The sequence below is a fragment of the Ovis canadensis genome, chromosome 25 (assembly GCF_042477335.2).
Source record: "Ovis canadensis isolate MfBH-ARS-UI-01 breed Bighorn chromosome 25, ARS-UI_OviCan_v2, whole genome shotgun sequence".
Classification (NCBI taxonomy): Eukaryota; Metazoa; Chordata; class Mammalia; order Artiodactyla; family Bovidae; genus Ovis; species Ovis canadensis.
The window spans coordinates 34,857,097-34,977,865 of NC_091269.1; the positions used below are offsets into that span (position 1 = coordinate 34,857,097).

Consider the following 120,769-nt stretch of genomic DNA (forward strand, 5'->3'; position numbering starts at 1 on the left):
TACACGTGTTCCCAATCATGAACCCCCCTCCCGCCCCACTCCCATACCCCCCCAGCTTTATTTTTTTCATGAGCAGGAGAACACCTTGTCGCCTGTTTTCAGGCAGTGATTCTAGCTTTGGTCCTAATATCATCTAGTACTCTGAATTTCTCATCAGTAGCTGCTACAGCCTGAATCTGGACTCATGGATTCAGTCTGGCTTACTGTTTTCTATTCTATTTCTCATTTGTCCAACAGTTTATCTTGACTAGCCTCATTGACAGATATAATGCCTAATATTGTATTTTACCTATTACTGCTGTGATGTGGTAAAAATGTGAACTGTGCTCCATTGTGTGTGTGCTTGTAAATTTGTTATTAGATTGAAAATTATAAATATAATCCTACTGGTATGATGTGTTTTATTCCTCCAGATAAATTAGTAGGAAAAAAATTAAGGCAAGTAACCAAGAATTCTTGGTAACAATGAGATGATCTGGGATGAAAATAAGGAAAGCTTAGTTGCCGCTTACAGTTCTGCATGCAGGAGTCAGGCAACCTTGGAATGATATTTGTGTCCCTCTAGTTATCTGTCAAATGGGATCTGTTATAGGTATATAAAATGAATAAATTTTAAACAACCATGGCCTCCAAAATTCTGATCTCATAGGTATCACTTACAACATTGTGGAATTCCATGGAGTAATACCATATTTTATAAGAAAAACAACCTTCGTTGATCAGATAAGCTTAATAATTCTGTTTAAATGAAGGAAAACAGATTTATTTACTGCTAGTATCCCAGAACCTTTAATGTACTCATGACGGGGAGCCTTCCTGAATGAGCCATCCATGCAACGATTTACAAGGTCAAGATGAAACAAGCAGGTTTTGTGTTGGAACCTGCATGGACAGGTTGGACTTGGAGCCTCCCTTCATTTGATTTTTAAGGAATATTTTTTTTTTTTTGAGAGTTTGTGTTCTATAAAGCAAATGTTTAAAATTCAGTGTTTGATTTTTTAGTTAGAATGTACTTTCTAGAAGATAACATATTGGTATAAAATACAGCTGATTGTCATCTTAATTTTAATGAAACTAACTGGGTCGAGTATAAACTCAAAGAACAATAATAACAACAAAAATCTGCCTAGGTCTTCAGCCTACTGTTTAACCTTATTAGCATCCTACTCCAACCACTTACAGAATTAAAGGTAAAAGGAACTTTGAATGGGACCTACCACAAATTCAGAGTCAGGATCTTATATTTGGAAAGAGAGAAATCAGCCAGTTAAGGAGAACAATTTCATGGGGCTATACTAATGGGCCCTCAAGTGCTAGCTTCTGTTCTTATGGATGACTACTCTAACCACTTAATTAGGTTAGAAACAGGACTTCTGTTTCTTAAAAGGGAGCAGATGTCATTTGCCTGTTTTTTTCCAACATGATGATAAGTAACCTGGACTACAAAGAGTTTTCAAATAGCACTGGTCAGCAATTTCAGTAATTATAGGATTTGGGGGATGATTTTTAAAATGAAAGTATGCTAGATCTAAAATATATGTATTAGTAGATATATTTTTAGTCATTGAGTCAGGCACATGTCATAAAAAGCAATATTTAGATATAGTTTGTATATTTATATCTATATCCTTATATACCTATAGTAAGCTTAATTTGCTCTATTATTTGAATTAATATTTTTATACATTTTGTATCTTTCTTATAAGGTTCTATCTGGCTAATCTCTTGAGTTCTTATATTGTACTTTCTTGAAATTTGAAATCATTTCTGAGAAACCCTTGGTAAATATCCTCATTGTTTGCAATGAAGTGAGATGTGAGAACTGAGAGAGATTGCAACACAAGCTGAGACTGAGTTCTTAATCCCTTTTTTAGAGCTACTTCCCCTCTGGCAACTCCTCAGACAAGAGCAAAAAAAAGTGAGGTCATAATTTTGGAATTTTAGAATCATTTTAAGGGACCCCAGAGGTCATTGACTTATTGCTCCTTTCTGATGATAATCTGTAATAATCATTTAAAAGATGCTTATAGCCTGCATCATTATTTCTGATGACTTTTAAATATAGCAAGCAATACCCTAGTTAATTAATTTCCATAATATTTATTTTCTTACCTTTGTCTCATTTATCCCCAGGCATCATAAGAACATAAAATAAAAAACTTCTATAGTTGAATAAAGTCATTTATTTCATTCTTAGTTGCTTAATATGCTCTGCCCATCCTCACCTCCCTTGTCTCCAAAAAGAAGGATTTGAGTTGGCTTAGGGAAGAATGGCTCCCTAGCAAAAGCAGAACTAAGTTGAGACATCAAATGCCCTCATGATCTGACTCTAACTTAGCCCTCCAGTTGCAGCTCTTATGATTCTGTCTCGAAGTTTATTATTCTATCAGCACTTAATCTCATGCAACTGACTCATGGTTGAGTCTGATTTCTCCATCTGCAGGAATGGTCTCTCTTCCTACCCATGCCCAGCTTGTCTCTTAGCCTGGTGAACTTCCACTTTTTCTCTAAAGCTCCCTAAGCAAGACTAGGGACTTTCCAGATGGTCCAATGGTTACGGCTCCATGCTTCCACTACAGAGGGCATGGGTTTAACCCCAGGTTGGGGAGCTAAGATCCTACATGCCATGTGGCCAAAAAAATAAGTGTACAATAAAAATAAAACTGCCTAAGTGAGGCCTTGCTGAAACTCTTGGGTTGATAAGTGCCCTTTTCTGGACTCTCATAATATCTCATACAGAGGCCTACCTTGGCAAATTCTGTAATGTATTATGTTTATGTGTTTTGTTCCTTCTTGCTTGAAAAGAACAGATACATCTGTGTGTATAGCACAGTAGGTGACCAGGTCATGTTTACTGGGCTCATGAGTGCCATGTGGTGTAATTGCACAATAAAAAATTTTGGAGTTAGGTAGGTAAACTCCAGTAAAATGCAGATTAAAAAACAAAGCTTTTTAAACAATGAAGAAGGTTCAAAAGATTGGAGATAGAAATTTCTGAGGACTTTAGTGGAGGATAATTGCTCTCTTGTATCACTGAGGTATTGATGTGTTCAATATAAATGAATTTATTGTATGTGCCCCAGTGCGTAAGTGACATGCTGAGTAGGATTTAGAAGCTGACTATATCCTGGCCCTGAAATTGGCTCTATTCTTACACCAAACTGCATTGCCTTCATAGTTCTCTGCTGTATTCTACAACTCAAAATAGGTTCTTTTTCTTTGGATGTATTTTCAGAGTACATGGCACAGTGCAATCTCTCTGGCTTACAGACTGGCTTGAAAAGTGGATTTGCTATTGCTGTTGTTGAGTCACTCATTCACGTTTGACCGTTTGCGATCCCTGGACTGCAGCATGCCAGGCTTTGCCGTCTTTCACTATCTCCCTGAGTGCACTCAAATTCATGTCCACTGAGTCAATGATGCCATCCAACAATCTCGTGCTCTGTTGCCCCCTTCCCCTCTTGTCCTCAGTATTTTCCAGCATCTGGATCTTTTCCAGTGAGTTGGCTCTTCACATCAGGTGGCTAAATTATTGGAGCTTCAGCTTCAGCATCAGTCCTTCCAATGAATATTTAGGGTTGATTTCCTTTAGAATTGACTGGTTGGATATCCTTGCAGTCCAAGGGACTCTCAAGAGTCTTCTCCAGCACCACAGTTCAAAAGCATCAATTCTTCAGCACTCAGCCTTCTTTATGGTCCAATTCTCACATCCATATGTGACTACTGGAAAAACCATGGCTTTGACTATTTGGACCGCTCTTGTCAAAGTGATGTCTCTGCTTTTTAATATGCCGTCTAGGTTGGTCATAGTTTTTCTTCCAATGATTTGCTATAGGATAAGTTAAATTCTGAATATGGTGGTAGAAAAGGACCCAAGAGATTTATCAAATTTGTCATTTGCTGTGAGTTGACCTTGGGATTATATGAAATTTTAGGCTCTCTGCTCTCAGTCCCTGAAGACAGTGACTGAGTTTTATTAGCATTAGCTGTTAGGCTCTTTAGAATAGTTTAGGATGTTCTCAGCAGCATAAAGCCCATGCTTAATAAATGTTCAGTGCCTGATATGCACATCCAACAATTTTTGCATCAAAGAATAATTTGTTAATTATTATTACAGTGATCTCTATATTTATTTTCTGACTCAGACTCCCCAGTGTTTCCCATAAATATAGATATGAGATGTTTTGCTGCTGATAGTGTTTTGTTCAAAGATAAAAGATATGTTGACCTAAATTAACTACAGAAAGCCAAGAACATCAATTGGAGCTTTAAAAAATTATCTTGCTTCCCTTACAGACACTTTGATCTTAAAGTATCATGCTGTCTGTAATCTCCTTACTTCTTAATCCCACTGACTGGAAATATCAATATTCTAGCAGGCTCAAGTGGGATGTTTCTGTGGAGGTGAAAGGGGGTCAGGGGAAGGGGAGGAAAAAGGCAGGAATAGAAACCAGATCTGTCAAAACTTTCAGATACGAATTCTTACTTGACTTTTCTCCTTGGATGTCTCATTGTTGTTTGAAATTTACCGTATCTAAAAATGAAATTTTTCGTTTTCCCCACTTCAGTGACTTCTGATCCTGCCATTTTCCACCATCTCATCAGCACGAGTTTCATCTTCCTCTCTGACCTCCAATCTTTACTCTTTCTTTACTGCTATCTTCCCTCAAATCCATCTCTAAACCATCTGCAACCTGAGTAGCTTTTGCCTTCACTTTAAATGAGAATCTGAATTTCCTTGTCCCTCTACAGCCACCACTCTAATCTAAGCCACCCAGATCCCTCACCTGGACCACACACTAGCTCACCAACAGACTTGCTTGTTTACCTTTCTCCTGGGTCGCCTATTTTTAATGGCATCTCAATCATCCTTTTCAAGTTTAAGTCAAGTTATGTCTTGTCTCTGCTCAGAAGCCTCCAAGAGCTTCCTGTCTCTTCCAGAGTAAAATTCAAAGTCTGTCCCATAGGAGACCAGCCATTGGAGGATCTCATTTTCTGTGCTGTCTCTCTGGTCTTCCTCAAGCACATCACATCCCCTTCTTTCTCAGGGCTTTTGCCTTGGCCTCCCTCTGCTAGAATGCTGTTCTCCAGGTATCCTCCTATCCCACTCTCTGATCTCCATCCTGTCCAGGTGTTATTGCAGTATTGAGGCTTTTTTTTTAACCTGTCTATCTAAAATAATAACCCCTTCACATTCATCACTCCATGACTCCCTCCATTACACTGCTCTTTTTTCCCTTTATTACCTGTCATACAATATATTTGCTTGCTTTGTTTGTTTTACCTTCTGTTTCTCTTCATTAGAGCATAAATTCCATTTGGTAATAATTTCTTTTCCTCTGTGCTTTGTCCTCACATTTTGAGCACTGGACATAGTGAAAACCAAGTAAACATTCATTGACAAAATGAATTTGCTTGAAAAAGATTAACAAAGAATGTCCTTGTCCATTGACTCATTTGCCCCTCACAAGGAACCCATGATAATAATGGGTCAGGAATTCTTACTTCTGTGGTGGAAAATTTTCAAAAAAAGACTTCAAGAGTGTCTTTAGAATTCTTGACAAAGACCCACAAAAATCTAGAAAAACAGTAGAGAGCACTCCCAAGTCTATGACATAGGGTGTTTCACAAAACTGGAATGCAGCAACATGTCAATAGGGTCTCAATAGAGGCTGGGGATGGGAACACTGTCAAGGTGATTCTGGCTTCTTCTCTAGGAAGGCGTAAGAATACACAAGACTCAGTCTCCCCTTCCACTATTGCCTCTTCTCTTCTTTCTACATTATTTTCTCCCTGCACATTAGCTTTTTCTGTTACTTTGTCCATATGACAGAATGACACTTTCCATAGCTTACCTTTTATCAACGCTGTTGGGGGAGAAAATCTGATGAATAAGGTCTAATTTGCTGTGGGTAAGGAGTATGCAGATGAGATGGACATTGCTTCTCAGAAAAATGAGAATCATTTCAAATTGGTCATATGCCCCCAAAAATATCTGTTTAGAAGTGGGAAAAGCATCTCCCCAAAGTAACACATTGAAGGAGGGTAGAGGCTGGACTTGAAGTGGGGTCTTCTCTTCCTAATCTCATGCTTTTCAGACGTATCCATATGTACTCTTTAGTGAGTTACCTGTGAAACTTCTATATGCCTTCAATGACCATTAGCAAGATTGGCTGGTTAAAAAGACAAAATAAAAAGGGCCTAATTTAACATTTAAATTTAAATTAAAATTTAAGGAGAAAAAAATAGCATATAGGAAGGGGAACTTTGATATTCTGAGACCCCAACCCCAATTACCGTGCTGCTGGAAAGTTGGCTGCAGCAGTCAGACCATTTGCTTAGGCTGTTCTTCATATCCAGGGTGCTGGAGAGTGTGGGGGGAGAGAAGTACTTGCTTCTTTTGTGTCTCGAGAGAGTGCCCAGTGGAACATCAAGGGCATTGGTCTGGCATAATTCCAGCACTGGTGAGCATAATCCTGCTCTGTAAAATATTTATTTTATCAAATTTATTTCAACTTCATTCCTTTCTGAGAAAGCAATGGAGGCAGCTCAGTGCTACTATTGCTTTATAAAAAATGTAATTTACTTTCCTTTCTGCCCAGAGTTAATTTAGCCCCATTGTGTCCTTGCCCCAAGTTCATGGGAATGTGACTTCACTAGGGAAGAATCCACATAAAGACTGTACATTATACTTTAATGTCAGAAAGGTGGATGAGTTGACATCTTAGAATGGAGAGTGTATCACCCTTTTACTAAGAGATGTAATAGCAGAAACAGTCTTGACTGTGGAAACTGCCATAATAACTGCTCTGCTCATTTTTTATTGATGATGGATAAAAATTCTCATAATACTGAAGCACAGTAACTTGCTGGAATATAGCTTCAGGCTGCCCCTAGGGCAGACTTTATTTATGCATCCCTACTTTCACTATTTGTAATGATAATGATGATAATAATATTAACAATAATAATAATAAATATAAGTATGTTCTGAATTACAACAGGAATTAGAAGTTTCAGCTATTTTCACCTTGACCTACTCTGCTGTATCTTCTTTTTAAAGCTGTAATGCAAGAAACACCATTATAATCCTCACCATTGTTCTGGTTGCTAATAGACCTGTGCTAGCGATTTGGAACAGAAAGTGAAATCTGCCCACTGTGGGTTTTGCTAGCTTTGCAACTCTTATTGTAGCCTTTTTAAAAATTATTAATTTATAAAGTGCCCTGAGCCTTACGGAATATAAGCAACTGAGCAGGCTGAGGGAATAAAGTTACATAAATCACTATTAAGTTAGTAGCATAAACCATAGTGACCCTACGATGGCTCAATACAGTAGTTTTGGAGAACAGGCACAACCAGAAAGTTTCAAAAATCTAAAAAAGAAGTATATTTTAAAATATGTAAATTTGTATCATAATTTATAAAAACAGGTAAAAATGGGGATTCATGGAGAACCCAAAGAATCAACAAAAACCAATAAGGTCAGGATAATGTTTAAAATTCGTATATAATTTGATATTTTGAGGACTTCAGAAGTGTTATGAGTGATCAAATTGTAATCAGGATAACAAGGACAAATCACAAGTGATAATCATGCTTTCCTTGAATTGGGCTTGCAGCCCACCCAGACTTGTGAAACTCATCACTGCATTTATTTGTTTCGTTGTTTTTATTGGAATATAATTGCTTAACAATATTGTGTTCATTTCTGCTGTACAACAGCATGAATCAGCTATACGTATACATATATCCACCTTGGCCCGCCACCTTCCCCGACCCCACCACTCTAGGTCGTGAGAGAGCTCCAAGCTGAGCTTTCTGTGCTTCACAGCAGCTTCCCACTAGCTATCCATTTGACACGTGGTAGTATGTATATGTCAGTTCTGGTCTCCCCGTTCAGCCCCCCGTCTGCTTCCTCCATGGTGTGTCACATGCTTATTCTCTATTCTCTATGTCTGTGTCTCTATTCCAGCCTTGGAAATAGGTTCATTTGTACCATTTTTCTAGTTTCTACATGTATGCATTAATAGACAATATTTATTTTTCTCTTTCTGACCTACTTCACTCTGTATGACAGACTCTAGCTCCATCTGCATGTCTACAAGTGACCCATTTTTTTTTCCTTTTTATGGCCGATTAATATCCCAGTATCTTTTTGTACCACAACTTCTTTATCCATCCATCTGTTGATAGACATTTAGGTTGTTTCCAGGTCCTGGCTGCTGCAAATCGTGCTGCAGTGAACATTGGGATACATGTCTCCTTTTGAATTTCAGTTTTCCCAGGAGTGGGCTTGATGGGTCATATGGTAGTTCTATGTGTAGTTTTTAAGGAACTTCCATAGTGCTCTGTGGAGGCTATATCAATTTACATTCCTACCAACAGTGCACAAAGGTTTGCTTTTCTCCACACCCTCTCCACCATTTATTATTTGTAGATTTTTTTTTTTTTTGATGATGGCCATTCTGACTGGTGTGAGGTGATACCTCATTGTAGTTTTCCTGTCCAGAACACTGTGTATAGTATAACTTTGTCAGGTGTAATAGGAAGAATTTCTGTCTAATCTTAGCACCAGCAACAGTAGCACTTCTGAGTAATGGGTTCATTTAGTATTTAATGGTCCACACTAATTGACCACACTTCCCTTTACATACTGGTAATAAGAGAGAAAAATTCTCATTTATAGCCTTCCCAAAGCAGTGTATAGATCCATATAGTAAGTGTCTCCTTGTCATTTCTGAATTCGCTTTATATTCCTGGGGGCAGGAGGAGAAGGGGACGGATGAGATGGCTGGATAGCATCACCGACTCAATGGACGTGGGTCTGAGTGAACTCCGGGAGTTGGTGATGGACAGGGAGGCCTGGCGTGCTGTGATTCATGGGGTTGCAAAGAGTCAGACATGACTGAGCGACTGAACTGAGCTGAACTGAACATGTTTTTATTATGTTTAGTTAGCTTTATACATCTGGTTAACTGCCTTACTTAAATCCTTTCTGGAATGAATGTGGGAGTTAGGGAGGAAGAGAAAAGGGGAGAAATTTGAAAATTTTAGACTTTGACATAAATATAATTTTCTATTACAAATTGAAAAATCTATTTTTCCTGTATTTACAAAGAGGTAACTAAATTCCCCTTAAGGGATTCATATCCTTAATGCTAAATACCTTTGATAGTAAATATCAGTTTTAGCTTGTATCATGTTCAAGGATGTAACTGTATTAATCCACATTGAATATTACTGTGGGGTTTAATACTGTGGGATAGTTTCTTAATAGGTTTCTTGCCTCTGTTCCAATTTATTCCTCTATAAAATGTCAGTAATTGCATGTACCTTGAAGGCTTGTGAAAGTTAAAGATAATCTCTATGAAAAACAAATCTTAACCTTCTTGTCCCTAAATGTTCTAATCTGTGAAATTGGTATGACATAGTACCTACATCACAAGTAGGTTTGCAAAGATTAAAGAAGAAGGCATAGTAACAAACTTAGGAAAATTCCCAGTACAGTATAACTGATATTTTTATTATTGTTATTATTTCTCATATTTTTATTTTACAAAAATTTTATAAATACCAAAATTAATTTCTCCAACTTAAAAGTTGGAAATAGAGGTTTACTGAAATAATCCATAGTAGGCTTCTTAAATGGTCTTAAAATGGCCAGATTTTAAAAGTCATTTAGTTTACCAATGCCTCCTTGGGCTTCTCTGTTTACATTCATCTTAAATAACACAAGCTCAGTTACTGTGGAACTGTAGTTGTCAGCTGGGTGATTTTGACCCCTCCCCACCCTCTCCCTGCATTGGAGAAGAAAATGGCAACCCACTCCAGTATTCTTGCCTAGAGAATCCCAGGGATGGGGGAGCCTGGTTGGCTGCCATCTATGGGGTCGCACAGAGTCGGACACGACTGAAGCTACTTAGCAGCAGTAGCAGCACCCTCTCCCTAATGCTATATAACTTTGATCGTAAATATCAACTTTAATTTGTACCTTGCTCAGGGTACATTTGTCAATGCCTGGAGTCATTTTTGATTGTCATAGCTGCAGAGGGTATGCTCATGGCATCTAGTGAGTTAGGGACCAGAGAGGCAGCTGAACATCCCAGAATGCAAATACACAGGATTGGCTTGACACCAAAAAGTGATCTAGCCCTGACTGTCGACAGTGCCATGGTTGAAAAATCCTGGTGTAGATTTTTTTTTTCTTGGCCAAAAGGTGAGTAACAGAAGAAACTGTTAGAAAACTGGTGGAAATCAAAATCTTTCTCATTCAGTTACTGCTGTTTCTGCATTTCCGCCCAGATTTTAGTTTTCAGTTTAGTTTAATCACAAGCTTAACAAATACAGTAAGAAAATTAGGAAATATAGCATGGCATAGTTTAAAAAATTCTGGCAACTGTCATTACCCACTTGCCTCTAAATACACAAACAGTTCTATCTTCAAAAAAGTCACTTAGACCCAAATGAAGAATCTCAGAAAGAGCTGTCAGAGACTACCTCGAGCACACATCCCAGAGGAACATGGGGATGTTCCTAATGCATGTGAGTCCATGGGGCTATACAGAACAATATTTTGGTAATGGTGAAAAGTTTCTAAAGGCCCATAAAAGGAAATGAATAGAGAAAATAAATTTAAAAATAAGTGAACTAGATATGTTTCAAAGTGGATAGAGGTCAAACATGATCTGAGTGAAAAAAGCAAGTTATCAAACAGCTTGTTAGAGTACCACCATTTCTATCAGAATCTTCTTTGGTGGTGAGTGAGGGGGGCCATGGAACTTTCCCGACCAGGTATAGAATCCACGCCTCCTGCATCAGAAGTGCAGAGTCTTAGCCACTAGACCACCAGGGAAGTCCAAGAGTCTTCAAAGAAAAAACAAAAAAAAAGAACAAATATCAGCAGCTAGGATTGTGTTTGGCTGTGTTTGCAGAAATTTAGTGGCAGTGGCTTAACCAAATCAAGGTTTATGATTTTATCTTGTAAGAGTTCAACTGAAGGAGATTCAGATGAAGATAGCTCCAAGAAGCCATCAGTCGGGTCCCACAAAGTGAAGGGATGGGATGCTTATACAATTAATCATGTCTGGTGGTCCAGAAAGGGGACAGGGTATATGATGATCACTTGTAAATATGTTTAGTTAGTCCATTTCTGATGGAGAGCTTGACAGTAGTTTTCTGGGGTCCTCAAACCTGCAACCAGAGTTCCTTCCCTAAAGCTCATTCTGTCTTTCTTTTATCTTCAAGATGGTGAGAGCTCCCATGCCCCACAGTACATTCATGCATCAGGTCCACAGAGAGGGAGGGTAGAAGGTGACTCTGAATCTGAATATATGCACTCTTACCAAGAAAATGATGGGTTTTTTTTCCAGAAGTTTCATCTTCTAAAATTCTGCTTCCAACTTCTTGACCAAAACTAGGTCACATCCTCTCCTCTGCTCCCCTCCGCTCCCCTCTTTAGCTGCACAAGAGCCTGGAGGGGATGATGAATGGCCTTCTTGGACACTGCTTCCTGGGCAAGACCAGGGTCCTGATAGAATGGAAGAGGGGAATGACAGTGATTAGGTGGACAAACAGAATCATCTTCCTCGAGTATGACAAAATGTTTAAAGATGGGTAGTGAAGACATAAAAACATGGGCTGGGAGACTATATCCCAAATTTATGAGAGCGTGTACCTCTAGAGAGGGAGAGAGAATCCCACTGAGTAGGCACACAAAGCAGATTTTCCCTTCATTCCTATTTTATTTATGTGTTTAATATGAAAGATTTCTGAAGCAGATATGATAGAATATTAAATTTTAAAAATCTGCATCTTCAATATATGAAATGTATACTCTGTTCTATTATGTAAGTTTTCTAAGTTAAGGAAAAATCTCATAACTTTTGTTAACCTGCAAAGTACTTGGGGTGATGGTATGTATTCTTTTGTCTCAAGAGAAAGACAGACGTGAGTGAATCTACCCAGATAACGAGACAAGTGAGGACTGGGATGAAAAGTGGAGGGAGCAGCCTCCTCACTGGCCACAGAGCTGGACAGTCCTTGAAAGCACCAACCCCCAAACCCATATTGCATACGGCTTCCCCCAGGTGGATACTCTGAAACAATTAACTAGGATTTAAGCAGAACCATGGGGAAAAATTTTTAAGTATTCATGATTCATCTCGTTCTCAGTGAAAGTCAGCATAAAAGCTTGCACGTACAATGTTTCCAAATAGCTGACTGTCCTAACATTTTCTTTCATATGAGGTAGGTCACACGGGATACTCATACAAGAGGTGCTTTTATGAAAGGCACTTTATCCACCCCACCACCACCAAAAAAAATAAAAAAGTGTAATGAATTATTTTCCAAAGCTGATGATTTCGGAGCACTCATTTTCATGAAAGTCAAAGTCACCCCCACTCAGTAATGAATTCCTTTTGGATGCAATTCAGACTTTCCAAGGTTACCAATTCATATTTTACAGAAAAAAAATTATCACCAGTCTTCAAGAGATATGCATGAGAAGTTGAGGAACAAAAAGTTGAGGAAGCCAAAGTCCCAGGGTGAGGTGACTGGGCATTTCCTGAGCACTTGAAGAGCTTATTTTCATGCCAAGGAAGAAGCCAGTTTAGAATAGGTTTTAATTTCTGTAAATGAAGAAGTCAGAGAAAGAATAAAAAGGAAGACTTAGTGATTTTCTTTCACTTTCACCTGCTGCAGACTCATGGCCCTGTGACCTATAGTGCTTCTACAAAAGAGGAAGAGCTTGGGAGAGAGAAGGAGGGAAATATTCTGTGTCAGGGAAACTCAAAAGGCCCTCTGTAAAACAATCCCACATCTTCCCTGGCGCAGTGTCTTTTATTAATTCGGCTAAGGAAATATGGTAGGAGTTTCAGTATGGGAAGGAAGAAAAATGAGTTTTTTTTTTTTCTAACTCCATTAAATACAGAAAAGGAGACAATAAAAATAAAACACTTTGGCATAATTAATCCCAGGACCACAGAAACAACAGCAGCAATTTTCTTTGAACAAATGTGGACAACACAAAACTGTCTTTGGGAAGAAGCAGGCAAATTATTCGGTTGTCTAAAAAGCTAATCTGGGTTTTTTCCACAGGATCTTGGCTAAACAAACATTTTGGCCAACCCAATACTTTAATATTCCTGAGGATCGGAGTTCTTGAGAGCAAATCAGTTTAGGGCCCAAAGAACCAAAGTGGTAGTTTTGTCCCATTCTGATGACGCTGACAGGTGTTCTTGTCATCTTGTGGAAGAGGCTTGGACCCACTTCCAGGGACAGCAGGACAATTTTGCTGGTGAAAGCTAAGTTTGGAAAGTTTCAGACCAATGGGAAAAGTGAATCTATTTAGATTGTGAAGTAGGTTTGTGTTCACTGCTGCTCACTGATGGACAGAATCATTTTGTGATGTGTCCCTGCCTGTGGAGCTGAACCTTTGGATTTGAGCTGTCATTCAGACCCAAATATATGACCTTTGCTATCCTTTTGGCCACTCTGAGTGCTCATTTCCTCATTTGTTTAAGAAAACAACAACAAAAAAAACCAAGCCTTGCATCCAGAATGGTTGTGAGGATTAAAATAATTTGTGTGAAAGCTTTGGGTAAACTCTGAAATGTTGAGCAAAGAAGATTGTCTTTAGGGTGTTATAGATGCTATGCTATTAGCAGAAAACTAAACATGTTTAATTTTTTGTTCTGTTGTATGTATTTTGCTTTTGTGCAGAGCTCATTTGATCTTGAATGTGCCATTCATGAGAGTAAACCTAGGATGCCCCTTCCCTTCTTCCAGCTTTCATTTCTTCGCCTTCAAAGAGGTAAGGAGATCTAACATCCCTTCAAGCTCAAAGGCTCCAAAGGTATGTGACTCAAAGTACAAACACAGAGCAGAATCTATCTTGAGTAAAATCCTTGTGTGAGCCAGTCGGAAAGGAAATCAACAGCATGACATGAGTAAGAGAGCATCGTTAAGGCAGTTGAAGCTAAAACGTAGAAACTGGTTGATATTTGCTTTGGCTTCTCCGTGAAATTAGAGAAGTGCTGTATCCTTTGGAAGAGTTTGATTGAAAAGAAGATTTTTATTAAGTTTTAGAAAAGTCATGAGGCAAGGGTGAATTCTCTGATAGCTGCTCAGATAGTTCCTGAACATTCTCCCTTTAAGGGACTGGAGCTTTGATGAATGTGGCTGTCACCCCCAGAGGTGTCATGCACAGGATAACAAATGGCTCAGCACTGGGATGTTCAGTCTTCTATGGAAGAACACAGAACACACAGATTCGAGGGGAAGCTGATTTTGCTTGGTGCTGAGTTTACATCTGGGCTGAGAGGTATGCAGTTTTCAAACATGAATTACCAGGATGCTGTAAATCACTGGCACTCAGGCTATGAAGAGGTGTGTGTGTCCCACAGATCCAGGGATGTCTGAGAGCTCAGTCAGGTCTGACTCAACAACCTCTAGAGTAGAAGCAACAGCAGATCCAGAAATATCAGCCACAGCAGCTCAGGCTGCTAACTCTCAAGCCAAAATAAACCGGGCTGAATGAACTTTTTTGTCACATCTGATTCAGCAGCGTGCAGCTTAATGGACTGCTTCCCCAGAGAGAAGTGGTGGACATCTGCCCTTAAATATGACTGACATTTTCCCCAGCTAGCGTTTTCTCTAAAGCTTTTGTGTCCTAGATTGCTGAAGCTTAATCTTAAACTTTTTGCAGAGTTAATGAAAGAGGTTGTAATCTGCAGGTATAGACCCTGTGTGTCTTCCTTTTCTGAGACTCTTTTTGCTGTGATGGAGATTGCCAGAATGTGATGTGCCTACTAAGTCTTCCTCTCAGCCCACTGAATCTGTAAAAATAAATGTCACTGCTCCCTCACATGTGACAAATGAGCATGTTTTGTCCTGGACATGTACTGAGAACGCACTTCAGATGATTCTGAAGGTCCGAATAGTGCTTTCAAGTCTTCTGTGGTGCTTTCGCATGAGCAGTGTCCCACCACTTTGAGTCTGGAAATATGGCTGAGTTCAGACAAAACCTCTCCAGAATAGCAGCATCCTTTGAAAAGAAGAGAAAAGATTATCTCCAAAATCATTCCAGGTCCACAATGAGCTCTTGCCATGTTTGAGGGGTCCTACAGTGACTGTCCCACAGTGATTAAGAGCCATCACCTACAAAACATATTTTCAAAAAATAAACAACTTTCATTTCTTTTAAATCAGCCCTGTCAGATCTCCTTTCTCTTTTTGCATCCCCTCTTATATTTCCAAGTATATGTTGGGAGCTTGGCTGGAAACTTAGGTCCTACACAAAACCCAGAGAGAATTAAAATGAACCCTTCACAGGCATGAAGACAGGTGGTAGGGCATGAAGTTTTGGCAAGGTATAGTACCATTTGTGTGTGTGTGTGTCTGTGTGTGTGTGTGTGTGTACAAGCCATAGATATAAATTTCCTCAAAAGCAAGGATGATGACTTATTCATTTGTGTGTCCCTTGCATGGCTGGCAGTGGCTTATATGTGATAGACTTTAAAAGAGATTTGTTGAGGCCATTGATCAGTCATAGGGCAAAATATTATTCTACAGATACCGTAAGAGTCAACATGGAGCATAGACAGATGAAGAAAGCAAGGTCCCAATTCCAGAGTTTCCACAGGGTTAGGTTCCAGGCTTCAAATTCCCCAAAACCCTAAAACAGGTACTCTTCATTTCTCCACATGAGGTTTTGTATTCCTTCATAGAGGTAATACTGACAAGATTGAGAGCTGAAGTTATTCATCATAAAAATATAAATTAACCCACAGTTTTAACAACTCTTTGGTATTTTTTATCTTTAAAGATTTAATTAGTATATTATCCCATTTACATGAACTCATCTAGCTAACTAGCTAGCTAGTTGTCATCTATGTCTATCCACCTATCATTTTTCTATCTGAAATAAAATATTCATGAAAGAATGATTATTATTTTTAATGATTAATGATGAACATTGCAGTCAAGTGGGATCCCATGCGACTGTTGCCCTCTTACATTTCTATATGTTTGAAATCATTGCATTGAACATGTATGGCTTGTATAATCAGAGAAAAGCAGCAAAATTATATTCATTATGCAAAAAAGAAATAGGATTCAGCAAATATGTGAATGAGGCGAGTCAAAGATGACAACTAAGACTGAGCCAAAATAACTGGAAGGTTGGTAGTTTTGTTAACAAGCATTGTGGGTTCAAGAAAAGGGCTGATTTCCCTGATGGCTCAGTGGGTTAAGAATCTGCCTGCAATGCAGGAGACACAGGTTCTACCCCTGGATTGGGAAGCTACCCTGGAGGAGGAAATGGCAACCCACTCTAGTATTCTTACCTGAAAATGGACAGAGGAGACTGGCAGGCTGCAGCCCAAGGGGTTACAAAGAGTCAGAATCAACTGAGCATGCATACATTGGGAGAGGACACATTTTGAATCCAGCTGTGCACATGGTGGGCTGGAGCACCAGGAGATCATTGCCATGGAAACATGAAGAAGATGCTTGGGAAGCAACTGGTGCTGTGGACCTAAGGGGTCACTGATGGGAGTGGGATTGCCAAGGGAGAGATCAGCCAGATGGACGAGCTGGAACTTGCACATTTAGAAAGTGAAGGAGCAGACAGACCCATGGAAAGAAGGAACCAGTAATGAAAAGAGATGAGAAATGGGAGGTGAGGATTCTCACATCACCAGGAGACTGGCCACAAAGAAAAAGAATTCCAGGAACCCAAGGCCCAGTGCTGAGGAGGAGGATGGCTGGAAAAGCCTGTGGTGTTTGGTGAGGAGGTCTCCTTTTTAATTAATTTCATTGGTGTATAGTTGATTTACAATGTTGTGTTAGTTTCAGGAGTACAGTTGAGTGAATCAGTTATACGTATATCCAGCTTTTTAGATTCTATTCCTATATGTCATTAGAGAATATTGAGTAGAGTTCCCTGTGTGAAACACAAATATCATATGATATTGCTTATATGTGGAATCTTAAAAAAAAATGGTGGTTAGGTCTTTTTCTACATTCATGCAGAAGAGTTTCTTGGCATTATATTATCAAAGAATAACTAACATTAGGAAAAGCTCAAAAATGATAAAGGAACAAAGCAGAGTATATACATAAATATGCTTTATGTAAAAACACATTTTAATTTTATAAAAAACTATAGATGTAAATAAGCACAGAGAAGTAATGTACTCACAAGTAGTTTTTAGCAGCTATTATGTGCCACCCACTGGGGACCCAGAGATGAACAAGATAGGTACTCTTGACCTTTAGGTTTTCATTATAGTTAGGATAGACAATAAACAAATAAATTTATAAAGCAGAGATAATTTCCCCTAGTGATAAAATCTAGGAATACAATAAAGATAGAGGTGATGGAGATTATTCAGAAAGGGAAAACGTGATGGTCTCTCTGAGGACCCTGCACTTCAGCTGGAATCCAAATGAGAAGAAGGAGCCAGCTCTGGGGGAATGGGAGAAGGGGTGGGAGTTGTCCCAGGTAAAAGCACCAACAGAACAAAGACTCCCAGGTAGAAAGGAGCTTGGCGAATTCTGTAAACAGGCAAACTTTCAGTGTGTCTGGAGCAGCGAAGCGGTTATAATGGAGTCTAAGACATGGCCCATGGCCTCAGACAGCTCACAGAGACATAAACAAGTCATTGCATGTATCATGATAACCACTGGGAAAGAGACAAGTGCAAAGTGCTGTCAGTACACAGTAAAGGCGAGGGGCTTGGTCCAGGAAGCAGGCAGATGTGGTCTTTGCACTAAGCCTTCTGAAGCTTTTGTGGGGGTTTCTACCAGAGCTGGAGATCATTGCTGGGTGAGATGTATTGCTAGAAGGGGGACAGTTCATAATCAGCAGGGGAAAATATCACTAAGACAGTTTAAAGAGAAGCTGTAAGATTACAGCTATCTGTAATACAGGAGAAACTGCCTCGTTCAGCCAGATCTGAGAAGAGGGGAAGGCTTCTGGGGATCACTGACCTGTCTCTTCTCCTGCAGATTCTTTTCCATGACCATGACTAGTGACAAAGCCCACAGCTCTCCATCCACGTTGGCTTACCTGACATTTTCATCAGCACTGCTGCTTCAAAGGAAACCCTAGAAACCAGGGAACCCCGGACTGGAGGATGTCTCTGCTTCTAGAAGATGCCTGTGCTCACTTTCTTGGGTGCCCTTAGGATGCAGAATAACCTTTGCTGATGGGGTTGTTCTTCCTCCCCTAAAAATCAACTCTGGCTGGGGAAATAGGCCACCCACAAGAGCTGAGGGGTGAGTAGACAAGGAATTAATAACGGAGTGGTGGCAATAGCATTGTTACACTGAAGAAAAGAAAGAGCAAAGCACGCAAACACATAGCAATGTAAAAAAAGCTCGCTCAGTTGTGTCAGACTCTTTGTGACCCCATGGACTTTAGCCCTCCAGGCTCCTCTGTCCATGGAATTCTCCAGGCAAGAATACTGGAGTGGGTTGCCATGTCTTCCTCCAGGGGATCTTCCTGACCCAGGGATTGAAACTGCAGCTCCTGCTTTGGCAGGTCAATTCACCACCTCTGTACCACCTGCAAGGAGAAGGCAATGGCCCCCCACTCCAGCACACTTGCCTGGAAAATCCCATGGATGGAGGAGCCTAGAGGCTGCAGTCCATGGGGTTGCTAAGAGTCGGATACGACTGAGCAACTTCCCTTTCACTTTTCACTTTCATGCATTGGAGAAGGAAATGGCAACCCACTCCAGTGTTCTTGCCTGGAGAATCCCAGGGATGGGGGAGCCTGGTGGGCTGCTGTCTATGGGGTCGCACAGAGTCAGACACGACTGAAGCAACTTAGCAGTGGCAGCCGCAGTACCACCTGAGAAGCCCCAGCTAAGTAAAGGATAATAGCAAATTTAGGAGATCATGAGTAGCATGTTATGGTGGCAGCTGCATGTGTAAGTGTGTGTGTTTGTGTGTGTGTGTGTGAGAGAGAGAGAGAAAGAGAGAAAAGAAAAAAACAGTGATAGAAAACAAGATTGAAAAGTCAATTTGGGGCCAACTTGTGATAGGTCTTAAATGATTTCCTTCAGACTTTATGCTTGATCTTGTTGAAAGTGAGACATCGTCAAAGTGTTGAATAGAAGAGACGTGATAAATCGTGCCATTTAGGATGGTTCTGAATGCAGTTTGGAATGTTTTTATGGGGGATTAGAGCAGGAAGTTGATTGACCGTTTGAGAAATGACTGTGGTCAGCGAGGTAAGAAGTGATGAGATACTAAATTAGGGTGGTAGCAACTGAGCTAGAGAGGCAGGTCATACACTGAAAGGGATGATAATCAATAAAGGTGAAAGACTTTGGAGATCACTTACATAGGAAAGATAAGAAAGAAGAGCCAAGGGTCGAGGGTGTCTCCAGTTTTAGCACGGGTACCTGAGGGGCTAGTGGCTACAGGCCATCAAGTGGAACAGAGGGAGGGGATATAATGCAATCTGAGTGAGGTACAATAAGTGTTCTATGTATACTGAGTGTATGATGCTTGCAGAATATCTGGGGTCGTGGGAGGAGATGCAAATCTAGGCACAGAGTTCAGGAAAGAGGTTGAAGTTAGAGACTGATAACTAGGTATTGATAGGAGTTAGCTGAAACCAAGAGAGCTGATGAAATAATTACAGCTTTTGACCCAGCTGTTAGCTGTCACTTGGGTCATATGGGAACTCTTGAATACTAGAAAGAACACTCTTTGCCAGAAGGTAGAAACAACCCCCAAGATCCCAGAACCACAACCATCCAAATTCTCCAGCCACTTAACTTGGCAGAAACTGAACGACTGCCTCCACAGAGAAAACATATTTTGTCTCATAAATCCAATTTTTCTTGCTTGAAATATCTTAGTTTAGATACAAAGACTATATGATACCTGACATATGGTTGGTTTAGGGATTTTTGTTTTCCACAGTGATTTGATCAGATTTGCATACAATCCATTTGATCACTTCACCACCATCCATTGTAAATTTAGTTAATATTTAACCAAAATCTTAAGAAGTTTATATAAACAAATTAGATGGGCTATGAATATGAACTTGCAAACAGATGCACAGACTCCTTCTGAAGTTTTCTCTTTTAGGATTCCTTTAGTTCATTCTCTCTCCTGGGGAAATCAGCTTGACTTTCTAATTCAATGTGAAATTCCTATATGGTTTGTCTTGCTTGTATAAACTTCAGGGAGTGCAAAAGTGTCAGACTGGCCCTTGCAAAGTGGTCTCTGTGGCGTTCATCAAGACCCAATGAGTGATCTTGGTCAGTTGATTTTTCTGGCTGCTTTTAGATATATTCATTTTTTCATTTCCCAAGGTTTAACACTTCATAAAGCAAGCAGAATCTGACATGTCTTAAACCTTCGATTTATCTAATACATCTAAAATAATCCTTTGTTGGGTGAAAAAGATCAGTGTGCTTTCCCTTTAATTGCAAAATAATATTGGCAGCCGGCGCAGTTGGTGATATTCATTTTTCGTGAATAATAGCCATGAACATTGGAAGCTTGCGCCATCATTTCATCCATGTACTAGCTACCGGTAAATTCATGGATAACATTTATAAAGAGTTTACTCATGGTTTTCTCCCTTACGTTTATGCAATAAAATAAGTGATTGTTCCTTATTAGCATTTATGGATCTACTCCATTCTCTTTAAAACCTATATAGTAGTATGTAGTGTGAAAGTAAAAGGGTCACTCCCTCAGTCGTGTCCAACTCTTTGAACTCTACAGTTGCTAAGTATTTGGCATTTATGTTTATTTCTATATAGGTATTGTTGTGTGTATATGTGTCGTGTTTGACTCTTTGTGACCCCATGGATTGTAGCCCACCAGATTCCTCAGCTCGTAGGATTTTCCAGGCATGAATACTGCAGTGGGTTGCCATTACCTTCTCCAGGTGATCTTCCCTACCCAGAGATGGAACTCATGTCTCCTGCATTGGCAGATGGATTCTGTACCACTAGTGCCACTTGGGAAGCCCGTTATGTAGTATATGTGTTCCCTGATTTAATAATAACCCTATTAATGGGCACTCCGCTGCTGTTATAGAAAATCCTACTCTGAACAGGCTTATGTATATATTTTTGCACACATTTATCTGCAGGACACATTCTTAGAAGTTGACTTTGCTGGTCAAATGATAAATGTATTTTAAATTCTGATTGATACTGCCAAATGTCTTCCAAAGGAGTTGTACCAATTTGCGTCCTCAACAGCAATGAAAAAGATGCTTCTTCCCTTAATACTTTCTGATAGAGCATTCGAAAATTTTTTTTTTTGGAATCTTCACCAGACTGCTCACTGAAAAATGGTATCTTGCAGTTTAGTTTGCATTTGAAAAATGGTATTTCACTGTGGTTTGATTTGCATTTTATTATTATTTTTTAATTATATGCATTTATTTTTTGGCTGTGCTGACTCTCCATTGTTGCTCAGACTTCTCTCTAGCTGCAGGGAGCGGGGCCTGCTCTCTAGGTGCCGTGTGCAGGCGTCTGGTTGCAGTGACCTCTCTTGCTGCAAAGCACAGGCTTTAGCGGGCTTCACTAGTTGTGGCGTGTGGGCTCAGTAGTTGCAGCTCGCAGGTTCTAGAGCGCAGACGCAACAGTGGTGGTGCATGGGTTTTGTCACTCCATGGCCTGTGGGGTCTTCTTGGACCAGGAATCCAACTTACATCTCCTGCATTGGCAGGCAGATTCTTTACCACTGAGCCACCAGGGAAGCCTGATTTGCATTTTCTTAATCATATCTTTTGCGGTGAACCATATACTTAACATCTTTTGTTCATGTTTCCAGTGGTGTTCTTTTTCTTTTGCTTATTTGTGAGAGCTGTTTGCTCATTAAGAAAACTCATGCTTTCTTACATTTGTTGCAAAAATATTTACCCAGTTTTTTGTTCAACCTTTAAACTCACTTATGGTATATTTATGATATAAAATGTTTAGTTTTATAAGTTGAAATATATGTATCACCTATGGTTACTTCGTTTTATATCTTGCTTTGAAAACATCCTCACCATTACAATTGTAGAAACATAGTTCTCTGTTTTTTATTTTTAATGTTTAATTCTTTGATCCATCTGGACATGTTTTAGATATAAGGATTGAGGTAGGAATCCAATTTAATATTATTCAAGCCTTAAACCTCTTGTAATAGTCTATCACTATTTATCTTTTATCAAAGTCCTTGTGTATTTCAGTTTATTTCTTGAACTTGTTCTGTTTCATTTTTCTTCTTGACAGAATCCGATTATCTTGCTTATGGTAGCTCTTTAGTAAGTCTAATGAAAGCACACTAATTTTTTTCTCCCTTTTAGTATTTTCCAGCTACTATCTCATGCTTATTTAATCATCATATTTTAGAATCAATTTGTGTAGTCATTAGAATTAAAATCTTGGTTTATTCCAGAGATTATATTAAAATTTACAGATCAATTTAGGAGAAATTGACACTTTCTAAAATATCAAAACTTCTTACCATTCCCCAATAGAATATATCTTTCTATTTGTTAAATTATTTGTTGAAGGTCCTCAAAGTCATTTCAAAATTTTCTTCACATGAATCTGGTACATTTCCTATTCAGTTTATTCCCATGTAGTTCATGGTTCTAGTTCATATTACAATGGAAATCTCTTCAAATTTATATTCTATGTGATGTTTGTATACAAAAAAGCTATTGATTATTGTATAATTTCAGATTATTTATAATAGTTTCTTAGGTTTTTTTGTGCTTTTCCTGGCTATTCAGGACACAATCATCTATAAGTACATGATCAATTTGGCTCTTCCATTCTGATTTCTCTACCTGTCCTTTCTCTTCTCTGAGTGCACTGATACCCTTCTCCATAAAGGAAGGTATTAGTGATGTATTGGTGATACCTATTGCCATTTAGAAGTTTTAAATCTTTACAATCTGTCATTCTTTTCTTTCATAGCTTCAGGGGTTTCTAACTTGCCTTGGAAGGTATTTCCCACTCCCCAAATGCTAAAGATACATTCCATATTTTCTTCTAATATTTTAGAGTTTTTACTTTTACACTGAGATCTTCAGTCCATCTGGAATTCATTTCTATATATTGCATGAGATAAAAAATTAACTTTATTTTTTCCAGATGGTTTGCAGAATTTCCCAACATCATTTATAAAATTGGTCAATCTTTCCTCACTAGTTTGAAATGCCACTTTCATCACATTCTAAATAAGTCAGTTTTCTTTTTAAGCCAGAGCTTAAAAACTAAATGAAATGAATTACAGTAGAGAACAAAGATAGGAAATGGAGGCATAAAAACAAACATTGATAGAGTTCTACACAAACTATTTAATGTATATAATACAATACAAATGTCATTCATAGCAAATACTATAAATATAAACATTCAGAGCAAATATTCTTATAAAATATTCTAGTAAGAAAGATTTAGAGGATGGACACCCATGAAATATAAGTGCGCAAGAGTTATTTAAACATTGCTTACAGTTACTCCCATCATGTGGATTGTTATTTAAAGCCTCACAACTATAAACCTCCTCAAGCTGCCTAGTTTAACTCCAAATCAGATGTTACTGCGAGAGGATCAGAATGTACATTAAGTAAAAAAACAAAGCCTAAAATTAGAGGAAAAAAAGTAATGCTCTCTTCTGTTTTTAGATTTCTAGATGATTTGGCTTTTCATTGACATATCCAAGGCTCTAGATGTATGTCAGCGTGTATGTCATACATATATGTAGAGTGAAGGGGGAACAGTGGTTCTGCGCAATCCTTTTTCTCTTTTAACAGAAGAGTTAGTTAACAGTCATTGAGATCAACTGCCGAAGATAACAAGAGTCAGTGTGAACTCTGAAACCTTGGTGGAAATCCCCAAGTATGTGCACTAAAATGCACGCCTTCCCAAGGCTTTGAAAGATCTGTGAAATAACAAGTTAACAATTACTATTATGATACTGAACCCTATAGTACTCGGCCACATCCTTTTCATCTTCAAAAGCCTGAAGTGCTCCTACCCTTCACTTTGTTAGTGGAGCTACAACAGAGGTAACTGATGCATTTGTGTAACAATCTGCACTTTGGAAGATTAGAAAGAATATTATTGGCCAACAAAAATTTCCATTTCCTCATGTTATCTGTTCCAGCTTAAATAAAAATTAACAGAGTAGTCAAAAGAGAAAGACAGTTCACTAATCTTGCAGTGGCAAGTCATGTCCTCTAGGAAGTAGACAAAGTCCAGAGGATGATTGTGAGGCATGTTTCTACACAGCGCCACTCTGTCGTCTCACAAATGGAATGGCAGGATTTTAGGAAGGACATTCAACGGAGTTCATCCAGCAATTAAATAGCAACAACAGTAATAACAACAACAGCACCAACAACCACAAATAAACCACTTTGTTCACTGGTGAGGATATGGATGTTCTGTGTCTGTGAGGGGTTGGTAGAGAGGTATGGCCTGTATTGCATTATATGAATGATATAAGTCAGTTATGTTGTGCAGATAAAGCAGAAGCCAGTCCCAGAATGTCAGCCTCTGGGAAGTAACTGCTGTCCAGGGCACTTTACAGCAAATACTATAAATGTTTTAATAGTTCAAAAAATATCCATAATACTATAAATGGATGTTTTCAAACATTACAATATTTAGCAAACTACAATAAAAACATGCAATTAACTAAGTCAAGTTTTAAGTTTTCAGCAAGGGTCCTAGGCATACAACCTGAACTTAGGTTTTATTTTTCAATAAACTAAATGAATATAGATTTTCTTGACTATGAAAAAAGGTCCAAGAGAGTGGCTGTTCTGGCAGTCAGGTTAGCAGATGTTTCCCTTAATAGTCTTTCCTGGAAAATCTTGCAGAACATGTGTCTCTTTTGCCTCCACTACTTGTTGAGACAGCTTGCCAGGTGGCGCTAGTGGTAAAGAACCTGCCTGCCAATGCAGGAGACGGGAGATATGGATTCAATCTCTGGGTCAGGAAGATCCCCTGGAGAAGGAAGTGGCAACCCACTCCAGTTTCCTTGCCTGGAGAATCCCACGGACAGAGGAGCCTGACGGGCTCCAGTCTGTAGGGTCTCACAGAGTTGGATGTGACTGAAGTGACTTAGCATGCACGAACTTGCTAAGATTGTCTTAGGTGCTCTCTGCCTTCCTCTGCCTTCCTGGCAGTGGGGTAAATCTAGACTCTGGACTTTCTTTTTCCCAGGCCTTTGGAGGACTGCTAATTACAAAATACTTAAATACTAGAAACTCATTCACTGAGCCAAGCCAAGTCTCAGAGTCAAAAGCATTTTTAAAATATCTGCACAACAGCCATACTTCTTCATACTTTATCTATTTTTAGAGGCCCAATATTTGTTTTGCTGGAAAAGAAAAATTAAAACATAAAAAGCATGCCCATGAGCAAATCTGCAATAATAAGCAGCACATACATGTTGTAGAGGAAAACATTCAACATAAGACAGTCAACATACAAACAGATTCAGCTGAGTATCTTTATAAATAGAAGTTATTATTTTGTGTTTAATTGCTAAACGTTTTAAATAACATGCCCTTAAAAGTTATCAAGTTCTTTATATAAATACAATTTCCTGATGTTAACTTTTCATAAAATTATTATGGAAAATTCTAAATGTACTCTTATTATTTTCATGTGTAAATTTGCAATCATCATATTGTTAAAATTAGAAACATGAGGAAGAAAAGAAACAGAAATATTATCAAGCACCAAAGAAACTATTAACTGAAAAATATTAATTTTTCTGTATAAAAAGTTTGTCTATGCAAGTATGAAATAATTTGAACAGATATCATGTCACACAGATTTATAGATAAAATCTGTCCCAACTGGGTGTCCCTAGGTCATATCCAATTTAAGTTCACACCCTGCCTTATCTTTAATGTCCCTTTCAATTCCTGAGCATAATAACAGGGTGGAATTATGCTTTGAACCCTAAAGGAACAGTTTTGGAGTTGTTTGCCTTATATAATTACTGCTATAAAGCCAGGTAAGTTTTCACACTGTATCTTTAAAAGCAAAAATCATTTTAAAAGGTTCTGAATCACCTCCAACGGGAACGTACAGAGGCATATGAAAAGAAAATACAGCTATTTAAGTACTGGGGAAATGCAGTCATAATGCAGGGAAGAAAAGCGAATTTCCTGATTTCTACAATGCTGTGGCATTTTCTGACCCCCGTCACTCATCAAGGGCTGTCGGTGGTGAGGAGGGCTAATGCAAGCCTCCATCACCACCATCTTCCCGAGACCAAAGGCCAGCTCCAGCAGTGGCAGTTCAGAGGTGCTCCCAGGACTGCAGGCGGATGCTAGCGATTGTGGTACCACTTAAAGGGCCTGAAATACCTTTATTCACTGCTTCAGTGCTTTCTTGCATCAACCCACATAATTCGACTTGGCAATATAGAAAATGGTAAAGTGGAGTTAAGGGAAATCCTGACGAAGACTGCAAATCATGTTCAGAGTGGAAATTGTGACTCTGTCAGCATTACCAGTATTTCCTGCCCAACAACCAGTAGATCTGTAACCAAAATGGCTTGCTGTGAATTTTGCAGCACCCAAGCCAAAGCAATAACATTTCCAGAAAAGCATATGCACCATGACAGAAGACCACAGCAGCCCAGAAAAATGATTTTCCTGGGAAGGTCCATGCAGTGATGAATAGGGCTCTTGATGCTATGGCAGCTGGGCAGAGATTTTCACTGTTTCCAGCACACAGTGAGGTAATTTTAAAGGCACTTTTCCCTCCATTTGTTCTACATTCACTGAATGTACATTTTTTGATGTCAGAGGGACACTGCAGAAAAGATCAGATGAGATAGTCTGACAATAGAGCCAAAGTTCAAAGATGCTCCATTTTCAGGTAACAGCCGCGACAGTTTGTCTGCATTAAATCTCTTGAGGGCATGTCACTCTCACCCGGTCCACAGCTTTTCAAACAGTTCAAAACAAACAAATCACTTAGTCGTTGAACAACTCTAACATCTGATACCATCACACAGAAGTTGTAGCGATAGCCACTAATCAAAGTTCTTTTCATTCCGTTCAAAAGAGAAAATTTCTCAGCTTTGGTTTAAGATCACTTTTTATGTTGTTCTTTTGAAAATTATTATATGCCAAAGCTAAAAAAGAGAGAGAAGATTCTGTCTGAAAGACGAACCAGAAAAGTCAAGCTGTCTAGCTGCACGCTGCTGTCAGAGACTAACTATGGTGTGGGGTGGGAGTCGTCGGAGGTGACTGGCGAGGCCTGTAAAGGAATAGCCAAGGCCTCCATGGAACTGCCTGGCCAGGCCTCAGGTGAGACCCCACGCTCAGCAGGTGCATCCGGGCATCTGTGCTCTCCTTTCAGGCGTTCCGGCTGACTTCGCAAGGAAGCACGTACATCCAAGGCCAACACCACCAGGCGGTAGAACTGTAACACAACCACCAGGAAATTCTTGGCAGCAAAGAACACTAGCATCTGGTTGATCACTTTGAAATAGGTCATGAGTATGAGCCGCACAACAAGGAAGGGACCATCTTGTATGAAGATACTGATTCCAATGTTCCATAGGTCGGCACTGTATTGGCAGAAGAACCGGCTGGAGAACCCCCTCGTTGTCATGGACACAGGGCACACGACATTCTGTACTGAAAACACAAGACAGGCCAATTAACGCAGGTCTCTGAAATGCATAAGAGAATGGAGTGGGTAAAAGCCATCAAACATTGGGGCTAGGCTAGTTCACGATTGGGAGTGAGCCTGTAATTTCATTCCGCGGGGCAGGGGCATAGAAACAGCTGAAACCACCCTGCCGTTGGACAGCCTTCATCATTTTATATTCAAAATGCATCATCTGTTTTCAGTCCAATCAAACACATGAAAGAAAACCAGCCTCTACTTTCTATCCATGTAGAAAAAAAATCCAGCTCACCTTCAAGTCCTCACACTGGGGAAAGCACCATTAACTAGCTAGATAAAGAACAGAAGAAACCGCCCTGTCTGTCTTTGAAGTCTGCAGCATAGGGAGGCATCAGGGCGGCAGGGTACTCTGGGCCTCGAGTCAGGGAGTCTGGCTGTTGCTTCTGGCTTCCTTACTTTCTAACAGCAAGATGCTGGCCACGTTACTTAGGCTGCCTGGGCCTGCAGTTTCCTCCTTTGAAAACTGCAGAACAATGATACCTTTGAGGAGAGGGCCCCCTATTCCCTGATTCTTTTTGTTTCCATTAGACTAACACCCTGTAGAGAAGGCAATGGCAACCCGCTCCAGTACTCTTGCCTGGAAAATCCCATGGATGGGAGGAGCCTGGTGGGCTGCAGTCCATGGGGTCGCTAGGAGTCGGACTCGACTGAGAGACTTCACTTTCAGTTTTCACTTTCATGCATTGGAGAAGGAAATGGCAACCCACTCCAGTGTTCTTGCCTGGAGAATCCCAGGGACGGGGGAGCCTGGCAGGCTGCCATCTATGGGGTTGCACAGAGCTGGACACGACTGAAGCAACTTAGCAGCAGCAGCAGCAACACCCTGGCAACTCTCCTTTCTCCCTGTCCATCTTTCCCTTAAGATAACGTATGACTTACCTGGCTGCTAAATTTGGAAGATGAACCGGAGTATACATGGCCAAGATCCTTCTGCATCCTTTCTTTGGTACCTACCTATTTACTGTGTAGGCTGACTCACTCAGGCCTCTCTGTAAACTGTGTTGTGAAAATTCAAGTGCTTCTTCAAATTCAAACTTAAGTCATGTTAAACATATTTCTCTAATGGTAGTGGGAAAAAAGCCCAAATAACTGCCGTTGTTACTGTATTTTGTCTAATTCCTTACGGTTTTGTTTCACAGTTTATAAGAAAGACTGGATATAATTACTGATTTTCCAGTTGAACAAAAGGAGGTCCAATCAACAATGGAACCTTATTTGTTTTAATTTTTAAAATGTAAATTTAATTCAGGGTCAAGGGCAGAAAATAATCCTTTTATAATAACACAGCCTTCCACGTGGAGTTTTCAAACAAAGAATGCCTTCGTCTGTTGGAGCCTGCAAATACTATGAAGCCGCTTTGATATGGGTGCACATAATGTACTGTTTGTTGGAAAATACAATAGTGATTTAGTCAGAAGTAACATTTGGTCTTTGTTTTTCAAACAGCTGCATAACATTATCGCCCATGAAAGTTTACAAAATTTCTTTCTTATATAAAAATTTTCTAAGTGAGGCTATAAACCACAAGATATGGGAGGGGGAGGACGAGCAGCGAGAATGACAAAAGAAAAACCAAGATAAGATCAATAATAGTCTTTCCTAAGATGTTAGGGTCAGGAAATGTCTCCCAGAGGATTTCCTGAGGGTATCATTCAACATCTAAACTGATGGTGCCTAATATGCTGGCAGAGGACACCAGCTGATCAATGGGTATAGAGCATGTGTGTGTGTGTGTGTGTACTTATTTGTATACGTTTGTTTGCAATTATTAACTCATAATTAGGTTCTGAGCATTTCCAAAAAGCCACAGCCATGCTTTCCATCTATTGTATTGACAGTTTTGTTTTGCAAAAGTGGATGATAAGGTCTAAAATGGCCTCTGAAACCTCTGTGCTTATCAAAGTGGGCCGAAAAGGATGCAGAAAAATTAAATATCTTAGTACAAAAATTCATTCTACCCCTGAGGTCATCAGGTAGGGTTCCATAAGAGAGGAATCAGACTTAAGGAAAATATAACTATTCAATCCAAGAACTTATTCAGAGTGAAATGGCATCCAGGAGAATTGCCACATCAAAATTCTAGGGCTCCTACAATTTATAGGCTCACTCCAGGTCAATGCAGTACAATAAAACCATCGGTATTAATAAAAAAAATACATTCTATATCTGTGTTAACAACACAGCCATGTATGACCACTGAGCAGGCTAGTGTGACTGAGGAACTGAACTTTTAATTTGATTTAATTTTAGTAACTTTAAATTGCCACATGTGGCTAGTGGGTACTGTACTGGATAACGTAGCACTGGATCATCAGTATGAAATGCCTGAGGAACAGTTCACTTCTGGCAAAGGCTTAGGGGGTTTATGTCTTTATTAAAATAAGCCCAGGGGAATATAAGACCCACTACTGAGGAAAAAAATCTAGTTTTCCATGTGGCCCTGAAACTGCTCTTATTCCTTTCGACATTCTAATACAAAGGTCTGACAAAAGAATGAAAATGACCCCTTAAAAATATCAAGAGACAGCATTTATATGCCAGTAACTATGCTAATAAGCACAACTGTTGCAAACTACATCTTATTTTTGTCACCAAAAGAACACTCAACCCTCACTACAACAATTATCAACCTTATTTCATGGATGAAAAACTGAGGCTCCTAACTAATTTTCAGAAGTGATGGAACCACTGTATGAAATGGACATAAGGCTGTGCTCTAATCCTCTCAACTACCTCAGGTTCACCAGGTACCTGAAGGGAACCTTCTTGTGGCTCTCCCCAGCTTCAACCCGCTTTTCTTCTAAACTGAGCTGGAACTAACACTGAGATATCAAAGTGATAAAAAAATGATAGTCCTCTCAAATGAGTCCTTACCTTCATTACAGTTTCATAGTCAAGAGCTGTTATTTTCGGTTTCTCTGAACAAACATCAGATACTTACCTGCCAGGTCAAGTGGAAACTGTAGCATGCTCCAGGTCCATATAACAAGGATGGAATAAACCAAGGCAGGGCTATTCCTGGAATGTAGACAATATTTTAAATTAGCGATGAAAAACATGATCACATGCAGAAAACTATTTCCTCTTTTCTCTCCTTTTTGACTATACTCTAATAAATGAGAGCTCTCAGCTCTCATTTATTAGGGTATAATATCTAATATTATAAGATATTATCTTGGTGATCACCAAGATATTTGTGAAAAATCCATGCATGATTAAAATGAAATAATGAAAAAGAAGTTTTTAAAAATATGAAACTTCAAACCCAACTTCCACATGTGGCAACATCTATGTGAATCATGGCAAAACCTCTCGGTCCTGTATTGCTGAATTTCGTTTTACAGAATCACAGAAGCATTATAGGACAAAAGTTAAGATATTAACCTGAAAATTCAGAGGGGTTATTTCAAGAAATTTCAAGGACAGAAAGTGAAAATTGTCCCAGGTTCCCAAGACTCTGACTTAAAAATCCCTCTCCAAAGGGTTGGATAAAGCTCAACAATTAAGAGCTTAGCCTGTAAAAGAAACTCCATCCTCAGCTGGAGAAAAAAGTGGGAAGATAAATCCAATAATCAAAGATTTACAGTGGACACTAGGAGGTAAATTATTTCATTCACAATTGAATGTGTTTCAGTTGTGAATCAAGGAATATGATTGTTTCATTCACCGCTGGATTCCCAGTGCCTAAAAGAGTGCCTGGGAAATAACAGTCACTTAGCAAATATTTATGGAAGGAATTGTTGCATGCACAAAAGGATCCCTACCTGGAAAATGTACAGATGTCATAGACCGAGGAGAATGGTCTCAAAGACTAAAGTCAGAAAGAATAGAGGTTACAAAAATATAAAGGATATGAAAGAAGAATCAAAGTCACTCTTTTACAGCAAAAACCCAAAGGAAGTTATCAATTTGAGGTTAGTGGTGTAATAACAGATTTTGTTGCCAACTTCTCTGTCAAGAGGGATTTCCAGAATGGAGAGGGATAGAAAAACATCAGGGAAGAGTAATTGAAACCAAATTCAATGAGGTGATTGTAAGGGATGTTTTTAAATGTTCCAAGTATTGAAGTCCTGAAAAATTAGATCTCAAAACTCTGAGAGAATTTGTAAATGAGATTTCTAAGCCATCATTATCTGTCCTGGCAGTTGATGGTGCAGACAAGGTTGACAAAAAATGAGGTCTTAACTTTCAAAATGAAGCAAAAGTATATCTTGAACTATAAAAGTGCATTTACTATTAATCCCCAGTTAGATTATAAAACTGGTTATTTGAAAGATTTCTGAGAGCCTGTATTGAAGAGAACAGTAATTACTAGGAATCATCATAGGTTTCCTGAGAACAAAAGCACTCATCTAAGATTTTCTCTCTCTCTCTTTCCTTTTCTTTAAAAATAGTTAGGATTACTAAGCAGGTAATGATATATAAATTAATAATAGACATTTGGATTTAAACAAGGCTCATGAAAAAGCCTCCCGTGGTGTTCTTATTAGCAAGATGAAGAAATGTTCTGGGTGTGAGTACAGTTAGGTGGATTCCTAACTGCGTAAATGACTCCCCAAAGGAAGCTCTCTACCGGGTGGCTGCAAGCCCTGCTTTTGATTCTGTTGCACTTCACATTTCATCCCTGAGTTGGTTGCTGATGCTGATGGAAGGCTTCTCCTATGCACATATGACACTGGAGGTTGGATCGGAAACCAATACCCCAGAAGACACAACCAGGATCCCCAGAGATCTTGACAGGGTGTAACTGAATGACCTTTAATAGGATAGAAGAGGTGGCACTTCATAGCAGCCATTCAAAAGGCTCAAGGATTTTCCCGTCCTATTATTTAATTATGAGTCCACAGTGTGACATAATTTTTGATTTTCCAAAATCAAATGCAATCATAGATCACTTCCCAAGAAGTATTAGTCAAGAATTTTAAATCCAAATGCCTGGGGAATGTGATCTATAATTTTCCCTTTGCAGTTTCAATGTCTACATTTAGCAGACCTTCAATAAGTGCCTGGATTTTTAAATAATCTTACCTGCAGTTTCTGAGCTCATACTATGTGCCAGGGAGTTTTCTAAGTATTTAGCTCTGCAGTCACACTTAATCCTCATACCAGCTCAACAAATGGGTACACTTATGATCCCTATTTGGCCAGTGATTTTAGCATCCACCCTTTTAACCTTTACGTGATAGTATTTCCATGAAGAAAATGGAAAGTTTTAGCCCTGCTCTGTTCTACAGTGTTCAGAGTATATCTGAAATATTATGTGCTGCCTTCATGTTTTAGGAGGAACGTTTAAAACGTCTTTGGTCCAAAAGAGAGAGTCTTGGATGGTGAGAGACCTCAGAGCTATGTTAGACGTGGCAGAGTTCATGAAACTAAAAACCAGACAATTCCTTAAAAACTGAAAGCGTTATCATCTGAAAATGAATTAAACTTATTTCTTGTGACTTCAGAGAACCAATTCAGGTTCAAAGGATTTTAGCTGCACCTATAAGAATCCAAATTTCATCACAATAGAGGAAAGTACTTTCTTATAATATTAACTCAAAATAGAATGAGTTGCCCCTGGGGTTAGTATATTCTCTATTAGTGAAAATGTTCAAAGAAAGTCTGGACAAAAACTTATTGAGAACATTTTGGAGAGGATTTTGCAAGAGATGTAAAATAGATTTCTCCATAGATGGTCACTTTTGAAGTTTCTTCTCATCTCAGACTTCAATAATTCTACCAAAAACCTCAGGTGCAATTTTGTCTGCAAGGCAGCAGAAAGAAATGGTAAGGCATGAACTCTGGTGCTGGGTTGCCAGAATTCAAACATCAGCTCTAACCCTCTCCAGAAAAACAGGGCATGGGCCTCCAATTCCAGACTAATCATTTACCAGCTACATGAATATGAACAAATAATATAATACCTATGTGCTTTAGTTTGGTGGGTTAGTTGCTAAGTCAAGTCATGTCTGACTATTTATGACCCCATGGACTGTAACCTGCCAGGGTCCTCTGTCCTTGGGATTCTCCAGGCCAGAATACTGGAGTAGGTTGCCATTTTCTTCTCCAAGGGATCTTCTCCTGCTTTAGTTCATGCACTTTCAATGACAGTAATAATGGCTACTGGATTTTATTTGATAGTTGTATTACATGTTGTTTAAATATGTTAAACATATAAAATCAGCTCTCAGAACAGCACATGATACAGGCTAAGCATAGTTGAGTGCTACAAGCTATATGTATATATATTACTAGGTAATCTTGAGACTGTCACAGCTTCTCTTGACTGCCACTGTTAAACTTATAAAATCCTGATACTGATGGTCTCTACTTAATGGTGTTATTGTAAGGACTAAATAACTTATCACAACTAAAACCCTTAAAGCAGTACTTGGAACACAGCAAGAGATAAATATTACCAACCACTACTATTAGTAGTAGTAATAGTATTTTTATTATGGGAACATTCTTCTTAAACACTTTGTGCTTTAACTTCATTATTACACAAAATAGGGATAAATGATAAACTGACCTTGACCCTAAATAAGATTCTAACTCTATGATACTGAATATATATTTTTTGCAAGTGTTCTCTGAGCACATGCAGTATGGGAGAATGTGGGTATTGACAAATGTATTAGTAAAGTTATCAAACATAAATTTTGAAAGGATGATCAGAAAATCTTTGGAACAAATTTGCATTATGAATTCAGGCAGTAAAATTTACTCAGTAAGGTTAAATGCTGGAATATAATTAAATCACTAAGCTTAAATGGCAAACACTCCAAACTTATGATGGAGTTTTGGAATGAATTTATCCAACATTGTCTCTATTGTGTAATTGTCTCCCCCACTTGTCTTGCCCCATTTTCTCATGTGTAATCTATCTTCATAAATGTCAGCTGACAAGCATGTAAGCAGACAATGGACTCTATTCATAGAGAGACAAAAGATCTTTTGAAGTATAATTATGGATGTGAGTATCACTTCTCTACTTGGAAAACTTAGGAGGATAAAAGACTGACATTTGGTAGATCAGTACACCAAAACTATTGAGTGAAAAACTAAAGATAAAGTCATGCACTGCTAGTTGTTTTTAATTTTTAAGTTTATTGATTTACAATATTGTGTTAATTTCTGCTGGACAGCAAAATGACTCAGTTATACATATATATATATATATATATATATATATATATATATATATGTTCTTTTTTTTATTTCTTTCCATATGGTTTATCCCAGGACATTGAATATAGTTCCCCATGCTATACCACAGGATCAGTTGTCTCTCCATTCTATATGTAAGAGTTTGCATCTACTGACCCCAACTCCAACTTCCATCACTTCTCCACCCCACTTCTTGGCAACGATGTTTGTTCTCTATGTTCGTGAGTCTGTTTCTGCTTTGTAGGTAGGTTCATCTGTGTCATACTTTAGATTCCACATGTAAGTGGTGTCATATGATATGTCTTTTTCTGACTTACTTCATTTAGTATGATAATCTCTAGTTGCATTCATGTTGCTGAAAATGGCATTATTTCATTCATCTTTAATGACTGAGTAATATCCATTGTATACAATAGATATTTATGTCAATAGATATTTAGATCAGTTCCCTGTCTTGGCTATTGTAAATAATGCTGCTGTGAACGTAGGAGTGCATTGTATCTTTTTGAATTATAATTTTGTCTGGATATATGCCCAGGAGTGAGATTGCTGGATCATTCTGTGCTGTGCTGTGCTTAGTCACTCGGTCATGTCTGATTCTTTGTGATCCCATGGACTGTAGCCCACAAGGCTCCTCTGTCCATGGAGATTCTCCAGGCAGGAATACTGGGATGGGTTGCCATGCCTTCCTCCAGGTTGCTGGATCATAGGGCAAGCCTATTTTTAATTTTCGGAGGCTCCCCCATACTGTTTTCCAGAGTGGCTGCACCAATTTATATTCCCAGCACAGTGTAGGAAGGTTCCCTTTTCTCCATGTCCTCTCCAGCATTTGTTATTTTAGACTTTGTAATGATGGCTATTCTGACCACTGAGAGATGATACTTCATTGTAGTTTTGATTTGCATTCTCCAATAATTGGTGATGCTGAGCATCTTTCCATGCACCTATTGGCCGGCTGTATGTCTTCCTCGGAGAAATGTTTGTTTAGGTTCTTCTGCTCATTTATTTATTTATTTATTTTGTGTTGTTGAGTTGTGTGAACCGTTTGTATACTTTGGAAATTAAACCTGATTGGTCACATTGTTTGCAGATATTTTCTCCCATTCCATAGGTTATTTCATTTTGTTTATGGCTTCCTTTGCTATAAAAAAGCTTGTACCCTTGACTAGCTCCCATTTGTTTATTTTTGTCTTTATTTCTATTGCCTTGGGAGATTGACTTAAGAAAACAGTGGTATGATTTATGTTGCAGAGCATTTTGCCTATGTTCTCTTCTAGTTTTATTGTGTCTTGTCTAATTGTGTCTTTATGGCATTCTGAGTTCATTTTTTATGCATGTGTAAGGGTGTGTTTTCATGCATTGCTGATTTGCGTAACTCTGTCCTTTTGGAAGTGTAAACTCGTCCATAAATAACAGATAATCAGTGGATAGACTTGCTCTAGCTTTCTAAAAAGCATCTGACAAGCTCTTCAGAGGAGGGGAAAAATTAAGGGGAGAGAGAGAGAAGGAACGAAAGGAAATGAAGTATTAATCTAACCTGGAAGAAATGTTTCACCAAACAAAGAGAGCTAAATTAAAAGAACACACAGTGTGAACATAGAAAAACTCTCCCTTGTTTGGTCAAATATTTACAGTGAAGTTGCAATAAGGCTACAGGAACATTTTACCAAATGTGTTTTTTCTTTTCAACAGATGATCTATGTTCAAAAAAAGACTGCACAGAGTGATCTCCAAAGGTGTAAAGAACCACTTAACTGTTGCTGGCAACTATATGGAAATTTAGACTTGTTAAAATGCTGGAGGGTGGCTTTAGCAGAATGAAATGGTCCGCAAACCCTATCCGCAGCAAACATACATAACAATGGAAAAAATATCGAAAACAACCACTTCATATCTCTGGAAATAAACCAAAGGCAAATAATACATTAAGTAATTTATTCATGAAAACCTGGTAGAACTTTAGTTAAGAAGAGTGAGTATCTAAGACATTCTTGCCCATGAGATATTCCTTTATCCCTCCAGCTTTGTATGTAAAGGAAAAATTGCATCAGACAATTAAATAAATGAAGACTTCATTGAAGGTCATTGCAGTAAGGGAGAGAGACTGAATTCACCCCCATTGAAACAAAAGGCAGAAGAGTTTTTAAACAGGGGGGTAAACCAGTGGAAAAGTACTAGAGGACATTAAAGTGGAAGTTGGTCAATGTGATTAGGCCATCTGTATTTGCTTATTGGCACTGATCTAAGTTATGTTCCTATCATCCCAAAGAGTCTAGGAGACAGAAGTGCTATCTTTCTTGATGATCAAATTTCAAAGGGATAGCTCTTACATCCTTAAGAAAGATATTCCTGGGTCATATTATAAAACTGGAAAGAGGGTGAGAAAAGACTTGCATCTCAAAGGGACGGAGGAAGAATTTACAACCCCAAGTGTTTTTTTTTAATAAATGCTTTAAGGAAAGGAAAATCAGAGGCCTATATGCAGGAATAAACCTTTTTAAAGTTTAGTCAACATGAGGGAAATGTTAAAATTGTCTTGGTCAATCGGAGTAGTGGTTTTTACAACAGGGAGAGCTTGACAATGAAAACCAGAAGCTCCTTGTAATCAGAGTATACTGACTTGATGTGGAGTAGAGTGTGAAATCCCATGGTTAAAGGTGTGGTCAGTGAAGGTAACAAATTTGGTTGGAAATGAATGGAGAAGTCAAAAACTTTGCTACTTTGAGGTTGCAATCATGAGATGGATGAAACTGGAGCCGATTATACAGAGTGAAGTAAGCCAGAAAGAAAAACACCAATACAGTATACTAACACATATATATGGAATTTAGGAAGATGGCAATGACGACCCTGTATGCAAGACAGGGAAAGAGACACAGATGTGTATAACGGACTTTTGGACTCAGAGGGAGAGGGAGAGGGTGGGATGATTTGGGAGAATGACATTCTAACATGTATACTATCATGTGAATTGAATCGCCAGTCGATGTCTGACGCAGGATGCAGCATGCTTGGGGCTGGTGCATGGGGATGACCCAGAAAGATGTTCTGGGGAGGGAGGTGGGAGGGGGGTTCATGTTTGGGAATGCATGTAAGAATTAAAGATTTTAAAATTTAAAAAATAAAAAACTAAAAATTAAAAAAAAAAATAAAAAAAAAAAAAAAAAAAAAAAAAAAAAAAAAAAAAAAAAAAAAAAAAAAAAAAAAGAAATTTAATGGAGAAACTCTGAAAACAAAAGAGCCAGAGAAAGGCTAGGTAACATCTCCATGTATGCCAGACATATGCAGAGATGATCCAAGAAGGGTCAGTAAAGATTTGAAACTGGATAAATATGAAAACTTTGATGTGCTTCCAGTGTATAAAAAGATCCATTTGTTCATGAAAGGTGGAAATCAAATAGGCTCAAGGCATTTGATCATAATTGCTGCTCAAATCATTTGACTGATCATAAGCTGTGCAGTTATAGGTGTGACTCTAATAGCCACACTAAAGACAAAAATAAGGAATAAAAAGAAACAACAAGATCAAGCAGAGACATCAGTGAATGGAATCCAAGGGAAGATAGAATCCTCAGAATAAATTCAGGCAGTTTATTGAGACAACAAAAACAAGAAGATGCCTGAGGCATATGGGGAAGCCTGAGGATAATATATTGCAACACAATATAAAATGTCTAGTTTTTAGCCAAAAGAATATGAGACATACAAAGAAACAGGAATGTGTGATTCAGCTCAGGAAAAAACAACAACAACAATCAATCAATCAATCAATCACTAGAAACTAACTCTAATGGGGTCCAATTGTTGGCTTTAGCAGATAAAGATATCAGAGCAACTATAACACATATCCTCAAACAATGAAAGAAAACTATTCCATAAACCAAAGAAAAGTATGATGACAATGATTCAACAACTAAATAATTGAACTATGAAATATAAACTAAAAAGAGACTTAAATAGAAATTCTGGAGTTGAAGATATGGGAACTGAAATGAAAATTTCACTAGATGAATTCTGCAATTTGACTCTACATATATATTGGAGATGGTAGACAAATCAGTGACCTGAAAGATAAATCAGTGAAAACTAACCAGTCTAAAGACTAGAGAGTAAAGCAGGAGAAAAAGAAGAGTCTGAGAGACCTACAGAATGCAATTAAGCATATCTATTTGTGATAGAAGTTCGGATTCATGTTAATGTGTGGCAAAACCAATACAATATTGTAAAGTAAAAATAATAATAAATAAATAAAAAGAAAGTCAAAAAAAGAAGTCTCAGAAAGAAGAGACAATGGAGGAGAAAACGTGAAGAAATTAGAGCTGAAAAGTCCTCTGTATGAGGAAAAATATTAATTTACATATCCTAGATCAACAGATCAGAATAAACTGGAAAATTCTGAAACAGATGGGAATACCAGACCACCTGACCTGATTCTTGAGAAACCTGTATGCAGCTCAGGAAGCAACAGTTAGAACTGGACATGGAACAACAGACTGGTTCCAAATAGGAAAAGGAGTGCCTCAAGGCTGTATATTGTCACCCTGCTTATTTAACTTCTATGCAGAGTACATCATGAGAAACACTGGACTGGAAGAAACACAAGCTGGAATCAAGATTGCTGGGAGAAATATCAATAACCGCAGATATGCAGGTGATACCACCCTTATGACAGAAAGTGAAGAGGCACTAAAGAGCCTCTTGATGAAAGTGAAAGAGGAGAGCGAAAAAGTTGGCTTGAAGCTCAACATTCAGAAAACGAAGATCATGGCATCTGGTCCCATCACTTCATGGGAAATAGATGGGGAAACAGTGGAAACAGTGGCTGACTTTATTTTTGGGGGGCTCCAAAATTACTGCAGATGGTGACTTCAGCCATGAAATTAAAAGACGCTTACTCCTTGGAAGGAAAGTTATGACCAACCTAGACAGCATATTCAAAAGCAGAGACATTACTAAGGTCTGTCTTGTCAAGGCTATGGTTTTTCCAGTAATCATGTATGGATGTGAGAGTTGAACTATAAAGAAAGTTGAGCACAGAAGAATTGACGCTTTTGAACTGTAGTGTTGGAGAAGACTCTTGACAGTCCCTTGGACAGCAAGGAGATCCAACCAGTCTATCCTAAAGGAGATCAGACTTGGGTGTTCACTGGAAGGACTGATGTTGAAGCTGAAACTCCAATACTTTGGCCACTTGTTGCGAACAGCGGATTCATTTCAAAAGACCCTGATGCTGGAAAAGATTGAGGGCAGGAGGAGGAGGGGACGATAGAGGATGAGATGGTTGGATGGCATCACTGAATCAATGGACTTGAGTTTGCGTAAACTCCGGGAGTTGGTGATGGACAGGGAGGCCTGGCGTGCTGCAGTTCATGGGGTTGCAAAGAGATAGACACAACTGAGCGACTGAACTGAACTGAACTGAACTGAGATCAACAGAGTCATGGTAAGAATAAAGACAAAGATATCCAAACCTAGACACATCTCAGTGAAACTTTCAAAAGTCAAAGAGAAAAAGTAACTCTTGAAAACAGCAAAATAATTAAATAAATAAAAGATCATTTGTGCTGGGTAACAACAAAACAATGGCTAACATCTCATTAGAAAATACAAATAATGAAGGTCAGCAGAAAGTGGAATGATACATATAAAATGCTAAAGTAAAAACTATTGACCAAGAAGTCTGTATACAATGAAACTATTTGTCAAACATGAAGAAAAAATACATACATTTCTGCCAAAGATGAGAAGAATTTGTTGCTAACAGATTTGCCTTAGATGAGACAATAAAGGAAGTCTTTCAGGTTGAAAGAAAAATGACACTGAAAGTAACTCAACTCCACAAGAACATCTTCAAATATGTGGGTAAATATAAGTGAGCATATAAATATATAATCATATCTTAATTTCTTAAAAATTAATCTATATAATAGTAATGATAAAAACTGTACTGTTTGGTTTATAACATATAAAGATGTGACTCATATATAACAATAATAGTAAAAAAGAAGGGGAGGAAATGGAACTATTAGAATGTGAAGATTTAAATATATATATTGTCTTCCCTACTTACATCAATAGAAAAATCAATAGAGGAACTAAAATTGTTCACTAAATATATTTTTAAAGCAGTAAATAACATAAGAACAAAAAGGAAATGAGACATAGAGAAAAATGAATGCAAAATGGCAGATATAAATTCAACCACATCAGTAATTACATTAAATATTAATGGATTGAACACCTTTTAAAAACTTAGAAAATGTCCACCCAAATTCGTGTGTTCCTAGACTTCAGAATGTGATCTTACTTGGAGGTAGGGATTTTGCAGATGTAATGAAAATAATATGAGGTCATACTAGATTAGCATGGGTCCTAATCCAATGACTGGTTTCCCCAGAAAAAAGAGGGAAAATTGGAGACACAGACACACTGGAAAGAATGCCATGTGAAGACAGAGGCTAGAAGACAAGTTTCTGTTAGATTAAGCCACTGAGTTTGTGGTATTTTGTTATGGCAGCCCTGGGAAATTAATATACACCCCAATTAAAGGACAAAGATTGTCTAACTGAGAGGAAAATACAAGATTTAAGTATGCTGCTGCTGCTGCTAAGTCGCTTTAGTCGTGTCCAACTCTCTGCAACCCCACAGACGGCAGCCCACCAGGCTCCCCCGTCCCTGGGATTCTCCAGGCAAGAATACTGGAGTGGGTTGCCATTTCCTTCTCCAGTACATGAAAGTGAAAAGTGAAAGTGAAGTCGCTCAGTCGTGTCTGACTCTTAGCAACCCCATGGACTGCAGTCTACCAGGCTCCTCCGTCCATGGGATTTACCAGGCAAGAGTACTGGAGTGGGGTGCCATTGCCTTCTCTGAGTATATGTGGTATATAAAGAGTTTGAAAAAAAAGTCCATGTCAATAGTCATAAAATAGAGTGCCTAGATTCATGAGAGGCAAAATAGACTTTTAGACAAGAAATATTACTAGAGAAAAAGAGTGACATGTCATTATGAAAAACAATTACTACATCAGGAAGAACTTTTAAAAATTGCACATCTTAAAACAGGACCTCAAAATACATGAAGCAAAATTGACAATACTGAAAAAGAAACAGACAATTCAACAATTAGAGTTGAAGATTTCAGTGCCCCACTCAATAATTCATAGAACAACTAGGCAGAAAATCAGTAAGGATATAGAAGACCTGAAGAAATGTATCAGCCAATTTGACATTCTTTAAATTTATAAAACACTCAATCAAGCAACATGTTCTTTTCAAGCACATATGGAATATTCTCCAGTATAGGCTGTATGTTAGGCAACAAGATAAGTCGCAATATCTTAAAAGAGTTAATTTTGTATATTCTCAGACTACAGCAGAATTAAGATAAAAAAATGCAGGAAGAAATTCAGGCAATCCCCATATGGAAATCAAATAGCTTTGCTTCTAAACAATTCAGAGGTCAAAGAAGAACTCACAGGAGAAACTGGAAAATAATTTGAATTGCATTAAACAAAAAAAGATAACATATCAAAGCTTATGAGATGCAGATAAACCAGTGCTTAGAGGGAAATTTATAACTTTGAATACCATACTAGAAAAGGGGAAAGAGTTCAAATCAATAAGCTTCTATATTAAGAAACTAGAAAACAGAAGTGCAAATTAAATCCAAAGCAAACAGAAGGAAGGAAAAATTAAATATCAGAACATACTAACACATATATATGGAATTTAGGAAGATGGCAATGACGACCCTGTATGCAAGACAGGGAAAGAGACACAGATGTGTATAACGGACTTTTGGACTCAGAGGGAGAGGGAGAGGGTGAGATGATTTGGGAGAATGACATTCTAACATGTATACTATCATGTGAATTGAATCGCCAGTCTATGTCTGACGCAGGATGCAGCATGCTTGGGGCTGGTGCATGGGGATGACCCAGAAAGATGTTCTGGGGAGGGAGGTGGGAGGGGGGTTCATGTTTGGGAATGCATGTAAGAATTAAAGATTTTAAAATTTAAAAAATAAAAAACTAAAAATTATAAAAAAAAAAATAAAATAAAATAAATAAATATCAGAACACAAACCAATTAAATAGAAAGCAGAATAACAATATAAAAAAGTCGGTGAAGCCAAAAATTAGTTATTTTAAAAGACTGAGGAAACTGAGAAGTCTAAGGAAAAATAGAGAAGACACAAGTGACCAACTCAGAACGAAAAGGGCAGGACCATAATAAGTGACTCTACAGGAATTGACACAAGTATAAAGGAATAACAGAATGTTCAGCTTCATACAAAAACTAAACTTAGATAAAATGGAAGAAATCCTAAAATGTAAAATATAATAAAACTTGACCCAAGAGGAAACAGAATAACAGAGTAGCCTTATTAGAAATAATGATATTGAATTGGTAATAAATATCTTCCCACAAAGAAAACCATAGGCTTAGACAGCTTAAGTGAATTCTATAAAATATTTAAAGAGGAAATAACACCAGTCTTGTACAGAGCCTTTCAGAAAATAAAGAAGGAGTGATTCTTGAGATATTCATTGAGGGAGTATTACCCTGATAGCAAAGCCAGGAAAAATGTCATTTGAAAATATTACTAAAAGACAGTGTGTTTTACGAATATAGATGTAAAATGATTAACAAAGTGTTAGCAAACCAATTCATCAGCATACAGAAAAGATTATATACCATAACCAAGGGATATTTATCCTAGGAAGCTAAGGTTGATTTACCGTCTGAAAATTAGTTAATGCAATACACTATATTAATAGAATAAAGAACAGCCACCACATAACGATCATAAGAAAAACAGGAACATATTTGACACAATTAAATGTCCATAGAAAGAAAGGAGAGAGAAAGAAAGAGAGAGAACAGAAGAAATAAAGAACTCTCAGTAACCTAGATAGGGATTTCCTCTAACTGATCAAGGGCATCTAATAAAAATATCTGTGCAAAACCTACAGCTAGCAACATCCTTAAGTGAAAGACAGAATGCTTATCCTTTGAGGTTTAAAAGTTCACTCATATTTATTCATTTATTTATTTATTTTGACCATGCCTCATGGCATGTGGAATCTTAGTTCCCCAACCAGGGATCAAACCTGCACCCCCTGCAGTGGAAGCATGGAGTCTTAAGAACTGGACCACCAGGGAAGTCCCCACTCATACTTGTGTTCAACACTGCATGAGAAATTTTAGCTGGAGCAATAAGGCAAGAAAAAGAAATAAAAGGCATATAGATTAGCAAGAATCAAAACTATCTTTGCTTTCAAGTGATATTCTCCTATATGTAAAAAGCCCTAAGGAGTCTACAAGACTAATAAGCATGATCGATGGGTACAAGATTACTACACAGAAGTCGACTATATTTCTATGTAGTGGTAATAAAAACATGAAAATGATATTAAGAAATTAAGAAAATATTTCTATCAAAAAAATACTAAGAATAAATTTAAGAAAAGTGGTGTAAGACCTATATGTTGAAAATTATGAAACATTGCTAAGAGAAATCAAGGAAAATCTGAATAAGTGATGACATAGTTAGGATTCATGGGGTGGAAGACTTAATATTGTAAAGATGCCTCTTCTTCATAAACTGATAGAAATCACGGTGTTAGTTGCTCTGTCACGTCCAAATCTGTGACACCTTAGACTGTAGCTTATCAGTCTCCTCTCTTCATGGAATTCTCCAGGCAAGAATACTGGAGTAGGTAGCCATTCTGTTCTCCAGGGGATCTTCCCAATCCAGGGATTGAACCTTGGGTCTCTTGTATTGCAGGCAGATTCTTTACTGTTGGAGCTACCAGGGAAGCCAGAGGTTTAGATTTAATACAATCCTTATTAAAACTCCAGCAGTATTTTTTTTTTTTTAGAATTTGACAAGCTAATAATAAAACATATGAAATTGCAAAGCATCTAGAAAAATCAGAACAATTTTTTGAAAGAATAATGCTAGAGAACTGAAGAATATCTAGTTTCAAAACTGATCATAAAATGTCAGTAATCACACTAATGTGGTACTGGCATAAGGACAGACACACAGAGCAGACAGACACACAATAGAAAGTTCTGGAAAACTCCTTACATATGTGGTCACTTGATTTTTGACAAGGAGTGCCAAGTCATTTTAATAGGGAAGGGATAATGTTTTCAACAAATGGTGCTGAGACAGTTGGCCCCAGCTGGGACAAAAATTAGAGCTGGAACAATGCCAAAACACAAAATGAAATAACACAAAATATGAACTTAGACTCTTACCTCAAGATACACAAAAATTAAGTCAAAATATTAGAGAAAAATAGTTCTAATTTTTGGTGAGGAAAATATTTCTTAGAATCTATGATTCCCAAAGCCCTACATAGGAGAAAAAAATGATAAATAGGATTTTATCAAAATTTTTAAAAAAAACCTGTTCTTCAAATGACAGCATTAAAAAATAAAAAGTTATATACTGGGAAAAATATTTACATTTATGTATCTAATAACAGACTTGTAACCAGAATATATAGACAACTCAATAAAAATTTAATCCAGTGAAACATGGGCAAAAATTTGAACAGATACTTCACCAAGGAAGATATATAAAAAGCTAATCAGCACATGAAAGATACTCCACTTCATTAATCATTAAGAAAATGCAAATTAAAAACACAATCCAGTAATACTATGAGCCCACTAGAGCGGTTATAATCATAAACACTGAAAAAAATGTGTTGGTGACGATGTTGAGAAAATGGAACTCTCACACCTTGCTGGTGGGGGTGTTTTTACATAGGTATAGCCACTTTGGGGGGCATCCCTGGTGGCTCAGTGGAAAAGAATCCATCTGCCAATGCAGGAGATGTGAGTCCAATCCCTGGGACTGGGAAGATCCCCTGGAGAAGGAAATGGCAACCCATTCCAGTTTTCTTGCCTGGGAAATCCCATGGACAGAGGAGCCTGGTAGGCTAGTTCCAGGAGATCGCAAAGAGTTGGACACGACTTAGCAACTAAACAACAACAACAGCAATAACAAATAGCCATTTTGCAAAACAGTTGGGCAGTTTCTTAAAAAGTTAAACATGTACTTAACATAAAATTGAGTCATTCTACTCCTACGTATCTATACAAGAGAAATGAAAACAGATGCATACAAAGGCTTGTAACTGAATGTTCCTAGCAATATCATTTTCAATAGCAAGAAAACTGACTACAGAATGGATAAATAAAACGTGGTATATGCATAGGATACTAGTCAGCTATTAAAACAGAGCTTGACAACCCATACAATGAACAATGGGAATGAATCACTGAAATATTATGCTATGGGAAAGAGCCAGACACAAAGACCATATACTTTATGATCCCATTTACATAAAATTTCTAGAAAAGGAATTTCTGAAGCGATATAAAGCATATCAGTGTTTGCCTAGAGCTGACAGTGGGAGTGAGAATTGACCACAAACAGACACAAGGAATATGGATTCTGGTGATAGTTACACAAATCTATAAATTTCAAAATATCACTGAACCATAGAATTACAATAGATGCATTTGTGTTGTATAAATGAAGTTGTTACCAAAAACTTGCAATATCTTATGAGTCCATGCAAATTCATAAGAATCAGAAAGATGAACTTTGTGTAGGTATATGGAAGGAAACTGATTTAGGTTAAAAAAAAAACAAAACTGGGTTTGAGGTATTACCCAGGATGAAGGAAAGAGAGGCAGACATCACTGTGATACAGACATCATTGCAGGTTTTCTCCTAAACCTGTCAGCTCAAATTACAGAATAAAAAAGAAAAGAAAATGTTGTAATAATAAGTGACGTTAAGTAGGTTATAATGAAGTAACCCTCTTTTCTATATTACATGGAAACATCCTTTACATGTACATTAAATTTATGCTTTATGATTGTCTTTTTGAGGCCAAAAGGGAAAGCTATGCTGCAGTGAGAGAGTTGAAGTCTTTCCTTTGAAAACATGGCAATCTGCAGTGTTTATTCTTACAGTATGGAACCTGAGATGAAGTCAAACTTGGGAGGTGGGCCTTAGGTGGGAATAAAAACTCTCAGTTCTTTCTGGGCCTTGATTTTGGAGGCTTTGGGTTGTGATGGAGATATGCAGGAGTGCAGTGGAAACCACAGACGGTCTCTGACACAATGCAATTACAAACAAAATGATTTCATTTGAGATCGTGAAACCCAAAAAGAAACTGAAAAACAATAACCTGAGCAGGGTTGATTCCATTCTATTCTCAGGACTGGTGTAAGTTTAGAATGAATAAAATGATTTATAAAACACTCAGATGAATGTGCATGTGGGGGAAGAAAATGCTGAATTGAAATTACCTGGGTGAGGACAGGATTGTGTATCCTTTGGTTCATCACTTGCTCCCTATTAGCTCCCCAATCTCCAGTAGCACACTTCTGGCCCACACTACATAATCAGTCAAGAGTTGGTGAATGAATGATCTGCCATGACTTTCAGAGTGTTTTTTTAATTGCCTTGGACGATTGACATTTTAGTCATTAATATATTTAATATTCAACATCTATTGGCAAACTGGTCTATAAAATGCCTCTTGCTGTCACTTGTGGATGGGTCTAAAACATTGAGCATTAAGATAGCCATAAAACCATCTTTAGATGTGAGAAAGATCAGATGAGTCCCTCAAAACGTATTCCTCCCTGAACTCCCCCCTCTTCTACCTCATATCCCTTGGATCTCACTAGATACTTGGCATTTATGTGTTTATTTCTATGTAGGTATAGCTCTGTGTGTGTGTGTGTGTGTGTGTGTGTGTGCGCGCGCGCGTGTGCATGCGCTCAGTCATGTCTGACCTCATGGACTGTAGCCCGCCAGGTTCCTCTGTCCATGGGATTTTCCAGGCAGGAATACTGGAGTGGGTTGCCCCTTCCTCCTGCAGGGAATTTTCCCAACCCAGAGACTGAACCTGTGTCTCTTTCATCTCCTGCATTGGCAGGTGGATTCTTTAGCACTGTTCCACCTGGGAAGCCCCATAGGTATAGTCAGTTGTGTGGTGCCTATAGTTATTTATTGTTTTTATATGTTTGGTCATGATTTTTAAATGTTTTTCTTGTAACCTCACTGTATTATAAATATTCTAATATGTCTGAAAATATGTTACACCATGTAAAGCACTGGCTACATGTAAGGTATTAAAGCCACAAAGCTAAAATCAACATTTTCGGGACTTCTTTGGTGGTCCATTGGCTATGACGCCTTGCTCACAATGCAAGGGGCCTGGTTCAATCACTAGTCAGGGAACTAGATCCCATAGGCTGCAACTAGGAGTTTGCATGCTGCAACTAACACCCTGCACAGCAAATTAAGTAAATATTCTTTAAAAAATAAAATTGGCATTTTGAGGACAATGGATCAACTTAGACTAGATTCTTTTTAAAATTCTATATCTACTTAAGATATGAGAAAACAGTATAAATGGAACAGGAAATGATCATATAAAGGTAACCTCTGATAATGATACACTTTGTACTATAATTGGGATATTAAGTTTACTCAGTAGGTTAGTGTATTTTGCTCAGCTTTATGTTTCGTTATTTGAGAAACATAGCATAAAGTAAACGGTAGCATTAAAAGCCAGCCTCATTGCAATTTATTTTTATAGCATAGTGCGTAACAGCCTGAGCTGAAAGTACATTCAGGCACTGAGACTTAAATCCCTAAAGGTAAGAAAGTGTTCCATAAACAGATGTGATCACGGATTCTGGGTTTATTTGCTTGTGGCAAAAATAAAAGTACCAACTCAATAAGTTTTAATTTATAGGCATCTACACCAGATAGCCTTTGGGCACTTTGAACAAAACTGATTAAAAATAAAATTTAGGAAAATAAAACCTAATCTGCGCCATTCTCCATTCACACCAGGGAATATAAATTCCTCAGTCAGCTAGGGGAGAGAGTCCTCCATGCCTCCTTGAGGTACTTTCCTGGAATAGTAGCTCTGCTCTGCAAGAGACACTTAAGATTGCCTACATTCCTGGACACTTGAAAATGTGAAAGGGGAGCCAGGGATGGTTTTCAAGTAACCATCGCTTCGTGGTCATGCAAATAGGCAGAGCTTCTCTGTTCTTACCCATGGAAAATATTATCGGCCTTTTTTCTGTAGCAGCAACATCCTTTACGTATTCAGTCAGATACAACTGAGTGACTAACACACACACACAACTTTATTTACATATTCATATACAACTTCTACATATGTACATAGCACATATATGTGATACATACAATTATATATATATATATGTATATGCATGCGTGCATGCTGGATCCCTTCGGTCATGTGCAACTCTTTACAACCCGATGGACTATAGCCTGCCACGCTCCTCTGTCCATGGGATTCTCCAGGCAAGAAGACTGGAGTGGATTGCTGTGTCCTTAGCCAGGGGATCTTCCCCAGCAAAGGATCGAACAGGCATCTGTTATGTCTCCTGCATTGGTAGGTGGGTTCTTTACCACTAGAGCCGTATAGGAAACCCAGATATGTGTATACATGTATATATGTGTGTGTATGTGTGTGTGTGCACATTGGGGTACTGGTTAATATATACCTGAACAGCAACAAATTCTATGATTCTACCACTGGATATATGATATACTGAAAAAGCTTTATTAATGCAAAATATAAATAATAGAACAAAAAAGCAGGTGTGTGGGCCTGACCTTGAAAAGAAGGTCTTTTCATCGCAGGGCCTACTTACCTCACATTTTCTTCTTCCAGGGTCTCACTTGTGAATTCCAATATGTCAGCAGCTGTCCCCACAAACATAAGGAGAAGTTGAGAGAGTTGATCCCGAGTGATCCCACTTCCAATGGGGAGAAGCCATCTTCCAATTATTAGCATTAGAAGGAATGTCTGATGGAGTCCCAAAGTCCAGACTTTCTCACATACTGTAGATAAGTTATTTACAAAAACTTTGGCCTGTTTAACAGAAATGTTATGCAGACAGAGGAGTTATGAACTAGAACTTTAGAAAGGCCTTTTTCACCATGGTTTTCAATGAAGAGTCAGCTTTTGTGGAAGAGCATTTCCAGAAAATAATTCTTCATTTACCAAAGAAAGGAAAACTCTTTTTAGCTGAACAGTCTTTTAAAAAAGAAAAAATGCTAATGTCTCTTTAAAATGGGGCAGCCTTATAACGGAAAGTAATTTAAATGTTTTACTTACTAGTGAGGTTGTATTTATATTTTAAATGCTAATTTTGTAACTTTTCACAGACAATTTCTCATATTATTTCATCAGTCTCTGTAATAAGTATAACATATCACAACATTTTTTAAATTCCATATTAAAATTTTAAAATTCCTATATTTTTATAGATTTCAAATTTGAATTTACTAATCTAGTAATATTTTCAGCATGGTACAGACCTTCTCCTTTGATTTTTATTGCTTTAAAACACTATCAAAGGAGAAAATATATAATGTTTATTACCTAAAAGAAACAGAAGAATTATAAGGTTATTTTTATTCTGAACATTTATTATTAAATATAAGAAAGCAACCAAATTTCTTCTGCCCTTATTCTTGGACTCTGGAGAAAATTTCCATCCCATTCATGTATTCCAAATACTATCTCTTGCCTGCTTAACATCTAGTGTTCAATATCTTATTGGCCTCATAGGTTATGATCTTCTAAGGACTACAGGGGTGTAGCTCTCCAGTGGATGGACAGTGATTCCAACTGACTTATACAAGTGACTTAACTATATTTCTACAAATTAATTTACCCCTCTTGATCACTTGCTGAGGTCATATGTAAAGGTGACGGGAGAGAAGAATACGTCTGTATGCTAACCTGATTGAAGCCATGCAAGAAGATCAATAATCTTTCACTTGCACATTTCATTATATGTCTTCTACGACTCTTCCCATTGCTGATGTTTAGTCCCTAAGTCATGTCTGACGCCCTTGAGACTCCATGGACTGTAGTCCTCCAGCCTCCTTGGTCCATGGGATTTTCCAGGCAAGAATACTGGAGTGGGTTACCATTTTTTCCTCCAGGGCATCTTCCCTACCCAGAGATCAAACCCATGACTCCTGTGTTGGCAGGAGGACTCTTTACCACTGCGCCACCAGGGAAACACTCATGAGTCTTCCCAAACATCTTATTTGATTCTTACAGGATGTGTGTTGTAGTAGTTGCTGTTTAGTTGCTAAATCATGTCTGACTCTTTCACAACCCCATGGAATGTAGACCACCAGGTTCCTCTGTCCATGGAATTTCCTAAGCAAGAATACTGGAGTGGTTTGCCATTTCCTTCTCCAGGGGATCTTCCTGACACAGGGATTGAACCTGTGTCTCCTGCTTGGCACTCCTCTTTACCACTGAGCCACCTAGGATATAGAAATGTATGCTAGCAGGGTAAATATTAATGTTTTCAATTACCAGATGGTGAACTAAGAGACGGTGAGATTGATTTGTTCAAAGTGACATGAGTAAGCTGTGATTGAAGGTTGAATTAGAACCCAAAACTAGTTCTGTTAAGCTCAGTAGAATCAATAGCCTATCTTACTATTGAAAACATGGTTCAGTGAAAGGGGCCTTGGTCTTGAGTCTCTCATAGGCCATAGTTAGTTTGCCAAATATCAAACATGGGGAGAGCAAAGAAGAGATTCTATTTTGGCTGAAAACCTTCCCTATTGTCAATATAAGCACCTAAAAATATAAAGGGCAGAGGAGATCAAGAAGGCAGAGGAGTAAGTGGACAGTACATCTCTCTCCATGGCTATATCACGAATACACTTTCAGACACAGAAGTGCACGCAGAGCACCAGCTGAGAGTGGACAGGAGTACCTGACAAGAGGAAAAGAATATACAGAACCATGCAAAACTCAGTAGGATGAAAGAACTAGGGGCAGAAACAGGAGTGTTAGTAGGATGGGACCTGCCCTCAGGGGATGGGGGAATGAAGCAGGGGTCACCCAATCCCCACAGGGGCAATTGTCTGAGTCAGAGGAGAAACATTTAAGGCTGAGAGTGAAACAGCTGATCTGTAGTAGCCTAAATGGAAAGAGAATCAGACAGTCCTTGCTGCAGCCATACATACCCCAGACAGGGATGCTGGTCCCCCTGAATGCGCAGCAGCTGGGAGCTGGAGTTTAGGGATTATGGAGCAACCCCAGGGGAAGGACTGCTGTTGACTGAGAAAGATGGAGTGAGGGTATGTGAGGGAGGAGATCCTGATGGGAAATGCCGGTAGAGGAAAGCCAGGCAGCCATGTAAGCAAGGCGATGCTGCTGAGTCATGCATAGTGGGTGGAGCCATCACCGTAGCCTCTCTCTCCCCACAAGCCAGCATCCGCAGCTGAACAGTGGAGATGCTGGCCCATTCTAAAGCCTAGTGCACTGAACTACAGAGTAGGACCCCACCGAGGGTGCTCTTTTAAGTGACTGATGCGCCAGTCTAGAGTAGGACTCCAGCCAGGGGGCCCCTCTCTATGTGCCTGATGCACTGAACTACAGAGGAGGACCCCAGGCAAGGAGCCTTCTAAGTACCTCAACGGTTGGAGCTACAGAGAAAGACTGGCCAAAGAGGCCTTCTGATCGATCGCCAGCTACAAGAGGCTTGGAAACAGACTCTGATAGGGCCATAACTCCTGTGGCGGAGGCAGTCCATGTTCCTGCACACTTGGCACTGCCAGGGTCCCCACAAGACAAGCAGTGGTGCCACCTTCATGCTCAGCTCTCACTGGGGCAGAGGTGCCACAGGCAAAAAAGAGTCTTGTGTCTACGCACACAGGTTCACTTTGGTTGTCTGACTTTGCAACGCTGTAGACTGCGGCCTGCCAGGCTTCTCTGTCAGACAGGGGTGTTCTCCAGGCAAGAATACTGGAGCGTATTGGCCAATACTGGTTGCCATACCCTTCTAGAGTACTGTATTTCCTGCTGCCTTACCCTCCAACTCCCCTGAGTACCTGGTGCTGCCAGAACCCCTGCAACCCAAGCAGCTGCCACCTCCACACCTGGCCCTCACTGGGGCAAACCCAAGTCCTCCAGGGCAGGCTCAGGAGCAAACCCCAGTGGACAACCCACATGTAGAGGTGGAAATAAAAACCACAATCGAACCCCAGGGGCAGTGTGGCTAAGGAAGAAGACCCAAAAACCTTCCCACCAGCTGTACAAGTTGCAGATTAAATCCACATGATCAACTAGGCAGACTGTGTGCCTGTGGAATATATAAAAGGTCATTGAGAGCTCCCACAAAAGAAAACGCACTAGTTCTGATAGCTGTGGACATTGGAGGCAAGAATACACAAGAGTAGGACCAGAGCAGAATCTGAGCAGCCCCCACAGCAGGTCCAGAGATCAGCAAGCATGGTGTTGGAGGGCATTCTAGGGAGGTAAGGTGGACTGTGTCTCCCAGTGAGGAAAAGGACTCTGACTGCAGTGACTCAAGGAAAACATTTATTATTCTTATTTATTCTTATTTTTTGACTTGTTCTTTTGATTCTTTTAGATTTTTCCCCCATTTTCCCCCCTCTGTTGTAGTTGTCAATTTTATTGGCACTATGAAATCCAATTAGGCTTTCAGCTTTTTTTTTTTCCTCAGTCACATTTTTTATTGTTGTTATAAACCTCTGCCTTTATGTTGGGCTTTTGCAGTTCTGTGGAGTTTTCCTTTTTTATTTTTTGTTTCTCTTTTTTTAATTTTAATTTTTAGTTTTTTAAACAGTATTTTTTCTACATTTATTCTTTTGTTGGCTTTTCCTACTGTTCTTTTCCCCTTGCAGTTAATCTTTAACAAATATAAATCTTCCTTATCTACCTCTGTCTAACTTTGCACATCTATTCTTTCATTCTTTTCTTTCTCTCCTTTCCTCTCAACATATTTGTTAGTTTCATTTTCATTGCTTTATTCCCCAGTTGGCACCTTGCTTTAGTTTTGTTTTCCAGTTTTTGCTTTAGTTAGTTTTGTTCTGGTAGATATAATTTTTGGTTTCCTTAGTTTGCCAGGTCAATATATTGTACTTTATTTTTGCTGGACTATTTTTATTTTTCTTATGGGTGTATATGTATACATGTACATTCAGTCACACTTTTTATTGTTGTTATAAACCTCTGCCTCTACATGGGGCTTTTGCAGTTCTGAGGCGTTTCCTTTTATTTTCTCTATAATCTTTAATGTATGTAAATCTCCTCTATCTATGTCTATTTAAATTTGCATATCCATTCTTTCTTTTTTTTTCCTTTCATTCCTTTCCTCTCAACATATTTGTTAGTTTTGCTCTCACTGCTTTATTCCCCACTTGGCACCTTGCTTTAATTTTGCTTTCCAGTTTGTGCTTTACTTAGTTTTGTTCTTAAGTAGTAAATATAATTTTTGATTTCCTTTGTTTGCTGGGTCAATCTACTGTACTTTATTTTTGTTGGACTGTTTTGACTTTTCTCATGGGTGTATATGTATATTCCATTATTTTAATTATTATTTGTCTGATTCTGTAACTACCATTTGTCTGGGGTTCATCTCTGGTTTCTCATTTTTGGATATTTGTTTTAATCTTACTTAATGCCATAACAAACCACTTGTGGAATCTTTGCTCCTGACCAGAGATCAAGCTCTGAGCCTTTGGAGTGGGAACACTGACTCCAAGACCCTAGACTACCAGAGAACTAACCCTAGGGAGTATCAAATAGTGAGAACTCACACAAATGAAACCACTTGAATACCAGACCCAGCATCACCCAACCACCAGTAGCACCCTGTGCAGAATGCCTCATCTAAACAGTGAAAAAACAAAAAATACAAACCAAATCATCAGCAGACAGGAGTACCACCTCACTCAGCCTTGCCCATCAGAGGAAAAACAAACAAAAACTCAACACAAATCTCACCCTATATGAAGATTACACAAGCCACTGGACCAATGTTAGGAGAGCAGAAACCAAAAGGAAAATAGAATCCAACTTTCTTCAAGGAAGGAATTCAACTTTTCTTGAAGCCTGGGAAAAGGAGACCTTAAACACAATAAGTTAAAAAATAAATAAATAAATAATGAGAAGGCAGAGAAATACTACACAAATAAAGGAAAAAACTAGAAACACAAAATCCAAATAAATGAAGAGGAAACAGGCAAACTACCTGAAAAAGAATTCAGAATAATGAAACTAAAGATGATAAAAAAAACCCTTAAAATGGAGAAAATGGAAGAATCAATTAACAAAGACCTAGAAGAATTAAAGAGAAAACATAAGAGACAACACAATAACCAAAATTAAAAATACTCTAGAAGGAATCACTAGCAGAATATCTGAAGCAGAAGAACAAATCAGTGAGCTGGAAGATAAAATGGTGGAAATAACTTCTGAAGAGCAGAGCAAAGTAAAGGGAATGAAAAGAACTGAGGATAGTCTCAGACCTCTGAGACAATACCAAACACACAAACATTCAAATTATAGGGTTTTCAGAAGAAGAAGAGAAAAAGAAAGGATATGAGAAAATTTTTGAAGAGATTATGGTTGAAAATTTCCCCAACATGGAAAAGGAAATAGCCAAGAGGTACAAAGAGTCCCATACAGGATAAACCCAAGGAGAAACACGCCAAGACACATACTAATCAAACTAACAAAGACTAAACACAAAGAAAGAATATTAAAAACAGCAAGGGAGAAGCAACCAGTAACATACAAGGGAAACCCCATATGCTTAACAGCTGATCTTTCAGCAGAAACTCTGCAGGCCAGAAGGGAATGGCAGGATATATTTAAAGTACTGAAAGGGAAAAATCTACAACCAAGATTACTGTACCCAGCAAGGATCTCATTCAAAATTGATGGAGAAATAAAAAGCTTTTCAGATAAGCAAAAGTTGAGAATTCAGTACCAGGAAACCAACTTTACAACAAATGTTAAATGGAATTATATAGTCAAGAAACACAAGAGAAGAAAAAAGATCTACAAAACCAACCCCAAAGAATTAAGAAAATGGCAATAGGAACATATATATCAATAATTACTTTAAATATAAATGGATTAAATGCTCCAAGCAAAAGACACAGACTGGCTGAATGGCTACAAAAACAAGACCCATTTATATTCTGTCTACAAGAAAACCACATCCGACCTAAGGACACATATAGACTGAAAGTGAGAGGATGGAAAAAAATATATATTCCATGCAAATGGGAAGCAAAGGAAAGCTGGAGTAGCAATCCTCATATCAGACAAAATAGACCTTAAAGATTACAAGCTACAAGGAAGGACACTACATAGCGATCAAAGGATCAGTCCAAGAGGAAGACAGAACATTGGTAAATATCTATGCACCCAACATAGGAGCACCTTAATACTAACAGACATAAAAGGAGAAATTGACAGTAACACAATAATAGTACGAGATTTTAACACCCCTCTCACACCAATGGACAGATCATCAAAACAGAAAATTAATAAGAAAACACAAGTCTTTAATGATACATTAGATGAGATGGATCTCATTGATATCTTCAAGACGTTCCATCAAAATGCAGAATACCTTCTCAAGTGCACATGGAACATTCTCCAGGATAGACCACATCTTGAGTCAAATCAAGATCAAACCTCAGTTATTTAAAAAAATTGAAATCGTATCAAGCATCTTCTCCAACCACAGTGCTATGAAGCTAGATGTCAATTACAAGAAAAAAGCTGTAAGAAACACAAACACATGGAGATTAAACAACACATTAAAAAATAATGAACAGATTACAGAAGAAATCAAAAGGGAAATCAAAAAATTTCTAGAAACAAATAACAATAAATCATGACAACTCAAAACCTATGAAATGCAGGAAAATCAGTTCTAAAGAGGAAGTTTATAGCAACATAATCCTACCTCAAGAAACAAGAAAAACACTGAATAGACAACCTAACTTTACACCTAAAACCACTGGAAAAAGAAGAACAACAACAATCAAAAAACAAAAACCCAAAATTAGTAGAAGGAAAGAAATTATAAAGATCAGAGCAGAAATAATGAAAAATAAAGAATGAAACACTATTAAAGGTTAATAAAACTTAAAGATGTTTCTTTGAGAAGATAAACACAATTGACAAATCTTTAGCCAGACTCATCAAGAAGAAAAGAGAGAAGAATCAAATCAACAAAATTAGAAATGAAAAAGGAGAGGTTACAACAGACAATGCAGAAATACAAAGGATTATAAGAGACTGTTATGAATAACTATATGGCAATAAAATGGATAACCGGGAAGAAATGGATAGAGTGTTAGAAAAGTTCAATCTTCCAAGACTGAACCAGGAAGAAATAGAAATTATGAACAACCCAACTGCAAGCATTGAAATGGAAGCTTTGATTAAAAATCTGCCAAAGAAACAAAAGCCCAGGACCAGAGGGCTTCACAGGAGAATTCTATCAAATACTTAGAGAAGAGCTAATGCCTATCCTTCTAAAACTCTTTTAAAAATTGCAGAGGAAAGAACACTTCCAAACTCATTCTACGAGGCCACCATCACCCTGATACCAAAACCAGATAAAGACAACACAAAAAAAGAAAACTCCAGGCCAATATCACTGATAAAGATAGATGCAAAAATCCTTAACAAAATTTTAGCAAACAGAATTCAGCAACACATCAGAAGGCTCATACACTATGATCAAATTGGGTTTATTTCAGGGATGCAAGGATTCTTCAATATACAGAAGTCAATCAATGTGATACACCATATTAACAAATTGAAAGATAAAAACCATATGATCATCTCAATAGATGCAGAAAAAGCCTTTGACAAAATTCAGCACCCATTTATGATTAAAACTCTTCAAAAAATGGGCATAGAAGGAACCTACCTCAACATAGTAAAGGCCATATATGATAGGCCTATAGCAAACATTATTCTCAGTGGTGAAAAACTGAAAGTATTCTCCCTAAGATCAGGAACAAGACAAGGGTATACACTTTCGCCACTATTATTCAACATAGTCCTGGGAAGTCCTAGCTACAGCAACCAGATTGGAAAAGAAGTAAAGCTTTCACTGTTTGTAAATGACATGATACTGTACATAGAAAACCCTAAAGATAGTATCAGAAAATTACTAGAGCTAATCAGTGCATTTAGCAAAGTTTCAGGATACAAAATCAATACACAGAAATCACTTGCATATCTATATGCTAACAATGAAAAATCAGAAAGAGAAATTAAGGTATCAATCCCATTCACCACTGCAACAAAAAGAATTAAATATCTAGGAATAAGCTTATCTAAGGAGACAAAAGAATTGTACACAGAAAATTATAAAACACTAATGAAAGATATCAAAAATGACATAAACAGATGGAGAGATACTCCATGGTCTTGGGTAGGAAGAATTAATATTGTGAAAATGACTATACTACCAAATGCAATCTACAGATTCAATGTGATCCTTATCAAATTATCAATGGCATTTTTCACAGAACTAGAACAAAAATTTCATAATTCATATGGAAACATAAAAGACCCCAGATAGCCAAAGCAGTCTTGAGAAAGAATAATGGAGCTGGAGGAATCAACCTTCCTGACTTCAGGTTATACTACAAAGCTACAGTCATCAAGACAGTATGGTCCTGGCACCAAAACAGAAATATAGACCAATGGGACAAGAAAGAAAGCCCATAAATAAACCCATGCACCTATGGATACCTTATTTTTGACCAAGGAGGCAAGAATATACAATGGGGCAAAGACAGCCTCTTCAATAAATGGTGCTGGGAAAACTAGACAGCTGCATGTAAAAGAATGATATTAGAACACTTTCTAACACCATACACAAAGATAAACTTAAAAGGGATTAAAGATCTAAACGTGAGACCAGAAACTATAAAAACTCTTAGAGGAAAACATACGCAGAACACTCAACTACATAAATCAAAGCAAGATCCTCTATGACCCACCTCCTAGAGTAACGGAAATAAAAACTGAAGTAGACAAGTGGGACCTGATTAAACTTGAAAGTTTTTGCACAGCTGAGGAAACTAAGCAAGGTAAAAAGACAGCCCTCAGAATGGGAGAAAATAATAGCAAATGAAACAACTGACAAAGGATTAATTTCCAAAATATACAAGAAGCCCATACAACTCAATCCCAGAGAAACAAACAACCCAAGCATAAAATGGGAAAAAGACCTAAACAGACATTTCTCCAAAGAGGACATACAGATAGCTAACAAACACATGAAAAGATGCTCAACATCCCTCATTATTAGAGAAATGCAAATCAAAACTACAAGGAGATATCACCTCACACTGGTCAGAATGGCCATCATCAAAAAGTCTACAAACAATAAATGCTGGAGAGGGTGTGGAGAAAAGGGAATGCTCTTGCACTGTTGGTGGGAATGTAAATTGATACAGCCACTATGGAAGATGGTATGGAGATTCCTTAGAAAACTAGAAATAAAGCCACCATATGACCGAGCAATCTCATTCCTAGGCATATACCCTGAGGAAGCCAAAACTGAAAAAGACACATGTTCACTGCAGCACTGTTTACAGTAGCTAGAACATGGAAGCAACCAAGATGTCCATGGACAGATAAAGAAGTTGTGGTACATATACACAGTGGAATATTGCTCAGCCACAAAAGAAACACATTTGAGTCAGTTATAATGAGGTGGATGAACCTGGAACCTATTATACAGAGTGAAGTAATTCAGAAAGAGAAAGATAAATATCATATTCTAATGCATATATATAGAATCTAGAAAAATGGTACTGAAGAATTTATTTATAGGACAGCAATGGAGAAACAGATATGGAGAATAGAGTTATGGACATAGGGAGATGGGAGGTGAGGGTGAGATGTATGGAAAGAGTAACATCGAAACTTACATTATCATATGTAAAATAGATAGCCAAGGAGAATTTGCTGTATGGCTCAGGAAATTCAGTCAGGGGCTCTATATCAATCTAGAGGGGTGGGATGGGGAGGAAGATGGGAGGGAGTTTCAGACGGGAGGGTATATATGTATTCCTCTGGCTGATTCATGTTGAGGTTTGATAGAAAACAACAAAATTCTGTAAAGCAATTATCCTTCATTAAAAACTAAATTAATTAAAAAAAATATATAGGGCAGATCCCAATCTTTTCATTATATCATTCCTTCACAATTGTCTGTATCTCTCTTTGTACATAGGTCATCTGATCTAAGTGTTAAAGGTTCCTTAATACTGCAAGTTAAATATATTTATTAATGCATATAAATATATATGCCCATTAGGCTTGTTAAATATGTTCAATAATAGTTCAAAATACAATTATCTTGTGACTTTCTGAGCCAAACAATTGGCGAATTTCCCTAGGGAAGAATGAGCTGAAAGGTATAGAAAGTGGTATTCTCACCAAGTGAAAAGGTGATTTGTTAGATCCCTTACCATACAAGGAGAAAGCTCTCACCGTCTCAATGAGATCATCTGCTCTGTTGGTACGTTCAGCTGACAAGAGAGTTTGATTGAAGTCTTCTTTTCTGCTGGTATTCTGTGACAATCCTCCAGATTGGCCACTGCAATACTAAGAAGTATTTTTAAAAAGCAATGTGTCAGAAAATATCACAGTAGGCAGCATTTAAGATGGCTTCAGTGTATCTAACAGAGTATGAGCAAAGATGTGAAGTTTCTGTAGTATGCATAAACATTTTCAAAAATCAGAATATAGCCTTGAGGTAGAAAACACTTTTCAGTTAATATGAGAAAAAAATCAACTATACATGTCTCATTTTCCCACAACTCTATGAGGCTGTAGATGCTCTAAGTTCACTGTGGAGAGCTGTAGAATTTATGAATTGATCTCTGGGGTCCCTTTCTTAAATCATGGAACAATTATAAAACAAACCAACAACCAATGAAAGCATGTATGATCCTGGTCAAAGCATTCATTCAATGATTTTATTACTTGTTCAGAGCCTCTTTATTTAAAATACCATTTTGCTAATGTAGGTAATTCAGTTACTTTCAATCATGTCTGTTAAGCACTGTAACAACCCCCCAAAAATGATAACATATCTACCCATCAACATATACATTTTACATCACTCTAGAAGCCAATTTAGATTTATAGAAAAGTTAACAACAGACCTAAAATAAATGGCATTTCCCCCTCCTTATTCTTTCAATTTGCATGTAAATTTCTTTATGTTACTATGTGTGATTTTTAATCCAACCAGAAGCTAGGAATCTGAGGTAGAGAAAGAAAAGAGAAAAGTACATAAGAGAGGAAAGGTGAGATACTTCAAAATGTAAGTGTAGCCAATGATTATTTCACAAACTCATTAGAAAAACAGTCTGATTTTTTAAAAAATCTGCAGAGCTAACATACATTTGAAGTGCACACACACACACACACACACAAACACAACCACCACTGCACATCCATGATCACACATTTGGATTTAGAGAGATTTTTTTTTTAATGCTATCACTGAGAAGTATATTTTTCTTAATTAATTCTGGATACTTCATTGATCATACTATGAGCTACTTGGAAAAGTAGAAAGGAAAGTCTGTCAAGAAGCTATTTTTTTCCCCTTCCATCAAAACAACTAGTGTTATGGATGGAAAAACAACAGCAACAACAACTAGTATTATGGGTGAAATGACAAGAATAATTAAGAAAAATGGCCATGTGCCATATCTCTAAGAGCAAAAATGTAGTTGTTTGCACACTTTTTTTTTTTATATATAGCTAAGGCTCCAAGAAAAGATAATGAAGATAACAAATTAAATCTTTGAACCAAGCAACAAATCCTTATTGTAGGAGCTCTGTGACTCTAAGAACCTAATGTTCAATAGGAAACATATTTGAACACTTCTTGGCAGGCATGAAAGCAGATTGTATATTAAAAGTGGTGACCTTGATATGTTTTTCACTAAAAATCCATAGACATCTTGTTTTTTTTTTTTTTTTAAAAGTCATCTGTACTGCAGCATAAGATAACATGATGGCAAATGGCTTTGTAGCTCATATTATGGTATAAAGACCCAAGTCCCTGTTCATTCTTAGAATTCTGTTTGTTATAAATTGATGCAACTTTATTTTAAGTGGCAGTTGTATTGGATTGCACAGAACAAACTCCTAAGACCTAACCTGAATTATATTGGTTTTATAGTAATACTGTTTACAATCAGCATTATATAAGTGAGTTACATGGATGATCTGGGTGCCAAAAAGTCACTTTTTCATGGGCTATGTCTGAAAACCTTTAAAAGCTTCAAAAACATTCCTTTGGTTCAAACCAGACATCTTCAAGACCAGAATATTTCCATTGCTTTAACTGTGCCAATTCATAAATAGACTTGACTAAGAGTTAAGGTCATAATTGTTGTCACAAACATTTTCTTTCCATTCATGTGTACCCAGTCAGATTCAGAAGTGAAGGTACAGAATTGAGCATCTAAGAGAAATGTTATCATGAAATAGGTCAGGATGTTTTTCGAATGCCAAGTCATAGGTTAGAATGTTTAGGGTGCAGAGTAAATGGAAAATGTGAAAGCAAATTAAATTATCCTTTTCAATCATGAAACATTCAGATGATATTGATGCAAATTCCTATAAAACATAAAACACATTATTGAAAAAGGCAGTGTGATTTAATGAACTAGGGGTTAAGACCCAGGTTCTAAACCCTAGAACTGCTGTTGATTAGCTGTGTGGCCTTGGGAAAATTACTTAACCTTGCTGAGTTTCTGGTTCCTATTCTCTAACATAGAAATCTACATACCATGTCTAACGTAAGGAGTTGCTGGGTATATGAATGAAAAAAAGTATCTGAAAATAGTTTGAAATAAAGAACTATATGAAAATGTATGATATGATTATTATCGTAACCAAGATTTCCTACATGAATAGACTAAGAATTTCCGTACCTTCCTTTATTCTGCCATTTTTTATTTCTTTAAATGCAATTCTAATACTTTTTTATCTCTCTCTCTCTTTTTTCTACTTCCAACTCTGCCCACCCTGCCCAATTCACAATCTGGGCATTCATTTTAATTCTCAGTGTCAAAATGAGTCAGATCCATTACTACTAAAGGTCGATTTTTTTTTGTAGTGTGAAAATTAGAGAGGTACTGCCCAGGGCTGAAACATCTTTTTTTTTTTTTTTAATTTTATTAAAAAGAGAGTTTTTGGTTGCATGCTATTTGTTGTAATGGGATTTGACCTGTATATCAATTAACTGTGCAGAGCTTTCTACTATAAAAGCATTTGGGGAAATGAATTGTTATTGTGGATGATAACCTTGTCATAGAATTGGATGTAAAAAAAGTGATTGAAGTCACCAGAGCTTATTCTCGTACCCCTGAAAGTAGTAAGCAGTAAGGAAATTAAAACAGTCCCTTGATATCCTAAAAGCTGTAGTAACTTGAACCAACCAATCTACTGTGACAAAAATTCTTTTGCTACAAACATAGAGATAGCCTTTGACATTAATATTCTTTAGACAGGAGATTTAGGCAGACAGATGTCTTCTTCATGCCTACCTTATTGGTACATGCTTGTGGAATTCCACAAAACTAGTCCACAGAACTAAACTCCCCTCTGTGTGCCTAAAATGTTGAGCAAGCATTTTCCAGATAAGGTTTGAATATCTGAAACATGTATCAGAGGCTTAACTTTGCTATAAAGTGACCTTCTATGGCAAAGAAATCTGTGACAATCTCACAGATTTTACCAGTAAAGATACAACATTATTATATCATAACTACAGTTCATCTATAAAACATAATCCTGTAACCTGAGCCCTGAAGATGTGAAGTCCAGGCTGCAGTCCAATGGACTGCACTAAGTGCCCCCACTCCAGTGTCACATAGGAGCATTGATGACAATCAGTGGCTGAATCCAGCCTAGATCCTGCTACCTGGGGTTGCCCATATAAGAAGTAATTCACTGAAAAATCAGCACCTCTCTCTAGAGCGGGATGGGGAGAGGCATGGGAGGGAGGGTCAGGAGGGAGAGGATATAAGTCTGCTGCTGCTGCTGCTGCTGCTGCTGCTGCTGCTGCTGCTAAGTCGCTTCAGTCGTGTCCGACTCTGTGTGACCCCATAGACGGCAGCGCACCAGGCTCCCCCGTCCCTGGGATTCTCCAGGCAAGAACACTGGAGTGGGTTGCCATTTCCTTCCCCAATGCATGAAAGTAAAAAGTGAAAGTGCAGTCACTCAGTCGTGTCCGACCCTCAGTGACCCCCTGGACTGCAGCCTTCCAGGCTCCTCTGTCCATGGGATTTTGCAGGCAAGAGTACTAGAGTGGGGTGACATTGCCTTCTCTGGATATGTCTACTTATAGTTTATTCATCTTGTTGTACAACATAAACTAGCACAACATTGTCAAGCAATTATCCTCCAATTAAAGAAATTTAAAAAATTAAGTCAGTGCCTCTATTTATAGATTAGGGACTCATATTGGAAGCCACTGTTTCTTTTCTAGGTCAGTGTGGTCTTTATATATATAGCCTACCCTTCCTGATCGTGGGTTCCCTGGTTCCTCTCCTTTACACTTATTTTGGGGCACTTGAATGAAATTCATATTTTACTAAGACAGCTCTTAGGACCTCAGAAGTGAATCTCCTATAACCTGCAAAGCCTGTATTTTAAAACAGACTGTTTCAAATAGCCCTTCCGAGTTTGACAGTGTTTGTATAGCAGGGCACAGATGATGGAGTTTTGTTTTTGTTGTTCCTCTGTATGTGTGCTAAGTTGCTTCAGTCGTGTTTGACTCTTTGTGACCCTATGAACTATTGCCCACCTGGCTCCTCTGTCCATGGGATTCTCCAGGCAAGAATACTGCGGTGGATTGTCATACCTTCCTCCAGGGGTCTTCCCAACCCAGGGATCAAACCTATGTCTCCTGCAGCTCCTGCATTGCAGATGGATTCTTTACCCCTGGACCAAAGGGGAAAATGTCATTTTATAGGATGCTAGATGACTGAGCCTTGCCCATTCTTTTTTTTTTTTTAATTTTTATTGGAGTATAGTTGCTTTACAATATGGTATTAGTTTCTACTGTACAGCAAAGTGAATCAGCTATATGTATATATATATACATATAGCTCTTTTGAATTCCTTTCCCATTTAGGTTACCGAAGGCAATGGCACCCCACCTCAGTACTCTTGCCTAGAAAATCCCATGGACTGAGGAGCCTGGTAGGCTGCAGTCCATTGGGTCACCGAGGGTCGGACATGACTAAGCAACTTCACTTTCACTTTTCACTTTCATGCATTGGAGAAGGAAATGGCAACCCACTCCAGTGTTCTTGCCTGGAAAATCCCAGGGACGGGGGAGCCTGGTGGGCTGCCGTCTATGGGGTTGCACAAAGTCGGACACGACTGAAGCGACTTAGCAGCAGCAGCAGCAGAGCACTGAGTAGGGTTCCCTGAATTATACAGTAAGTTCTCATTAGTGATCCATTAGTTATCTATTTTGTATATAGTAACAATAGTGTATATACAACAATCTCAATTTCCCAGTTCATCCCACCCACCCTCCATTACCTTGGTATCCACATGTTTGTTCTCTCTGTCTGTGTCTCTATTTCTGCTTTGTAAATAAGATCATCTGTACTAATGTTTTTTCCAAATTCCACATATATGCATTAATATATGATATTTTTCCTCTCTTTCTGATTCACTTCACTCTAAGATACTGTCATGGGGCTTCCCAGGTAGCTCAGTGGTAAAGAATCCACCTGTCAGTGCAGGAGATGCAAGAGACATGGGTTCAATCCCTGGGTCCAGAAGATTCCCTGGAGTTGGAAATGGCAACTCACTCCAGTATTCTTGCCTGAAAAATTCCATAGACAGAGGAGCCTGGCAGGCTAGGATCCATGGGGTCACAGAGTGCAGCATGACTGAGCGACTAAGAACAGCAGCCTGTCATACAGAGCCCTGCCCATTCTTAGTGCAGTAACTCACTGAAACTGCAAGGGATAAAACCAAAATTGTATACCCCCATGTAAACTGTAGCATGTTGGAGGGGAAGTGTTAGGAACAAGATCTCTAACCCAGATTATTAATGAATACTCTTAAATCTTAAATGAAAGCGACACTTTTATTAGTTTAGACAGATCATGGATTCATTTCCTTTTTGCTGAAGGGTCTTATTTAGTCAATTCTTGATAACTCCAGTTCCTTAGAAAAGTGCATTTCTGACAGAAATTGGATTATAATAGGAATGTAGTTTGTTGCTGAGTATTCAACTCTCCAAAAGTACATACCTGGGTTTCATGGTGCATTTCAAGAAGCCATAATGATGGAACAATGCTAATCAGATATAAAAATATGGCTGGTGAAAACCTGTGAACGAGGTAAAAAGATAGTTCAGCTTTCATAGTGTTTTTTAAAAGAAAGAAAACAAGTGCACATACCCTGACCACACTGAGTCAAACCTTTTAATCTCAAATGTTTATTTCAAAGGGGAAAAATGCATTATGTGATTCGTGCCATATGGATTATAGAGAAACAAAGCAACTGTAAAAGGCACTAGCAGCTGTCATTCTCACTGAATTTCTAATCCAATTAATAGATGTTAATTTTAATACGGTTTAATGGGACACTGCCAATTAGTCTCAGGCACAAAACTGGATATTTTGTGTTTAATATGAAAGCAAATACGGCAACAGTAAATCTTGGTTTCTGAACACTGTAATTTCGGGAAGGTTGCCTACATTTTTCAACATTAACCTGAAATTCTGAGAGCTCAAAAAATAACATTCTGCTAGAAGACAAAAATCAGATGATAAGGAATAAGACTAAACAGAATCAACTGGCTTTGTGTGTTTCTGCTAAACCTAGGAAAAATAAAAATACAGGCACACCTCATTTTATTGTGCTTTGCTTTATTGAGCTTCATAGACACTGTGTTTTTCTTTACAAATTGAAGGTTGGCAGCAACCTTGCGTGAAGCAAGTTTGCTAGTACCATTTCTCCGACAGCATTTGCTCACTTTGTGTCTTTGTGTCACATATTTCAAATTTTCTTATTATTATTGTGCTCTGTGATCAGTAATCTTGGATGTTACTTCTAACATTCACTGAAGACTCAGATATAGCTAGCAATTTTTAACAATAAAGCATTGTTTAATTAAGCTTTGTTCATTGTTTTTTCAGACATAATGCACACTCGGTAGACTATGGCCTATTGTAAGTATACTTTGAAATGCACTGGGAAACCAGAAAATTCATGTGACTCTCTGTATTTCAGTGGTATGGAAATGAACGTCCAATATCTCCAAGGTACGCGTATACAAACAAACCACAGATGACGGGTTTGGTATCTCTTTGAAGGCTATCTATAGTAATTATTTTCAGACTCAAATTCAGAGGGCAGTCCATAGAGAGGACTCTCATTTGTACCTGGACACATCAAATTTAAACGTTAGTTTTGCCACTGACCTCCCAGTTTGCTTCCTAATCGACAAAATGGGAACAGTCATGTATTCGTCGGCTCAGGCTGCCATAACAAAACCCATAGACTGGGTGGATTAAACAACAGAAATTTATTTTCTCACAGTTCTGGAGGTTGGAAGTTCACAATCAGGCTTCCAGAATGGTTGGGGTTTAGTAAGAGCTCTCTTCCTGGTTTTTAGAGAGCCACCTCCCACTGTGAACTCACATGGCCTTTCCTGAGCGCACACACATCACAAGAAGAGAAACAGATTTCTCTCTTCTCTTCTTATGAAGCCACCAGTCTTAGTGAATTAGGACCCCATCCTTATGACCTCAAATAACTCTACTGACTTCCTAAGAGCTCTGTCTCTAAATATAGTTACTCTGGGACTTAGGGCTTCAACGTATGAATTTTGAGGCAACAGCAGTCACATTTATCTCACAGGAATTTTTATGATATAGTTGACCCTAGAACAACGTGGAGATTAGGACTCTCTGTGTGGTTGAAAATCCACATATAACTCTGAGATCGACCCTCTATATCCACAGTTCCACATCCACAGATTCAACCAACCATGGTACTGTAGTATGTATTTATCGAAAATAAGATGCATATAAGTGGACTTGCACGGTTCCAACCCATGTTGGAACTTTCTATAAAGCATTGTCTGGCAGAGTTGTACATTCTATAACAAGTAGCTGTTACATAATTATGGGATGTCATGCAATGAAAACACATCCTTCAAAATTTGAACTAAGATAAAAATTACATACTTTACAAACTTATTTCTTCCAATTGCATTTTATTTTAGATTGGACTCTTGCTTTATAAATCATCTTAAAACTGTAAGTCAGTGTAATTTTATTAAAATACTTTTAGTACATTCATGTGATGGTTTAAGATGACCTGAAAAATAGAAATGTTAATTGCTCAAAAACAGAATTTGAGATGAAATTCCACTAAAATCATATGGTTATAATCCGGGGGAAGAGAAAGGGAGTGAACAAACCTAAATGGAGGAAAATATTTAGAATGGACTGTTTAAAGGCTATTAACCTTGTCACTAATATCTCCTTTCAACTTCTGGGAAGAGAAAGGGCAAGTGAAAGCAACTCTTAAAAAAATCAGTATTTAAATAGACATTACCCTACCATCAATTTCCTACAGAAATTAATTTGAAACAAAGGGTTATGGGTCATGATATTATTAGAATCTGACTTAGACAATGGTTGGGCTGCAGAAAGATATCCAAGGCTGCCATGTCAAACATGCTTTTAGAAAGAAAAGGAACACTTAATTCTTTGACCTCCCATATCAACGGAAACATCAGGAGAGAATATTTCCTTTGTGAAATTAGGGAAGGATATGAATTCTGGTTGGAGGGACAGTTGGACTCTGTAAATCTTTTTTTGTATATGTCAAATTTGGCTGGGCTGCAATTTTGTTGACTCTCTCAGGATTAATTTTAGGATTAACTCGCCTGGCAATATTGTTAAAATAATAATCTAAGGAAACTATATACTGAACATATCATAGTTCTTGGAAGAGTTCAAGAATAAAATAAACAATCAATCACCCTTAACATCTTCTGTGCATGAAATTTATTCTACAATTGGAAAAAAGACTATCCTGTTTCAACATGTTTCCTCTAATTAGAAATCTAGTTATGTATTTTAAAAATCATTCAAAATCTAGGATTTTCTCTGTTGCCTATTACAAAGATTAAAAATTCCCTAATCAGATACATATTCAAAGCCTTTTCCTTTCCTCATCTTATCTCTACTTCCCTTTCCTCTACCATATCCTATCAAGCTGAGCAACTCAGTAGTTTCAACCTGCTGTGTATTTAAAATGAAACAAAACAAAATGTTTCGGAAAGTTTCCCTTGTTCCATCCCTCTTCGTTGTCACACCTATTTGACGTTTGTGAAAGGGGGTGGGAATCCCATTAAGTGCCTGAGAATTAATCATATTCAAGTCAAGAGCATGTGAGTCCATTGTCTTCCTCCTCCCCCACCCCTGTTCCTGACCCTCTTAACCTTATACCTAGGAGGATTTGCTGGAATTCCCAAAGGCTTCCAGGTAGAATTACCAAGGAAATGCCTAGTTCACAAAGTGATTAATAGCAATTCGGAATTAGGAACTTCCTCCCCTAGCTCCTCTCTCTCTCCCTCTCCAGTAGCAGGCTATGGTAGTTGTTCAACTGATTTTTTTTTTTTTTTGATTATAGAGAAAATAAAAGTCTGTTATCTAGAAAAGTATTGAAAGGTATAGATACATTGCATTTTTACACGAAGGGTACATTTCAGCTATATGTTTTATTGGACCATGGGTCCCTGTTAAGAGCAAAGGGCTCTTTCGTCCCTTCAGGTTGGTCCATCTGAGAAGAGCGGTTCTGATGTGGATTTTGGAGCAGATGTCCTTCAAATTATGACTACTTGTTTCAGAAAGCCCTGCTCTTATATCTCTATCAGTACCCTTCCTATATTTGGAAATACAGGAATTCACTGCAGTAATTAATTTTAGCTTGTATTTCTCTTGTGACCCAGCACATTCTCCACTGTTTTCTTGTTGTGTACATTTATAATACAATTCGGCAGATCCTGAGTCTCTAATTTATGTCCTTTCCCTCTTCCATCTCCTTCATCTTTCCTCTCCTCAGTAGTCCCTGCTGTCTTTTTAAATCTCCATTGTTGTTCAGTCGCTAAGTCATGTCTGACTCTTTGCAAACCCAAGGACTGCAGCACGCCATACTTCCCTGTCCCTCACTATCTCCCAGAGTTTGCCCAAGTTCATGTCCATTGAATCCAGTGATGCTTTCCAACCATCTCATCCTCTGTTGCCCTCTTCTCCTTTTGCCATTAATCTTTCCCAGCATCAGAGTCTTTTGTAATGACTCTGCTCTTAACATCAGGTGGCCAAAGTACTGAAGCTTCAGCTTCAGCATCAGTCCTTCCATTGAATAGTCAGGGTTGATTTTCTTTAGGATTGACTGGTTTGACCTCCTTACTATCCAAGGGACTCTCACGAGTCTTCTCCAGCACCACAGTTCGAAAGCATCAATTTTTCACACTCAGACTTCTTTATGGTCTAACTGTCACATCTGTACATGACTACTGGGAAGACAATAGCTTTAACTATATGCACAATTTGTTAGTAAAGTGAGGTCTTTGCTTTTTAATATGCTGTCTAGGCTTGTCACAGCTTTCCTTCCAAGAAACAAGTGTCTTATAATTTCATGGCTGCAGTCACCCTCCACAGTGAGTTTTGAGCCCAAAGAAGAGAAAATAGGTCACTGCTTCAACTTTTCCCCCTTCTATTTGCCATGAAGTGATGGGACCAGATGCCATGACCTTAGTTTTTTCAATGTTGAATTTTAAGCCAGCTTTTTGCACTCTCCTCTTTCACCTTCATCAAGAGGCTCTTTAGTTCCTCTTTGTTTTCTGTCATTAGAGTGGTGTCATCTGCATATCTGAGGTTGTTGATAATTACCTGGCAATCTTGAATCCAGCTTATAACTCATCCAGCTCAGCATTTTGCATGATATACTCTGCATATAAGTTAAATAAGCAGAATGACAATATACAGCTTGTTGTACTCCTTTCCCAATTTTGAACCAGTCATTTTTTTTCCATGTTAAGTTCTAACTGTTGCTTCTTGACTTGCATACAAGTTTCTCAGGAGACAGATATTCCCATCTCTTAAAGAATTAGTGTTTATTTATGAATGCTTAAAGTTAATACTTATTAAGCAAATGCTTAAATGTTTGAATGACTAAATTTATAAATAAAGGAAAGACTGAGAAAGCTAAACAGGTGACGGCTGCTAGCATCTACAAGGACCTTTTGTTCATATTTCAGCAGGCCTGGTAGCAGGTACAGTTTCTAGGTTGTGTCTCTTGAGGAACTGTTACACTGCAGTAGAAATTTCATGAACTCGAGAGACCCAAATTTGAATCTTGCCTCTCCCATTCATTCATCTTTAGAAATTCATTACTTTTTCTGAGACTCAAGATCCTTGTCTATGAAAGAGGTTATATCAACCTCATAGGATGGTTATGAGGAGTAGAGAAGACAGTGTTATGGGCTTGATATTGTACTAAAAAAAGAGAAAGAAGCTAAGTTGATTTCTAACTCAAACCTTCACATATGTATTTCTCCCCCTTGAAATACCTCTCTCCCTCACTTTTCACCTTATCATCTCCTTTTCAAAGTTCATATCAGCTCTATAGGACTGCACAGAAGAACTTTCCTTGTCTTTCCATGCTTCAGTTGGGCCTCTTTGTGCAACTGGGCCTCCTGCTTATCCTAGAGCACTCTTCACTCTTATTCCATGGGTGTTAAAAGAATTTCAACATTTAAATGTGTGCATACGGGTGTGTGTCTGTGTGTGTGTTTGTGGTCACTTGTCTCCCAGCAATTCTAAGTGATATAAGCAAAGAACTGTACCTGACTGTGTCTATCTGCACATCATGTCCTCAGCTCCTTCCACAGTACCTGGCACGTGATGGTCCATCCCAAGTATTAATAGTGATCTCATAAGGTCATAGTTGATTTACAGTTCTGACTTTCTTGACACTCTGTTGCTGGTCTGACTGGAAATCTCCTTTTGAAATATCATAAATTGATTCTTATCAAAAGTTTTCCTGAAGGAAACATTATTCTGTGCCTGGATGAATTTGATATTTTTTCTACCATGCAGGATTTAATATTTCAAGGTGACATTTAGCCATTACATATTATTTTGAAGGTTTACAATATTCCTGATAGTGCATTGTCAGTGCAGTTCATTTCTGGAACCAAGGAGAATGTGAATCTTAAAAATTAAAAACTAAGCCTGATCCCACCTTTTTCTGTATAATGAACCAAACTGCATACCGTTTCATAGGGGCTTCATATCATTTTACTCTAGTCTTAATTGTATTGAAAATACAATATTGATGCTTTTGAACTGTGGTGTTGGAGAAGACTCTTGAGAGTCCCTGGGACTACAAGGAGATCCAACCAGTCCATTCTGAAGGAGATCAGTCCTGGGTGTTCTTTGGAAGGAATGATGCTAAAGCTGAAACTCCAGTACTTTGGCCACCTCATGCGAAGAGTTGACTCATTGGAAAAGACTCTGATGCTGGGACGGGGGCAGGAGGAGAAGGGGACAACAGAGGATGAAATGGCTGGATGGCATCACTGACTTCGATGGACGTGAGTTTGAGTAAACTCCGGGAGTTGGTGATGGACAGGGAGGCCTGGCGTGCTGCAATTCATGGGGTTGCAAAGAATCAGACAAGACTGAGTGACTGAACTGATCTTAACTGAACTGAATGAACTATCTGCCCTTGGAAACTCAGATTTATTACAGTTCTAATTAGTGTTCCCTTATCACAATACAGAATATGCCCAACATTAAGACTTTAATGCCAAATTGCTTCCCTTTTGGTCAGCTATTTTTTCTAAATTTACCTTCCTAAAGATAATTTTTCTCCACAGAAATTTTCGTTTGTTTGTTTATTCACAGCCCTTAGCCAGTAGGCCAGTTCTCCCTAAATATAGAGCCGGCGCATCATCCTTATTTTCCTTTATTTATTATATACTTACTTGTTGACTAATATGTTTGTAGGTCGTGCTACATGCTAGACACTACTCTGAGCTCTTAAAGAACTATACTCATTGTTTTATTTTCAGTTCACTTCTTCCAAAAATAAAATATTATTTACCCTACAAAGTTGTCATTTCAACATGACATAATGTTTTTCACAAAATGATTGTGTCATGACATTGAGCAATTTAGCTCTGCAGTGGATTATATTTACTTCAACTCACCATTAGTCTAGAAGTAAAATTCCATTTTCCTCTTCCCCAAAATGATATGTATTATTGTTTTCATATTGAAAAAGTAACATTTGTTCATTTTAGAAATGTATAACAATAGAAATAAGTAAATAGAAGAAAATTAACCATAATATCACCCAATACCCTGCATAGCTTTTCTCTCTGCATACAATGAGGATTCTAATCTTCTAATTATATGCATAAATCTGAAGATAGATAATATTTAAATGAAGCCAAAATTACTCTGAGGTGAACTGTCATTTATTTTGTATTTCACTTCTGAGTATTTCCTACTCTACAAAAGCAGAGTGGAATTGTCAGGATATACTAGACCCAAGTTTCAAAATCTCATGTTAAACCACCTCAAGGGTCCTCAAAATTTCTGGAGCACTTTATAATAATAGGTTTATTTTCATGGAAATTAAGAAACTAGGTCAAGATATCCTTTCATACACCCCTGAATCCTATCTAACAACTTAAGGACTGTCCTCCTTGCATGGAGACTGGTTTCTTGAAGTGGGCCAGGGTTTGCATCTGGGCTGCTCAGGAGGCCTCTCTGTTAGCACAGGGAGAGAGGGCAACTGATAGGATGGCCTCCAGCTACCATCTATCTCTGCCACCCCTCAGAATGCACTGCGTGCTCTTGCAGAGCACACAGCCCCCAGATGCCTAGGAAGCCTCTTATCTGCACCTCCCTCCTAGAGTCCTTTGCCTGTGTCTGCCCATGAGAGGAAGGACTTGGCAGGAGGAAGACAGGCCACAACCAAATGGCCATAAGCTGGTGAGAATGCCCCACAAATGGACATCTGAATATGAAATGTGTATGTTTCAACAGGTACCAAGATCACATGATGGGTTTGTTTTGTCCATGATCTTTAGCGGGGAGGTGGCTCAAATGGTCAAAAATCTGCTTGGAATGCAGTAGACGCGGGTTCAATCCCCAGGTCAGGAAGATCCCCTTGGAGAAGGGAATGACAACCCGCTCCAGTTTTCTTGCCTGGAGAATCACATGGACAGAACCTGGTAGGCTACAGTCCATAGGGTTGCAAAGAGACACAACTGAGCAAAAAAAACAACAGACTAATAATGAGAACAAAAAAGACAGGATTTCAAATTGGTCAGGAATACTTATTGTAACGGCATTTTCAAGCGTTTGAAAAATGCCCACATTTAGGTTTTATAAAAAGGGGAATACTTGTGAAGGTGAATACTAGCACTCTTAATTAGAGCTTTCGTGATTTGTTATTGCTGACTTTTAAAATTTGTTTTTAAGTTTGTTTGGGTGTGCTGAGTCTTAGTTGTGGCATGTGAGGTCTTCCATCTTCATTGAGGCATGTGAAATCTTTAGTTGTGGCACACGGGATCTTTAGTTACGCCATGGGAACTCTTAGTTGAGTCACCTGGTATCTAGTTCCTTACCCAGGGATCAAACTCAGCCTCCCTGCATTGGAAGTGAGGAGGCTTAGCCACTGGCCCACCAGGGAAGACCATAAATGTTTTCTTTCATAAGGGAATATTCTCAAACTATAATATCAACCTCCAGCAAAATTAATATTATATATTTCACTTAAAAATTTCCAAGTGGATATCTAAGGCAAGAACAAACTCTATTAAAATTGAAGTTGCTCACATTCAAAGCTCAGGAAAATGCCTCACAATGACTAAATGAGCTATAGGGACAAAATATGCATCGACTTTATGATCTGCATTACTGTTTTTTCTCATAAAAATTCTGATCCAGAGAACATCATGACCTCTTCCTAAATGAACTGGTTCCAGCTGAAACCCTATCGCCACCGTTCCCTCAACCTGAAAAGCCCTTCTCTCTTTTCTTCTCTTCACTTTTGTAAAACCACCAGCCACTTTAAAGGCCAGGACCTAAAGCACATACCTGAGAAAATTTCCTTGTCTAACAAGCCTATTGCACAGACTGTATTTTTATTCTGCAGCCTTTCTGCTCTTTTGGACTTAATTTGTCAAAAATTATTTGGTACTCAGAGTATTGTTTTGTCTTGTCCTCATATAACTGCACATGTTTTATGTTCCCTCAAGAACACCATCATAGTGCCTCGTATAATAAATGAATGTTTAATGAACAAGCAAACTTAAGTGCTAATGACTACAGGAATTTTAATGGTCTCTCAGGGGATTCAATGGATTATGGATGTTATTTATGTATAACTTTAATTTATTTCACTCTATAAAAGACAGTGGTATTTATTTCTGTTCTGTGGAAGAGTTTGGTTGTTCCCTTTAGGATCCATGAAAACAGTCTAGAATTTTTCCCCTTTTCTATCTTCTTTTGCATCTGCTTTGATTTTAAAGGGATGTTCTGAGCTGTGGCTGTGTCTAGTCTAAAATTTTCTTCTTTTTAAAAAAATACTTATGTATTTATTTGGCTATGTGGGTCTTACTTGTGGCATGCAGGATCTTTTTTCTTTCTTTCTTTCTTAAGTTGCAGCATATGGGATCTTTAGTCAGAGCATGCAAACTCTTCTTAGGAATCTAGTTACCTGATCAGTGATTAAACACAGGCCCCCCTACATTGGGAGCACAGAAGAGTCTTAGCCACTGGACCACCAGGAAAGTCCCTTAAATTTTCTACATTCTCGTCTAAGCAAAACCATTCTAGTGTTCATTTAGCAAATCACCTGGGATTTACCTACCCAATTTTGAAACAGAGAAAATACTTTGACCCTTTCTGTACCAAAGAGAATACTTGACCCCAAAAATGTCTGCAGTTGTACTGTCCACAGCAAACCCAGTTTGGTTGCTGAATGTAGAGTACAGCAACTAGGTGGTAGAGCTCAGTCGAGGCATGGGAGTACTTCTCTGAGTTTGGCTTCCTCATTTACAAGCAGGAAATAGCACCAGGGCTTTTGTGAGGAGTGAATGAGGGAATCCATTCAATGCAAAAGTCTGGCTCAGGAAAACTGAGGGTTCACAGATGCTAGGATTGTTTTCATGACTTATTATTGCTAGTTGTGACCTTTGGTAAGTGATCTAGGCTTGCTATGCAGCAGCATCCTCATCTTAAAATGGTAATAAAGATGAAAATGAATTCATCAGGTCATTGTGAGGATTACATGAGATAATGGATAGAAAGCAGGCTTGGAGCATCATCAGTACTCAGTATCTCAGTAACTGTTACCAACTCCATGATCAGCATCACCATCACTTTCATAGTCATTCTCATCCCCGTTATTAACAGACTATCAGAAAATGGCACAGCCAATTTATTAAGAGGCTTTTCCTAATAATAAAATAGGTGTGTGGAATAGGAAACTGAGTCAAGGAGAATAAGCAAAGGACCCCTACAAGACCCAACGAGGGCTGGCAAGGGCATGCATCATCGAGAGGACTTCTTTTTTTCCCAAGGTTACTCATTTTTATTCTAATAAGCATACAACATTAAGTCAGTGTTACACCAGCTACCTCTTGGACAGCCCAAAGATAAAATATAACCCCCTCCCTGAACAACTATGGATGGTAAGTTTATATTCAGAGAAGATAAAATCAACTCCACCTTGGCATTTTATATTAATAGTTGTGAATTGTTAATAACCATTAGTGTGACTTTGAAAGAAAGTTCATTTTTTTTTAAAAACTGCATGTCAAAAACCTATATTAAAAAACACTGATTTTCTTTAGCAAAATGATTTATATACCCCAGGTCTGACACAATAACATCAGTATTTTAGAGGAATTTCTGAAATAGGGAGAGACATTGACATGGGGAAAATAAACCTGGAAGTAAAGGTGAGTCTTCCTTTGATGGAAAAGTGAAGGTATTCAGATGTATCCTGATGCTGTATGGATAATAATGCCACTGCTATGAGAAGCGGAAATACATGAAATTTAAAATTAGATAGTTATTAGACATATATGCATGTGTTATTCCCTCAGTCAAGTCTGACTCTTTGCAAGCCCGTGGACTGTGCCCTGCCAAGCTCCTCTGTTCATGAAATTTTCCCAGTAAAAATACTGGAGTGGGTTGCCATTTCCTTCTCCAGGGATCTTCTTCATCCAGGGATTAAACTGGGGTCTCCTGCATTGCAGGCAGATTCTTTACTGTTTGAGCCACCAGGGAAGCCCTTAGATATATATCTAATTCTAAATTATATATATATATACACACACACACTGACTCATGGGAGCTGCCCATACTAATTTGCACTTTGATTTTCTCCCAAATAAGTACAAGTAATTATAAAGTATTATAACCTTAACTTTCAGCTCTGAATATATCAGGTGAACATAGTATGTGGAGAAAAACATGGGTATCATTCAGTGGTTCAGCTTCCTAGGAGTCCCATTTTAAATGTAGACAAAATCACTGTTTTGATCCCAAGTCCCAAGTCCTCAGTTTCCCCCTCAGTCAGTCTCTCCTATCAGGAAGTCTCCATAAGTCTCTTATCATTCTCCATCAGGGGGCGGACAGACTGAAAACCACAATCACAGAAAACTAACCAATCTGATCACATGGACCACAGCCTTGCTAACTCAATGAAACTGAGCCATGCTGTGTAGGGCCACCCAAGATGGATGGGTCATGGTGGAGAGTTCAGACAAAACATGGTCCACTGGACAAGGAAATGGCAAACCACTTCAGTATTCTTGCTTGAGAACCCTATGAACAGTATGAAAAGGCAAAAAAATAGGACACTGAAAGATGAACTTCCCAGGTCGGTAGGTGCCCAATATGCTACTGGAGATCAGTGGAGAAATAACTCCAGAAAGAATGAAGGGATGGAGCCAAAGAATCAACAACACCCAGTTGTGGATATGACTGGTGATGGAAGTAAAGTCTGATGCTGTAAACAGCAATATAGCATAGAAACCTGGAATGTTAGGTCCATGAATCAAGGCAAATTGGAAGTGGTCAACAGGAGATGGCAAGAGTGATCATCGACATTTTAAGAATCAACAAACTAAAATGGACTGGAATGGGTGAATTTAACTCAGATGACCGTTATATCTACTAGTGTGGGCAAAAATCCCTTAGAAGAAATGAAGTAGCCATCATAGTCAACAAAAGAATCTGAAATGCAGTTCTTGGATGAAATCTCAAAAATGACAGAATGATCTCTGTTTGTTTCCAAGGCAAACCATTCAATATCACAGTAAGCCAAGACTATGCCCCAACCAGTAATGCTGAAGAAGCTGAAGTTGAGCAATTTATGAAAACCTACAAGACCTGGAACTAACACCCCCAAAATATGACCTTTTCATTATAGGGGACTGGAGTGCAAAAGTAGGAAGTCAAGAAATACCTGGAGTAACAGGCAAATTTGGCTTTCGAGAGCACAGTGAAACAAGGCAAAGGCTAATAGAGTTTTGCCAAGAGAACACACTGGTCATAGCAAACACCATCTTCCAACAACACAAGAGAAGACTCTACACATGGACATCACCAGATGGTTAACACCCAAATCAGACTGATTATATTCTTTGCAGCCAAAGATTGAGAAGCTATATACAGTTAGCTAAAACAAGACTGGGAGTTGACTATGGCTCAGATCACAAACTCCTTATTGCCAAATTCAGACTTAAATTGAAGAAAACAGGGAAAACCGCTAGACCATTCAGGTATGACCTAAAACAAAACTCATGATTATACAGTGGAAGCAACAAATAGATTCAAGGGATTAGATCTAATAAACAGAGTGCCTGATGAACTATGGATGGAAGTTCGTGACATTGTAGAGGAGGCAGTGACCAAGACCATCCCCAAGAAATAGAAATGCAAAAAGGCAAAATGGCTGTCTGAGGAGGCCTTACAAATAGCAGCGAAAAGAAGAGAAGCAAAAAGCAAAGGAGAAAAGGAAAGATATACCCATTTGAATGCAGAGTTCCAAAGAACAGCAAGGAGAGATACGAAAGCCTTCCTCAGTGATCAGTGCAAAGAAATAGAGAAAAACAATAGAATGGGAAAGACTAGAGAGATCTTCAAGAAAATTAGAGCTACCAAGGGAAGATTTCATGCAAAGATGGGCACAATAAAGGACAGAAATGGTATGGACCTAACAGAAGCAGAAGATATTAAGAAGAGGTGGCAAGAATACACAGTAGAACTATACCAAAAAAATCTTCACTACCCAAATAATCATGATGGTATGATCACTCACCTAGTGTCAGACACCCTGGATTATTAAGTCAAGTGGGCCTATGAACAAAGCTAGTGGAGGTGACGGAATTCCAGTTGAGCTATTTCAAAACTTTAAAGATGATGCTGTGAAAGTACTGCACTCAGTATGGCAGCAAATTTGGAATACTCAGCAGTGGCCACAGGACTGGAAAAATTTCCGTTTTCATTCCAATCCCAAAGAAAGGCAATGCCAAAGAATGCTCAAACTACTGCACAATTGCACTCATCTCACATGCTAGCAAAGTAATGCTCAAAATTCTCCAAGCCAGTCTTCAACTGTACATGAACCATGAACTTCCAGATGTTCAAGCTGCTTTTAGAAAAGGCAGAGGAACCAGAGATTAAATTGCCAACTTCCGTTGGATCATCAAAAAAGCAAGAGAGTTCCAGAAAACATCTACTTCTGCTTATTGACTATGCCAAAGCCTTTGACAGTGTGGATCACACAAACTGTGGAAAATTCTGAAATAGGTGGGAATACAAGATCACCTGACCTGCCTCTTGAGAACCTGTATGCAGCTCAGGAAGCAACAGTTAGAATTGGACGTGGAACAAAAGATTGGTTCCAAATAGAGAAAGGAGTATGTCAAGGCTGTGTATTGTCACCCTGCCTGTTTAACTCATATGCAGAGTAAATCATGAGAAATGCTGGGCTGGGTGAAGCACAAGCTGGAATCAAGATTTCCGGGAGAAATATCAATAACCTCAGATATGCAGATGATACCACCTTTCTGGCAGAAAGTGAAGAACTAAAGAACCTCTTGATGAAAGTGAAAGAAGAGAGTGAAAATGTTGGCTTAAAGTTCAACATTCAGAAAATTAAGATCATGGCATCTGGTCCCATCATTCATGGCAAATAGATGGGGAAACAGTGGAAACAGTGGCTGACTTTTTTTATTTTGGGGGGCTCCAAAATCACTGCAGATGGTGAGTGCAGCCATGAAATTAAAAGACGCTTACTCCTTGGAAGAAAAGTTATGACCAACCATGACAGCATATTAAAAAGCAGAGACATTACTTTGCCAACAAAGGTCTATCTAGGTAAAATTCTAGTTTTTCCAGTAATCATGTATGGATGTGAGAGTTGGACTATAAAGAAAGCTGAGCACCAAAGAACAGATGCTTTTGAACTGTGGTGCTGGAGAAGACTCTTGAGAGTCCCTTGGGCTGCAAGGAGATCCAACCAGTCCATCCTAAAGGAAATCAGTCCTGAATATTCATTGGAAGGACTGATGCTGAAGCTGAAACTCCAATACTTTGGCCACCTCATGCGAAGAACTGACTCATTTGAGAAGACCCTGATGCTGGGAAGGATTGAAGGCGGAAGGGGAAGGGGAAGACAGAGGATGAGATGGTTGGATGGCATCACCGACTCAATGGACATGAGTTCGAGTAAACTCTGGGAGTTGGTGATGGACAGGGAGGCCTGGCGTGCTGCAGTCCATGGGGTCACAAAGAGTTGGACACGACTCAGTGACTAAATTGAACTGAACAAGTCCCTCATGAAACAAAATAAGAAAATATGACTTTTTCTTGAAAATAAAGCATAATGCTAACTTAAGATAACAGAAGAGTCTTCTTCCTAAACCATGACTCAGATCCCTGAAAACAAAATCATTTACTGGTAGCATTCAGTACATGCCTACAAAAATGATGCAATTTTAAGTCACTCTTTTGCATTGGAAAAGACCCTGATGCTGGGAAATGTTGAGAGCAGGAGGCAAAGAGGGTGACAGAGGATGAGTTGGTTGGTTGGCATCACCTACTCAATGGATGTGAGTTTGAGCAAACTCCAGGAGATGGTGAAGGACAGGAAAGCCTGGCGTTCTGCAGACCATGGGGTTGCAAAGAGTCAGACAGGACTGAGTGATGGAACAACAGCAAGGCTCAGGATAGAAAATGCCTACACACAAACACACATAAACATGAAGATAATGAGTACTATAAACTATATACGCGGCAGGCAGTGCTGATAGATCCAGTGCACAGTGGAAACTGCTAGTATTATTAACTAAAAAAGTTAAAGGGAGCTATCAGGCAGTCCGTATGAATTTGCTATTTGGGCAGCAAATGTAAGGAAAGAAATAGTTCATCTCCTGGGAGAATTTCTAGTGCCCACGTTGGCCACATGGAAATCATAGGGTCTCCTTCTTTACACCTGCATTTCATCCTCTCTGATACCCCGTAAGATGGGGGGAAGAGTACTTGTATTCCCCAACTTTGTGGCATTTTTGTAAGCACTCTTGGTAGAGGGATATACATACTATCAAAAACTACAGAATTATATCCGACAAAGCTCTTCTCTGCTACTCAGAACTTGTTCATGATCAGACTTCATATGATATCTGTCAAATCTAGGTTTTTCATTTCTTCCTTTGAACCCTCTAAATATTGTACAGTTGAGTAATCAAAACATTTCATTGAGTTTTTTTACAGAACTGAATTGAATTTGCAATGAAATTAGGACAGAATCTCTTTTGATTCCTAATTTATCTTTCCTGTGTTTAGTTGGAGGCCACCCAGGCATTTTCTAACATATGATGTTTCAAATGAGATATGGTAACAGTTACACACTAGTGTATATAAAATAGATAAACTATAAGGACCTATTATATAGCATAGGGAACTATATTCAGTATCTTGTAATAACCTATACTGGGAAAGAATCTGAAAAGACTACATACAGTCACATATATATATATACATATATATGATCCATATATATGTATATATATATATATATATATAGTCTTTCTGTAGTGATTCAGTTATATATATGTATAACATGTGTTGTACACCTAAAACATTATAAATCAACTATGCTTCCATTTTCTAAAAAAAATGAGATATGGTAAAATATAAAATTTAGAAGGAATTTTTCACCTAGACGAAGGGGACATGGTGAGAAGAGACAATGAAGAGTCGAAGAGAAAGACAGTACTTCTCTGTCTCCTGGGAGGGTGTCAGAAGTGACCCAGGACATGCTTTGCTCTTCCTTCTCTCAGTCTTGTTTTTTGCCTCCCTGGCTCTTCCCATGCCCGACTCCTCTCTCTAACAGGCTCAGCTCCCCGATCGCCTCCCAGCAAGACATCTCACTTTCCACTCAGTAGAACCTTCCCCAAGTCCTCCATCCATCTATAACCCAGCCCATTTAGCCCTTCACTGTTCTGCTCACTCACTTGTTGACTTGCTTAATGCTATTTATCAGCACATCTGGGTTTTTTTTTTCTTCCCATTTCACTAGGTATAATTGACACACAGCACTGTATGAGTTTAAGGTATACAGCATAATTATTTGACTTATATACATCATGAAATAATGACCACATAAGTTTAATGAATATCCATCATCTCATACAGATACAAAATAAAAGCAAAAGGAAAATATATTTTTCCTTATGATGAGAACTCTTTAAGATTTACTCTCAGCCACCTTCATCTGGGGCTTCCGAGGTAGTGCTAGTGGCTAAGACCCTGCTCCCAATGCAGGGGCCGTAAGAGACACGAGTTGGAGTTCAATCCCTGAGTCAGGAAGATCCCTTGGAGGAGGGGAGGCCATGGCAACCCACTCCAGTGTTCTTACCTGGAGGATCCCATGGACAGGGGAGCCTGGCAGGCTATAATTCATAGGGGCACACAGAGTCAGACACAAGTGAAGCAGTTAGCACTCATGCACAGGAGCTCGCATGCACAGGAGCACGCATGGGTGTACTTTCATATCTAACATAGAGCAGTATTGTTTCAATCATGTTGTAAATCACATCCCCCATACTTATTTGTCTCATAACTGAAAGTGTGTATCTTTTGACCTTCCCCCTCAGCACACCTGTTTATTATTTATTTATTTTCTGAGTCCTCTAACTAAAACATGAGTTCTTTTAGGGCACCTCCACTTTCTTGGCACTAAAAAGAATATCTAACACGTTTGAGATGTACCAGGTAGTTTTGCTGAATGAAGAATAATAAGGCTCTGTGCTTCCTCCAGAGAAAAGTGCTCTCTTTCCCACCCTCACTTCCCTCAGGATGTTCATTACCTACCCAGCCTCCACTTCTCTCCCACCCGTTTTTCCTGCTCCTGTTCACACGCTGTAAAGTCCCCTCCCCCTCCCCACACACCATAACCCCCACCCCGCCTCCTTCCCCCACGCCAACCCCACCCCGGCTATCACTCCTCCTCACATCCTATCTCTGGGAAATTGTTAGTGTATTAATATCCTTGCTCTTCCAATCGCCAACTCAGTGATCTCAAGTAAAATGATTTAACGGCTTTGTGTCTCAGCTTCCTCATCTCAAAATGGGAGAAAACAGAAAATAACTATAGCCGCTGTCAAGATCACGTGGGAAATTCTGTAAAACACTTGAAAGAGCCTGAACATCACTAAATGCTAAATATTCATAATAATCCTTATCCCCACATATTTGAACACATCGTTGAACTGCTACCTTTGATTTTAAAACCTCAAATGTGTTTGCTTTCTGTTTCTTCACATAGTATCTAGCGTGTCATGCCCACTTATTAAGCAAGTGAACAAAAGTGGTTGTCTGATTCAACTTAATAAAGGGAAACAGAAATAATGAAGTAACCAAGTCAGTAAGATATTTTGTTCACTCAAAGATATGTACCTTGTATTCTTGAAATTTTGATGAAGAAAGCTCAGTGCTTAAAATTCTGTACTTTCAGCAATAAATTAAACTTATATTTTTACATATTCTCAGATAATGTCTGCTTGAAAGTGAACAGGCTTCAAATTTGTCAAAGTCTTGGTCACTTTTTTTCTCTCCTGAGCAATGTTTTATCAGTATTAGCTGGAAAGGAACTGGAAATCTTGTCTGCTACTGGACTGTACCTAAATGATAATTCATGGGGCTTCCTAGGTCGCACTCACGATAAAGAACCCACCTGCTAATGCAGGAGATATGAGAGATGCAGTTCGATCCCTGGATCAGGAAGATTCCCTGGAGGAGGGCATGGCAAGTCACTCCAGTATTCTTGCCTGGAGAATCCCATGGACAGAGGAGCCTGGCAGGCTACTGTCCATAGGGCTGCAATGAGTCAGACACCACTAAAGCGACCTAGCACACGGACATGCAAATGGTAATTCACAGATCCTTTTGATTGTTGCCCAGACAATAGAAAATAAATCAAGGAAAAAATTAAGCAGTAATCAAACTGACAGAATGAACTTATGGTTGTGGGGGAGCTGGGGGAAGAATGAGGGGGAAGAAATAGTTCAGGAGTTTGGGATGGACATGCACACACTGCTATATTTAAAATGTATAACCAACACAGGGAACTCTGCTCAGTGTTATGTGGCAGTCTGGATGGGAGGGGAGTTTGGGGGAGAATGGATACATGTATATGTAAGGCTGAGTCCCTTTGCTGTCCACCTGAAGCTGTCACAACATTTTTAATTGGTAATACTACAATATAAAATGAAAAGTTTTTTAAAAATAAAGCAGTGATACTAATTTTTATCTTAAAAGAATATAAGTGAATAGCAGATGAAATTAATAAATACTAGGGCAAAAGAACCAAATTCCACCAGCACACATTTCTTGGACTTCATGAGGAGTGTGTCATTGGCTTCCCTTCTTTATCCTATATGATCCCCCAAAATTAAGCTTTTCCAACTGGCAAGTTCTTAGTGCTGATGTAATGTTGCCTGTCCCTGGACAGCTGAGCTCAGCAGCTCTAGTTCCATTTTTCCTTTCCAAAGAATAGCTAAAGAAACATTCTTTGGATAAGTGTAATATGTTTGCTACGTTACAAGAAATTTTGTTCACATTTTCCTCTATAGCTCTGTTTATTGCCCCATTATTTCTATAGATTTGATTTATTTGGGGCCAGGTGCAAATTTTAATAAAAAGAAAAAAGTTCAAACCAGCCCAGAGCAGTCTAAAGGAGGCTTATAGATCTAATGTTCCAGAAAAGACACTTTCATTTCATGTATGCACAGAGTTTAGTCCACCGTTCAGACCTCGATTGATGGATTGATTTTTAATATGAGAGGGTTTTCCCTCTCTCTCCTCCTCCTTTCTCTTCTCCTTTTTTTCTCCTCTCATTCTCTCCCTCCTCCTCCCTGCCAGCTACCCTCCCCTCCACCTCCCACTTCTTGACTAGTACATAGATAATGTATCCAATTGATACAAAGGATAATTCTTTGATAAGGTTGTTTTTAAAGAAACTGAGGCAATAATATATACAATGCTGTAACTTTATCCTGACAATGTATCATGGACATGCCTCAAAGTCAATACTAAAACCTACCACATTATTTTCAATACCAGCAAAATGTTTTATAGTATGGGTAGTGTACAATTTTTCATAATCTCTAGATGAATGGTCAGGTCGCTTTTAGCTCTATTTTCCACTATCAAGATGAAATTTAGTATTTTTGAATGTATGTCTTTATATACAGGTGCTTTCGGTTCTATAGGGTAGAATAAAAGATGTAAGACAAATGGATTAAAAGGTAACATATATATTTATATAGATCTCTATAGTAACATGTTCATAGAGGTATAGATACTGCCATAACTTTGTCTTTTAAAATATCATTTTAACATTCCATTTTCTGATTTTTTTCCTCAAATTCATGAAAGATCATTGTGTGAGCTTTGTCCATCATGCAAATGATCATATTTATAGACTCAGTTGCAGTTGATAGCATCAGTAGAACAAAGTTTTACTAATTACATTTGTATTTAGATCATTTTACAAAGATTCCTTTGTTCCTGAATTTGTATAATAAACCAAGTCTATCAAGGTTTTTTGTTTGTTTGTTTGTTTGTTTGTTTTGGCATATTCTCAAATATGGTCTAGATATTGAGTCAGCTTTTTTTTTTTTTTTTTTTTTAGTGCTATATACAAGGTAGCTCAGATTGTAAAGAAACCTCCTGTAATGCAGGAGACCAGCGTTCAATCCTTGGGTTAGGAAGATCTCCTGGAGAAGGAAATGGCAACCCACTCCAGTATTCTTGCCTGGAGGATTCCATGCCCAGAGGAGCCTGGTGGGCTCTAGTCCATGGGGTTGCAAAGAGTTGAACATGACTGAGTGACTAACACTTTCACTTTACACACTTTTGCTATAATATAAACTATACATCATGGTCCTATTCTGAAACAAAGGTGAGAATTGTTTTCTACTTTTTGGCCCTGAACCAATGGTTTATTGGCTAGCCTCTCAAAGTTTTTTAACTTGAAAATAAGAAAAAGTCTAGGATCTCGGAAAGACCATCTCTTTTGTATTCACTGATCATCAACATGTATCATTTCATCTAATTCATAATAACCTATAAGCTATGTATTTATAGATAAGGAAACTGAGACTGGAAAAGGTTAAGCAACTTGTTCAATGCCTCACAGCAAGTAAGTAGGAAAACCCAGATTTTACTCCATTATCTGTCTGATTTTGAGTCCAAACTCTCTACACAAACATGCCCCTAGTTTCCTGTTTAACTTGACACATTGGCCATCACCTGTTTTGGTCCCAGCCTTTTTTCTTTTCTTGGTTTTAAGTTACATGTCCATCTTAGCAGCCAGTGGTCAATGGTGAAGGTGCCATCGACTAGAGTATTTCTACACAACTGGCATGCAATATTGACTTAATGTGAACTGAGCCCTCTTGTCCACTCTTGGAGAAGAAAGAGGACGTTTCAGCGCCAGTTAAGCTCGTCCTTCTTCTGAGGCTGACATTTTTTCCAGAGCCCTGATGGTGGCTGCTGGCAGGACTACTTTCCATGGAACAGATATCAGTCTTCACCCTCCCGTTACTGAAGATCTTTTCTACCCCAGCATGTTAAAGCTACTCAGTAAACACTAAATCAGTCTCATGTGAAATGCTTGCTAGATGAACACTTTTCTCCCTTTTGTTTTTTTAACCCTAAGGCTTATCTGGGGAACTAATACCATTTATCTTTGAGACTTCCAAAAGACACGCTGAAAAGTACCTCAGATCTCTCCTATTTAATAAGCTGTTAATGAGGGGAGGGTTAGTGACGTGACGTGGTTCCAGTCCCTATTGTATTAAATTAAGGTTCTACTTGAATAATTTCTTCACTGATAATTCTAGAAATTTTTCAACATTCGAAAATTTAAGGAAGAGTCACATCATTTTAAGAGACAACACATTCTCTCCCTTGGATTGTCGTGAAATACACAGCCTGTTAGAGTTTAATATGTAAAATCGTCAAAAGGGTTTTTTTCTTTTTTTACTTAATATGCCATCATGTATATAATTCTTGAATTGGTTAATAGTATTTTCCTCTTTTTCATAGCAGTATGATTTTTTTTTAATATGGACATACATGAAAACACAGACTCTTTTAAAAAATAATAATAATAATTCAGGAAGAGGACTAACTCAGATAGTTGGGGTGAAAATCTCCTGGGAGTGGAGCGATAGAGATAGACGGTCTTGTAAATAGCAGGAAATCTTTCTCTCAATTCTTTGATTGCCATCCAAGTCTTTGGGAAGGAAATAAAGCATCAGGCAGAACCTGTAGTGTGGCACGTTGAGTTTAAGGCTGAACCACTGCCTGCCAATCCCTTCCCCAGCATCGCAACCCCTCTTTGACAAGAGGGACTGACCACTAACCAAGGCTGTGAAGCAACCCCGGATACTTCACAGGGCTTGATGCCAAGCCAGGGCGCCCTGGGCTGGTACAAGCGAAGCGGCTAAAACCACAGACGTGCTGCGAGTGGCTTCTCGCCCCTGGATGCTGCCCGATGCGCACAAGCTCTCACTCAAGTCTGCCCAGAGAAGAGCATTCCCATAACTGCACGCACCCAGGCTAAACTGTGCACACTCACACCTCAAATTCAGAATGCCGAGGGCCTGACACCCCTGATGCACTCTCCGCAGAGCAAGCAAGCGCTTCCCTTCTTTTTCCCGTCTTCCAAGTTGCCAACCCTGGGACTGGGTGGCACGTGGGTGCGACTCGAGCCTTCCCCGTGTTGCCCTGGGACCCTGGGGGCACTTCGGCATGCCCAAGAGACGCCCAAGCAACCCGCGCTGCTTCGACGCTCCCAGAGAGGACAAAGGGGGTCCACATCCCAGTAAAGAATCGGCAGCCTGCAAGGAGATGGGCCCCAGGGCCGGCCAAGAGTGCCCCAGGGGAGCGTCCCAGGGACTCGGAGCGCCCTCCCTCTCCCGGGGTGCGCTCACCATTTGTAGCCTCTGCCGCGCTTGAATTTGAGGGTCAGCGCCGTTTCCAGGAAGAGCAAGAGATTAAGCAGCGCCAGCAGCCAGTACCACGGCTCCTTCTTCACCACGGTCACTCGCCAGACTCCAACCAGCGAGTGCAGCACGAAGAGGAGCCGGGTGGCCAGAGCGTTGAGCAGGACCAGTCCCTCCATGCCGCCCGGCGCGCGCGCTGCCCGCGCCCCGCAGACCCGGCCCGCAGCCGGGGGCGGAACGTGACAGCTCCGAGACCTGCGGCGGCTGCAGTCCTCTCACCCTCCCAGAACAGGAGAGAGCCGGCGCCCCTCCCCCAAACTTCCTGAGAACTCTCCAAAGAGAGGAGATGCTAGCCCCAGCTTTCCAGGCTTTCCGGGGAGTATGGGGCTGCCCTGCTCCGGCTCCCAGGCGTTGTTCTCCTGCTTTTGTCCATCTCCCCTCCCAATCCCTGGGGGTCCTCTTTCCATCCCTGCCTTGACCCCCCCCACCCCTCAGGCTTCCGCGGGGTCACCGAGAACTTCCCCCATTGGAAAGAGGAGGGAGGTGCACAAAAGGGCTTGGGGCTGCACACCAGGAAAGGGGAGGGGGTGCGCACGGGGAGTGTCACTTACTTTTCCACTGAAGTACTTTCATTCACTCACATGTTGTATAGGAACCGGGTCTCCTGACGACTCTAAGATGGGATGCAGGAAAGCCAGAGAATCTGCTATCCAGGCAGGTTTAGACATACAGATCCAGCCCAATTTGAAGAATTAAAACTTCCCTGGACAAGAGGAAATGAGGCGAGCTAGGTTTTTTCCGCAGAGCTCTCAGTACCTCACTTAGCAAGATAGGTACCTGAGGTTAGCTCTACTTTTGGGACAGGTATTATTAAAACAAAGGGATATTCTTTATTATGTCTCTCCAACCCTCACCCACTACCCTGACTATTTTTTTCCTAAAGGAAATAGAGTGGTAAAACAGGAAGGCAGGGGGACAGTGCAGAGGAGATACAAGATAAAGCCAGGCTTAGATTGGAAGGAGAAATTGATGGAGCGGAGAACTGTACCCTTGACATCAATGGCTAAAGAGGTAAACTGCCTTTCCAGCATCCAAGGCAAAGAGGAAACTGGAGTCAGGGTTTCCCAAAACACCTCCATGATTTTTGTTTCCTTGTTTGGTCTCCTACCATCTGTACCACTATTTACTTAACATTTTTCCTTAAACGAACTCAAATTTTTACTGAAATAATGTTTAAAGGAAACTTTCTATCACTTATAAATGGAAAATCAGTGCAGTAGGCTACAAATGGGAGGTAATTGCAAAAATAAATAAAATGAAGCCAACTTACTGAGATCATACTAGAGATCAACTATTACCTTCCAAGGCTCTATGCCTCAGCTTCCTTCTTTCTGGGAAAATAAAGACATGCTGCTGCTGCTGCTAAGTGCTGGGAAAGATTGAAGGCAGGAGGAGAAGGGGACGACAGAGGATGAGATGGGTGGATGGCATCACTGACTCAATGGACATGAATTTGAGTAAATTCTGGGAGTTGGCAATGGACAGGGAGGCCTGGCGTGCTGCAGTTCATGGGGTCACAAAGAGTCAGACATGACTGAGTGACTGAACTGAACTCAGTCCTGTTACTACCAAGCAGGAATACTCTCTTGCCCACATTAGTAAAATTAAAAAGTATAACTCAAAGAGAATATTTCTTGGTTAGGTTTATTCAACTGAAAGTCACCCCATACCTTTCTTAAAATTAGGTTGAAATTTCTGAAGTATGTGATTACTGTCTTCATTAGGTGAAAAAAAGATCCAACTGCTTAAAAGAAGTTCACTTATTTCTGGTGATGTGATTTGGGAGATTTCTTTTTTTCCTGTGGAAACCCAGTAGTGATATCCTGGAGCTGTTTCTCATGTGCCCTTCAGTGTAGGCTGATGGCACTGTGACCAGCGACTGTACAGGAGTGATGCATGAGAGCACATAGAGCATGGAGGGGGAGGTAGCCCAGAGTGCACACCAGAGCCCTAGCCCGGAGTCAGCTGGCTGTCTTGGACTCCTGGCTCAGCCGCTTGCACTATAAACTCTGTACCTCCATTTCCTCACCTGTAAATGAGGTACGAAGCCTCTTGACTCATGGGGCCATTGTGGGTATAAAAAGAGTTAATACAGGGGTCCCCAGACTCCAGGATCTAATGCCTGTTGATCTGAGGTTGAGCTGATGTAATAATAATAGAAATAAAGTCCACAACAAATGTTGCGCACTTGAATCATCCTGAAACCACCCTCCCTCCTACCTGGTCTGTGGAAAAATTGCCTGGTCCCTGGTGCTAAAAAGTTTGAGGACCACTGAATTAATTTATATAAAGCACCTGGCACCTCGTAAGGGCCTGGCAACCTTGGGACTTACTGCCTGGATCAGGATCGTTAGTCCAGGGGAACTGCTCTTTGAAGATCTGTGACAAGTAATAATAAACGTGGAGAGAAAAATGTGACATTCCTAAGACCTGTCAAAATCCTCTAGTCCAACACCGCCAGGAACACATCTGTTGCTGAACAAATTGGTTTTATTACTATTTAGGGAGGGAGTACACACTCCATGGAGAACTGTGGGGCATCTCACTAAGAAGTTGTTAGAGAAGTTGGAAAAGACTTACTAGAAAGGATTGGTCTTGTGTTAGGTGATTTTAAAAAGGGCTGAAAAAGGCACGGCTTTACTCTAAATCGGATGCTATCAGGAAGTTGGATTAATATTTCTAAGGTTGGATATCTTAATAAAGCTAAATCAGTGGGGAATGTTTGGTCTTTTTTTGTGTGTGTGTGGTTTGAACAATGTTAATGTTTTGGCTGTGTTCAGACACGATTTCAGAGTGATCCACTTTTTGTCTCATCCATCACGCTCACAGAGACCTTGCTTGATATCCTGTGAAATGTTTATGTTCACCAGGAGGACACCAAGGCCTAACTACAGTGTCAGACTAGTTGCCTCCTTTAGGAAGTTGCTTTTCTCTTTCTCAGGCCTCCTAGGTGATGCCATCCAACCATCTCATCCTCTGTCGTCCCCTTCTCCTATTTTCAATCTTTCCCTGTATCAGGGTCTTTTCCAATGAGTCAGTTCTTTGCATCAGGTAGCCAAAGTATTGGAGTTTCAGCTTTAGCATCAGTCCTTCTAATGAATATTCAGCACTGATTTCTTTTAGGATTGACTGGATGAATCTCTTTGCAGTCCAAAAGCATCAATTCTTCAGCACTCAGCTGTCTCACATCCATACATGACTACCAAAAAGACCATAGCTTTGACTAGATGGGACCTTTGTTGGCAAAGTAATATCTCTGCTTTTTAATATGCTATCTAGGTTGGTCACAACTTTTCTTCCAAGGAGCAAGTGTCTTTTAATTTCATGGCTACAATCACCATCTGAAGTGATGTTGGAGCCCCCCAAAATAAAGTCTCTCACTGTTTCCACTGTTTCCCCATCTATTTGCCATGAAATGATGGGACTGGATGCTATGATCTTAATTTTTTGAATGTTGAGTTTTAAACCAACTTTTCATTCTCCTCTTTCACCTTCATCAAGAGGCTCTTTAGCTCCTCTTCCCTTTCTGCCATAAGGGTGGTATCATCTGCATATCTCAGGTTATTGATATTTTTCCCAGCAATCTTTTTTTTTTCTCCCAGCAATCTTGATTCCAGCTTGTGCTTCATCCAGCCAAGCATTTCACATGATGTACTTTGCATATAAGTTAAATAAGCTGGGTGACAATATACAGCCTTGACATAATCCTTTCCCAATCTGGAACCAGTTTAGTTCTTATTTTTCTATCCTTTAAGAAATCATCCTTCTTGCTTCGTTCTGGGCAAGACAGTTTGAACAGGAGATGACGGAGGCATGGCAGGCATATTGACTGACACACCTAGTACCATCTAGCTCTTGGGTTGACCCATACAAACCCTACACCTGCAGTGCTAGAGTTGTCCCTGCCTGATACTATCCAAATATCATACAATTATGGACCCACTTATGGCCTGTCAGTAGCGATGCATACCAAAGTCACGTCTACACCCAGAGCCACCAAAGTTGCAGGCTGGTCTCAAAAGTCACAACCTCTTTTTAATATTCATTTCTCCCTTAGCTCCATTTTGATCCTATTCAGACATCACTTTAATGCACACACTCAGTAGCAGTGATGTCAAAGTAAGGAGGGTTCCCCTGAGCTTCTGAGAGCTGGTGCTTAACATATCTCATTCAGGCCTTGGTAGAGCTGTCTTTACCCCATCTCCCAGCCCTGGTTAATGCAAACATCCACATCCACTCCCAAGGATGCTCTGATTCTCTTTACATCCTTACTGGGAGTCTCTCTCAGCTGACCCCCATCTCTCTTTAAAGAACATTTCTCAGATTTTAGCTGGAGATCATTGATGACCCTAGGTTAGAAGTAGAGATGGTCCCCAATATAGAAAGTCTGAATATAGTTACTGAATAAATATCTTTACTGAATAAATATCTCATGCATAACTGTACTTTGCACTTGCTGATGTGACTTAAACTTCTTAGGTGTTCTCATAGAAAGAACCATGCTCACCTCTGTTCTCTTAGACTGTTTTCCGCTGCTCTGCTATCTCCATTGACCCCCTCCAACTGTATTCTATCCTGAAACTCCTCAAAATGTCCAGTCCATATTGTTTTCTAGCAGTGTTTTAATTGCATCCTTTCTGGCTTTAAAAATATTTTCTATTATTTCAGAGGTGAAGTCCTAGCTCTTACTTCACGAACTTTAACTAGGAAACTCACCGATTTATTTGCTCTTCTGAAACGTATGGATTAAATAGGAACTTTGCAGCCATTGCACATTATATATAATAGGAGAGGAAACACAGAGTTTTACTAAGTTAGTAATAACCATAATAATTATTCTTCTTAAAAAAAGTAAAAGTCATTGGTAATTGTCAATCTTCAGACACTTTAAAAGCTAGCAGGAAAGAAGAATCTGAAGTGTAGGAGAAGGGTCTAGAATGAGGCTGCCTTCAAGTTGCAGTCTTCAAGCCTTGGCACCATCTCTTAAGTGATTGTTGGCAAGTTATCTATTCTCTTTGAGCCTTGTTTTTTCATCTATAAGATAAGAATAATGATGATACCTTCATCTATTAAGAGGGCTAAATTGATTGATATTTCTAACATGCTAAGAAAAATGCCCCAAATATATCAGGCACTCAGTAAATATTTCTTGAATAAATCAATTAAAATATGAATGAGGGCTGAATAAACAATACCCCAAAACAGAAACATATTATTCCCCATCTGGTATCATAGCTGAGTCATCTCCTAAGGCCAGCTGGTTGTAAATGATGGGGTAAATACTAAAGTAGTCAGTGTCATCGGTATGAGCTCAATGCTTCATTCTATCACATGAAAGGAGATCAGATCCATGGAAACATGGCATGATTGATGATAAATCAGTCTAAAAATGCTGGTGGTTTTACTACCCTGAATAGTGTGAGACTCATCCTTTAGGATAGCTAAATAATTAAGATTTTGGCTTGGGAGTCATGCAGCTTGGGTTTGAGTCACCATTCCTGTCAGGGGCTGAATTATGTCCTCCCAATATCCATGTTTAAGTCCCAATCCCTAATTGTTGTTCAGTCACTCAGCCACGTCTGTCCCTTTGCAACCCCATGGACTGCAGCATGCCAGTCTTCTCTGTTCTTCACCATCTCCTGGAGTTTGCTCAAACTCATGTCCATTGACTCAGTGATGCCATGCAGCCGTCTCATTTTCTGTCATCCCCTTCTTCTCCTGCCTTCAATCTTTCCCAGCATCAGGGTCTTTTCTAATGAGTCAGTTCTTCGCATCAAATGGCCAAAGTATTGGAGTTTCAGCTTCAGCATCCATCCTTCCAATGAATATTCAGGATTGATTTCCTTTAGGATTGACTGGTTGGATCTCCTTGCAGTCCAAGGGACTCTCAAGAGTCTTCTCCAACATGACAGTTCAAAAGCATCAGCACTTCGGTGCTCAGCCTTCCTTATGTTCCGACTCTCACATCCATACAATCCCTTGTACTATAACTCAGAATGTACCTGGATTTCAAGACAAGGTCTTTAAAGCGATGATTAAAATATAGCCATTCAGACGGGTTATAATCCAGTTTGACTGGTGTCCTTATAAAAAGAGGAAATTTAGGTGCACAGAGACAACTGGGATGTGTAAGCACAGAGGAAAAGCCATGTGAGAATTCAGTGAGAAGGTGGCCGTTTGCAAGACAAGGAGAGAGACCTCAGACAGAAACAGACCTGTCAACACTTTGATCTTGAGCCCTCTGTGAACTAGGACTGTGAGAAAGTAAGTATCTGTTCTTGAAGCCACTCATTCTATGGTATTTGACTATGGCAGCCCTAGCAAACTAAATGCTTCAAGCATATGATCTGGGTAAATTTGGGTGTTTCTTTATCTCTAAGCCTCAGTTTTCTCATTTGCAAAATGAGAATATTAAGTAGCACCTAAACCATAGATTTTGAGGATAAAGTGAGATTACTGCTTAACAGAGATCTGCCTTACCTTATAAAATGCCACTCACTCAGTTGTGTCTGTCTCTTTGCGATGCCCTGGACAGAAGCCCGCCAGTCTCCTCTACCCATGAAGTTCTCCAGGCAGGGATACTGTAGTGAGGAATCCCTTCTTGAGGGAATCTTCCCGACCCAGAGATCAAACCCAGGTCTCCTGGATTGCAGGCAGATTATGTACCCTGTAAGTCACCAGGGGATATTAGCTATTATTATTATCACTATTACTATAATATCAATGATTATTATTGGTGTTATTAATGTCCCCAGAGAGACAGTTATCAGGCCCCCTTCCTATCTGATTGAAAAATGAGCAACATTGCTACACATCCAAAATGTTATATCTCTTTGTAAATCACAAGCCTGTTTTACAAGTGAGGAAACAACTTCCTTTTAAGGATTTTTGAGGTCTAATAAAAAGGCTTGAATCTTTAAGAAAATCACATATGACTATCAAACACAGAACAATCAGTTTGAAAAAGGAAAGTTCATTCCAAATGTGAATTTAAATTATGATTGGTTCATGTAGGTTTTTTAAATGTTTTTATTTTTGCCTGCACTGGGTCTTGTTGCTTCGCACAGGCCTTTCTCTAGCTGCAGCAAGTGGGGGCTTCTCTATAGTTGTGGAGCACGGACTTGTCGTTGTGGTGGCTTCTCTTGTTGTGGAGCGTGGGCTCTAGAGTGCCCGGGCTTCATGTGGTTGCATCACGTGGGCTTTGTTGCCCTGCGGCAGGTAGAATCTTCCTGGACCAGGGATCAAATCCATGTCCTCTGCACTGGCAGGCAGATTCTTTACCACTAGACCACCAGGGAAGTACCATGTAGTTTGTGGTTCCTTGATTGGTTGATTGGACCTGTTGATCCATTTTGGATTTGTTCAGATAAGCCTAGGATTATAGCTGTAGCTGTGAAGATAACATGTATCATTTAATCATGAGAATTCTTAACCACAAGAGCACTGAAATGAACATATACTTGAAAGCATTCTAAAACATTGCTTCTTATAAATGCTTCTTTTGAATGTGATTTAGAAGAAGTGGTTGAGGGTTAGGGAGAGATTGATTGGGTACAGTTACAATGCCTTAGTTCTGGCCCCCACTTCAGGGTCTTCCTTTATGAACTGGGGCTGAGAACGCCAGGCTTGTATACACCATGATCCTTAAAAGAGTCACATGACGTAATGAAGATGAAGTCGCTCCATTAAAGGACTCTGAGGTCAAGGTTGACTTTACAGTTATCAGTCAAGTTGGTGTACATTCCCTTGATATGATGTGCTGAGAAGAGCACTTCTCTGTGGTCTTCCTCCCCCAAACCTATACCCGCCATCTATCCATGAGAAAAATATCAGACAAACTTAAATCGACGGACATTCTGCAGGATCCCCTCCCAGTACTTCTCAAAACCATCACAGTCATGAAAAACCAGCAAAGACAAAGAAACTCTCACAGCCCAGAGGAAATTAGGAGACATGGTGACTCAATGTGGTATCCTGGACGGGATCCTAGAACAGAAAAAGGAGATTAGTGGAAAACTAGTGAAGTCCTAATGAGGGCTAAAGTTTGGTTCATAGTAATGTAAGATATTAACAAAATGGAAGCTGGATGAGAGGTATACAGGAGCCCTGAACTATTTTTGGAAACTTTATGTAAAGCTATAATTATTATAAAATTTAAAAGTATTTTTAAAACAGGAAATTGATGCACTAATATAAGATTTATTTATTTCATTTTATTTGAAAGCAGCTTATAAATTCAAAAACTCACTTTAGAAATTTCAGGTAAGGGAATTATTGTGTAATAATTTGAAAATACTTTTAGGATAGCAGAGTTAACTATTTTTCTCTATTACTCATGCATAGAGCCTCTGTTTTGTTATCACTGTCATCAAAAAAATCATCTCATTACTGAAGAGTCCACTGAGTTTACTAAGTCCTGTCTCCTCATTTTGCAAATGAGGCCCAGAATGGGCAGGTGACTTATTTAAAGTTTATAATAGTATTGATAATGGGAAGCAAAAGATACTTTTATTGCCTAAAAATATGAATAAATATGTAAAGAAATACATACACACATATGTCATATACTGCATTATCTAGAAAGTTTCTTTTTGATAGAAATGAGATGTGAAAGCACAGGATGGTCTCTATAGTGAGTCTGTTTTTTTTGGTTTTTTTTTTGAGTGTTATTTTTTTGTTTTGTCTAGACTTAAGGAAACACATCCGGCTGAGTTTAGGAAGTAAATTGATAACAAAAAACAATAAATAAAACTGTGTCACTCTTATGTGAAAGGCCTGCACCAGACTGATGATTTAAAAGTGAGCAGTATCAGGTGTCTGACCTTGAGGCCCTCCCAACCTGGTCCAGGCAGCAAACACCTAAGCAGTTTATACTAGCATGTCGGAAGCAAAGGGTTAGATGGCTATGCCAAGAAAGCTCTGAAGAGTCACCTGACCCAACGAGGGGCCCAGCCTGATGGAGCCCTCCTAGAATGAATGACCCCCTGAAATGCTTTAAAAGAGGAGTGAGGAGTTGGCCAAATGGAGAGGAAGGAGGAAGGGACTCCAAGCAGGAAAAGGGACTCTGTGTCCTCTGAGGTTGCAGAGAAGGAAGGAAGCATGTGGATTTAGATAAGGCAGAGGATGAAAGGAGACAGGAAGATGACAGAGATCAGGCCTGAGGACTTCAGCCTTCACAGTGAAGTAGGGTATGAGCCCAGGCGCTGACAGTGAGGGGTGGGTGCTGGCTGGAGGTCTGGATGAACATGGTAAAGCCTTGGGCCCATATCTGAGGGCAAAGAGAGTAGGCTGTAAGCAGAGGCAAGCAAAGGGTGCATGACAAATTCTGAGCGAGTATTAGCACCAGTGTAGTGGAACATGAAGTTTCCTCTGCAGTCTCCAACGGTCCAGCTATAGAGAGAGCATAGAGCAAGTGGGATGTAGCATTCATCTCGGGCTCAGTTTTCCCAGACAGGGTGAACAGAGTGTAGGAGCCCAAGAGAACCAAGGATGGTGACTATATGCTGTTCAGACCTCAGTTGTAAATGTCATTTCGGGGCAGAAAGGGAAAGTGGGGAGGTCAGCTGACTGGAAGAAAACAAAGACAGCGTGAAAGCTGATGTTCCTGTAAGGATAAAGGAAAGTCAAAGTCTCTCTCTCTCTCTTTTTTTTTTTTAAATTAATTTTGATTGGCATATAGTTGCTTTACAATGTTGTGTTAATTTCTACTATACAGCAAAATGAATTAGCTATAAACTCAGTCGCTCAGCTGTGTCCGACTCTTTGCAATTCCATGAACATAGCCTGCCAGGCTTCTCTGACTGTGGAATTCTCCAGGTAAGAATACTGGAGGGGGTAGCCATTCCCTTCTCCAGGGGATCTTCCCAACCCAAGGATCAAACTCTTGTCTTGAGTGGAGGCGGTCTGTTCGGCCCAGTGACCCAGCTGCTGTCCCCCCTTGTGTCTCATTGAGTGACTGCTGATAACACTGCAGCTCCTGGGGAAGCCAAGATGCCTTCCTGTGGAAGATGAGTGAACCTCCATAGCTGATGGCAGGCCCCGCCCCCTCTCAAAGACTGGAGTCTCTGCTTCAGTTTCCCCATCTGGACAGCAGAGGGCTCTGCCTGTCCCCAATTGATATAATTACAGAACCCCAGCTGGGATCCCCTATTCAGTGCTGAGTGCCCCCCACACACATACACAGCAGCTGCTCCTCCAACCACACCTCTCCTCCTGCTCCCCCATCCACAGCCCTTGAACCTGGCCAGCTTCCCCCTAACCAGGTCACCAGATGGGCTCTTGAGACCCTCCCCCTGGCAAAAGGCTGCCTGCGTGCAGCTCGTTCCACTGGGGGTGGAGACCAGGAGTGTGTGCACTTGACCTTGGGCTAGCAAATAGAGGCCTGGAGTGGGGGGGTCAATGTGCCTCAGATTCCTTCCCAACAACACTGAATTTTTATAATATCTAAAAATTGAGGGGGCTTCCCTGGTGGCTCAGCTGGTAAAGAATCCTCCTGCAATGCAGGAAATGTGGGTTTGATCCCTGGGTCAGGAGGATCCCCCGGAGAAGGAAATGGCAACCCATTCCAGTACTCTTGCTTGGAGAATCCCTTGGACAGAGGCGCCTGGCGGCTTACAGTCCGTGGAGTTGCAGAGTCAGACACAGCTGAGCTATTGATACACACACACTGCATTGCAGGCAGATTTTTTACTGTCTGAGACACCAGGGAAGCCCCCTGGTATGTATGTATGTGTATGTATGTATATATATATATATATATATATATATATATATATATACTTTTTTGGATTTCCTTCTCATTTAGGTCACCACAGAGTACAGAGTAGATTTCCTTGTGCTATATAATGGTGGTGGTGGTTTAGTCGCTAAGTCAAGTCTGACTCTTGTGACCTCATGGACTGTAGCCTGCCAAGCTCCTCTGTCCATGGGATTTCCCAGGCAAGAATACTGGAGAGGGTTGCCATTTCCTTCTCCAGGGGATCTTCCCAACCCAAGCATTGAACCCACATCTCTTACCTTGCAGGTGGACTCCTGCACTGCAGGTGGATCTTTACCAACTGAGCTATAAGGGAAGCCCGTGCTGTAGAGTAGGTTCTCATTAGTTTCCTGTTTTGTACGTAGTATTGATAGTGTATATATGTCCATCCCAATCTCCCAGTTCATCCCACCCCTTCCCCTGCTTGGTATCCATATATTTATTCTCATATCTGTCTCTATTTCTGTTTGCAAATAAGATCACCTGAACCATTTTTCTAGATTTCACATGTATGCATTAATATATGATATTTGTTTTTCTCTTTTTGACGTATTTCACTCTGTTTGATACCCTCTAGGTCCAACCATGTCTCTTAAAACTAAATATGTTAGAAAAGGAAACTAATCCATATGTCTAGCTTCTGAGTAAATAAAAGGAAGTATATGGGGTTTAAGAGAAGCAGAAGATGTTAAACCCAGGTGCCATTGCCTTCAACACTTATAAGGAGGGCAAAGCTCTGTAGGGTGTCAGGAGAATGTATCTGGGGTGTTGAGATTGTTGGGGATACAGAATTGAAAAACAGTAAGGTGCCACTAGCGGTGAAGAACCCACATATCAATGCAGGAAAAGAAAGAGATGTGGGTTTGATCTCTGGGTCTGGAAGATCCCCTGGAGGAGGGTGTGGTAACCCACTCCAGTATTCTTGCCTGGAGATCCCATGAACAGAGGAGCCTAGTGGGCCACAGTCCATGGGGTCACACAGAGTCAGACACGACTAAAGGGACTTAGAACACACAAGGGATAAAAACACAGCAAAGAAAGGAGATGGAGTGCTAGGAGATGGAGTGGAGCAAGGATTAGAGCAAACGGGAAGAATGATCAGAATAGATGCTCCTAATGTAACTGGGAAAGAAACAGCTCATGGTGAAGGGCTTAGGTACCAAGTGACCACAACTATGTAATGACAGGCAATTACATTCATCTAAGCCACTCTTCCCTCATTGTAAGAGTTCTGCTCTAACAGGCTGTTGTGGCACTGAAGAGAATCATGCACCCGGACCACAGTAAATGGTACCTACTAAAGAAGAGCCAACTTTGGCGCTATGGCTGAGAATCCCGGGTGGTCTGGCTAGTCTATGTAAGACCTGCATACAGAGAGGTGGTGATGCCTAGGCACCAGGCAGGTAGAGCAGCAGTTGGGGGTCTAATATGACCAAGAGCTTAGATTTGAAAACTTATGCATGCGTGCATGCTAAGTTGCTCAGTCATGTCTGACTCTTTGTGACCCTGTGGACTATAGCCCACCAGGCTCCTCTGTCCATGGGATTCTCCAGGCAACAACACTGGAATGGGTTGCCTTGCCCTCCTCCAGGTTGAAAACCCTAGCAAGAGTTTAATATTGAAGCCTACTTTGAAATTTTTTTAAAAAAATGGTGGAGATTGATATCCAAAATCATTACTGCAGATATGTGTTTTAAAATCAGTTCTCTGTTTGGACCTGATGGCACCCCAGAAGGCTTATTTGCTTGTAGATGAAGAGGAGGCATACCCATGGCAGAAAGTAGAGGGAAAGAGTGTGGAATTTAATAAGGAACACAAACAAAGAGACAAAGGAAAATCTTTATGGAGGCAACACTGTCAAGTGAACTCAACCGAATTCTGAATTCCGTGGCTCTGGGCGCAGGTTCTGTGTGTTCATGAGGAAGAGCCATTCATGAGATCCAGAGGGTCTTTTGCACTCATTATTTCTAACAAGTTGGTTATGTTTATAAAATAGAATCATAACTACATCTGGAACTTTTACACAGAAATTAAGGTTGACGTATATGCCAGAATGATTTATATTCCCTGATAAGATGGTAAAGTAAAGATTTATTTTACTTTGCACTCTCACAGCTTGGATTATTATTCATACTTTATTTTGCAAATTGGTGGTAACCCAACTGCAGCCAAATCAAGAGTTCACATGCCAAGTTTTAGTCTGGAAAAGTTTTGCATCCAATATAGACTTGGCCACAAAAATGAGGAGATCGAATAATAGAAGAGAAAAGAAAGTGTTTTATGTACTCGGGAGGTCAAAAACAGATGTGAATAGGGTTCTCAAGGAGTATGGCTAGCTAACATCTGGTAATCCCTAATGCCTTTCACTGTCCATTTGTAAGTTTTCCCCCAATGTTTAATATCAACAGCTATTCAGGAACGTAGTGACTTGCACAAAAAATAAAATAAAATTTATAGATATGAAAGACAAAGCCAGAAAATTACCCTGTTCTTGGCTTTCATCCTTTCTGGGCAAGCACTTCGTATTTTCTTTCTGTCGATGCTATGTTTAATAAGGCTATATGATTGGTTAGATTTCGATGGGGCTGAATGTGTGTTGTCTTGTTTCTTTTGTATGACTCAGTAAAAAAAAGAAACATAAAACCTTATGCTGACTTTAATCAGAGAACTCTGGATTTTTTTTTTTCTGTGTAACCTGAAGAAAAAAATGAGAAAATAGTCCCTGAAGGACAAGTTGTGCCTATAGCAGGGGAGGAAGGCAAGAAGGATGGTTGAGGAAGGTGGATAAATTAGCCCATCTTGTTTTCTTGGCACAGTCTCTCTGATTTCTTGTTCCCTTTCAAACAACTCCCTTCTACAAAGACCACGCCCACAAACTGCAGAATTTGTCAAGTAATTTACAGAGGAGGGCAGACATGTCTGTATTTCCAGCGACAAAGGTTACAAAGGCTGAGGGACACAACTGCAAAGCTGATGGCTGCTAAATGCAGCATGAAAGGTTGGCCATATGTTCCTCACTTGTCCATAGATCCATCTTGTATTTTATACATTAGAAGAAGTCTAGACATTCCTTTGGCAGATTAGTCAGGCCCACAAAATTGATTAATTAATAACTGATTCAGAAATGATAACAAGGTAACAACTTGTATGCCTACTCAGGTCCTCTGGTAGTAGCTGCCAGGAATACAAAGCATTAGAAGAATGCTAAAGCTCTTCCCAAGCTCAGTGGGAAAGTGCATTCCTGGTAGACTTTGGATGTTGGCCAGGGCAGTGGGCAGGGAGGGTAGCAGCCCATGAGCCACTTAGTAACCATCCTTGCTTTAACCTATGGTGTTTGTCATGATAAGATCTGTTTCCTAAGGTTTGGGAATTTTTATTCAAATTAAACCCACAGTCACACATGCACGTGTGTGTCATGCAGTAATAGTAATTCATTAGATCATTTGATGACACTCTGTATCTTTAGAAGAGCTTTTTTAAGTCACCTGATGAGATTCTAAAGTGATCTTATAACACAGAATGCAGATGTGTTTCTATCCCCCTCTCTGAATGAAGAACTAGATTTCAGAGCAGATAACTCATCCTAAGTCATGCTACCAGTAAGTAGAGAATTTAGGAAATACTTTGTAGTCATTTTAATGTTTTGTAATCCCTCAGATTTCTGACTCAAATTAGGAGTCATAGAATTGAGAATTCTGACTATGATTTCCTGTTTCCTAAATTTTGCAGCAACAAGAACTAAACATGATATGTTTACAATAAATGTGTATACACATGATTAAGTGACAACTAGTGGAAGACAGCTGGCCTTTGAAATGCATGACTAGTAGTCTGAGTTGTCCAGGAAAAAAGAATGTATTTATGAATGTAATTGTTTATTATAAAGACTGAGTCATGTGCTTATGGAGGTTGGCAAGTCCAAAATCTGCAGAGCCGTGTCCCAGTTGGAGTCTAAAGAACGGCAGCTTCTCATGGAATCAGAAAGAACAGATGTCCCCTTTTGAAGGCAGGAGAGAGAATTCTCACTTGTTTGTAGAAATCTGAGTTTTGTTCTATGCAGGCCTTCAACTGATTACTGGAGGCTCATCCACATTATGCAGGGCAATCTGCTGTACTCAGTCTGCCAGTTTAAATGTTAACCCAATCCCCAACACCCTCACAGAAAAATCCAGAATAATGTTTGACCAAATATCTAAATACCTCATGGCTCAGTCAACTTGACACATAAAATGAATCATCACAAGTTCACCCCGTGTCAACTTGTCATCCATATACTTCTTCGTAAGCCATAGTTAGTCTCCAGATAAAGAAAATGACAGGTTCTCCTTATACCTAACATGATACAACCATCCTGTGTACAACCAAAGCGCTCCAAGCTTTCTTCCAGAAGAAGATGAAAAACCCTTGAGCAATATTTCCTCTTCTCGTTTATATGTCATGGCTTAAGTACTATGAGGGTAGAATGTTACAGACTGAACTGTGTTGCCTTAAAATTCATATATTGAAGCCCTAAAGTCAGATGTAACCATGTTTTCAAATAAGGGTTTTAAGGAGGTAATTAGGGTGAAACAAGGTCATAAAGGTAGGGGCCTAACAGTATAGAACAGGTGTCCTTACAAGAAAAGGAAGAGACACCAGAAGTCTCTCTCTCTCTCTCACTCTGTGCGTGCACAGAGGAAAGCCCATGTGAGTATACAGCAAGAGGGTGTCCATCCACAAACCAGAAAGAGAGGTGTCACTAGAAGCCAATTCTGCAGACACCTGGATCGTAGACTTGCAGCCTTTAAAACTATGGGAGAATCAGTGGCTGTTGTTTAAGCCACCCGGTATGTGATGTCCTGTCCTGAGCTGACTAATGACCACAGCCTTACCTGAGAACATTTATTGCTGTCACACAAGAGGGACGTTAAAGTGCATCGGCCCAAATGATACAAATGAACTTGTTAACAAAACATAAACAGATACACAGACTTAAGAGAACAAATTTATGGTTACCAAGGGGGAAGGGTGAGATGGAGGGATAGTTAGGGAGTTCGGGATTGACATGTACACACTTCTATATTTAAAACCAATAACCTACAAGGAACTGCTGTATAGCACACGGAACTCTACTCAATGTTATTTGGCAGCTTGGATGGGAGGGGAGTTTGGGGGAGAATGGATACAGGTATGTGTGTGGTTGAGCTTCTGCTGTCCACTTGAAACTCTCACAACATTGTTAATTGGCTATACTCCAATGTAAAATAAAAAGTTTAAGAAAAAATAAAGTCTATAAGTCCAGTAATTGTCTGCATGTGCTAATTCATTCTGTTAAACTACTAGGCTGGGCATAGACCCAAAATACCCTTCCTGGTATTTCAAGGGCTGGATTATAAATTATAAACTGCTGAATCTTCCTGTTGTTTCAAAGGCAGCATGGCAAAGTTGCTAAGAGTAGGAGGATGATTGGGAAAGAGAGGAAGCATCAATCAGGTTTATGGAAAGCTTACCATATGCTGAGCCTTTGTGACACAGTGGGGAAAAATGCAGGCAGTATTCTGGAGAGTGACCTGGGTTCTAGGCTGGGGGCAGAGTATTTTTCCCTCTGAATATTTAGAGTTGTAAAAAATTTGACCAAAAAATGACCACCAGAATTGATTTTAAAAAGTTTATTTGGAGGTTGTAGCAGAAACCCAACTATTCATATAGGCTTACCTGAAAGTTACTCTTCCATGACTGGGGAGAGTGTACACTTTTTCTCTAATCATCTTTGGCTGTTGGCTAGGCTGCTGATGCTGTGACCTGGTTATACTGATACTTAACATTATACTCAACATTGTGCTGCCTCTGGATTATAGAAGACTTGATTTAGGTTTAAGGAGTTTGCAATCAAGGCGTGCCAAGATGAAAAATTAAACTTAATCATAGTGTGCGCTGTGTGTGTGTGTTTAATCCATAACTTTTAGGGTCCTAATTTGTTGCAAGGCCCCTGTTTTAAAAATTAAATTTATTTATTTTTAATTAAAGGATAATTGCTTTATAGTATTCTGTTGGTTTCTGCCAAACATCAACATGAATCAGCCAAAGGTATACCTATGTCCCCTCCCTCTTAAAACTTCCTCCCATCTCTCTCCTATCCCACCTGTCTAGATTGTTACAGAGCCCTGGTTTGAGTTTCCTGAGTCATACAGCAAATTTCCACTGGCTATTTTACATAGGGTGATGTATGTTTCCACGTTGCTCTCTCCAGCCCCGTGTCCCTAGGTTTGTTCTCTATGTCTGTGTCTCCATTGCTGCTCTGCAAATAAGTCCATCAGTACCATCTTTCTGGATTCCATATATATGTGTTAGTGTACAATATTTGTTTTTCTCTTTCTGACTTAGTTCCTATATAATAGGCTCTAGGTTCATCCACCTCATTAGAACAGACTCAGATGCGTTCCTTTTTATGACGATCCCCATGTTTGTAAGGAATTGGTTTTCATTCTTTGTACAAAACTATTTTTTGACAAAGTTGAAGAGAGCTCTTGAAAAGACAATTTCAGTGTTGCTATCACACGTTTATGCTGTAAGTTCTAAAGAAAAGCCAAGCAGAGCGTGGCCTCCAGCAGCACTCGCTGTTTCAGCCTCTCACTGTACTGCAGTCACAGATTTTGGAGATGACCTACGAAGCTGTAAATAAAAGCGGTACAATTTCTCTCTCAAACTATTTCTAAATTCTCCAATAGGCACAATGATAGATTCACTTAATAGATTGGTACAGACTTTCCGTGGGGGAAACCTAAAGGGTTTTATTTATTTATTTTTACCTGAGTCAAAAGTTGATAATGCAGAAAAATTGCACAAATACCACTGACTACAGCGTCTTTTCTTTTTATTGGACAGCAGTTGTGGTTTGGAAAGTAACTGTCTTTGGAAAGTTTTAAGGACTTCAGAGCAATGGCTGAAGCTATGGAGACTCTCCAAATTACCTAATGGAATAGGTAAGTTTTATGCCTTTAAAATGGGCCATATGTACATTTTTTTGAAGCCTCCAGAGCTTTCTGGTTCATAAGGTTTTGTTCTGAGCATGAAATTGACTGCAATTCTTACTGTTGCCTTTTTTTTTTTTAAGTCCCCAATGTAGGAAAAAATGGAATTTTTAATTTTTTTATTGTGATAAAAGTCCCATAATATAAAACATACTATTTAACCATATTTAACTGAACAGGTCAGTGGCACTAAGCACATTCACATTTTTGTAAAAAAAATAGAATTTTTAACAAGCCCATGATTCAAAGAGTATACCAATGTTGTCTTTGTTTCCCATAGACCCTTAAGAAAAATCACTTCTCAACACAGCTTCTGCTAAGTCACTAACTTCTATCAAATGTATGCTTCTAACAACAACAACAAATTCCCCAAGATGTGATGGTATGATGCATGATGAATAATGAAAGGAAACAGTAGGGAGTAGGTTAATAGACAGTGGCACTTCTTACAAGAAACTCAAGAAACTTCAAAAATAGCCTCTTATGAATCAGTCCAATTCAATTTTGAGTCAAGGGCATTCAAGACAATTTTTACCATTTTCTGAAACTATTAAGAGCTGAAAATTTAGTCACAGATGAAAATATTCTTAATCAAATAAGCTAACAACTGATTACAAGGAATGAAACCCTGATGTGTCTGACCACAGAAACCTATCAAAGAATATTGAGGGCAGAGGAATATTGAGCCTTAGACTTGCTAGCATGGAAGATAGATGATCTCAAACTGCCTCTCTACCCCACTGCCTCTCCTCCTCACACCCCAGCCCCACTCCGTATGGAACTACTGAAATTTTCTCTCCTAACTTGAGAGAGAAAGAAGCTGTTTATTCTTCCCTTTCCACCATCACCCCCAACTGTGACCATTTCAGACTCGTAGACCTAGCCATGCCCCAGGTGTCTGTAGGACCCATAAGTCTCTAAGAACTTGAATTTCATCTGGAGCAGGGAACTGGCCTGATGCAGGGTGGGGTGGTGAATGGGAGACGAAGTACAGGAGGACCCCTGAGAGAAATAACTTACCAAGCTGCATGAAGGACTCTGGCTCTGTGAGTCAGTCTGAGGTGAGCCGCCCGATAGGGGAGGAAGGAAAGATCCTATGTGCCGAGTGAGGCTGCTCTATAACTCCTCCAGCCCTGAGTCACCTGTATGCTTTGGGTGAGAGTTACAACCAACTATCACTAGGGAACCAGGCCACTCCACCATGCACGTCCCCTGTGAGCACTGAGGTGAGAAAGGAAAGGTGTCTGCCTACTATCTTAAAGAAGAAAACCAAAGAGTCCAAGGTAAGTAATACCAAAGCTCCACATGCAGCCTTGGCACCTTTGGAGATCATCCTCTGTCTCAAGGGCACTGATCTTCAAACAGGACGGAGGTAGCATTAGTCATGCATGCCAGCCATCCGCCCTCACAGACTTGAGAAAAGACCCTTTTGGGGATTTTGTCGTAAGCTGGACAGACCTGGGAACATTTGAGTTACATGTAACTTAAACCACATTCGGTCGAGACTAATTCATGATTACAAAGCAAACCAAAGCTAGTGTTAAGCACGTAATTAAGATGTTCGCTGCTAGCTTGATGGACCACCTGCTCCCTTTATCTTTTCTGTGTTCGTTTTTGTTTGGGTTGCTTCAAAAGTGAGTCTATTTAATTTTTTATTAATTATTTTAATGTCTTTGCTCACTCTCAGTTCAGTTCATTTTAGTCACTCAGTCATGTCCAACTCTTTGCGACCCCGTGGACTGCAGCATGCCAGGCCTCCCTGTTCATCACCAACTCCCGGAGTCTACCCAAACTCATGTTCGTTGAGTCACTCATGCCATCCAACCATCTCATCCTCTACTGATGTTTTTTTAATTTTTATTTATTTCTTTTTGGCTGCGCTGGATCTTCACTGCTACACAGCTTTTACTCTACTTGCAATAAGTGGGAGAGACTATAGTTGTGTTGCATGGGCATCTCATTAAGGTGGCTTCTTGTCGCACAGCACACAGGCTTCAGTAGTTGCAGCTCCTGGGCTGTAGACCACAGGCTCAGTGGTTGTGGCACATGGGCTTAGCTGCTCCGCGGCATATGGGATCAGAGATTGAACCTGTGTCCCCTGCATTGGCAGGCAGATTCTTTATCAGTGAGCCACCAGAGAAGCCCAGGTCTATTTAATTTTTAAGTCTACACCTTTTCATAGCAAAAGAGAGTCTTCATTTTAAATTCTGCACTCCTAATCAAATACTGTTCCTATGAATTATAACTTGCCTTGAGGTCTGAACCCACAATAGCATAAAGGCAATAGTTGAATTCTGAAAGTAGAACATAAGGAGAAGGAGTTGAGGGCTGAGGACTCAGCCTTTGGGGATTTTCACTGTTAAGCACTGGGGGGACCCTAGGAGAAGCAAGAGTTCAAAGTCAGTTGCCCCAGGTAAAGATCAACCAGCCCAGATATCCATAGTACCTAGTACAGACATTGAGTCGTATGGTCTCTTTAAATATAGGACAAAGTTGACTTATTCATACATATAGTGTAGTGTTAGCCACTCAGTCATGTCTGAATCTTTGTGACTCCATGGACTGTAGCCTGCCATGTTCCTGCCATGTTCCTCTGCCATGTTCCTCATGAACTTCTCCAGGCAAGAACCCTGGGATGGGTAGCCATTCCATTCTCCAGGAGATCTGCTTGACCCAGGGATGGAACCCGAGTCTCCTGCATTAACAGGCAGATTCCTTATCATCTGTGCCACCAGGGAAACCTATACTTGTATAAATATATATGAATGAGGAATTTCTCTATGTATTTATATGGATAAAAGATCTGTATCTCCAAATAGATAGATGTGTATATTTCATAGATGTATATATCTGAAGTAGCTGCAGAAGACAGGAGAAAAGAAAAACAGAATGTATTTCTTCTGACTCCTTCCTGTCTAATCTTTTTACTTCCAGTTACTGCCTTGGAATTACTATTTCAATCAGATGGACCCTGTTCCATGGCTCAAAGCTTTCTCTGATCTCTCTACCCTTGTCCCTACATGTAGGACAGCTTCCCAATGTTACCAATCCCTGGCTGTTTCAGCATCCTATTGACTCCACTAATTCTACCCACACCTCTATAAATTATTTCTCATGAAACATGTCACCTTAAACAAAAGTTAATCTTTGAGAATGCCAGATAACCATAATGAAATCTGGATTGCAACAGGAGCTGAGTTCATGTTGATCTTCCTATTAGGCATCCAAGTGAAGACAGAGGTAGGCAAGTAAAAGTGAGTCTGGAAACACCTTAAGGCTGGAAAAGTCTGGGCTGGATAAAATAGCATTTAGTCTTCAGCCTTTAGATGCAGAAGGGAATAGTTATGACCTTTTGCTCTCCAGAAAAGCAAGCATCTCCTCTTGCTAACCTGCCCACAGTCTTGGATTACCATCTTGTTGGATTCAAGGCAATCCCGCACTGCCCCATCCTTACAATGAGAAAGCCTGACATCTAGGGTTAAAACCTGAGCTTATTACTCTCCTTCTTCTAAGTGTCTGTCAAGACCAGGCTCCCCATGCCTCCCATCACTGCTTACGAACAGAAGCCCAAACTTCCCAGGCATCTACTTTTACCAGAATTCTCATCTCTTTACTGCTTTGTACCACCCAGTAATAGGAACTAATTCTTCTGTCCCTCTCAAAAATCTCTTCCTTTAAGCAATTTTAGATTCTTAATCATATATGATTTAGTCTATGACATAATAAAAAAATGTTTGTCCAAGAAGTGCACAAAATAAATTGACTTAAGCTATTTGTTCATAATCACAGTGGACTCAATACACTTCATCACTGAGCAAACTCCAAGATAAGCATTTGGCCATAAAGACAATGAGCCAAATTATACAGATTTTTTTTTCTTTTTGCTATTTTGGGTTTGCACTGACATACATGGCCATAGACAGTTAATTGGATCTATAAATACTCTCAGTTAAGTTTAATTAGTTCTTGGTGCAGAATCTTAGGTTATGTTAACTGTGGTGATAATTTGGGATAATTTTTTTTTAATTCTACAGAAGTTAGTTTTGCAAAATTGACCTATAATATGCTCTGAGATAAAAGGTAAAAAGAAATTGGATAAAGGAGTGAGAAATAAGACTATGAAAGGATTAGTTACTCTGTAAAAAAGCCAATATGATTGTAGAAGTATTAAAATCCCTGTAGGAGATTTACAGAGGAAGTCTGCCCTGGATTAGAATTTGATATCAAATAACTTAACTAAAGTCATACAATTTCTGTGCCATTTGTAGTTGAGTTAATAGCATATGTTCCTAGAGGATTACAGCCAATGATTAAGGAAATTAGGTTTTGTTTGAATTTAATTTAGTTATATAAAGCTGCTACTATAATTTACAGCTTTGATATTTAATATTTAATAACCCAGATCTTAGAAGAATACTAGATATAGCCATGTCATTATGCCTTGAAATATTATTCCCATAAGTCATTTATATTTGCTGGCTGATAAGGATGTTCATCAAGTAGATGGACTCAACATGAGTCCACTGATAAGGCCAATGCAGTTTTACCGTTTGCTCAGTCCTTGTACTTTTCCACTCCATTTCCCGCACCTGTAACCTACTGAATCATAATTTATCTGGCCAGTCAATTGTCATAATAAAGAAACATAACAGCCTTTCCTTCAGAAGCCAGCTGTGGGAATGAGTCAGCTCTGCCTTTCTCTCACATTTCATGTATCTGTGACTTTTAGTCATTAAAAATCACAGGGATGTCTTTGGAAATACTGGACCCTGAGTATTTTTCTTTCACTGCTTTGCTGCATTTTCCCCCATCCATCTCCTTGACTTTTTCTTCCTTTTTTCCTTCATTTTTGCTGAAGCTCTCTACTAATGATTCCAATTTTTTGCTGAATATACCTATAGCTCTTTATCAGAATTTAACTTTTCTTTTTTCTCCAATTTACAAAAATGAGTCCTAAATTTCTAATCCCGAGGCTAGTTTTTATTTCCTAACATTCCCATTATTTTCTCCCTGTGTGTTAGTCGCTCAGTCATGTCCGACTCTTTGTGACCCCATGGACTGTAGCCCGCTGGGCTCCTCTGTCCATGGACTTTTCCAGGCAAGAATACTGGAGTGGGTTGCCCTTTCCCTCTCCATATTTTCTCCCTAGATAATAATATTTGTATTAAATAAACTATCTTTTTCCTTTAGTCCTTGTGGAACCTCTTATCTCTTGTATGCATGAGCTGTCAATGTCCTTACAGCTACTGAGACCCCTCCCCATCACTACTCTAGTTAGCTTTGTCCCTCTCCCTTGCTTTTACTTTCTGGTTTGTGCTTCCTTCAAAGACAGGTCAGATCAGCCTTTCTGAAAATTCACAAGGTACAGTCTCTAGATTCAAAGATTTTAGAGGTCTAAACAGAGGACTTATGCAAGAATATCTACTGTAAGTGAAAGTGAAAGTCGCTCAGTCGTTTCCAACTCTTCACGACCTCATGGACTATACAGTCCATGGAGTTCTCCAGGCCAAAGTACTGGAGTGGGTAGCCTTTCCCTTCTCCAGGGGATCTTCTGAACCCAGGGATCGAACCCAGGTCTCCCACATTATAGGAGGATTCTTTACCAGCTGAGACACACACACACACACACCCTTTAGGTAGGAAGCAAAGTGTAGAAATTAATAAAAATGAAATATTTGAAGTAGGCTAATGCATAAGCATGCAAGCTGAAACAACAGGAGTTTGTTGGAAGGGAATGAAAAATGCATTAATATATTCTAAGAAAGAAGTTTATTTTGTGCTTTCCTGCCAGACCTCTTAAAATTCCAACTTCGTGAATACCTTTAATGGTAATAATTAAAATGTATGGAAGCATAATGATTAAGCATGTGGTTTTCTGGAGCTAGAATGGCAGAGGGGCAATCTTGGCTTCACCATTTATAGCTCTGTGACTTTGGACAATCACTTACTCTTTCTATGCCTCAGTTTTCAAATATATAAAATAAGGATACCAGTAGTACTCTGTTGACAAAGTTTTGGTGTTATTACATGTGAAATGCTTAGAATTATGCCTTGTTTATAGTAAACTCTCATTAACTATTAGAGTGGTTTACTATTATTTTTGTTATTGCCATTGTAAAATAAAGCACCAATTAGTAGAAAACAGCAGATCAGAGTGAACATTAAGAAACAAACAAGCCACAATGCAGTTATTGTAAAGTCATTTACTAAATCTGTATCTTTTTTTTCCCCTTGCTTCATTTCTGGAGTTAAAAATTTTAGGTATTCTTCAGAGTCACTTCCAAATAACACATATCAAATTCACCAGTAGAGTATAATAATCACTCTTCTTAGCTCAAAAGTAACCCCTGTAAGGAGGTGAAGGAACCTCTGCATCAAGCATATTTGAGATGGGAAGTCTTTTTTTTTTTTTTTTCCTACCCCAAGATAGTGAGCTACTTCAAATCCTGCAAAGTTTGAAGCTCTGGTGACTTAAACATTCCAGCTTAAGAACTAGAGAAATAGTATGTTTGCACTAAAATAAAAAACATAAAGCACCAACCAGAACTAGATCAAAAGATCCCACAACTCAGATTAGCCTTGCCTACTTGATTGAAGAGAATTCACTGAGTGCTAGCTGTACAGAAGTACTTACCTCCACCCAGGAAGGAAGTTAAGAACAGGAGGGTAACTAGAACAGCAGTTCTAATCCTTCATATCTGATACAAAGGAAAGAAAGGTGAGAGTTCATTATGTTCCAACTAATCAGGTGAAAATTGGAGGCTCCCCAGACAGTTGTCAGCTCAGTCATGAAGTAAACCAGATCATTCAGTGAAAAAAAAGAAAATTCACATTGATCAAGGAGAGAAACAATGTGAAAGAAAATTCACATTAATCAAGAAAGAGAAACTTTCTCTAGCTATGTTTTTGTTTATTTGAGAGGTGGACCCTATAGAATACTGGGCAAGGGTAATAATCTTGGTAGTGACTAATACCAAGTAAAGCGTCTTCAGGTGTAGGGGGAGACAGACAGAAAGTGTCAGACATAAAAATATAGCAGCAGAGGCTATAAGAAATGTAGTTTTAAGTTATCAAGGGAAGAGAGAAAGAGGGTGGCTAATGATGGGCATTCCTAGGAACAAGATTCCTGGTAATAAGAAACAACCACAGTCAAATCCAGGTCTATTACAAAATTATATTTAATTCCATAAGACTTTTAAATAGCCTCACATTTACAGAGTTTTGGGGCTTCCCCAATGGCTCAGTAGGTAAAGAATCCGCATGCAATGCAGGAGACATGAGTTCAATCCCTGGGTTGGGAAGATCCCCCTGGAGGAGGAAATGGCAACCCACTCCAGAATTCTTCCCTGGAGAATCCCTTTGAAAGAGGAGCCTGGTGGGATACAGACCATGATGTTGCAAAAAGTTGGACATGACTGAGCACATGGCACATTTTTAAAGTTTTAGAAATTGCCGCTTTTTGACTCAGGAAATCTGAGAGTGAGTTATGTCTATACCATTTATTAAAAACCTATGATGTGAGCAGTCATAAAGCTTGCTGACCCTCATTCTTTCCATAAGGAAAACAGATGTAATAGTATCTACACAGTGCCACCTTAAAGGGTTTTAAGAGTAGTCAAGTAAAATTATGCTTTGAAACATAAAGCACTATTGGAATGTAAATTGTTAATATCACTCAGCTTTTGACTGATTTTTTATTGGTGAGGATATTACTGTTTTATCATATTATTATGGCTAGTTCTAATTGTTAAAGGGAAATGATTGTTCAATATATGAAAGATATATATATATATATATATAAATTCCACACTCATTCTAGCTATATCTCCTGGTCCATCAGAATTAAATTTAATCTACTATCCAGTGGTATTTCTTCAATAATGATAGCTATCACAACACTCTGTTAGTTTTCTTTTCTGTATATTACAGAGAAAAGTTCAAGGGTTGGTTAATACAGTTGTTTAATGATATCGACCTAACAGAAGCAGAGATATTAAGAAGAGGTGCAAGAATACACAGAAGAACTGCACAAAAAAGATCTTCAAGACCCAGATAATCACAATGGTGTGATCACTCACCTAGAGCCAGACATTCTGGAATGTGAAGTCAAGTGAGCCTTAGGAAGCATCACTATGAGCAAAGCTAGTGGAGGTGATGGAATCCCAGTTGAGCTATTTCAAATCCTGAAAGATGATGCTGTGAAAGTGCTGCACTCAATATGTCAGCAAATTTAGAAAACTCAGCAGTGGCCACAGGACTGGAAAAGGTCAGTTTTCATTCCAATCCCAAAGAAAGGCAATGCCAAAGAATGCTCAAACTACCGCACAATTGCACTCATCTCACATGCTAGTAAAGTAATGCTCAAAATTCTCCAAGCCAGGCTTCAGCAATACATGAACCATGAACTTCCAGATGTTCAAGCTGGATTTAGAAAAGGCAGAGGAACCAGAGATCAAATTGCCAGCATTTGCTGGATCATGGAAACAGCAAGAGAGTTCCAGAAAAACATCTGTTTATGCTTTATTGACTATGCCAAAGCCTTTGACTGTGTGGATCACAATAAACTGTGGAAAATCCTGAAAGAGATGGGAGGCACCTGACCTGCCTCTTGAGAAACCTGTATGCAGGTCAGGAAGCAACAGTTAGAACTGGACATGGAACAACAGACTGGTTCCAAATACGGAAAGGAGTAGGGCAAGGCTGTATATTGTTACCCTGCTTATTAACTGATATGCAGAGTACATCTTGAGAAACGCTGGGCTGGAGGAAGCACAAGCTGGAATCAAGATTGCCAGGAGAAATATCAATAACCTCAGATATGCAGATGACACCACCCTTATAGCAGAAAGTGAAGAAGAACTAAAGAGCCTTTTGATGCAATTGAAAGAGGAGAGTGAAAAAGTTGGCTGAAAGCTCAACATTCAGAAAACTAAGATCATGACATCTGGTCCTATCACTTCATGGGAAATAGATGGGGAAACAGTGGAAACAGTGTCAGACTTTATTTTTTGGATCTCCAAAATCACTGCAGATGGTGATTGCAGCCATGAAATTAAGAGACACTTACTCCTTGGAAGGAAAGTTATGACCAACCTAGACAGCATATTAAAAAGCAGAGACATTACTTTACCAACAAAGGTCCAACTAGTCAAGGCTATGGTTTTTCCAGTAGTCATGTATGGATGTGAGAGTTGGACTATAAAGAAAGCTGAGTACCAAAGAATTGATGCTTTTGAACTGTAGTGTTGGAGAAGAGTCTTGAGAATCCCTTGGACTGCAAGGAGATCCAACCAGTCCATCCTAAAGGAGATCAGTCCTGGGTGTTCATTGGAAGGACTGATGCTGAAGCTGAAGCTCCGATATTTTGGACACCTGATGTGAAGAGCTGACTCATTGGAAAACACCCCAATGCTGGGCAAAATTGAAGGCAGGAGGAGAAGGGGGCAATAGAGGATGAGATGGTTGGATGGCATCACTGACTCAATGACATGAATTTGAGCAAACTCTGGGAGATAGTGAAGGGCAGGGGAGCCTGGGTTGCCACAGTCCATAGAGCCACAAGGAGTCAGACACTAAGCCCTATTTAGCACCATCTTTTAAAGCTCCTGATCATCCCTTTTGCCCACCTGAGATGATCAGCTGGTTGCCAGCAAACTGATGGTTTTCCACCTCGGGTTTCTTGAATTTCCTCTCTTCCCAAAGATCCAATGCCACGTGAGGTAGCAAGAGGAATATATATCCTTCCCTCTAAGCTTCTGTCAATAGGGAACAGGATTCAGTGGAGCTAGGGGATTAAGTCCCTATGCATTCTGGTGGGTCATTTCTGAAATGCATTCCACACAGTGTCTCAGAGGGCTCCAACAGAGTCCAAGTTGCCTGCAGCAGAAACCCACTTATTAACTCACCTTTTGCTGACTTGTCTTCCCTTCTGGTCTCACTTTTTCTTACCCCACAAATTAGCTTTCCTTGACTTTGGGATCACCTTCTAAAGAAATCACATGTGCCTAAGGCCTTTTCTAGGATGTGTTTTCAAGGAATCCAAATGAAGACTAGTTTGGTATTCTGTTACTTGCAGCTGAAAGCTTTCTGGTGCAAATATGCTGGAGCAGTGCTCTCCAACAGAACTTTCTTTGATGGTGCAAATGTCCCATAGCTGTGCAGTCCAATCGCCACTAGGCACATGTGGCTAATGCACCCACAGAATTTAATGTTGCATCTAATTTTTTTTAAATGGCCACGTGTTGCTTGTGCTGTAGATGCAGTTCAGAGAGGGCCATGTGAGTGAAAGAATTGCATCTCTGTTGTTTTGTTTTATTTTGTTTTAATATTTATTCACTTGGCTGTGCTGGGTCTTAGTTGTGGCACTTGGAATCTTCAATCTTTGTTGCTGCATGCAGGATGTTTAGTTGCAGCACCATGTGGGATCTAGTTCCCTGACTAGGGATTGAACCTGGACCCCCGGCATTGGGAGCACAGAGTCTTAGACACTGAACCAACAGGAAAATCCCTCCCTATTGTACTAAACATCAGAATTATATTCCACATCTATATATTTTGCACAATGAAGATTTATACTAGACTAGGCTTTGTGAAGAACACAAAGATGAATAAACAGCTTCTGCCTTCTAGAACTCAATCTAGGCAGGAAAATACAAGTAAAATATAACTATATGTGTAAATATATATAAATAAAGCAGGATAGATTTTACAAGAGTAGCATAAACAAAGCACAATGGAAAATAAAGGGATTCACAATTAATTTCTGCTGTGGAAATCCAATAATATGTTACTGAGGTAGCTGAATCTTGAACACAAAAACGGTGAGGTTGAGAGTACACAAAGCTTTGAATCTCATATTAACACACTTCGATTCTATTGCTCTATAAATGACAGAATCATCAAAGTGTCTGAGCTGGATGACAAGGATGGTGGTGTTGGTGACATAATTGGTTACAGATTACACTTCATGGCAAACAGGTAGGGAAATGATGGAAGCAGTGAGAGACTTTATTTTGGGGGCTCCAAAATCACTGAAGATGGTGATGCAGCCATGAAATTAAAATACGCTTGCTCCTTGGAAGAAAAGTTATGACAAACCTAGACAGCATATTAAAAAGCAGAGACATTACTTTGCCTTAAGCTCTGGTTTTTCTAGTAGTCATGTATGGGTGTGAGAGTTGGACTATAAAGAAAGCTGAGTGCCGAGAAACTGATGCTTTTGAACTGTGGTGCTGGATTCTTGAGAGTCCCTTGGATAGCAAGGAGATCCAACCAGTCCATCCTAAAGGAAATCAGTCCTGGGTGTTCATTGGAAGGACTGATGCTGAAGCTGAAACTCCAATACTTTGGCCACCTGATGCGAAGAGCTGACTTACTTGAAAAGACCCTGATGCTGGGAAAGACTGAAGGCAGGAGTAGAAGGGGAAGACAAAGGATGAGATGGTTGGATGGCATCACCGACTCAATGGATATGAGTTTGAGTAAACTCTGGGAGTTGGTGATGGACAGGAAAGCCTGGTGTACTGCAGTCTACGGGGTCACAGAGTTGGACACGACTGAGCAACTGTACTGAACCAGCCAGAGACGTAGAAATTAAGTAGAAATTTATAACATTAGTCCATGTAACAAATGATATTAATGTGAACTTTGTCCATATCACTGAGAGTAAGAACAAGAGGCAGGTTCAAACATATTGCTCAGGTAGACGTGGTAAGTCCCCACCATAAACTGAAAGTTGGTCATGGGAGAGAATAGTTAGAGATGGCCCCTATGTTTTATAAGGGAGAACCAGGTTTTAGGGAGAAAGCTAATGAATATATTGGGATGAAAGAGATGTTCAGCCGATGCTTACACAGGCCAATTCTGAGTATTTGTCATCAGCTATGTCAAAAGAAGCAGACTTTGAGCAGGAAAAAGTAAGACAGGAGGCTCTTTGTAGTCCGAAGAGAATGCAAAGAGTTTGGAAAATCTAAGCAAATCAAAGGAAATAATTAGTTTTTTTTAATGACCACCTTAAGTACTTTAAGATAAAATTGAGTAAAAGATGGTCATTCATTCCTATTAAGTTCACTTATTGATTCTGGTACATCATTCCAGTCTACTGAGTTTATGTTTTCACTAGCAGTCATTGCATAGAAACATTGCTCAGTTTTTCCAATTGTATTCTTTTGTATATTTAGCCTCAAAAAGTTATTTAAGGCATAAAAATATTGAATACAACAGAAAGCTAATCATTTTCCTGAGAAATCAAGCAATATTGTAAAAATTGTGTAGTGGACACTGTGGCACACCACCCGTGTCTGCATTCAGGATCAGCACTTATTTCCAGAGGTTGAGTGTTGACTACTCACAACTCACAACTGAGTCCTTCCCTAAAAACGGCCTTGGCCTTGCCTGTTAGACCTCCCTCAGCTGTGTCTGTTGACTCACTGAAGTAACCCCCCTTTCTTTCAATTCTGGTCAATAGAAGAATCATCCTAGCTCTGTAGCCTCTGATGGGATCAACTGACGCCTCTGTTGCAACTACATCATAGTTGGACTTCTCTGCAGCCTTCACTCTCTCATAGGTTTATTCTTTCAGGCATTCTGAAGCCACCTACAAACAAATCTCCATCGTAATGTCTATATCCCCAAGGAACCCTACCTAAGATGAATTTCAAATCAAAATCTTAGTCGGTATTTTCTGACTTGACAGAACCATTTTAGACATCATTTAGACTATCAGGATCCTTTATACATTTGAAAAAGAAGATTAATGAGGATGACTGCTTTTAAGTTATGTTATTAACTTAATCCACGTGGCACTGGTATAACAATAAAGAGGGAAATGAATAGAGGAGAATAGATATCTCAAACAGATTCTACTCCATACAAGAATTTATTCTATTATAAAGGCCAGTGACATCACAAAGCTATGATCAAGATTAATGACAGAACAAATCAAAGAGGAAGGGAGAAATTACTCAATAAATGGTGCTGGGACAAGAGGATCAGAAAAATAAATGAATTCTTTTATCATGCATTAAACTAAATCCAAGACGGATTAAAAATGTTCAACTTTACTAATAATCAAGGAAGCAAATTTAAACATCAGTGAGATACTATCTTTTGCTTGGCATATTGGTATGGAGTTTATTGATGAGGGCATGGTGATAAAAGAGTACCTTCATAATACTTGTGGAAATTTAAATTGTTATAGCTTTTGAAGGACAATCTGATATTTATTGTAAAAATTTTAATTGTGTCTTTAATTTAATTTACTAAACTTTTTAATTGGAGAATAGTATAAAATATTAAGAACAGCATATGTGTATATGATAAACTTCAGAGATCTTAAAGTTTGTACAAATTTATATGTTTTGCCACATGTAAAAATAAATATATACAATCATATAACCGCCACCTAAATCAAGATATGAGATGTTTTCAGCACTTCAGAAGTTTACCTGGTATTCTTTCCTGAATAATTATTTCCATTCCAATAAATGACTAGGACAGAGCATGTTCTCTTATGGAGCTTATGGCTTACTGGCAGAAGTGAATATTAAGTAAAAATATACACAAATGAGTATTAATACTTGGTATCAATATTATATGAAAAAAGTGTGAAAGAGAAATACTATTTAAACTGCAGAAATTGATGGAAGACAAATCAGAAGAAGTGATATTTAACATGAAGAATGAGTAGGAGTTAGCCAGGCAAAGAGAGTAGGAAGGGAAGAGCATCACAAGGAGGGAAAACAGTACATGGCTTGAATTGAAAAAGAGCTTCAGGGACCTAAAAAATAAAAACAGTGTTGGAAGAGGCAAGAAAAGAGGAAATTCTAAGCAGAAAAGAGGCAATTCTGGAGACCGGAGAAACAGGCAGGAGCCAATCCCAGCAGGGCTTTTTAAGCTGGTTAAAGATATATATTTTAAACTTATTGTAATAGAAAACCAATAGATGGCTTTAAAGGAAAGTACATTTTAAATGATAACTGTGGGCCACTCTGACCTTAATAGATTGTTGGGAAGATAGAGTGGAAGTTGGGAGATGACTTATAAGGCTATTACAAGAGAGGATAGTGACTTGGACCAGAAAGCAAAACAAAAAGAAATGGAGAATTTAAAACGTATTTGGAAAGTTGCATCTACTGAGCTCAGCAGGGGATGAGAAGGATGAGGGCAAAGGATATTGTAAGTTTATGTAAAAGAAAAGCTTTGAAGGATAAATGTCAGACTTCTGGCAGTTTTCTCTGCTTTGGGATTGGATGAGGAGGGAGAAAGATTTTCACTTTTAAAAAAATTAATTATTTTTTTATTGAAGAATAATTGTTTTACAGAATTTTGGTGTTTTCTGTCAAACCTCAACATGAATCAGCCATAGGGATTCTTGTATCCCCTCCCTTTTGAAACTCCCTCCCATATTGCTCCCCATCCCACTCCTCTAGGTTGATACACGGTCCTTGTTTGAGTTTCCTGAGCCATACAGCAAACTCCCGTTGGCTATCTGTTTTACATATGGTAGTGTATGTTTTCATGTTGCTCTTTCCA

At 39.1% G+C, this 120,769-nt stretch overlaps 1 protein-coding gene across 1 annotated transcript; it reads right to left on the reverse strand.

The window, feature by feature from the left end:
* Nucleotides 1-23,324: 23,324 nt before the first annotated feature.
* On the reverse strand, nucleotides 23,325-88,810 carry TMEM26 (transmembrane protein 26). The gene is made up of 6 exons (XM_069571747.1): nucleotides 88,400-88,810; nucleotides 66,090-66,168; nucleotides 60,280-60,393; nucleotides 49,607-49,827; nucleotides 30,655-30,731; nucleotides 23,325-27,661 (listed from the first exon to the last, which is right to left on the reverse strand). Exons 1-6 carry the CDS (start codon nucleotides 88,588-88,590, stop codon nucleotides 27,237-27,239), a joined length of 1,107 nt encoding a protein of 368 aa, XP_069427848.1. The 5' UTR covers nucleotides 88,591-88,810; the 3' UTR covers nucleotides 23,325-27,236.
* Nucleotides 88,811-120,769: the final 31,959 nt, after the last annotated feature.

Coding starts and splice junctions, on each gene's coding strand:
- TMEM26 (XM_069571747.1), bottom strand. CDS start 88,590: ATGGAGGGACTGGTCCTGCTCAACGCTCTGGCCACCCGGCTCCTCTTC. Junction 60,394..66,089: donor AAATGCACCATGAAACCCAG/GTATGTACTTTT, acceptor AATACTTCTTAG/TATTGCAGTGGCCAATCTGG. Junction 27,662..30,654: donor GTTTCCACTTGACCTGGCAG/GTAAGTATCTGA, acceptor TTGTGTTTTCAG/TACAGAATGTCGTGTGCCCT.